This window comes from Cnephaeus nilssonii (genome assembly GCF_951640355.1).
Source record: "Cnephaeus nilssonii genome assembly, chromosome: 10".
NCBI lineage: Eukaryota > Metazoa > Chordata > Mammalia > Chiroptera > Vespertilionidae > Cnephaeus > Cnephaeus nilssonii.
Window position 1 is genome coordinate 13099662 of NC_137081.1, and position 117119 is coordinate 13216780.

Below are 117119 nucleotides of genomic sequence, written 5' to 3' on the forward strand. Positions count from 1 at the left end.
ACAGAACAGCAGGGGTTGTTTGTTGAGAAATGGTAGGAACTAAGGAAGTAGGGTAAGTCCCAATTAAGAGGACTTGGAAAGCCAAGCCAAAAAGTTCAAACAGATATAACAGCAATAAAGAACCATTATTTGTACTTAAGCAAAAAGGATCTTCTGCTATTTAATTATTCAAAAAGCATCCTCTCCTATTTAATTATTTCCCCCATTTTGTTGGACATGATCGATTATACCATCTGCTCTTCAAGGTAACTTGGCAGCTGTTAATTGACTAACATTGTTCCCTGAGTTTTGCTGTCGTTGTAGATGGTTCTAGAACATAAGAACAAAAGATGTGCAGGAATAGCTTTCATAGTACAAATTTCTTTCAATTATAGAGGTGTGGGGAGGGAGAATCAATATTGACCAACTGGGAAGAACTAAATAAGTATTTATATAGTTATCAATCATTTTTGTTTTCTCAGAGATTACTACAATGATGTTTTATATACTTAAATGTTTTAAATGTATAAAGCAAGAACAATTAAGTAATTTAATACCAACAGAATTTACACTTTAAATGGGGAAAGAATGGACCATCTCGGTTTGTGGTAAGCTACACAGATGCTTCCTGTTGCTCTGTCCAGAATGATGTTAACATTAACCTCAAAGGAGTCCGTTAGGCCAGCCTTGAGCTGGATGGCAAGTACTGTGTTTCTCTATGGTGGAAGGAGAGAAGAACTGTTACCCACATGTACGAGCAGCAAAGTCAGAGTATTTCATACAATAATCACTGATGATGTGATATATTATTATTCAATCCCTTCTCTGAAATGAAGCTAGGAAAAAAATTATAGTGAAAGAGACTTACGATACCACTAGAGGCCCGGTGCACGAATTCGTGCACGGGTGGGGTCACTTGAGGTGGCCTGCGGGGATCGGGCCCCAGCTCATGCCCCCAGGCTCGCAGTCCCAGCTCACACCCCAGCCTCACAGCCCCACAGTCCTCCCTGGCATCCTGCCATGGCCTGGTGCCACCCCCTCACCTGCTCCACCGTCCCGCTGCGGTCCCACTCTCATCGGGGCCCATCAGGGCCGTCAGCCCCTTTACTGCCGCCCGCTGCCAGCGCCGCGTTGTGGATGCCCACCGTGTTCCCCACCACCCCCTGGTGGTCAGCGCACATCATAGTGAGCGGTCGAACTCCTGGTCAAATGACCGCCCAAGGGACAATTTGCATATTAGGCTTTTATTATATAGGATTCTTAGCTCATGCAAATACAGGCAGGCCCTTTATCCTTTTTACCTATTGGAAGGGAGTTTGTCTTGTCTGAATCAATCTGTTCAAATAGTGTGTTACTGAGTTCATTTTTGCTTCTATCTTGATTTCAGTTCAGAAAACTTCTGAAATGTTTATTCTTTCAAGCTAAGCTGTTAAAAGATTTTGTATATTTATAGTTTCACATGCTAACTCCTTAATCCAATATAATAAAAGCCTAACATGTAAATTGTCCCCTCAACCAAGAGTTCAACCAGGAGTTCAATGAGGAGTTCAACCAGGGGACAGGCCTGCCAGCCAACCACCCGCAGCCCCTCCCCCCAGCTGGCCCGGCCTGATCGGCCCCTATTGGGGCAGGCTGGTGGGACCCAACCCGTGCAGGAATTCATGCACCGGGCCTCTAGTTTTAAATAAAAGTAAAAAGCAAACATCTGCACTGACTGGGTGGCTCAGTTGGTTGAAGCATCATCCTGTACACCAAAAAGTTTCAGGTTTTATTCCCAGTCAGGGCACATACCTGGGTTTCAGATTCCATCTGCGATCAGGGTGCATACCAGAGGCAAACAATCCATGTTTCTCTCTCACACTGATCTTCCTCTCTCCCTTCCCCTCTCTCTAAAAAAACAATAAAAACGCATCCTCAAATGAGGACTTCTTTAAAAATGCAAACATCAAAGCAACAACCACAAAAAGTCCCCACAATGTAGTAAATTGTCCAAATTTTCCTTTTTGGATTGCATCCATCAATAGTACTTATTTTCATTAATTTATACTATTGCATCAAAATGATTACAATTGTGAAGCAACCAAGTCTTCTAAAATACTCCATCTCTTCCAAAATTAAACTATCTTAAAGGAAAAGAAAATTGGAATTAAAAGACAAACAGTAAGCAGCGTAACTTACTATTTCAGCAAAGAATCTTAAAACACATTACATACTTTTTGTGTTACCTAACAATTGGAAAAACAAGTTCTAGCAAGTGAATTGCTCAAGACTACATTGACGAGCCCAATTTTAGAGAGAAGTAACTTGAGGTGTGTTTTGTTGTAATTTTTGTTCTTGTTAACTCCACTACAGACTCAGGTTTCTCCAGTTTACCACTAATGTCCTTTTCCTGCTCCAGGCACTGTCTTTCCTATCTTTATGACCTCCATCCCTTTGAAGAGTTCTGGTCAGTTATTTTATAGACCTTCTCTCAATTCAGGTTTGGCTGATGTTTTCTCATGATTAGATGAGGTACTCAGTTTTTGGCAAGGAAATTTCAGATGCTCCTTTTCAGAGCATCCTATCAGGGAGGACGTGATGTAGATGTGTTATGACGAGTTGAGTAGTTTTCTACTTCTGCCGTAACAAACCACTACAGACCCGGCACCATAAATACCCACTTACAGTTTCTGGAGGTGAGAAGTCCAGGCAAAGTGTGGCTGGGCTATCTGTTCAGGGTCTCACAAGGCCAAAATCAAGGTGTCAGCCAGGGTGCACCTTATCTGGTCCTCTCCCCAGCTCGTTCAGGTTGTTGGCAAAATGCAGTTTCTTGGTTACCAGACCAAACAGTTTTGCTGGCTGGCAGCTGGAGATCACTCTCAGTTCCTAGAGCCACTCTCCAGGTCTTGCCCTGTGGCCCCTTCATCTCCGAGGGCAAGAGGAGAATTGCCCTCCTGTATAATCCCTCTCACATTTTTAATCTCTGACTTCTAGACCCAGATTTTAAAAGGCTCGTACGATTAGGTCAGGCCCAAAGCAATTATCTTTCTCAAAGTCAGCTGGGTCACTAATGTACCTAATCACAGGCCTGAAATCTCTCATGCTCACTGGATGATTATGAAAGGCACATATAGCAAAGGTGGGGGGGAGGAAAGGGGGAGGGAGCAGTCGATATGGAGCTCTGCCTTCCACACGAGTGCCACTCACTTGATTATTTGGTTAAGCTGGTGTCTTCTGGGTTTACCCACAGTAAAGTTGTGGTTTTCCATTTATAATTTTAAAACATATTGGGGGACAGCCCTGGCTGATGTGTCTCGGTTGGTTGGAGCAACATCCTGTGCACCGAAAGGTGGCAGGTTCGATTCCCAGTCAGGGCACACACCCAGGTTTTGGGTTTGATACCTGGTTAGGGTCCGAGGCAACCAGGCAATGTTTCTCTCTCACATATTTCTCTCTCTCTCCTTCCCTCCCTCCCTCTTTCTTCCTCTCTCTAAAAAAACTATATAGATACAGATATAGATATATATAATTTGAACTATGCAAATGTTCTATTTCTCAAACTTTCCTATACTAATTTTAACTTTCATCAAAGGAACTGTGCATTCTCTACTTACTGTTTAATTCATTGCAGACTCATAGGTATATATCTTATTTGGGGAGTTATAATTCAATACTATCATTAGCTCTGGCCAGTGGGAGTTCTTTCAGGTTAGCTTCTGTGCCCTTTTGACATGCCCCAACTTTTTGAGCACTTCACTTTCTGACATCATAAGATGCTCTAGATTCATTTGTGTGTTGTTTGTCTGTTTTCGGAGATATGAGATTCATGCTTTCTGTTCCTTAGGTTAAATTGTACTTCTCCAGTTGAGCTCATGCTGCTTTTTACTTTGTGTGTTTACGTGATTTACAAACCCAGCCCTTCCATTTATTTCCCTTTTCCTATTCCTCAAATCTTTTCCTTCCCATTAGTTTCCATTATTGTTGTGGCACCTGAGCTCTCTTTCATCTGCCTCTAAGTGTAGCTCTTCCCAAGTATCCCTTTCCCCCTTTTTTGTTCTTGCATGCATTCTTTGACCATCTCAGCAGTTCCATCATGGTGAACCTCCCTCGCTCTTGTGCTCCAGGTGCCATCCTGATGCCCGCACATTAATGTCCTGTGAGTACACTACATGCCTTTTCTCAAACTGAACTGTTGTAGGTGGTGGGACAGCACTGAGTGTTAGAATTAGGACAAATGGTCTGGGTGGAAGGAAAAAGTTTTAGTTCTTAAAAATTCAAAGGATGGGAGAAAAATGAAACATTAGTTTGGAGGGTTGTAGCCAAATATTTAAGAAAAGTAGATAAACTCGGGATCCAGTTCAATTTATAGGTGAAAAATAAAACTTTGAAGCCAGTTAATTAGAGCCTAATAATCACAATAGTGTATTATAAAGTCTATTGAAACACAATTACCCCCCTAAAATCACCCTCAAGTTTTATTAAAGAGCCAAATTAAGGTCAATTTATTTGCTGTATTTAAGTCCAGTTTCAATTTGACCTGGTTATTTGCATCGCTCTAGATTCATTTGTATTTTTTCCTGACCCAAACCCAAACTAAATCACTTTTCCAAGGATAACTCCAGAGAACTAGAAGTAAATTTCAGTTTGTATTGGCTACAAATTCCTGTCTCTGTAGGTTAGGTACAGATTAATGAAGGTATTAATTTCTACTTGCTGTCCTAACAAAATACTACAAATTTAGTGGCCTAAAACACCAATTTATCTTATAGTTCTGCAGATAAGTCTGAAACGGGTTTTGCTGGGCTAAAATTAAGGTATCAGCAGATCTGCTCTCCTACTGGAGGCTCCAGGGCATAATCTGTTTCTAGTCTTTTCCAGCTTTTAGAAGTTACCTGCCTTTTTGACTCATGATCCCTTCCTACTCTCTTTAAAGCAAGCAGCTAATCTCCTCTGACTCTTGTCCTGACTTGGTCTTAATAGAATCTTTCTGATTACTACATTGTGCCACACAGATAATCCAGAATAATCTCTTTATCTCAAGATCATTAACTTAATTGTGTCTACAAAATCCTTTTGCCATGTGAAGTAACATTCACAGGTTCAACGGATTAGGACATGAACATGTTTGGGGGCCATTATTCTTAACTATCATGTGAATATATTTGGAAATATTCCTTTAATAATGGGTCTCTTTTTACTTTTTCTTATTAGCCCAGTCACTTTTTTAAAAATTGCAATCTATTTGCACATTTGTCTAAATCCTTCATAAAAGTAAATGTCAGTAATCATGCATTAGTAGTACATTGATTTTGATTGTCCTCCAGAAACAGTGAAGAACTTCTGTTGATCCATCTGTCTGTCCTCCTCCTTCATTTTGTTTGTCCCCAACAGCATATATTTTACAGGATCATGCCCAGTTGTAAAAGCAATGATTATAATTTCCCATGATGCATTACTTTGCTGTCCAAACAACTCAGTTTATATAACCTGTATTCATTTTGCTCGTTGGGAATTACATTGCCAGAGCCAATATATATAAAATGTTCTTTCTCTTGGCTATAATTGTACATGTACTTTTTATTCATTTATTTATTAAGCAAATGTTTATTGAATATCTGTGCAAGACACTGCAATAGGTAGTGGTGATGAGCAGTAAGATATATAATAAGTCATGATTCAAAATATGGGGATATTGCTTTTAGTAGCTTAACATCAGGGAGTAATTCAAGTACCTAATATTTAAATATTTATTTTCTGTCTGGGAGGTTGTTTCTAAGACCAAGGTCTCCCCATTCTTATTACTTTTAACTAAAAATAAAATTTTGATGTAAAGTATTAAAAGCTATTTAATGATTTCTATTCTAGTACTAACCTATAGATTGGTTGCATAGTAAATGGCTTCTAAGGATGTATTTTCACTCTTTCTTTTTGAGGGGTGAAATAACAACACATATTAAGCAGTTACTACATGCCCAGTGCTTTACACAAATTAAATTATTTACTCTACTAGGGGCCTAGTGCACAAATTCGTGCACCTTGAAAGGAACTGTGGGCCACGAGGCTGTGGTGGGCACAGGGGTGGGTCTCGGCCCATCCTCCGCGCCCCTGCCCAGCCCCTCCTACTGTGGCCCCCAATCCCCTCTCTGCTGGCAGCCTCGCTCCCGCTGCTGCAGCTCCTACGCTCTGACAGCGCTAGCCCCGCTCGCACCTGCTGATGGTGCCGAGCAATTGGGACCAGCACCGGGTGCCAGCAGTGGCTCCGGTGCTGGCTGTGGGTGCGAGCAGGGCCAGCGCTGGCAGTGGGTGCGAGCAGTGGCTCCGGTACTGGCAGCGGATGCGAGTGGGGCCAGTGCTGGCAGCAGGTGCGAGCACCAGATGAGACTGTGGCGCACGGGAGCAAAGAATTTTCAGTAACCACCAGAGGCTCGCCCCAATGACAGCGACTGGTGGCGGCCCACTCACCTGCTCCACCATCCCACCGCTCCTGATGCCCTCCATGTTCCACATACGCCCCCTGGTGGTCAGAGCACGTCATAACGACTGGTTGGTTGGGTTGTTCCGCTGTTTGGTCTATTTGCATATTAGCCTTTTATTATATAGGGCTAGAGGCCCGGTGCACAAAATTTGTGCATGAGGTGGATGTATCTCAGCCTGGCCTGCACCCTCTCCAATCCGGGACCCCTTGGGGAATGTCCGACTGCTGGTTTAGGCCTAATCCCACAGGTTCCTAACCACTCACCTGCTTGCCTGCCTAATGTCCCCAATTGCCAACCCCTGCCGACCTGGTTGCACCCAATGGCCCTCCCCTGCCGACCCGTTCACCCCCAACTGCCCTCCCCTGCTGGCCTGATCTCGTCCCTAACTGCCCTCCCCTGCTGGCCTGATCGCCCCTAACTCACTGTTGGCCTGATCTCGTCGTCCCTAACTGCTCTCCCATGCTGGCCTGATTGCCTCAACTGCCTCTGCCTCGACCCCACCACCATGGCTTTGTCCGGAAGGTGGACGTCCAGAAGATGGCTGGTTGACCTGGTCTAATTAGCATATTACCCTTTTATTAGTATAGATAGATTATATAGGATAGGATTGCTTAAATGGGGGGGAGAAGCTTTTTTCAGCAGGAGGAGATGCTCTTGGCAGACAAAAATACATAACCCCTATATCTGGACTGATAGCCAGCCATATGCACTATACTGCCAAACCGGTTAATAAAAATTGAACTGCTTTCTAACACCTTACACCAAACAGCTGTTGCCCTTAATACCCTTCCTTAGCCCCCACCTTAGGTTCTGCCTTCACAGTTCACCCAGATTAGGTTCTGAATGGTCGGTTTCTATGCCAGTGAGAGTCAAAAGCTCCGCCTCCTAGGCAGCCATTGGTTCCTCTGGGAAACCCAGAATGGCCCCGCCTTCACGTTGGCACCAGCCCTTCAGTCACGCCTGAGTCCGCTACCGGGTGTATCTCTGGCCACTCTGATAAGCAGCACCTCAGGTCTGTGCTGGTGGCAATTTTGAATTCTCATCCCTGACCTAACCTTCTTGCAGTGCGAGCTCCGTGAAGGCAAGCATTTGTCTTGTTCATTCTTAGTTCACTCACAGACTTTACCTGTGTCTATGCATCTATGCTAGAACTGCATGGTGACCAGTTGAACGGTTGTTTTGGTCATCACAGTCACTGACTTTTTATATATACAGACTAGAGGCCTGGTGCATGAAAATTCATCCACTCGAGGGGGGTCTCTCAGCTCGGCCTGCCGCCTCTCACAGTCCGGGAGCCCTCAGGGGCAGGAGGTGACCGGTGATCAGGGGAAGGCGACGCCTCATCACACCTCTGCGGCTGCCACTGCCGGCAGCACAAGCCTCGGCCGGCCCTGGTTACCTAAGCCGTGGGAGGCCCTGGGTGGCTGGGCAGCCGCCATCGGAGGCTTGCCTGCGTCTCAGGCTGGCCCTGGGCGGCTGGGGGGCTGAGAGGACTGGGGGACTCCGGAGGCAGGCATGTGCCTGCTGCCCCAGCAGGGCTGAGGGGACTGGGTGTCGCCATCTTTGAGGGTGTGGCATTCCAATTAGCATATTCCCTCCTTATTGGTTGTAGGCGCTGCCATCTTTGCAGTGGCATGCGGGTCACTTAGCATATTCCCTCTTTATTACATAGGATGAGGCAGGTGTTACTATCATCATCATCCCCATTTCAATAGATAACACTAATAGAGATGATATAGCTGGTAAGGGGTAGTCAGGTTAAGTCTGGAGAACTGATTCCAGAGCTTTCTCCCCTAACACACAAATCAGTGTGTACAATGTCACACAGTGTTGACACTCAGTAAATAGTTGGATATGATTTCCCCAAATCATAACTTGATCATTTTTCCCAACTTCGGAATATAGCTGAAAACTACAGTCTCAATGGATTGATACAGTGAACAGAACTTTTACAAACAGCCTAAATACTGCACAGATTAGTAAATAAACGTCCTTTTTTAAAAAAATTCTCACCCAAAGATACGTTTTTATTGATTTCCTTTTTTAGAGAGGGAGGGATAGTGAGAAACATTTATGTAGGAGAGAAACATCCATCGGTTGCCTTCCGTATGCACCTTAACTGGAGATCAAACCTGCAATCTATGTATGTGCCCTGACAGGGAATTTAAAAAATATATGAACCTGCAACCTATGGTGTACAGGACAACACTACAACCATCTGAGCCATCCAGCCAAAGTTCAAAAGTCCTTTTGATTGCACATACATTAACTAGAGCCCAAGACATTGCAGACTCAAGTTCACCATTGCCATTGGTGAAATCATCTCTTTAATTTTGATGGCACAACTTGGGGAATGTAGCTCTCAGCACAATTATTCAGAACAAGGTTGAACTATTTTACTAGCATCTGTTTTGCCATGGACAATTATTTTCCCATAATTGAGGACTGCTGTCAATTTAGATATTTGCTATGATTTGAAAGTTTGTGTCCTGTCAAAATTCATACATTGAAGTCCTAATGTCCAATGTGATTGTATTAGGAGGTGGGGTTTCTGGGAGGTGTTTGAGTCATGAGGGTGGAGCTGTCATGAATGGGATTAGTGTTTTTTTTGGTTGGTTTGTTTTTTTAATATATTTTATTGATTTTTCACAGAGAGGAAGGGAGAGGGATAGAGAGCTAGAAACATCGATGAGAGAGAGACATCAACCAGCTGCCTCCTGCACACCCCCCACCGGGGGATGTGCCCGCAACCAATGTACATGCCTTTGACCGGAATCGAACCTGGGACCTTCCAGTCTGCAGACCGACGCTCTATCCACTGAGCCAAACCGGTTTTGGCTGGGATTAGTGTTTTTTATGAAAGAGATCCTACAGAGATCCATGGTCCTTCCACCAGCTGAAGACACACAAAAGATGGCCATCTACAATCCAGAGGGCCTTCACTAGGACAGGAATATGCTGGCACCACCATCTTGAAACCCCATAACTGAAAAATAAATTTCTGCGGTTTATAAGCCACCTGGCATTTTGTTATAGCAGCCCAAACAGACTAAAATGGTATTATTTTTCCAGTTCTTAGAAAAATTCTGGAAGGAAACTCTTGGGTAAATAAATTTAGGCTGCCTAGTGACAAATTCTTGAAAATATATTTAGTCATAACTAATCACAAAAAAATGTTTTTTATGTTTGCTTTATTTGTACATTTGAGTGCTTACATGTTTCATTCATATAAATGAGTTAAGTTGCCAGGCTGGTGTTGCTCAGTGGTACCTATGAATCAGGAGGTCACGGTTTGATTCCCGGTCCAGGCACATGCTCGGATTGCAGGCTCGATCCACAGTAGGGGGCATGCAGGAGGCAGCCAATCGATGATTCTCTCTCATCTTTGAAGCTTCCATCTCTCCCTCTCCCTTCCTCTCTGAAATCAATAAAAAAAATATTTTAAAAAAAGGAAAAGTAACTTTTTCTATTCCAGGACATCCAAGTATAAGTTATTTTCATGTTGAAGTTTATAGATATTTCTCAACTCAGTTTAAAAAATATATGAATCTAGATAAGTTAGAAAGAGGAAAAATGAATTCAATTTATGTCCACATTTGTACAAGTCTGAAATATGGATACACTCAACAAGAAGGAACATTATTCAAGGTAATTGAAAGTTGGAGATAAAATAGAAATGTGACTTATATAGTCCAATAAAATACAAGTATATTCAAAATAAGTATATTATAATTTTAAAGTAAGTTTTGTAAGCACACATATGACTACATGTGACTGATTTCTACTGAATTGTTCATCACTTAGAAATGATTTTCATAAATAGGGCTGTTTATCAATAACTTTAAAGAAATAGGAGATAGTGTCCTGAATCACCAATAAATTATACAGGGTTTGGCAAAAGTAGGTATACAGTTATGAATATGGGAAAGTTAATAAAACTATTATAATAATCATAACCTGCATGACTTTTTCTAAATGAACAACTATAAACCTACTTTTGCCAACCCCCTATAGCCGTGGTTAGCAAACTGTGGCCCATTGAGTGTGACTCTTCCATAAAATACCATGGCCTGGGCGAGGCTATTTTGAAGAAGTGGCGTTAGAAGAAGTTTAAAAAATTTGGCTCTTAAAAGAAATTTCAATCGTTGTTCTGTTGATATTTGGCTCTGTTGACTAATGAGTTTGCTGACCACTGCCCTATAGCATTAGAAGAGGTTTTCTAGTCAATAAATAGTTTATTTTTCTACATTTCTGTATTTTCCAAATTTATAGGGAAGCAGTTATTCAACATTTGACAGACTAAATAACCTTAGATTCTTTGCTCTGGATGATTTGGTTATTAACTTGTCTGAGATCAAATTTTAAGACCTTTAAACTGTGGTATAAACATAGTTCTAAAGAAGATACAGTAATAAATATCCTCCTATATAATAAAAGGCTAATATGCAAATAGACCAAATGACAGAACTGGTTGCTATGATGTGCACTAACCACCAGGGGGCGTGTGCGGAACATGTCAGGCTTTGGCCGCAGGTGGGATGGTGGAGCAGGTGAGCAGGAGCGTCAGACCAAGGCAGGGTGCCGGTCGCTGTCATCCAGGTGAGCCTCTGGTGGTTACTGAAAATTCTTTGCTGTCACGCGCTGTGGTCCCGCCCGGCACTCACACCTGCTGCCAATGCCTGGCTGCCAGCCCCGATTGCCCCTGAGGGCTTCTCCACCTCTCTGTGCTCCTGAGGGGTGATCGAGGCAGCAGACGCCACTAGCACCCGCTGATAGTGCCGGTCCCGCTCACACCTGCTGCTGGCACTGGCCCCAATCGCTCCGCGCTGTCAGTGGGTAGGAGCGGCAGCAGTGGGAACAGGGCTGCTGGCAGGCAGGGGACTAGGGGCTGCAGTGGGAGGTGCCAGGCGGGTGCACAGAGGATGGGCCAAGACCCGCCCCTGTGCCCACCACAGCCTCGCAGCTCACAGTTCCGTTCAAGGTGCATGAATTCATGCACTAGGCCCCTCGTATAAATAATAAATACTTAGGGGCAAGACAAAATGCTAAAAATTATTTTCCTTTTTTCAGAGAGGACAATAGTCTTAGCTTTGTAAAATTAATGAGTGCCCTTGAAAACGTTGTTCATTAATTTATCCATAAAATATTTATTATAATGAGCCTACCTGCTGAAAGTGTACTAAGACTAGAGAGAGAGAGGGAGAGAAACATTGATGTGAGAAACATTGATTGGTTGCCTCCTGTACACACCCCAACTGGAAATCAAACCCACAACCTGGGCATGCACCCTGACCAATAATTGAACCTACAACTTTTCGGTGCATGAAGTAACACTCAACCAACTGAGCCACACCAGCCAGGGCCATATATGTATTCTTAATGAAATATATGAATAATGTATATACATTCATATTTGTGCCTATAAAGCCACTGGTGGTAAATAAAGTGGATAATATTTAATATCTGCACTTTGCAGATGAAAAAAAAAAAAGTCCCAATCATTTAAATCAACCACTGCACTATCATGACCCAGGTCCCTTTTGCTTCCAGTTTACCTGTCTACTCCTAATCAAATAACAGAAATGACATGAGGAAAGGGCACTTGGATAATTATTCACCTGGTAAAGGACTAAGATGGCTTTCTAGTAGTTTTGCTAGTAAAATTTTAAATATATCAAAAGGATAGTTTGTTCCTCTGATAAAGTGCTACCTCCTCAAAACAAATGATAAATTTGAAGAAACTTTTCTGTTCCAAGAAAAATGTGCTGCTCTCTGACTCTACAATGTCATTTCAAGGAATTTGCCCTTACAGATATACTTAGAAAAGTATGCAAATATTTATGTACAAGGATATTTATTATTGCATTATCTGTAAGAGTAAAAAAAAAAAAATCTAGAGAAAGCCCTAAATATCCCACCAATAGGGAAGCAGTATAGCACAGTGGTTAAGAATTGCCTGGATTAAAATTCCATCTCCACAGTTCGCTAGATTATGGACAAATTATCTCACTGTGCTTTTAGTTACCCATCTGTAAAGTGGAGCTAAAAACAGGGTCTACATCATTGGCTTGTGATCATATTTTACACAGTGCCTAATCTATTGTATATGCTCAATACACTTTGGTAATCATTATTTTTAAGGGGGATTAGGATATATTTTGGTAGAGGCACACAATAGAATACTAGGCAACTATTTTGAAAAGAGAGCTCTGTGTACTCTACTTAACCAGATGACACTTCATTCAGTTTGTCTCCCTCCAATGCCCAAGAAAAAAACTTAGCTAGAGAGGAGCTAAATTTAAATTTAAATACACACACCTTTTTTGAGCTCTGGAGCAACATGAACTGTGAGGAGAGAAAAGAGTCGCCAATACTTTTGATGTATGTTTGGTGGTGGGTTCAGGGGAGAAAAGGGACCAGGGAAAGAATTATGGGCCCGATAGGAAATTGAGGTTTGGCATCTTTTTGGTCACTAACTGCATAGATATGCCTTACAACACCAGAAACTCTAGCAGAGACAATAATTTCTCCACCGTTTATTGTGTGCAATCATGCTGAGTCAGAGGGTGAGTCAGCCCTGCTCTCTGGGAGGGAGGTGCTCACGCGGGAAAAGGAATGACCTCTTCCTGGGCAGTCAGGCCAATTTAGGAAAATTCCTTGCCCAGTGCCCTAATCAGTAGCTTGGTGCCTGAGAAAAATTAACTGTTATTCCCAGGGGTGAGCAGTTGGCTTGCTCTACTCAACCTTGAGAATCAGGCCTAATTCCAGTTAACATCAGAATGTTCAAATTTAATAGCACGTTGGGCACTGCCTGGAGAGAATAGAATAGGCACAGCCCTCACCTTGTAGCCTTAATTGTAAAGCATTAAGGAAAATAACAGGTCACTGTATTAGAAGCATGGAAGCTCCTAATAGTCTGTTTGGTGGCTCGCTTAGCACCAAGTTTTCTGCCCCCGTTTAGGGTGGTTTTTCATTTTCCTCCTGAAAATTGCTTTTCTTGCACAGGGACTTAATGAATTAAACCACAAAACATGAACAGAAGAAACAATTCCAACAAAAAAGATCACAGTGGAATAAGATATGGACTCTAAAGACTCAAATATATTATTAAAAATGATTAGGTATCTTTTCTGGCAATCAATAGATTTCTACAAGGTACCACACTTTCCTAAAATTACTCCCTTTCAAGTTATTTGTCCTAATATTCTAGATTTGGATGAAAATCACTCCAGTTTTATCAAAGGGCAATATATTTTATAAAGTAAGTCACAATGAAGGAAAGGTGCAGAATACATGAGATGACAATGACAAACTTGAACCTGTTGAAAATATACCTTATGTATACACTAGTGGCCTGGTGCACGAAATTTGTGCACATTAAAAGGGAATTAATTAGAGGAAATATTTTAATATTGCTATTTGCCTTTTCTCTATAATAGAAGTGTCAGAAATTAAAGAAAATTAGTAAAATGTATATGAAAATCTCCCTCCTGTCAAAGTCTGGTGCACGCCGCGGGACCCAGAGTCAAGTCCCCACCCACTGATGTACACCTTGAAATTGCACGAAACCCAGACCTGGCAGGCTCCACCCTCATCAAGTCCTGCATGGCGGGGGGTGCAGCCTCAGGTCCTCTGGAGCCGGGGCAGGGGGCGTGGCCTCAGGTCCCCAAGCCCTGGCGCAAGGACGTGATGACCATTTGCATATTAGCTCTTTATTATATAGGATGGGAATGATGTGAAAGGAAAATGACAGAACATTAGAGGCAAACCATAGAAATATAGAGCGAAAGGAGTAAGGAACACATCTCATCAAAAGGAACAAAAGGTTTGAAGACAGACACACAGGTGGCTAGTAAAGTGTAGGATAAACAAGGAAAGGTCATAGGTCAGAGTATGGGTACACAGAGGCGTTTTGCGAATATTCTAATTTCCCAAGGGAATGCTGTGGCCCAGGGATACACCTCCTCACTCTCTCCAGGTTTGCAAGTACAAAACAAGCCCCATCCCATGAAAGGGTGTGGCTGTCTGGTTCCTGCTACTAAGCAACAGTAAACATCCACTTCATGCTTTATGGGAATTGAAGTTTGGGTTTTGGGAACTATGGGGAAGCATATATTCTATTATTAACTTTATATCTGCAACGCTACACCTCAGATGAAAACCTGGTTGCACCCTAGCCAGTTTGGCTCAGTGGATAGAGTATGGGCCTGCAGACCAAAGGGTCCCGGGTTTGATTCCAGTCAAGGGCATGCCCCGGTTGTAGGCTCCTGGTCGGGGCACATGCAGGAGGCAACCAATCGATGTGTTTCTCTCACACTGATATTTCTGTCTGTCTTTCCCTCTCTCTTCCACTCTCTCTGAAAAATCAATGAAAAAATAGGCGAGGATTAAAAATAATAATAAAAATAAAAAAACCTGGTTGCTTTCAGTCTTAGAAGAAAAAAAAAAGGCAAAAAAATTTTGGCCTTTATTCTTCTTGGCAGGGGAAGTTGAGGTTAATGGAATTTAGTCATGCTTAACTGCTCCTTTTAGACTTCCAAAGTTATCCCAGGATTTCCCAGCAGCAAAGTAAATGCTTCTGTTCTAGAACAATATGTCAAGGTCACCTTACCCCTAGGAACATGAGGAAAATCCAAGAGTCTTGGAAGAATGTAAAGACCTCAATAGGTTCAGTTTCCTGTCCTACTTTGATCTTGTGACTTACCACATTCTTTTTTTAATTTAGAAAATAATTTATATTAATAATGTATAGTATACTATCCGGCAGGGAGGTTACTTGTCCTGCTGAAGAAGATGGTAAATCCTGTAAAGTGAAAGTGGAATAGAAGACATTGGGCTCCACTACTGTAATCAAATTGTGATACTAAATATGTTACATGAAGAAGACTACTTCATTTGGACCTAGTACTTACCCACCTATAGCAACCCAAGATGGATAATCTATAAGCAACCTAACAAAGACTAATTTAATTTCCTTCTATAAATAGCCTTAATCCCACGAAGAGCATTTCAGTTCCAATGTGCCAAGTTCTTGAGCTATATTTAGAAGCTTTAAGAATTTCAGACAAAGGGAAGGGCTTCAAAGTTTTTTGTTTGTTTGTTTTGTTTTTAGGAGAGAAACATCAATTTGTTGTTCCACTTATTTATGCATTCATTGGTTGATTTTTGTATTAGCCCTGACTGGGGATTGAATCCATAACCTTGGTGTATCAACGATGGTCTAACTGAGCTACCTAGCCAGGGCCTAGCTCTATCTATATATGATAGGGGAGTTACCAACTCTATATTGGATATAAAAGCAAGAGAGTTGGGTTATGTGATAAGTAATCAGAAAATAGTTATAGATTAACTATTAATTTCATTTTATAGTTATGGTCTATTTTATTTCCTCTGTATCTTCCTCTTCATTACTGCAGTACATATCACACAGGGCCTCTGGCAGGAAGTAATTGTCCCCCAATATCTACCCTTGTGAAGGTTTAATTCTTTGACCCTCCTCCCATCAAAAGGTGGGATGTGTGTCTCCTCCCCTTGAATATGGGTGGGCTCTGAGACTGGCTTGACCAATGAAGTACAGAGGAAGTGATGCTATTTATGTCACTTTGAGGTTCAGTCATACAAAGCCTTTAGCATCCTCCTAGGTCTCTAGGAATCTTTTCCTTTTTAATATATATTTTATTGATTTTTACAGAGAGGAAGGGAGAGGGAGAGTTAGAAACATCGATGAGAGAGAAACATCAATCAGCTGCCTCCTGCACACCCCTATTGGGGATGTGCCACAACCAAGGTACATGCCCTTGACCAGAACTGAATCTGAGACTCTTGAGTCTGCAGGCTGATGCTCTATCCACTGAGCCAAACTGGTCAGGGCTCTAGGAATCTCTTGTTCCTGAAGCCCTAAACCACCATGTCAATACAAGTGTCCTGAGACTGTTATACTGAATGCTCTGGAAGATAAACTCATCTGAACCTGTCTTCCCAACATTCCAGCTCAGGAGCCAAACATGTGAGTGAAGATGATATCTGGAGACTGAGACAGATCCTTATATTTTTTGTTCCAACAGATCCTTATATTTCCACCCATAGTTGCTCCAGTCCTCAGCTATTACTCATCCCCAAACATCTCTGCTTTCTGTATTTTGAACCCATGGAACCTCATGAATAAAACGGTTGTTTTATACCACTAAGTTTTGGGGTTGTTGGTTACACAACAAAAGATAACTAAAACACCTTCTTTCAGAATCTGTGTTTTAGGTAGATGGCTGACTAGTTAGAGGCTATATTTCCTAGCCTCCTCTCTTGCAGGGGAATGTGGTTATAAGTCTTGCCTGTGGGATGTGAGTGTAAATTATGCAATTTCCAAGTCAAGTCAATAAAACATTAAGTGGTACACTTCCTCTCCCTCTCCCACTTCTTTCGGCTGAGACAGTGACAACTGGAGCAGCTACCTAGGATCCAGACATTGCATTTGACTGTCACAGACTAGGTTCCCCAGGCAGCATACTCAGCAGAGTTTAGAGTTCAGAATATTTAAACAGAGTTTCCCAGGGATCAACACCTAAAGGGAGGGGAAGAAAGCAGGAGTGGCAAAGGGAAAAGCTGGCTTGCAATGCGGACCCAATGACAGCCTCAGCCAACCACACAGAGCGCTCAGGAGCTAAAACAGCCCTTCAGAAATGTTCCCCATTGGGTCCCAATGGCCTTTATACTCCCACATGTATCAGTCATTGGATATGGGTCATCCTGTCCTATGCTTTTGTTAAGTTATAATTACAACATATTAGTTGTCTATTAGTGAATAACCCAAAACTTAGTGGCTAAAACCAACATTTATCATCTTAGTTTCTGTGTGTAAAGGATTCAGAAATGTACAGGGTGGCAGGTAAGCTGTTGGCTGAAGCTTCAGTCATCTCAACTCACAGGATTCCGTTCACTCACTTGCTGACAGGGCTCTTCCTTACCACTGGGCTTCCTCCTTAGGCTGCCTACGTGTCCTCACAACATGGCAGTTGGTGATCTGAGAGGAGAGAATCAGAACGTCCAAGACAGAAGCCAGTCTTTTTAAAACCTAATCTCAGCAGGGACATCCCTAAATGAAATCAGTAAGACCAGCCCACACTCAAGAAGGGTTACATAAGGATGGAATCCCAGCCAGCAGGGACATGGGGGCAGGCTTAGAGGCTGCCTACCACGCATAGCATGCACACAATTTTGTATCCTGCCCTTTTCAGTTTTGTTTTGCTACATGTTCTTCATTTAAAAAATGTTTTTAAAAATTATGATAGCATTATTTTTTAATCCCCTCCCCAAGCCCTCACCCCCCTACTCTGTCCATGAGTTATGCTTATATGCATGCATACAAGTCCTTTGGTTGATCTCTCACCTCCCTTGAAAGCAATATTCTTATAAAAAATTTCAAATATGTAAATGATATGTGTAAAATTCTTTTTTTTATGCTTTCCTATTAGTTGAAGAACCCAGAGGTATATCCACAATTTTTATTAAACTGCTGAGATACTTCACATATACATAATAAACATACACACACATATACAGTACTATATATTTAATGTTCTTAATATATCTTGGAGCCTTTTTCATATCACCATGTAAAGATCTGGGTCATTCTCCTAAGCACTGGCATATTTTATTATTATACTAAAAATACGTTAAGCAGTATCCTATTGATAGACATTTAAATGTTTATTTATCTAACAAAAGATGCAAATGTACATTCTTATCCATGTGTCTTTGCAAACTCATGCTGGTGTAACTTTAGGATTAATTCCTGGGAAGTAGAAATCCTGGGTCTAAGAAATGCACATTTAAAATTTTGATGGATATTAGTGTATGACTGTGTCTCTCTAAATAATGGCTAACACTGAGTATCAGTAAATTTAAAATTTTTGTCAGATCCAGCCATGGCCAACACTGAGTTATGTACATACCTGTATTAGACTGTTATGACATTAGTGTAACTGATGTTTACATACCTTTTATTACACCGTTAGCTTCTTGAGGCACAAACTTAACTGCATTTCTTTTTGTAGTCCTAGTACTTAATATCATACTTGACACACAGTAGACACTCTGCAAATGTTTAATAAATGTCAGAGTTGAATTTAAGGCTTTGAGAAATCAGAGGAGCTGGTTCAAACCACAAAACCTGCCTCCAATTTGACCCTTATTCTCTCTGGCCTCCATTTCCTCAATTATAAAATACATGTGTAAGATTAGATTTTTTCTGCAGTCCTTTTCAGATCCAAAATTATATGCTTTTAAGAAGTAAATTAATGTTATCTTCTGATCTCTCCACATACCAATTTCAAATTAAACATTATAAACTAATCACTAATCCTAGACCATACATTTGCCATATTTTTCAATACCAAGGTATTACTTTTCAGTTTAAGTTATTTAAAAAATATTATGTCAAAATTTTTGAAAATCAGTCATAGGTAAGTATCTTTAATCTTCAAAATTTTTCAGTGGTATAAAAACCACAAGAAAACACATTAAGCAATGAGTATTTGGTTCTGAGATCCTTGTTTTCTTAAAATATGGACCCTAAGTCTAGTCAGTTTTCTCATTAACATTTTTATCTCTTGGGTTAAATTAAATAAGCAAACTAATTAGAGTACTATGCAATTGTTAAGATACTTTGAAATACTGGTTATTAAAAATTATTAGGGAATTATCAGCTATCTTCATATTTTTATAAAATGTCACTCTATATGTATATACACTATTTTTTGTTCCAACAGATCCTTATATTTTTTTCACATCTACTTGTTTCCAAAAGTTGAGTCAATCACAAACATAAAGTCTAGCCATGCTAAGAGAGGATCAGCCTTATAAAGTGTCCTAAAAAATAGTTTGTCATATTTATGTATAGCATTAATTTCCGCATGAATCGTAATTTTTAGCCACACCATTGGTAATGGGTCTGTAATGACTTTGCTAATGACATTTTAACAGTTGTCAAGAATGACAATGTTAACATTTAAATGTTAATTTTAGTTCCTCTCTCCTTGGGAGCTTGAATAGTGGTGGGGTAATTTGTTTGGGCAGAAGAAGGCTGACAGTTTATATTAGACAAAGCTTTATGTTGGCAAAAGAATCCACTCATCCTGCACATCAATAGCTCTAACTCTCCTTCACTACCTTTTCTATCATTAGCATATAGTTTTCCCTCTTTTGATAACACCATTTTATGTTTTGCTCTTTTAAGAGTTAGAATCCAACAAACAATAAATCTTACAATGACTGGTAAAAATTCCATCAGAATAAGCAGAATTCTGTATAATTAATTTTCACAACTCTGGTGAGATACTGTAGTAGCAGTATTTCATTGACTGGGTTGACCTTGAACAAGTTACTTAATTACTCTGAGCTTTAGTAAAGAAATGCTTTTCCTGAAAAAAGATACAACCTGGAGCTTACATTAGATATGACTTTCCCTTACAATCAATGGAATTGAGTTTATATCAGGAAAGCAGAAAGGAATAATGATTACAAAACAAAAGGATTCTGAACATGAATTTGGAAAAAATTTAATATAGCTTTAGATTACCTCCAAGATTAGCTGTAAAATTTTTACTTTTTGTTTTGACAATTAAAAATTATAAAAGCTATTAGTTTGTTTTCTATTATTGGAAGTTTGACTTAATACTATACATGGTGCTAATATAGTGAATATGAAACATCAATGAGGACACACATTATAGATCTCAAGACACCCCCCTCATTCCCAGTGGGTGTATGTACATGTAATCTATTATCCAAAGAAAAATGTCTCAAAAACAGGTTTAAGAGAATACAGAAAAATGTGTTACCCATTAAGCTCCTCAATACCAATTCTTAGAATATGCATCAATGGCAGGGAATTATGTGAAGCAGTTAAGAACAATACATTTTGGAGTCAGAGACTGAGTCTGACTTTTTTGCTGTGGCTTTGAGCAAGCTACCTAATATACCTAGGATTCAGTTTCTTCACCTGTAAAATGAGATAATACTACCTCATAGAGTCAGAGCAAGGACAAGATGATACATGTAAGCTTAGTGGTTACTTAGCACACAGAAAACGTTGAATAATCATTAGCTATCATTATTATAATTTTCCAGGATACATACAGTATATGATTATGTATTTTTTCTATGTACCCACCTTGACAGAATGCTTAAGTCTTTATATTAACAATAAAAAAAGGGTCCTGCCCTGACCAGTGTTGCTCAGTGGTTAGAGTGTCGGCCTACACACTGAAGGGTTACAGGTTTGATTCTCGGTCAAGGGCACAAACCTGGGTTGCAAGTCCGATTCTGGCCCCAGTTGGGGCTCGTGTAGAGGCAAACAATTGATGTGTCTCTCTTACATCAATATTTCTTCCTTCCTCCCTCCCTCGTTCTCTCTAAAAATAAATGGAAAAAATATCCTCAGGTGAGGATTAACAACAACAACAAAAAACACACAAAAAACAAAACAAATTTAAAAAGGGGTCTTAATGGAAGATTTGCTTCTTTTACCCATTTACAAACATAAATGACCTATAAAGATAAACAAAAATTCATATTTTAAGGATTTTCTTTGTATTCGTCACAAAGACTATCAATATCAATGCTTTTACATGAAAAAGAATCTGTGTACATGTTTATTAAACTATTTAATGTTTCCACACAATACATAAACATTCTTGGAAGCTCAAAGTTCTTTGATGATTGCAATATTTTTTTCAAATAAGCATGATAGAACCTTAAATATTACATTATTCAGATTATTTTTTAAAGAGATAAACCTCTAAGAGATCACTCCAACATAACTGTCCATTAAGTATCTGTAGCAAAACTGGTAGATGTTCAGCATATGGATGGTTCCTCTACTGCCTGGGCACCCTCTGTGACAGCTTTAACACATTTGGCCATTGTCTGTGAGGCTCTGCTAATTGAATCTGAAAGATATTAAGAGAAGTTGAATTTTGATAATACAACTTTAAGAAAGCACACAGTAAAACTCTGTTTCACATTTTCAGGAACAAAAAAAAAAAGGCTACATAAAGTTATGCAGCTATGTGTAAATTTTGTGAGATCAACTAACAAATTCAGAGGATAAGCCCTTATTAGCTAAATGTTTTTAATAAGTATTCCTAGGTATGATTAAATAATTTTATATAGCCAAACAATGTGCCAGTATGCAACCATTACACATGTTCTAGAAAAGCATTAAAGACTCTGGAAAAATATGTAAAGTAAATATATGCTGTAATTGAAAAAAAGGTCACACAACAACGTGTATTAAAATGTATTCAATTGTACACTTTATCGGTACATTTCGTGGCATATGAATTACATTTCAACAGCTATAAAAAGCAAACAAACAAAAAACCCATAGTAACTAAATAATCTGTTTTTGATAAAATAAATAATATATGTATATATCCCTGAGTGATTGGCCAAAATGTTAAAAAATATAGTTATTTCTGAGTAGTGGGGTCATAGTGAGTTTTTCTTGCTATTTTTAGCTTAGGCATATATTCTACAATGAGTACAACTTTTATAACATAACATCCTATTAAAAATAACGTTAGATATAAATTGTACCAAAAATATTAAAATATACTCCTACCTGCTTTTAGATATAAAAAAATGTTTAAATCATCTATGAAGTAACTCATAACCTAGATGTTATATCAAGTGTTGTAAGATGTGCAGTAAACAAGTTTCAATTATTCTACATTCCTTAAAAACATTCCTAACCCCTTCCATCAGAAGCACCATTTAACACATTTCACCACTGAAGTACTTTGCTTCTTCTACTGTAATTCTCAGGAAAACTTTCACAGAAAAATTCTCCCTAAATTGCTACACAGTGATTTTAAATACAACAGTAAAATTTTATATTTAAAATCTGTTAACTTTTCCTGCATTTTCAAACTCTCCTTACATTTCAGAAAAGGGAATTACAGTAAAATTAGAAAATATGAATTATACTAGTTCTGATATTTTAAAATCTTCAAAAATTAAAAATATTAAATACTAACAGGTTATAATCACAATGTTGAATTATTCCTTACCACCTTTCATACTTGCCAGTCATGTTGACAATTGCATACCTGTCATATAGAAGTCTTTTATTGTTAGCTGAGGTGGAACAAGAGGATCAGCAAGTAGTTGCTGGTTCACTAGCTGCAAAAGAGGAGTAAGAGATCAACAATAGTATTAAAAAATACTACTGTTAACTGAAGGGTACACTGTTATGAAAACTGCATACAGGTAAGTTTTTACCTTGGAGAGCTCACTTGCTTGCTGGAAATAATTAGCTCCTTCAACATCATCATATCGAACAAGATTAGGAGAGACTTCTTCCAATCTGTTCCTTACTTGATCCAGAGTATCATATGGAAGAGTTATGCCTGCAATCTATAATGTATCAGGACCCAAAATTTGACATAAAGCTTTAATACTTACAATTTTCAAATAATACATGGATGAGCAAAAGTAGGCTCACAATTGTTTATATGGACAATAACACAATAATCTATATTATAAAAGGCCAACGGCCGTTAACGCTGAAACGCCCAAATCACCAGTCACCAGGGGGTGCATAGAGCACCTCTTGGTCCCTCCCCCCAGCCTGCAAGCCGCTTGCAGCGGCGGAGCGGGACTTGCAGCTCTCGGCTCTCATGGCACGGAGGGGCTTGTGTGGCGAGGCGGGGCTTGCGGCGAGCTACTCATGCATGGCGGGTCTGGGGTCCCACCGGCGCGGCAGGTCTGGGTCTTGCGTGATTTTGGGCACTGGGCCTCTAGTGAATAAATAAATCTCTCTATATAAAAGGCTAATATGCAAAGTGTCCCCTTGGGAGTTCGAATGCTTACCATGATGTGACCACCAGGGGGCGGCATGGAATGAAGGAAGGCCATGGCCGGCCCTGATCGCCGGCCAGGTCTAGGGACCCTATCTGTGCATGAATTTTGTGCACCTGGCCTCTAGTATAAGAATAAACGCTGTGTTGCACATACTCACAACTGTAAACCTACTTTTGCTCATCCATGTATGTAATTGCGACTATGGTGAAATAATATAGTACTACTGAAAAATCTACTGGTGTCCATTAGTGTGTATATTAAGCAAGGGGGTAAGCGGGGGACACAATTGTAAAAAATTCTGGTAATTCATAAATAGCTGTCAGTACATTAGTAATTTGTCTTTAGAAAATAGACTGATTATGAAATAAATGATTAAAGAGATAATGCTATGCTAAATGTGACTGCTTCTGTTATTGATCATATATAGCTTATAAACAATTGTACAATATTTTAAATCTCATGATGATTCTTTTTAGAGTAAAAAGCTAAATTTAAGACAAGTCAAAAATTAAAATACCAATCTCAAATTTCCATTGTTTAAACACATTTTCCCTTTTGAGATAATTCAAATCATCTTTGCATTACAGACTTGTGGATTCCTTGACTTTGAAAACCATTCTGACAAGCTAACATGTCAAGCAACCCAGAATAAATACCTCCGAGAGTGCTCTTAAAATTTTCCAGTCTTCTCTCGCCAAGCCAGGAGGTGTCACTGCTACTTTAGTCTGCTGAGCTCGGCCCTCGGTATTGACATAAGTAGCAGACTTCTCTGTGTAAGCTGCGCCTGGGAGAATAACATCAGCTATAGGAGCTCCAACATCACCATGATGTCCTGTGAAAAGACAGAAAATGGCAAACAACATTTTAGTAAAAAACTTATTAGGTACTATTACGTGAACATAGTAAACATTTTAAAAATTATAAAATACTGAAATACTGGAATAAAGATTAAAACAACCTTGCCCACAATTCAACTCCCTTCCCAAAGAAAATTACTGTTATAAGTATTTGATATGTATCTTCCCAGATTGTTTGCAAATACACAAATATATACTTCATACACATATATAGTGGCAACTAGGTATATTATTTCTCTTGATGATTATAAAGTGAAAATGCCCTAGCCAGCTTGGCTGAGTGGATATAGAGTTGGCCTGCGAACTAAAGGGTCACAGGTTTGATTCTGGTCAAGGGCATATGCCTGGGTTGCAGGCTCGATCCCCACCCAGTAGGGGGCGTGCAGGAGGCAGCCAATCAATGATTCTCATCATTGATGTTTCTATCTCTCTCTCCCTCTCCCTTCCTCTCTGAAATCAATAAAAATACATTAAACACACACACACACACACACACACACAAAACAACACCCTTTAAAAAAAAAGAATAAGACAGTAATAATACTAAAAAGGGTATATACAGAAAATGATAGAAAATAGTATACTGAATCACTAATAGTTTAACAAAACTTTTTTTGGGGAAAAAGAAATTCAATGAAGAGTTATAGCACAACATATAAACGTTGATCTCATTTGTATACATTCTTGTATATGCCTAGGAAAATGTATGAAGCATGCATATCAAAACCATCATCACCCTAGTTGGGTAGCTCAGCTGGTTAGAGCGTCAATCCCTTATGCCAAGGTTGTGGGTTTCATCCTGAATGTATAAATAAGTAGAACAGCAAATCTCTTTCTCTCAAAATAATAAAAATTAAAAATAAATTACTTAATAAATAACAGCAAACCACCCTCAATAATTATCTCTGGATAGGACTAGAATTTGAGTTTATGCATTTTGGTTTAACTGTATCAAACTAAAAATACAAAACTTCCATAAAAAGCCTATTGTAAATTTATGATGTTTATGTGGAAAATGAAGTGGAAAATTATGTAATACCTTTCTCTGTAAAATATCCAGAAAACTCTAGACTTCCATTTATTCCAGGGAAACTTGATTTCATTTACAACGAGTGAGAGTTTAAGAAAATGAGATAAATATAAAAAGCCCAAGGAGCACTGTTAAATATGATGCATTAAATTCCTGTAACCTAAGACTCATGATTTTTAACTTTTTTACACTGCTTCTTTGAAAAGCTGATTTTTAATGTTATATAGTATCTCACTGTACAAATAAACCATAATTTAATCATTCCTGTTACTAGGAGCATTTAGGTTTAATTCTATTATTAAATCAAATAAAGTAATAATTCTTAATAGCAATATCAACTATATAACAAATAAAACCTATAACTTGGCTTTAAAAATATTGGGAGGGTGTATGTGGGCAAATCCTGAATGGAAAATATTCAATCCACTGACTATATTGCCATACAGTTTCTAATATACACAGTGTACTATTCTCTTTTGTTTCTGGTGTCACAGATGCTACTTACCTTGATAAATAATGAAACAATCCTTTGGCAAATCCTGTCGAGTGATACAACCTCCATCTGCTCCCAGGAGAAATAACACTTTGGGAGGGTTCTTTCGAATTGCTTCCACCCCAGGTTTATAGCCAAGGTCTAAAGCAGCTACTTGGCTTGCAATCCTGTAGAATTAGGGATTTTTAGCATAAGTACCATGTTTCACTATAAAAAACTAAATAACCACTGGCCGGTGTGGCTGTTGGTAGGAGCATCGTTCCATAGACCAAAAGGTCAAAGGTCAAGGGTTCCATTCCTAGGTTGCCCTTTCTATCCTTAGCTGGTCAGGGCATTAACGGAAGGCAACTGATCGAGATTTCTTTCTCACACTAATGCTTTGCACTCTCTCTCCCCCTGCCTCTCTCTCTGAAAATCAATGAAAATGTCCTCAGGATTAAAAAAAATTTTTTTAATGTGATACCTAATCTATTTTCTATTCATGCTGTCAAAAACCATCCCTCATCTTTTTTATCCCTTTAAAACAGATGTCAAAAGCAGAAATAATAGTCTTTTACTTTTAAGAATGGCAAAAAACAACAAACAAACAAACAAGATGTCTAGGGACACTGTGTTTCTTCATTAGCTAATATTTAATGAAATAATTTTGGAAGCTTTCTGCCAGTTGCAATTATTTTAAGTTGATTCTTATTCCATACAGTTAAGTCATAAAACACATGATAAGCCAAACACAGTAAATTAAAGAAAAATCGGTGATTTTGAAAGCCAAAAGGGATAAATTTAAACACACTCATAAAACTGTAATTCAGAGAAAACTATAATGAACACAATGGTGTATTTCTTTATGGAATTTTTTTCTGTGAACATATATTACTCTTACTAGAAAATAATCTTTTAAAGAAAATAGATGTTTCTGTCTCACACTGATGTTTCTCTTTCTCCCTCTCCATTCTTCTCTCTCTCCAATCTATGGAAACACATCACTGGTGAAGATTAAAAAAAAAAAAAATTCATAGTTGAATCCTTTGCAGAAACTGACCAGCTGATCCTAAAATTCGTATGGAATGCAAAAGACCCAGAACAGCCAAACCTATCTTAAAAATGAAAGTGGTGCCCAGCCGGCATGGCTCAGTGGTTGAATGTTGACTTATGAACCAGGATGGGTTTAATTCCTGATCAGGACACATGCCCAGGTGTGGGCTCAAACCCCAGGGTGGAATGTGCAGGAGGCAGCCAATCAATGATTCTCTCTTATCATTGATGTTTCTATCTCTCTCTCCCTCTCTGAAATCAATAAAGAGATATATACATATATTTAAAAATTATTTTTAATACCAGGAAGAAATTTTTATTTGGTAATAAAAATCGATCAAAATCAGGACACAAAATTGTATGCACAGTATGATTTCAACTATACTATTTTACATGGGAAATAAACGACCAGACAAGAGTACACCAAAATAGCAATAGTAATTATCTACAGATAATGGAATAAAGATAATTTTTATTTCATACACTTTCTTCTCTTTCAAACTTTCTTAAACTTGCATTATTAATATAGTCACCAAAAAACTTCATATAGCCCTGACTGGTTTGGTTCAGTGGATAGAGCATCGGCCTGTGGACAGAAGGGTCCCAGGTTTGATTCTGGTCAAGGGCATGTACCTTGGTTGCAGGCACATCCCCAGTAGGGGGTGTGCAAGAGGCAGCTGATCAATGCTTCTCACTCTCCATGTTTCTAACTCTCTCCCTCTCCTTTCCTCTCTATAAAAAAATCAATAAAATATATATATTTAAAAAAACCAGATATATTCTCGTTAGCTTACATTTTCATCATTTAATCAAAGACGTTGCAATTTTTGAAACAAGTTATACTGATTCAGATTTTCAAGATTTTCTCAGCATTTACTGCAATTTTGGATATTTTAAAATATTTTTTATTATCTTGGGTTTTTCTCACAAATAAAGGTTTCTATTTCATACCAGCTGAGATAATGTTGTTAAATATTAATTTGTTTGTAAATCTAAATGTGACAATGTAATATACTTAAACACAAAATTACTTGAATTTTATATTGTGTAAAACAATACTCAACATACCTATGAAGGATATTCATAACTTTCCAATCACCAGCAACACCACTGCTCATCCGAATCTTTTGAGCAATGCTGGAAACAGCTGCAAGAATGGCTGCCCCATCATTTCTTTGGAGCGCAGAACTACCTAAAACCACCATAGGTTTTTTAGCTTCCTTTAGGACCTATTAAAAAAATTTTTTTTAACTTTTATTAAAAACACATGAAAACTAAACTTAACCAAATTTGAACCTACAATATGTTGTCCCCAAGTTTAGGTAGTCAATATATAGACATATATACAGCCATAATTAATCAAATTACCAATGCTATGTGAAATGATTAAACAAGTACCACGAGATAAAACAGATTTTCTAAAAGCAAGCACTGGGAATCAAAATCCAAGCCAAACCATTTTTGGTCAGGAAGACTGAGTCAGAAAAACTGGGGAATGTTCTCTATTGAGATTCAGATGGTACTGTGTAACAGGAGAAATCATGCTAAGGTACCATGTCTACTGTCTTCTATCTACTCACTAGGTCCCAGACAGGGAGGAGGCGGTAGGGAAAGCAATGATCGCTAGATCCCAATGCAGTTTGCTTTCAAACATAGGAATTTCCTGATTGCCAAAGACTAAGGGGGCAGTGCATCCCAAGAGGAAAGGAAACTACAGATTTGGTAGAAGATGAAAAAATTAGAAGTAAAGCTGTAGACTACATAGCTCACTCTCCTGCCCATCCTCTGTATCATTCTTCAACAGACAGCTAGCCCTAATCAAAGAATCAGGATGAGAATTATGCCTAGGTACTACAAAGAGAAGGATATTCGTTGCAAGAGGATTTTCCCAAAGAAATGTGAAGAGTTCAGATAAAGTTTCAATAGCCTCAAACAAAACGAAAAACACACTTTTATCGCACTTAAAAAAAAAAAAAAGATTTCAGTGTGGCTCAGCGGTTGAGCATTGATCGACCCATGCACCAAGAGGTCACTGGTTCCATTCTCAGCCAGGGTACATGCCCTGGTTTTTGTAGCAATTCTCAGCAGAGAGCATGCAGAAAGCAGCCAATCAATGTTGATGTTTCTCTCTCGTCTATATTTCTGTCTTTTCCTCCCCCCTGTCTCCCCCTTCCCCAAAAAATCAGTAAAGACATTAAAAACAAACAAAAAAAGAGTTCAAATAAGTGACATAATAGAGGTTATAATACAATAAGAGATTTTCATATCAGAACTACGGACAGAACTGGAAATTAGATATGGACACCATTCCAGAAACAATAGAGAACAAAATAAAACATGACTGTAAATACAGGAACAAGAAAAGCTATAAAAATTATATAAAACAAACTGAAAAAGAACAAAGAAAAAAATGGCAGAAAAGATAGAAAAAAAGATCCAATATCTGCATGGTTAAGAGTTCTTGATGAAGAAAATAGAATTGCCCAGCCGGTGTGGCAGGCTCGATCTCCAGTAAGGGGCATGCAGAGGCAACTCATCAATGATTCTTTCATCATTGATGTTTCTTAAGAAAAAAAAAAATTATATATATGTATATATATGTGTATATATATGTATTTTACATTATTTTAAAGAGGAAGAGAGAGGGAGAAAGAGATAGAAACATCAATGACAAGAGAGAATCATTGATTGGCTGCCTCCTGCACAACCCCTACTGGGGATCGAGCCCACAACCCCGGTATGTGCCCTTGACCGGAATAAAACCCGAGATCCTCCAGTTTGCAGGCCAGTGCCCTAACCACTGAGCCAAATCAGCTAGGGCTCATCATTGGTGTTCCTAGCTCGCTCTTTCCCTTCCTCTCTGAAATCAATAAAAAAAATATATTTTTAAAAGGCACATGTTAAAAAAAAAAAAGAGAGAATAGAACTAATTATATAATAAAAAACATACAATTAAATCTATTATAGAAGCAAATTTTCCTGAAGAACACTGAGTCATCTTCTGGGGCATGAGGATGAGAACTAGTATTTTGATCATTGTAATCATGGTAATGCTTTTACTCTTTAAACAAGGAGGGCTTGGCTGCTTGTCCCTTTGCACCTGACTTTCTTCTTATCTACATCTGAGGCTATAAATGAAGCAATCATCTTGGAACCATGAGGAGAGGCTCACACAAACACATGAGAGCAAATGCAGCGAGGATAGCAGAGCAAGGAGGCAGGCCCCTTCCTTAATGATATCCTGGGAAACCTGCATCATCTGTCAAACTACCTATCTCCAGAAACAAAACTCCATTATGAGAAACAAAAACCCCTTCCATTTTAAAAATAATCACACACACACACACACAAATTCTAAAATAAAGAGAACCTTGAATCTTCAGACTGAAAGACACACCATCTCCGATAAAAAGTGATAGAGAACCTCCACCATTAAGACACTTTCTGGTGAAGTTATTAACTTTCAAGGATAAAAAATCAAGTATAAAGTATCAAGAAAAGAAGTATCTAGACAGGAAAAAAATAGGACAGGGTTGGGAGAATACAGCTGATGTCAGACTTCTCCACAGTAACAGGAGTTTTTATGAAGTTTAGATAAAAAAAAAGTGTGACCCTAGAACTTTATAACTGCTAAGGCTCTCATCAGGAATACTAGACATTCTCGAGCAAGCAAGAACTCAAGGAATAGTGCACCTATGAGCCCCTCTTTTAAAAAAAGAAATAAACAACTATAATCTACAGATAGCAATAAAATGAATATTTATAAAGAATCCAGTAATTAAAAAGGTCATGTAAAAGAACTAGTCAACTTCCTTTTAGGCATAATAACTTGCAATAAAGAAAGACTTCATTGCCCTAGCCCAGTGGTCGGCAAACTCATTAGTCAACAGAGCCAAATATCAACAGTACAACGGTTGAAATTTCTTTTGAGAGCCAAATTTTTTAAACTTAAACTTCTTCTAACGCCACTTCTTCAAAATAGACTTGCCCAGGCCATGGTATTTTATGGAAGAGCCACACTCAAGGGGCCAAAGAGCCGCATGTGGCTCACGAGCTGCAGTTTGCCGACCACGGCCCCGGCCCCAGCCGATTTGCTCGGTAGTTAGAGCATCAGCCTGCGGACCATGGGTTTGATTCCCAGTCAAGGGCACATACCTCCAGTCAGGGAGCATGTGTGAGGCAACCAGTCAATGTACCTGTCTTACATGGATGTTTCTCTCTCTCCCCTCCCCTCTTTCCCTTCCATTTTCTCTCTCTAAATATCAATGGAAAGAGATCTTCGGGTAAAAATTAAAACAAAGAAAGAATAAGAAAGACTTCATTGAAGGTTAAGGTTTAATCCTTTCAGTTTCACTTCAATGTATTTTCTGATAATTTCAAATAAAATTAAACTCTGGTAAATAAAAACAGCACATATGGTATCACTTCATTTTTGTCTGCCTGTTATTCATCTATCTTGCTCTATATATGAACAGAGAGATGATTATAATGTATTATCAATACTTGTTTGGGACGGTAGGATTTTGAATGTTTTACTTCCATGATCTTGTCCATACTGCTGTAATTTTTAACAGTAATCACATAATATTACAAAAGCAAGAAATTTTAACAATACTTAAAAATCAGTAAGTGTAAATACATATAACTTGAGAGTACCTGGCTGAATGGATGGGTACCCGAAGCAATGTCTTGAAGAATTTTGGGAGAATCTCCCAGGTGGTCATATCTGTAAGTGAGATCCACTTGGCTGCCTATAAGGGCCACTTTTAAGTCATTATGAAGCCAGCTGAAATAAAAACAGCAAACTTTTTAGAGCTAAATTACTGAGCTATTGGTCTCATTAATGCTAGTGTTACATGTTATTTATATTACAAAATGTTAAAAGCACAAAAACATTAGAACATTTATTTAACAGATATAATTTACTGTGTACCTTTCAAAATAAAGTGTTGCAAAAATAAACACAAAGGTATTCAATTAATTAATTTTCTGTATAAGAATGCTAACTGTATAAACAAGCTATAAATAAAGACTAATTTTAGAATAAATGATCCGTATATTTGCCATATTTACACAACAGAATTATCTCCTAATTATTCACTAAAGCCATTTAAATATAGTTCATCAAAGCCCTGCTGGGTGGCATCATCTGGTACACCTAAAAGGTTGCATGCTCAATTCCCGGTCAGGGACTATACCTAGGTTGCAGGTTTGATCCCACTGGGACATATATGGGAGGCAACCAATCAATGTTTCTCTCTCACATCACTATTTCTCTCTCTCTCTCTCTCCCCCTTTCTCTAAAAATCAATAAACACATTCTCGAGTGAAGAATATATACATTATATATATATTTCATGAAAACAAACTACCTCATTCATATTACTCTCTCTGACATGAAAGTATGGATCCAGTTCCTCCAAAATAGTTATAAATGCGGTGAGCACATATTTTGATTTGTCTGAGACAGTGCTGGCTGTTAACTGTTATCCTGGAGTAATTAACACCTCCCTATTTCACTCTCAACAGTGTCCCGGTTTAGACAATATGATTGACCTATCCATAGGTCTCTAAGATACAAAAAGATGGAGAGGCATTCTACAAAACAACTGCCCTGTGTTCTTAAAAAAAAAAAAAAAGCCCCAAAAAAGAGACTGAGGAGTCATAACACTAATTACAACGTGTGACTCCAGACTAGATTCTGGCAGGAAAAAAATTAAAACAATTATGGGAAAATTGGTAAAATCTAGACATAAACTGTGGAATAAATAATACTGCATCAATACTAAATACTTGATTATTTAAGAGAATGTCCCTTGTTCTTAGGAAACCCACATAGACGTATTTCGGAGTAAAAGGGCATCATGTTTAAAATTTACTTTCAAACAATTCAGAAAATTACATTCACACATATCTACATGGAATAAGAATAATAAAACAAATATGACAAAATGTTAACATTGGTTAATCGGGGTGAACAGTATTACAAAATAGAGTGTGTACAAAGATCATTTTAAGCATCTTGAATTATCCTATATAATAAAGAGGTAATATGCAAATTAACCCTCACACCCTCACAAGATGGCTGCCTATGATCAGGCCTGCAGGGGGGGTTAGTGAGGGACGACCAAATGACTGAACAAGCAGGATGCGTGGGGCGACCAGGCCGGCAGGGGGGTGGGGGGGGGGGGCGCGGTAGTTGGTGGCAACCAGGCCAACAGGGGGCGGTTAGGGGCGACCAAGCAGGCAGGCAGGTGAGCAATTAGGAGCCAGTGGTCCAGGATTTTGAGAGGGATGTCCGATTGCTGGTTTAGGCCCGATCCCCGGGATCGGGCCTAAACGGGCAGTCAGACATCCCCCGAGGGGTCCTGGATTGGAGAGGGTGCAGGTTGGGCTGAGGGACACCCCCCCCATGCACAAATTTCATGCACCGGGCCTCTAGTTTAAAAATAAAATAAAAGATCATTAGGAGGAAAGGGGGATAGACCTGTTAGAAACTGTCCTCCAATAGTATTTTGAAGTTTCACTCTTACTAACACTTAGAAATCAGCTACAATACTAATTTTTCATGTATAAAACAAATTATCACATAAATATATTTAAAACCTGAATACTATTACTAACCTCTTTCGAATTCTAGCATTAAATAGTGGTGCCTCAAAACGTGGATTTGTACCAACCAGAAGGACAACATCTGCCTCTTCCACACCAGCAATTGTAGTATTAAGAAGATAATTGGAACGCAAATCTGTGCTAGAAATACAAAATTAAAAATACAAGTTTACTTTAAAACTAATATACACTGACAATCCACAAATATTCTCATGTCAACAAACCTATGGCAATCCCAGACAAAACATTTATATGAAGTATTCCCAAATTACATCAAAGTTTCAGAAACTTATTTATAATTGGATTCTGCAATAGCTCCTGATTTAATGCTGATCTAAATGTGAAAATCAATTGGTGGGCATGTTAGAGAACCCAAGTTGTCACATTTCAGTCATAGATACCAGTACTATAGATGTGTTGGGTGGGGAGAGGCAGGAAGGAAGGAAACCTAAATCCTAGCTTCATAATTCTCACCCAGCTCCTGCAGTGGGGAAGACCTCTTCAGTGCACAGGATGTCAGAGTCCACTCTATTAAGCAAATCTTTGAGAGCTACTAGGGCTTCAGCATCCACCAAGCCACCTGCAATTGCTGCTACATCTTTGCCTTGAAAAGTCTGCAACTGGAAATTAATGCAAAAGATATCACTAAGAAGTTTTCATTCAGCAAAGACCACAGTGAACAGTTCAGAAAACAAAATAATCATTTTTAATTGTAACTGAAAAATAAAATTTAAAAAATAATCATTTTCAAGTAGGAAAAAAAGCAATAAACTTCTAATAAAATTTCACACCAATGATTAATTAATCTAACAGTGAGATGCAGAGGTACATGTGGGACCAACCCTAATAACACCAACTTGGAAGGAAGCTGTTTGTTTTAAATTAGGAACAAAAGGGCCTTAAATGAGGTCTAGAAGATGAAGACTAGGAGTTATGGTTAAATATAACTTTTTCTCAAGTATCTGTCATTCCCTCAAGCCCTTCATGTTGAAAGGCATCCCCTTTACTTTTGCTCTGGCAAACTAGTATTCATTATTCTTAAATTCTGCCTAAGGAGTCACCTTATCCAGGAAGGCATCCTTCATATGCTAGCCCTGGTTAAGCACCACTCATATATCATTTATATGTCATATGTCATTTCCTGCACAACTACCCATAGCAGCATATGATAATTGCCTAATTAGGTATCTTTCCCTACAAGACTGTGGGAGCTGTGTTAGTGATTTCTATATCCCTGCATCTAGCATTACATCTGGCATACAGTTCTCAATAAATGTTTGGTAAAGATAATCTTCGTAAAGGGAAAGAAGTGAAGAAATATATATCCCTTCTTCTCTTCAAAGATGTCAATGAAAAAGTCACAAATACTATTTATTCTATATTTCAATGTTTTACCATTCCAGCTACACGAGAGAGTGCATCCTCCCAGGAGGTATAGGTTAAAAGCCCTTTTTCATTTCTGACCATCGGCTCGGTAAGTCTTTGACGTTTTAGCCCATCATAGGCAAATCTAGATAACAGAAATTACACCATTTGTGGAATCTTGATAAAGAGGCAACTATAATTTCCAAGTTTAAAATCTAAAAAAAATGTTACTTAAATTCAGTATCAAGTAAGTTAATAAACACCTGACAAGTAATTGTTCTAGGTTTTTTTAGATGTAAACTAATAAATATTTTATGAACATCAGATAAAAACTAAAACACCATCTATAAAGCTTGAATTCTTATAACTTATTTTTAGCTACCTGAATAATCTTAAAATTACACAAACAATATAACTGAAAAAGCTAAATCATTTTTATTTATAAAACTTGAGTGCCTCTAAATATTTCATCAAAAAACTGTTGCATAAACTAACTTATATTTTGCTTATTTTCTCCAATGAACAAACTGACATATCTACTTCAATTTCTCCATTTAGAAAGAAAAAAGATATATCTCAAAGTTAATATGAAAACCAGTGACATATCTAAAACTATTGTTAGTTTTGTACAATTCTCTATATTAATAGTACAGAATTCAATAGTCTATAGTCATTAATTAATTTGCAACTATATGAAAGATAGTTCTTTTAAAAAAGGAGAGCAGTGTAGCATATACCTGGTTTTATCAGAGATCCACTCTTCATTAATGTCCTCATGCATTCTTGGCAAAATTCTCATCACCTCTCCAGTTCTTGTGCTTACCACAATATTACTTCCAACTGCATCCATTACATCAATGGATTCTGTCTTTCTGAGAAAATAAATACATATATTTGCTATGTTGATTTTATGAATAAGAATAAAGTTTCTGCTATCTGGTTTACCCCAAACAAAAAACTGTGTAATTCCTTTATGAATTTCTAAAAATAATGTAACTCAGAGGAAATGCTTTTAAAAAATTAATAAAAAACCCTCATATTTGAACACATCACATAAATTCCTAATGCAAAATTGAAGCCTTTAAAATTATTATCTGATATAGAAGCCAACTGGAAGGGCTCTAAATGGGCAAATCTGAAACAATCTGAGTATCAAAATAAACAAGAAGGGAGATTTCTGGCTTGGTTAGTTAAGGAGCTTGACAATTCCTTCCCCCCCAAAAAACAAAAATAAAACTGAACAAAATTAACAAAAACAACCAATTCAACACTCTGGAAACCTACCAAAGGGAAACTCATGAGAAACTCTTATGCCTGGAAAAACTGCTTAGCTTTGAATACGACAGTGGCAATCAGTGGTATTCTGGCTTAGGCAGTTCTGAGCCCTTCTCCCACCACTGTGAACTGGAAGTCTTGCCAGGAGAAGACAGGCTGTGAAGATGGGAGCTTCTTTCCTGCAGATAACAATCACTCCATTTGGAGCAATGAGCAAAGTTGCCTGGGGAAGTGATATCATGGAGATCCTTGAGCTGAGGAGAGTCAAAGGTACTAGAGGCTGTAGTCACAGTTGGGGCAAGCACTCCTAGCAAAGGCTGTGCATATATGTGCAGCTGAGACCAGAGAGGGCCCCAAGCTATTCACATTCCTAGACAACACTGAGATTCAAAGTATCCAGTGGAAAACACAGTTGGGCCAACTTGAAAACAGCCTAAACTTTGAATGTGCTCCTTTATCCACACACAGATCTACTGGCAGATTATGGAAGCCTTATTGGCTGAGGAGAAGGGAACAAACTCTCTAACTAAACATCTGTTTTGTACTGTTCTCCACCCCCCAATCTTTTGCATACTTAAATACAATGTTTGACACCTGGAATTTTAAGAAACTCCATAAATTCTGGTGGAAGTTTAAAATTGGAGGGGAATTTGATTATATGTTTCTAAAATCTTAAAAATATTCAAATTTGTTGCACTCTACTCCATTTCTTGGTTTAATCAGAAGAATCAGAGATATACAAGAAAATTTATGAATGTTTATCGTAGATTTATAATTATAAAAATATAAACAAAATGTCTAATCATAGGAATTGGTTAAAGTACAATATATTCATATAGTTAAGAACTTAATATACCATAAAAACAGACCATAAATTTTAAATTTGCAGTTTCATTCTATCCTCCAATCTATAACTATTTATTTTCCAGCAAAAGGATTTTATCTGCCCAGCTGGCATGGCTCAGTGGTTGAACGTCAACCTATGAACGAGGAGGTTATGGTTCGATTCCCAGTCAGGGCATATGCCTGGGTTGCGGGCTTGATCCCCAATGTGGGGTGTGCTGGAGGCAATCAATCAATGATTCTCTCTCATCACTGATATTTATATCTCCCTCTCCCGTCCTCTCTGAAATCAATAAATATATATACTAGGATTTTACTTAATGCAAACAAATAATAACTTAGCAGACCAAAGCACTTAGGACTCAGAAAGAAAATTCTTAAAAAAATTTTTAATAGTAGCAAAGGGCAAAAATTATCCCAAAAATACAATGATAAGTACCTTGTTTCCCAAGGCCGGGCAGTGAAGGCATAGGGCTTCGATGTCAGGGCACCGACAGGGCAGATATCGATGATATTCCCAGACAGTTCAGACATAAACATCTTTTCAATGTAGGTGCCAACTTGCATATCATTTCCTCTGCCTGTTGTTCCCAAATCATCTACTCCTGCAATCTCACTTGCAAACCTGCAAGATAAAAATATACCATAAAATGGTCAAATCCAGCAAAATTAACCTCCTTTCCTACAATGATTTTCAAGCACTAAAAAAAGATGTGAGTATATTTTCAAAGGTGAGCATACTCCATAGATAAAAAATAATTCAATAGCCCCGCTGATGTGGCTCAATGGTAGACTGTCACCCTGTAAACCAGGAGGTCACAGTTCGATTCCTGGTCAGGGCACATGCTTGGGTTGCAAGCTTGATCCCCAGTTGGGGGTCATGCAGAAGGCAATTGATCAATGATTCTCTCATCATTGAGGTTTCTTTCTATCTCTGACCTCTCCCTTCCTCTCAGAAATGAATAAAAAAATATATATTTTAAAAAATAAAAATTCAATGTTTGCATTTGAGGCATAACACACATACATGAAATTGCACAAATTACATGTATATAGCTCAGCAAATTATCACAGTTAATGCTTATAGATTTTGATTTTTTAATCCAACTGACATTGATATTAACCAAAAGTGATCAACTTATCCATTTTATTGGCTGATGCAAAAAAAATATTAAAAACATTCCTCTTCTCCCACCAAATGAAAGTGGTGTTATTTCACCAAATTTTATGAATATTAAATAAGTATACAAATGATATTCCAGAAAGGGGGGTGGGGTGGGGAATTACCTAATGCAGCGAGTACACTGTATACATCTAGTCATAATGGTCTTTACCAACGGCCCAATATTCTTGTCCTCCACAGCACGTTTCCCCTCTAAAAACCGGCTCCTATCACTTCCAAACATCATGGACTGGTCCTTAAATAGATTACAAGAGAGTTAATCTAATGCTGGTAATAAAATTAAAACTTGAGACAACCAAAAAGATTTATAAGATTAGCCTACATACCTGCAAATCACATTCGCCTCCCTGATCACAAATAGGGCAGTCCAATGGGTGATTTGCTAATAAGAACTCCATCACACCTTCCCTGTATGAAAAGTTGTTAATATATAAAATGGTTTTCATATGCTATTTAAATAACCTTCACAGATGTATGCTATCATATAGTATTAATTTTAGTTATTATCAGAAATGTCAATGTAACCATTATCCAAGTAGTATTAAACACAACCTAAAAAATGCTTACAGAAGCCTAGAATAAAGTATCATTAGAGAATCTAAAAAATTATGACTTATAACAACACAAAATAACTGAAAGTTGCTGAATGGTCCTCAAAAAATATTCATATTAATTGAAACAAAAACACTCACACAAATGCAAAGCAAATCAGGACCAGTACAGTAATATATCACTGCAATAATCTCAGTTCAATCATTTTCTGCTCTAAGAAAAGTTACTAAGCCAAGCAACAGTAAGTACCTGGCTTTCTTAGATTTCTCTGAGTTTGTCAAGATATTCCAACCTTTCATTACTGGCATGGCACAAGCAGCTACAACCTGAAATTTCAATAGAAACATCTGTAAGCATTTGTGTTTATTTGTAATTGTAAGTAACCCAACATATAAAAATATTAAATTATACTTTTGAAAACAAGCAAAAAAGAGAGTATTTTTGAAGACTGAATTTTTTAACTTTCATATTCAGAATATGATAATCTGACTTTATATTTCTTTTAGAAACAAATAAGACATTCTACATCTTAATTTTATTCTACCAATGCAATTTTTTATAAGAGGGTCTGAAACACATCATCAAAAAACTGCTTTTTTATTAGCAGGCATTACTGAATTAACACTGCATAAGCCAAAATGAAATTAAACTCAAAGTGAACCTCTTCACTGTTACCCTTTTCTCTACTGAAAACGACAAAACATAAGCATTTCTGATGTACTGCTTAGCAACTCCACATCCTAGTTTCCTAGTTGTGTGTCATATAGCCATTTGGAAATATTGACAGCTGTAGAAAGTCACCTTTAATTTCTAAATTTGTTAGAATTTTATAGCCCTTGTGTTTACAAAGCACTTTCATCAATGTGTTTCCACTTTTGAAGAGAATTAAATACACAAAAAATAAATTTACAGATAGAAGTAAACAGGGCTAGATTCTCCACTACAATAACAGTGATTCTAAATACAGTTTGCTGTAAGATTTAAAGTTTTCTACCTTCTACAGCATGGAGTGGAATTTTAGGTATCAAGTACCTTAGGAGCTTTCTCGATTTCAACAAGGCACATCCTGCAGTTTCCAGCAATTGACAGCCTTTCATGATAACAGAATCGAGGGATCTGCATGCCAACCTTCTCACAAGCCTAGAAGACAAGTAAAAAAGTTTTGCATTAGAATAACCTGACCTCATTCTAGTTGTGCCTAAAACACAGGAGGGCGGGCGGGGGGGGGTGTGTGTGTGTGTGTGTGTGAGGCCATCCTCCTACCTATCTTATTAGTCCTATTTATAAGTATCTATATTTTCATTCATTCTTACTTCATCCCTAAAGAGAGTTCCTTCCTTTGCTCTTTGATTCCAACCCGTCTGCTCTGAAGCTGCCTCTTTAAGGATCCACTTTACGTGGAAGAAACTAGATGAAGCATCCTCAGACTGAAGGCCTGATTCCCCATTTCCACTCTGAACCACTGTTCACCACTCCCGTTCAAACTCTATCCCAGTGGTTTCATATGCGGACATCTTCTTTGCCTCCTCCTTTAGATTAGAGACTCCGTTTCACACAGTCTCGCTGGCTATGATCTGGTTCTAGCTTTGGCTCCAAATAGCCAACCCAGGGCTCACACCCCCACTGTGACTGAAGCTCTTCCCAGTTCCTGTTTGCCTAGTAAGGGGGATTAGTTCTATCTATCAATTAGCACTCCTCCTTCTCTGAGCCTACAATAAGCATATTCAAATTTCCTCTAAAGTTAGTTCTTCCACCTTAAGCCCTCACTCTAAAGCAATCTCGTCAATGTCCAATGTTTTAACTAGTCAGCAAAAATGCAGTCTTCCTACTTGCTTGATGCAGTAAATGAGATATTATTGCAGCCTTTGTACTATCTCACATTCTATATGATAACATCTATAGTTCATCTGCAGCCCAGAGTTCTCTCTTCTCCAAGCTTTAGACTTAAACAGGCATTTATGCAAGTGTATGCTGCAAAGAATTAAAATTCAACCTATTTCTGTCCCCTACTAATTCACCCCAAATTAAGCCAACAAATAGTCCACAAAAATTCCTCTGCTCTTCATCATCCCTAAAGGCCTATCTTACCTCACTCTCCTTTAACATCTTGTTTTCATTCCCATTGCTACCATCTATTTTAGGCCTTTTCATTTCCTGTTCCACTAACGCAAGATACTCTTCCTTATCTCTCAGTCCAGTCTTGTTTTTCTCCCAAGCCATCATCCTACTGTCACTGACATATTGCTCAATAGCCACAAAAACTCTTGATGGGTGAAACTACAAGCTCTTTAACATGGCTTATATCTTCTTTCATGACTGGACCTTCCCTACAGAATAACTTGATTTCCTGTTATCTCATCTTCTACATATACCTTATGTTCCATCAATACCAAACTATGCGAATCTTCCTTGTCTATATCCTTTCAAATCTCCTCAGGAATCACCTGAGATGCTCCTAATATCTCTTTCTACCACCTCCTATTCCTGCCAAAATACTCTGCATTGTACCTTGAACATATATATTTTTAAAATATATTCCATTGACCTTCCGCAGAGAGGAAGGGAGAGGGACAGAGAGCCAGAAACATCGATGAGAGAAACATCGATCAGCTGACTCCTGCACACTCCCCACTGGGTATGTGCCCGCAACCAAGGTACATGCCCTTGACCGGAACAGAACCCGGGACTCCCGAGTCCGCAGGCCGACACTCCATCCACTGAGTCAAACCGGCCAGGGCGCTTGAATATATTTTTTGTTATATATTTATTGTTTACATGTCTGTACCTGGCAGATAGTCCAGAAATGGTGGCTAAAATGAATACACAGCATTTGGCTCTCTGATAACTTGCAGATACAACAATGCATCACTTCTGCATGAACAATTTTCTTAGTTCTGGATAAATTTGGAGAAACTAAATATTCAAGAATGTACTGGCCTTCACTTACCTGTTTTGTAGGTTATACTCCTAGAAATATACTGAAAATAGAAAGGTTACATGAAAGTCAAAACATCAAGCAGGCTCACAACAAACAAAGGTTACTTTCCCCCCAAACTTACCTATATTAACTAATAATTTTAAGTAACTTCAAATTTTTTAATGAGCATTTATTTAGAAGGCAGAAGTGAAACAAAAGAATTGCCATTGTTCACCAAGAAAGTGAGAAACAGCCCTGGCTGGGAAGCTCAGTTAATTAGGGTCAATCTGATATGCCAAGGTTTCAGGTTCGATCCCCAGTCAGGGCACATACAAGAGACAACCAATGAACGCATAAATAAGTGGAACAACCAATCTATGTTTATCTCTTTAATCAATAAAATAAATTTTAAATAAAAGAAAGTCAGAAACATAAATGACAGCTCACTTTGGAAGATTTCAAATCAAAGTTATTTTCATGTACCTATAGTTCTTTTATGAGTATTTATCAAGGAATCTTGAAAATTTTAGAGATAAACAGTATAAAGAAATAAATTGGTATTTTTCTAAAAAGCAGAACATACACAAAAGTAGAGAATTAGAACATATGCCTACTTGGAGGACAGTAGTTCCTGGTTCCACCATGACAGATTGGCCGTCAACAAATACTTCAATTAAGTTGCTTGCTGCTGTGGCAGTTGTTCGAACTGACCATCAAAAATATTGAAGTGAAAAATAGATTAATACAGTGAATTCATTATAGCAGAGGATAATGGATTAATTAACTCTAAAGCCTAAAATTTCTCTAGATTCAAACTTTTAAAATACTGAATTACAAAAAAGCTTTTTAATCTTGAATACCAAACAGAATATAGTTGTCTACTTTTAATAGCAATGTAAGTTAAAACTTTTAATACCACTAAAAATATGTTCTTGGGAAGACCACTTTTCAAAATCAGAATGTTTCTTTTCATTTGCGGCACTGATGGGCAGTTTCAGTTACTTTCTATTCCATGATGATTTCTATAAACTGTTTAAGGTAAAGTTATAATTCCCAAATTATCCTACTTGAGTTGGGTCATTTGTTTCTATTTTTATTTCAAACAAATTAAGAGGTTAGGGTCTTTCAACAAACATTCCATAGACCTATGAATTTATAAAAATAGAAAGTCGAGTACAAACAAATGCAAATTAAAAAAAAATACTCACCATATCCTTTAGGAGACTTAGAAAGGCCTACTAAGGCCCTTCTCACAGGTATCCTTAACATATTGCTAAGAATGAAACAAAGAAGAGTTATATTATTGTAGGAAGAACCCTAATTACAAACTTTCTGGTAATATTTTATGGATTTAAAACATTCCACATACATTATTTCACTGAACATTGACAAATCTTGATATTTTCCCTCAAATTCTATAGATGAGAATATTCAGTCTCAAAGAGATTACTGACTTATACCATGTCAAGGAGCTAAGCAGCAGCAGCTGGTATATAAATTTGGGCCTTCTAATTCTATGTAAAGGGCAGTTTTGTTGTTTTTAACTATTAACAAATTATCACACTTAAAATACTATTATACAATAAAATAAACTTCAAGAATAACAGTGAGCTTATCATTAATATCTATGTAAAGTAAAGCCTACCTTTCTACCTTCATTTCCTAACAATATGCCTTCTAATATTCTTAGCAATTATATTCTAAATGCTCCTGAGATATTCTGAGCTAGATCACAAGCCCAACCCTTTGAAGTGTCTGGAGTGCCATTTTCTGTGCTGTGTAGTACATTTAACTTACAGATTTGCAATAAATCTGTTCTCCACCTACTATATTATGAACTTATCTTCAATGCCTAGCCCCAAGGCTGACACAGTAAGGTCTAAAACACTGGTTCTCCACCAGGAAGAATTCTGCTTCCCAGAGAACATTTGGCAATGTCTGGACACACTGTTGTCACAACTGGGGAAAAGCTACAGGCATCTAGGGGCAAGGCCAGGGTACTCTAAACATCCTACAATGCACAACACAAGACGGTCCCACTAAAAGTTATCCCAAGTGTCTACAGTGCTGGACGGTGAAAAACCCTGCTCTAAAACTAAAAGGTTTGCTGAATTACTGAAATACATAGAAGCGGGTTACCTAAACAACAATTAAAGACATATATGAGCAAACAGAAAAGTCAGCTGAACTTTTAGAGGTTTTTGTCCATTCACTTGATCAGATGGGCTAAGCATCCAAACTGTAGTTTTTCACTTGGAAGTTTTAAAAATGCAAATTATGTCATCAGAATATATCAACATAAAGAATTTCCAAGGTAAAGAGCGTGGAAAATAACATACAGAGTGTCCCAAAAAAAATGTATACACACTTTGAATATAATTTTAAAGGCAGCTTATTAAGATACATTTCATTTTCATTTAACAGCTATTTGCTATTAAAGTGTGCATACATTTTTTTGGGACACCCTGTATATATACCTACGTCTTAAGCATCAAGTTTCACATACCTGTTATAGATGATATACAATAGGGAATTTCATTAAATCAGATTTCAATAATTCATAAAACTCATTAACTCTGAATCTGTGATACTGAATTTGCAGACATCCATCAGGTCTGTCACCTACTAGTGAATGGTTTTTGGTGAATGAGTTTCTGCTGATCTAAAGAGCAAGAAAACCATACTTCCTAGGCTGTGCTGTTAGTTGGAGCCGAATAAATGTCCGTTCAAGCTGAAGTGAGTTCAGGCAGCATTAGCCCCTCAAGGCCGGTTTTCAAGTGCTCTTTCCTGCCCCTTCTCACTCTCAGCATACACACTTGTATATCCGTCTTTATTTCCCCTAGCAAACTGCAGGGTAGTAACCAACTCCAGTACCCGCTAATCTGTAAGCTCCTGGACAAGAAATGATGCCCTTTGGTCACTTCCTTCTTCTGAAGACTTAATACCAGGTCCCTGGGGATAAATGACCATCCAATAGGCTCATCACCAACTTCCAGGATGAGTCGCCTCTGTCCTATGAAAACCTCAATTTGCTGAATTCGAGTAATGACAGATTCAAAAACCACAAATCAACGATGCACAGACAATTTGGTGGTGGGGGTGGGGGGGAAGAACATTAAACAAAAAACAAACAAAACTCTTGATGTTTAGTCATCAGAAACAGTTCCCGTTACACTGAGCCTCAGCTGGTTTGGGGGCAGAGCCGTGTCTGACCCCCCACCTTGCAGAGCAGGCACCAGAGCCCAGGAACTTCCTAACAGGGCGGCTTTGCTACGCGCGGCGCGACCTTGGGCTAACTTTTCGTGTCTTCTCCTGCGGTTTCCCCACCCGTGAAAGGACTGAAAAGTGCGACCCAACGCAAACAATGCACAACACCAAAAACAAAGGAACAATCAGAGGCGTGGACGGTTGCCACGGCAATCGTGTACGCACGGTACCAGCTAGGTACCGATTTGGGAGAAAAGGCCCCGTCTTGAGGCTTAAGGCACTTGACACAGGGAACAAACACGTCCTCCTCTCCAGAAAGGGGCATGTCCTGCATCTCCCCTGCAGAGGCAAGGTCACCCTAAGCCTGCGTTCGGGCCCGTGCTCCCCAGGGCCTCCTCCTTTCTTGCTCCAGCAGACCTCACCTGCCGGCCCTCGGGGATCCCGGGGAGGCGGGGTGGGACGCAGCGCCCAGTCAAGGACAAGGGGAAAGGCAGTCTCCTGGGCCAAAGGAAAGTTTTGTCAAGAAATAAACTCCTGAGGCCACGGCACCTCCACCTTCTCACCCAAACACGACCTCACCTTCTCTCCGGAGCCGCCGAGGGCACTCGGCAGAACTGTCTGCACCACACCGACCCCCTTAGACGCCCGCTTGCTTATTCAATATGGCGGCCTCGGCTAGCTCCGACAGCCGGGCCCGGAGGACGGGAAGCCAGGAGGGACGAGAAACCTCAGACTCGCCGGTTCCCCCCCCCCCCCCCCCCGCTCAGGGTCAGTTCGGCAATTTCCGTCAGTTTGACAGACAGCCGGGCGAAGGGCGTAGCCTGCCAGGAGGAGGCGGGGATTGGAGGCCTGGATCCGCAGTTCCGCCGGAAGTGCCCGGGCGGCTGAGGCCGACCCTCTTCGGTCATCTTCGGTGCTCCGAGGGGCGGTTCCTGAGATCTTCAGGAACCGGGCGGCGGGGGGGCGCCGAGGTACTCATTTAAGAAATGCCCTTTTTGTTAATTTATATCCCAACACAAAGAAAGACACCCCCCCCCCCGGAAAATTTGTGGGCCGTTTAACCCAGAGCCCCGGTTCTTACGTTGAGGAATGAGAAGGTTAACGTACTTTGACCTTTAACCCTGGCGGCGGAGGGAAACGCCTCCGTCTCTATATAAGGAGTTTTCCGGCTTTTGGCGGCCCTTTTTCCCCTCTTAGCGCTCGCTAGCGATAGCCCGCGTGCCGCTCTCCTCTGCTGCCGCCCCGCTGCCGGGCCAGCCAGCGCCATGGGCTTTGGAGACCTCAGAAGCCCGTCCGGCCTCCAGGTGCTCAACAACTACCTGGCGGACAGGAGCTACATCGAGGGGTGAGCCAGGGGCTGGGCGGCCGGGTGCGCCCGGGACCACGTGGCGCGGCCTCGCAGCCGCCGGGGAAAGGCCGCCGGGCCCCGGCCCTCATCGGGGAGGGGCTCCGAGGGGAGGAGGGTCCCAAAGCTGCTGCTTTCAAGCCCTTAACTGGCTGTCGACCAGCTTTTTCCGCGTCTTGGCTCAGTCACTGTGAGCCTGTAGGTCTACGTTCAAGACTGCAACCTCTGCGGTCTAACAAGTGTCAGGCACTCACTCCTCAGGCTCGAGCAGGACAGGTGGTTCCTTACCTTAAAGAAAGAGCTCATTTGCCTAAAAACCCGAAGCCGCTTAGGTGGCCCGGCGACCCAGGGGCGAGATCCCGCTCGTGAACTTGACAGGCCTGGCGTCTGCCATCTGCGTGGCTCGTCTTGGGGAGTCGTGTGTTGTTACTTCTGTGCCCTCGGCAGGTACGTGCCGTCCCAAGCAGACGTGGCCGTGTTCGAAGCAGTCTCGGGCCCCCCGCCTGCCGACCTGTGCCATGCCCTTCGTTGGTACAATCACATCAAGTCCTACGAGAAGGAGAAAGCCAGGTACACCCGCCTTTGTGTGCAGCCGAAGCCTAGCGTGTTCTCCAAGCTTTGCACTTGCCAGGCGCCTTTCGTTGTGCTAACTTTGTGACTTTATTATTATTATTATTATTATTATTTTGTATTTTATTGATTTTTTTTACAGAGAAGAAGGGAGAGAGATAAAGAGTTAAAAACATCGATCTCCACTGGGGATGTGCCCGCAACCAAGGCACATGCCCCTGACCGGAACCGAACCTGGGACCCCCTCTCCCCCCAGTCCACAGGCTGATGCTCTATCCACTGAGCCAAACCGGTTAGGGCTAACTTTGTGGCTTTAGAAAGAGACTGAAGCCCCCCGTTTTTCCGCAGCCCAGGTAGCCCATGGACAACCGCAGTTCAGCTTTCCCCCACGCTGCCCTGCCCTGCGGGCCCGCCTCTGGGGTGAGAGGGTGGCTCCCTTGGTGGGTCCTGGGCCATTCTTCTGAAACTGCCAACAAGGGTGGAAGTTTGGGGAAGTGGACTCCAGTTCACTCAGAATGGAATTGAGCATACTTAATGAAATCTCAAAACAGAAATACTCATTGTGGCCCTGACCGGTTTGGCTCAGTGGACGGAGCGTCGGCCTGGGGACTGAAGGGTCCCAGGTTGGATTCTGATCAAGGGCATGTACCTTGGTTGCGGGCACATATACCCAGTAGGGGGTGTGCAGGAGGCAGCTGATTGATGTTTCTCTCTCATCGATGTTTCTAACTCTCTCCCTCTCCCTTCTCTGTAAAAAATCAATAAAACGTATTTTAAAAAAATACTCATTGTGAAAGAGTAAACCCTAGTGAGTATTGGATGTACTAGCTCACATGCTACCCATGTTTGTTGGGTGAGGAGTTAAAACGTAGGAAAGCACTTAGCTGCGAGTATTCAGTGGGTTCTGGTAAATAATGATGAAAACAAGTCCTGGTGTGTTTTCCGAGTAAAGAAGTTGTATCCGCCTGATAGTTACGTTTAATTATTATTTTTGTAAAGCCTGCCCGGAGTGAAGAAAGCTTTGGGCAAGTATGGCCCTGCCAATGTGGAAGACACCACGGGAAGCGGAGCTGCCGGCAGTAAAGACGACGATGACGACATTGACCTCTTCGGGTCTGACGATGAGGAGGTATGGCAGCAATTGGTGTAAGGGCATCCTTGTGCTTAAGCACAGCCTCTGTAGCCTGATGGCCTGGATGTCATTCCTGGCTTTTAAAAAATTCTCACTGGTTACATGATGAATAAAATCAAATCACCATCTTTCGGCTGAACTTGAGCTCATGATGGATTTGCTTTTTTCTGAGAAAGCTGGTATTGTGATGACCTCACTGTCGCTAACCTGAGGAACAACCAGCTTTGTGAAATATATTAAATTTTTTCTTTACAGGAAAGCGAAGAAGCAAAGAGGCTAAGAGAAGAACGCCTTGCACAGTATGAATCAAAGAAAGCCAAAAGTAGGTCATTTTATGATTGTTTGTCTTCATTTCATAATAGTGTGAATAACCTTTTTCGAAGATTAATCCCCAGAGTAATTTCCTCATTTACTGAGTAGGTGAGTATCTCAGAACTTCCTGTAGAACTTCCACAGCTACTGGTCTGCAGCTGTGCTCATGGTGGCAGTTGTGGCATTCCTCTGTGGGAAAGAAATTGTTACATGATCAAACACCTCTTTCTTAGCAAAACAGAAAGTGGGCATGTGTGTGACAAACATGAGATGTATTCCATAGTTTTGTGTGGCTAAGGAGATGGTTTTGAAAATCAAGATGTATTGTGGTCCAGCCGGCGTGGCTCCGTGGTTGAGCATTGACCTATGAACCAGGAGGTCATGGTTTGATTCCCAGTTAGGGCATATGCCCGGGTTCCAGGCTCGATCCCCAGTATGGGACGTGCAGGAGGCAGCCAGTCAATGATTCTCTCTCATCATTGATGTTTCTACCTCTCTCTCCCTCTCCCTTCCTCTCTGAAATCAATAAAAATATATTTAAAAAAGAGATTTGTGTCTGGACTAAGGTAAAAAAGACATAACTACTTAAATAATGCTGTTTCTTATTTTTTTAGAACCTGCACTTGTTGCCAAGTCTTCCATCTTATTAGATGTGAAACCTTGGGATGATGAGACAGATATGGCAAAATTAGAGGAATGTGTCAGGAGCATTCAAGCGGATGGCTTGGTCTGGGGCTCTTGTGAGTTTAACCTTTCTTAATTGAAATTGGTATCAGAAATTTACATAATTTCAACCTTTGCCTATGAACAGAACTTCTCTAAGATTTTTCTTATTGTTCTTTTCAGCTAAACTGGTTCCAGTGGGGTATGGAATTAAAAAGCTTCAAATACAGTGTGTAGTGGAAGACGATAAAGTTGGAACAGACATGCTGGAGGAGCAGATCACTGCTTTTGAGGACTATGTGCAGTCCATGGACGTGGCTGCTTTCAACAAGATCTAAAATCCATCCCGAATCCATGCCCTTAAATAAAAGCTTGAAAGATAACCCTTGGCTCTTGACTCTTATAGGAGGGTGTACGGTTGTCCCTTAAGAGGCTGGTGTGCTGAGCCCCATGCAGCCGGAAGTTTGTGTTTAACTGTTCTTTTTTATTTGTGTGTGTGTGTGTGTGTATTATATATATATGTGTATGTGTGTATGTTTTTGTTGGTTTTAGAGAAACATCAACATGAAAGAGACATGGATCAGCTGCCGCCGCACTCTGATAAGATGGATCCCGCGACCTAGGTATGTGCCCAGACCTGGAATCGAACCAGCAATCGACATCGGACAGTGAACTCGCTGAGCCACACCTGCCAGGACTAACGTTGTTCTTAATACTTAAGTTCCTGGGTATCCCTAGGGGATTGGTTCCAGGGCTCCCTTACAAAATGGTGTAAGACAAGGCCTGCTTCTGGCCTCCTGCATCCACAAATGCAAAACCCACATGTGCAGAAGACCTTTTTAGATTCTGCACATAAGTGGACCCACACAGTTCAAGTTCATGTTTAAGGGTCACTATACTCATTCCATTTTGAGAAATTCAGTGACTATGTAATTCATAATATAAATTTGGGTCAGCATTCTTAGTCCAAAAAAAGGAGAAACTACCTATTTTACATACACTATATAGGTAAGGTGTTGAGTAGATTTTTATAAATGTATTTAAATGGACTTAATCTCAGTATAATTTCTGTACTCATTAGTGATGGCTTAAGTTTTCATATTTATTTTTAAAAGAAATTGGGAGCTAAAAATTTCAGTTGTGGAAATTTTGGGTTAAAAAATTAGCCCCAACCTGGTTGGTGTTGCTCAGTGGTTCAGCTATGACATGAACCAGGAGGTCCTGGTTTCATTATGGTCCGGGCACATGCCCAGGTTGCAGGCTCATTCCCCAGATGGGCATGCAGGAGGCAGCCAGTGAATGATTTTCTCTCATCATTGATCTCTCCTCTCTAAATTCAATTAAATATTTTTTTTAAAAAGAAATTAGCCCTAACGGGTTTGGCTCAGTGGATAGAGCGTCAGCCTGGGGACTCAAGGGTCCCAGGTCAAAGGCATGTACCTTGCTTGAGGGCACATCCCCAGTAGGGGGTGTGCAGGAGGCAGCTGATCGATGTTTCTCTCTCATTGATGTTTCTAACTATTCCTCTCCCTCTCTGTAAAAAATCAATAATATATCAACCAAAGGACTTGTGTGCAAGCATATGAGCCTAACCAGTGGTTAAGGACAACAGGGGGGTGGGGGCATGTGTGGGGAGGGGTGTGGGATGGGAATGGGGGGATGAGGACAAATATGTGATACCTTAATCAATAAAGAAATTAAAAAAAAAAATTAGCCCCAGCCCTATCCAATTTGGTTCAGTGGTGAGAGCATCGTCCCTGGACCAGAGTTTGATTCTCCTCAAGGGCACAAACCTTGATTGTAGGCTAGATCCCCTTATCCCAGTCCCTTCCTGCCCCTCCAGGGTGAGTTCTCGGAATTGATGTTTCTCTTGGTCCCTCCCCAGGCTATGGTTTGTTCAAAAATTGGCTTGGGGGTTGCGGTGGGCAGTGACTTAAGTACAATTTTTTGGAAATCTGATTGAACCTTTTGGGCTAGGACTTCATACTGAGGTTTGTGCTGCAGGTAATGTACTGAGATGAAGGCATTATGTTAGGTGATTGTCCAATTCTGGTAACAGTTCCATCTTTGTTAATTTGGGGTGATTGTAACATTTTATTTTATTATTTTATTTTACAGTTTTTATAAAAAGTAGAGCTTGGAAATTGCTGACCTCCAAAGGTCCCTGTAGACCAAAGAGATTAAATGATTTGAGGTCAAAAGTTTCTTAGCAGAGGCCCTAACCCAGGCGTCCTCAAACTACGGCCCGCGGGCCACATGCGGGTGTTTTTGCCATTTTGTGTTTTTACTTCAAAATAAGATATGTGCAGTGTGCATAGGAATTAGTTCATAGTTTTTTTAAACTATAGTCCGGCCCTCCAACGGTCTGAGGGACAGTGAACTGGCCCCCTGTTTAAAAAATTTGAGGACCCCTGCCCTAACCGGTTTGGCTCAGTGGATAGAGCATTGGTCTGCAGACTCAAGGGTCCCAGGTTCAATTCCGGTCAAGGGCATATACCTTGGTTGCTGGCACATCCCCAGTAGGGAGTGTGCAAGAGGCAATTGATTGAAGTTTCTCTCTCATTGATGTTTCTGACTCTATCCCTCTCCCTTCCTCTCTGTAAAAAAATCAATAAAATATATTTTAAAAATAAAGTTTCCTAGCAGAACCAGACAATGCTGTTATTTCCCCCTCCCCCTCTCAATCTGATTTTATGTGTGACTAACTTAACTGGAAAATTGTTTAAATTCTAGAGAAAAATTATTTAATTGGGCATGTACATACTGATGATTAAAATCATCTTCACTGAGCAAGTCCAACAGACCCAGTCTGAAATCACGGGACAGGCAAGGGAACAGGAGGAGATTAACCAAAGAACCCATGGACACGGTGAAGGCTTGGGGGTGGAGGGGGCTAATGGACGGGGAAGGGGGACATCAGTAATGCTTTAAACAATAAAGATAAAAGAAGCGGAATCCTAGATTGTATTTTCTTCACCCTTCCATTTTTTCTGCCCCAGTCCTTTTCCCTGCCCACCTCCAGTGCTCAAGAGTGAACTGCTTCAGAGAATCTAGTCATCTTAATAAAACAAGGGGCCATATGGGTTGGTTATGACATCAAAATTTTACCCATGTGAAGTGGTGTTTTTTTAAAGCTTACGCACCTTTTGTTCAACTCCTTTTGTCATCTCACTCAATATCTTAAAAACAAAAACTCTAGCTCATTCTAGCCTTACTTATTTAACAATATACAGGGCCATGTTGAAGTTTCAGGATTGCTGCTTTAAGGATTACTGTGCTGTTAAACTTAAATTTTATTCAATTTATGGAAAGACTAGAGTTTTCTTAGCATCATATCCATGTTTGTTGCACCTAAGTGGAACTTCTGAGTTTTGTACTGCTTCAGATTTTCATAAATAAAGTTTTTTCTCTAAAAAAAAAAAAAAAAGGTGAACTGCTTGTACCATTATCTGGGGAATCTGATTATACCTGAGACGTTGGTATTTGGGCTGGAGAATGGCACTGGGGTTTAGTTTAGTTTCATCTTGTGCTCTATTCTGCAGGTGTGGTGGGAGGTGCCTTTAATGCAGTGATACGCCATCTTCAAGGAGGTGGTGTGTGTGGAAAATTCCCAAAGCTACAATTGCTCAGAGCCCCAGGCTCCTGGGATACCCATGGAGGAAACTGTTGGAGCTAGACAGAACTGATGGAGAAGTGGGAGGGGAAAAAAAAAAAGATCAAGTTAGACATCTATAAAAAACGAATCAGCCAGAATTAAAAAAAAAAAAAAGTGGGAGGATCAGTTGGGGTCTATTTTGCACCATTGGTGAGGGATTAGGAATTGATTTGGTGTAAGAAACTTCCTTGCCCATCTCCCTTCATCTTAGTTGGCAAAACCACACCCTGGTTAAATCCACTTTTCTCCCTCCTGCATACGTGCACTTGTGCAGCTGAATTTGGGGAAGCACAGCCACGTGTGCCACTGGAATCAATTCATCAAATTCCAAGTGGGCCTCAATACTGGCCGGGATCAAATCACCTCACATTCCCTGAGGCTTTGTCTTCAAACCTCCCCCACATGCACTCTGAGTTTCCCCACAAACCAGCCCTTGCCTAGTCAATAGTCACACTCCTTTACCCAAGACAACCACTGGGTGAAGACAGACACATATTTCTTGATCTGGAGTGGAATCAACCAGCATCCACTGGAGTTGGCTTCTTTTGTTCAACATAATGAACCTAATTCATAGTCCTGTATGTATGTGTTAATAGTTTATTATTTTTTTATTTCTGAGTAGTAGTTCCTGTGTGACCATGTCACATGTATGTAACTTGCTTGTTAATGGGCATTCAGATTATTTCCAATTGGGGGGTTATGTTTGTATAGATTTAAACATAATAAAATCACTTGAGACATTTTCAGGTTGTCATTATCATGAGAGCCAGCAGAGGGCAGTCTTTCCTTTTCTGGAGACACATCCTATGGATCCTGGAAATGCTGCTATGGAGAGATGTAACTAGTGAATAGCAGCCAAAAAATAATTTAGTCATTGACATATTCAAGGGATTGGTACTCAATAGCTTGACCAAAACATTAAGTTTTAACAAATATTAATGATAAACTAATGATTGAAAATTTGGTTAAAAGTAAAAGGAGTTTAAAAATGTAGAATGGTGAGTTGACAGCCACAGCTGTCTTGTAAATCTTAAAAAGATAACGGGTGAAATGTGACCAAAATCTGACTCCACAGCCTTGAATAAGAAATATATTTAATAGTATCTTTTAATTTCATATTTAAAAAATAGATAATACATTAACATAGTTCAAAATTCAAGAGGTTATATATGAAATCTCCCATCTTCTAGGCCTCCCGTTCACTTCCATAAAAGCAACCATCATCACCAGGTTCTTGGGTCTTTCCAGAGCTAGTCTAAGCAAACTCATTTCAACTACCTGCAGCATACAACCCAAACCATTGTGTACTTTGCATTTTGTCCATAGAAATAGGTATTTTGGAGCTCATCTGTGTCTTGGATATTCATGTTGGAGCTCATCTGTATCTTGGATATTCATGTTGGAGCTCATCTGTATCTTGGATATTCATGTCAGTACATAAAAATCATCTCCATTTTTCAGTTACATAACCTATTGTTTCATACCTTATGTAACCAGGCTATTTATTGGATTTTTAAATTGCTTTCAATTTTTTTGATATTTATGAGCAATGCTCACATTTGCATGTGAGCCAGGATACTGAATGAACTGTTTTTGAACCCATTATTTCAGATGGCCTAGGTGTAGGTAGACAAAGAGATTTTTTTCCCCTGTTTGTCTTTGGAGTGGAAGACAGGGAAAATGAGAGGTCACCTCTTTTTGCATGCCCCATAGGTGATGACAATAACAAATCATGTTATTGTGATCAGCATCCCCAGCGCAGGGCTGGGTACAGTGTGGGAGGGAATTAAACATGATTCACTCAGCATCACTGTTAGCTGCTATAAAAATACAAAGAATTGAAGAAAATTACTACGGGGAGGTGGTTCAAACACATAACAATTTTAAAAAGTATAAAAGTCACTTTGTGAATAAGCAAGTAATCCAAAAGTTCAGAAAGTCAGGGAAGGCTAGAATTAAGAAAGCATTTTTAGAGAAATTGGGGCTTAAACTGGAGAGACTTTGATCAGTTTGTTAAAAAAGAGAAAGAATGTTCCAGAGAGAGAGAGAATGTTCCAGCAGGGTGTGAAAGGCAGAATGATAGACAGACATCTGGGAGGCAATTCAACCAGTTTGTCTGCGTTTTGCAGTGTGTGGAATGATATAGGGTGGGGCCGGGTTGTAGAGGCACTTGTATTAGACGCTGGCTCATTCATGGGGAGCCAGAGAATGACAAAGTAAAGGCAGAGCTCTGATCTGGACACGGTGCGGAAGGAAGCAGGTACATAAAAGGACTGTTATAATCCTAACATAAATGGAAATGACTGCATGTGGCATATATACTCAGTGAAATATTCTATAAGCTTAATAGAATTACTTTTACAAATAATGGATGCTATAGCAACATGGAAAATGCTGGATTTTTCATGGACTATTTTTACCAAAAGATAAGCTTATAGACAAAGACCCAAATGCAAAAAGAGTTGCATTTGTGTTTTGAGACATATGTATAATCTCCCCCCCCCCCAAAAAAAAAGACAAATAAAATTTGGCAATGGCAATTATTGTCCTTAGGATAAAAAGGTAAAAAATAATAAATAAAACATATATGCCTCATATACATTGTGTAATTTGAACTTCATAATAAGCCTAGGAGATAAACGAGGCAGACACTGTTATCACCATTTACAGATTAGACTGAGTTCTGAAAGACGACTTGCCTGATTACTCATCTAGTGAGAGGTCTTCAGAGTCCACTAATGTGTTGGTAATAAAATGGGAAAAGTTCTTCATCCCTGCTTTTTTACAATTTAATCCCATTTCATCAGTGTAACCCTTGCTTCATACCCTCAGGGAGAGTGAGAAGATATCACTTAAGGGTAAACTCAAATTGGAAATGGAGACGGGTAAACAGACATTCTCTCATTGCATGCCCTGTGTGATAATAGTTGCATTCAGGAAATATCCCAAATGAGCCTATCGTTCGGAATTTTATTGGCCTGAATAGTTTTCAGGAAAGTAAAAATCAAAGGAAGTGTCCATGGACTTATAAATATTCATTGCCCATATGTAAGCATAGTGAAGAACTATGGATTCCTCTTCACGCCTGACATCAATTCCGAATCTCCTATCTTCACTTTGTCCCTATAAAATGGGACTATTGTCTTTTCTGAACACAGCCCGTGTTTTCCAATCTCTGCACATTTGCTCTTGCTGTGCCATCCATCTAAAATAGCCTCTTTCCTCGCCGCACTTTGTCAAATGGTAGTCATTTTTCAAAATGCACTTCAACTACCTCTTGCAAGAAGTCTTTTTTTTAAAAAAAAAAAATTCTGTTCCTTCCTGCCCCTTGCAGCCTCCCAGCACATTATTCTTTTGCAGTACTTATACACTGTCTTGTTTTAAAGTTGTCTGTATAGTTACCTGATTCTTCCTATGAAATTCTGATGTTCATTCAAGAGGAGAGGAGGAAGGGATCTAACGTTTCCTAAGCAGTTACAATGTCAGAACATGCCAGGAATCTCACTGAGTAAGTATAATACCAGCTAATTTTTTATCAGGAACTTATAGGGCTCAGTGCCACTTTAAGTGCTTTTAGGTGAAGCCCTGTAGATACCTGCATCAACTCATTTAATTTTCCCAGTAGCCTTATGTGGCAGATACTATTGTCATCTCCATTTCACAGATAGGGAAAACCGAGGTCTAGAAATATGAATTACTTTAGCCAAGCCCCCAGTGCTAGGATGTGTTGGAGCCAGAATCCAAATCTAGTTATTCAGCCTCCGGAGGCCTTGGGACTTGCCCTCTATTCCTAAGAGCTTCCTACCACTGAGAAGGAGGCAGGTCTGTCTCAATGAGTCTGTGCTCAAGGGATTCTTTACCCTCCTGCCAACTAGGCACTCAGCTCCCTCGCTTCCTCCCCAGGTTGCTGCAGTGCCTGTCCAGCCTCCCGCTTCTGTCTTTTTAGTCATTCATCCTACTCTTGGTCATTAGACCCCTGGAGAGTCTCACTGACCAGATTCCAACCGCCGGGGAGGAGGCTTGGAGTCCCCAGTCCTCGGTCTAAGTGTGGGTCCTTCTATCTTCCTCCTTGGATTTCTCCTCAAACTGAGAATAAAAAATTATTCTGCTGGAAAGTACCTGTACTGGTTGTTGCATTCTCCTAGCGAGTCTCCATCAACATCCCCACTGGCAGCTATTTTAAAAGCTACTAAACCGGAATTCTTAGCCTGGGGTCTAAGGCCTCCTTGATATTTTATTTAAAAGCATTTTTCTGTAGAAAGAACCCATAATTTTCGTTAGATTCTTAAGTGAATTTCTCTAAGACCTTTGTAAACCTTCCTTAAAGCATTTTTCTTGTTGGAAGCTCCACTCCTCACATCAAACATTGAAACATATTGAAATCCACGTTAAATATATTTTTAGATAATTATTAAATACTTCCTTTGACCAAGTGACATGAAGGTATATTTTGTAGACATGTGATTAAGTATTCGTTTTTCCTTTTTCAGTTTTCTTTTTTGTATTCTAGATCCAATAATGTTTTTTAAGATCTCAAATATTGCCGAAACCGGTTTGGCTCAGTGGATAGAGCGTCGGCCTGCGGACTGAAGGGTCCTGGGTTCGATTCCGGCCAAGGGCATGTACCTTGGTTGCAGGCACATCCCCGGAGGGGGGAGTGCAGGAGGCAGCTGGTCGATGTTTCTAGCTCTCTATCCCTCTCCCTTTCTCTCTGTAAAAAAATCAATAAAATATATTTTTAAAAAAAGATCTCAAATACGTCATAGGTCCTTGCAAAGTTCACAGGCCTGCGATGCTGTGCCCATTGAACCAAATTCGATAAATGGCTCTGCGTGGGTTGCTAACTCACTAAGGTTAGAAAGCACCGCCTTGAAATGTAACGTCCAGAATACCACCTGCTCCAGTGATTTCCTTCTGCCCTTGGCTGCTTCATCCCGTTCCTGCTCCTCAACCTTTCTTTCTCCCGTATCCTTGAGTCTCCATTTGCTCAAAAAAGGATGAGACCAGGAAAAATTTTTTTTTCTTGGATCCTCCAGCTTTCCCCCTGATCCTGAGAACCCAGGACCTGTCCCTCAGGGTCAAGGGGAACCCAAAGTGGAAAATCTCAAACCCTGATGGTGGAGGGGTCAAGGGTAAAGGCTGCACAAAGAGCCTTTCTCTCCCGGCCTTTCCTTAACCTTCACGGGATAGGGCAGAAACCATGAGGTTTGGGAATGATCAAAGTTTAGGACAGGCTGAGCTATGCCATGCATTTTGGGGGGATAATTTCCAAAGCCAGATCTAATTGTTCCATGGGCCTAACAATAAAGAACACAGGCAATAAATGGTCCGATATTAGCATTTCCAAAACTAAGAGATGAAATAAAAAAGGATGTTAAATCAAGAAATAACATAGCTCCCCTAATAACTTTCAAAATAAAATGGAGAGATTATATATAATTAAGTATATTTTTTAAACTGCAGTGAGTAGCAGAATTTATATTCATAAAAGACGAGGATGTCAGCAGGGAAAAAAGATAGGAGCAGAATCTTTGGGGAACCTCCAAGGCAAGGACATAGAATCCCAATGTTTCTTTACCTAGATGCCATTTCCTTTCCTGGCTGTCTTATGGCCCTTATTGCTATCTGCCTGGTTCTGTGACTGTTTTTATGCAACTTTAGTCTCACTTTCTAAACGGTAGGTACCTTATGATTCTTGGCATTCTCACAATGTCTATACGCCATGGTTCTGCGTAGCTCTTCGATCCCCACCTATTTGCTAAAGGAATAAATGAATATAGGTCAAAATATTATTACAGTCTATAAGGCAACAGATTTTCATCTGACCTAAAGGTGGCTTTATTGGTGTCTATGTAAAGATCATTATATAAATAAAGGGCTATGTCTGCTTTGACCAATAGAATACAAGGGAAGTGATACTGTGTTTGTGCAGGGCACAGCTTTTAGGAAGACTGGCAATGTCCACCTTGGTCTCTCGGAGCTCTAAATTGCCATTGAAGAAGTCTGGCTACCCTGAGGTGCCATGCGGGAGAGGGAGAAAAGAGAGGAGGAGAGTGGGGGGTAGGAGGGGAGAGAGGTTGAAGGGAGGGCAGGGATGGGGCGAGAAGAGGGAAGGGAAGAGAGCTGCTCAGCCAGCCCCCAGCTGTTGGAAACCTCAGCCATTTGGGTATTCCCAGTCCAGCTGAGGCTCCAGACACCGTGAAGCACGGAGAGGACCCTCTCTTCTGTGCTTTGTTTGAATTCCCGACTCTGAATGGTGAGATGTAATACTACTGAATTGTTGTTTTAAGCAACTAGATTTGGGGGCAGTTTACGAAGCATTCATAACCAACTGGCTGGGTGGGGAGGGGACATCGGTAATACTTTCAACAATAAAGATAATTTTTAAAAATAAGAACCAACTGGAAGAATGTTTTAAACTATTATAACCAACTATTAGTTTAATTCATAAATGTATATACAAAGATTGCATGAAATAAAGAAGTCCACGCTGCATTTGAAGAATCTGTCTAAGAGGTTAAAGTGAACTTAAGCAAACTTAATTTTCCATTTTTCAAACGAGGTGATCACATATTTAATATTAAGATTTAGGACTTAGAGAAAGTTATTAAGATTTTTAAAATAATAACTGATCTCGCCTCCACAGCGGTGATTAATCCACTATGGTATAATTAGCAAGAATGACACATAATATAAGTTGCAGGTGAAAAAAATTGAGATCTTTCCTACGTTTTATATCCACACAAAAATGTGATAAACTGACCCAAAACAACAAAAAGCTATGGTCAGCTCTGTATCTTGGAACCAAATAACCTGAAAGCATCTGTCAGGGGACCCACACGAAAGCCTTACACTGATTTGTGGGAGAGAAGGATTTCACTGAGCTGTTGTTTCCTGGAGACCCGAGTTCTTGGTTTCAGAGCCCCTAAGCTGCTCGCCCACCGTGCCAGAGCAGCTGACTTCCCACAGCGTGTACTTCAGTATCTCAGCAACCGAGGCTCGAAAGCGCGCTTGGAACTTCTTACTAATTAGAACATAAAGGATGGGATTCAAGCAGCTATTGAGGAATGCCAAAGCGGTGGAGAGGGGGAGGCCAGCCCGCAGCACCTGGTGGAAATAGCTCCCGTGGTGAATCATGAGCTCCCAAATGCTAAATATGTGGTAAGGAGTCCAGCAAATCAAAAAGGCCAGGACCAAAGCTAGGATGGTCAAGGAATACCTATTAGAGACCAGGATGCTTTGCTTCTTCACCTTTAAGAGGAGACACAAATAGCAAACGCTCATTGTAAGTAAAGGGGTAAGGTACCCGTTCACAAACTTCACCCAGGTCAGCACATGGTGCCTCATCAAAGCGAGGTCATAATCATGCTCGTGGAAGTTGTGATAGCACAAAGTGTGGTTATTCACCTCCACCGTCTCCCGGAAGTATAGGGAAGGACCACCGATTAGAGAAGCCAAAAGCCAAATGAACACAGTAACAATCTGGGAGTTCTTCAGCGTTCGGTGCCGATGAGCTACGACAGGATGGACCAGCTGGATGTAGCGGTCTAGGCTGATCACCATCAGGAAGAAAACACTAGCAAACATGTTCAACTGGGCGATGAAGGAATTGGCCTTGCACAACCAGAGGCCAAAGGGCCAGTGGAAGTTCATGGCCACGTAGGAGATATAGAGGGGCAGGAAGAGAAGAAAAATGAAATCCGCAACAGCCAGATTGAGGAACCAGAAAGTGGTGACGGTCTTCTTCCACTTGAAACCCGTGAACCAAATGACAGTGGCATTTCCCGGGATGCCCAGAACAAATGCGAAACAGTACAACACCAGGGAGACCCAGTGAACAACTTCCAGGGGGGCCTTCTCTTCCAGAGGAGACGCTGGGGAGGAGTAGTCCCAGGAATAGGAGTAGTTCTCAAATTCTTCAAACAATGTTTCCTCTAGGTCTTCCATGACCTCGAGAAGGGGAGAATGAGGAAATCAAGAGCAGCAAATTAAAAAAACAAAACAATTTTTAAAAGAACAAGACATGTTCAGTGAATAGGAACATCAGGACAAATATATTGCATCTTATGAACTGGAGAGAGTGTATTTCTTAGCAGTTATTGGTGATTATACTCTAGCTGTCCAAGTGTTGGTGGGCCTCAGCTTCACTCTGATTGTTCTCAAAGCTGTGAGAGTTCGTTTTTTATGAAGTATTCAGTAAGGGCTAAATTCAAATGATTGACTCTACAGGTGCAAATCCTCGGTTCATAATGCTTGTGGGGCTGACATTCAAGACATTTATTAGGTTATTCCTAGGCATTATTTATGGAAGATGCAAAAAAAAAAAAAATCCCCACAAAAAACTAGGTTAATACTTATGTGGTGATGACTTCAAAAATCCCTATTTGTAACATGATTTCTTAAGTTCTAGACAGAGTTTCAACTGATTCCTCAACCCATCCATCCGGATGTCATAAACAAGCACTGGAGATTTTTAACCACTATATTGCACCCATGGATGGTTTTATCTTACATTTGTGAATGCAAACATGTTTGTCAGTATCATATCAATATGGAAAGCTTTTCAACCAAAAGGAGTCTTTTGGAGTAAACTTGTCTCTGGACATTTAATTTCTCCATTAATTGCCTATAGAGCACAATTAAGCTTTATTAAATTTTTATTTTACTAAAATTCCTTTGTTGTGAGTGAATTTCAATTAATTCCTTTCTATATTTACAACAAAGATTTGATTTATTAATTGGCTTTATTTTGTTTATTTTTGTCCATACCAAATTTTATCTATTGTAATTTTGCCCAAAGTAAAGGTGTTGTGTTTTTTTTTCCTTGCAAGGCCCGTTTTCCTGAGTTGAGACTTAAATGTCAATATTTCAATCAAAATAAAGTTTCTTGGGTACAATTTTAGTGTTATCCATTTTGTTTTGTGTTATTTCTATTAATATTCAAAATCAAGTAGAAAAATAATTAATAGTTGTATTCATTTCATGGAGCTACAATCATTAATGAGGCAAATATGTAAGATTAGAACAGGGTTAGAAATGAAGAGTGAAAACATCTTGTGTTGCTTGCTCACCGGCATCTCACTCTCAATTGACTAACTCTGAATTCATCATCCTACCTAAAATCATTCGAGGAACTTAGCAGGGCATAATTAAAAAACAAATGCAATTCATTAATGTCTTCCCAAACCAAGACTCAGCCAACTTCTCTTTATTTTTCAATATTCAGCTCAAATGCCACCTTTTTTTGTAAACATTTCTGATATTAGCTCCCCCCCGATAATTATAATAACTTTTATTACAAATAATAGTCAATGTTATTGTGAATTTACTAACTACCAGGCAAAAAAATTTGATTATCAAAAGACTCTTATACAGTAGGTAAGTACTATTATTATTTGCGTTTATAAGAAAGGATACTGAAACTTGGAGAAGCATGGTGACTTGCCCAGGATCATGCAACCTATAATTAGAGAATCAGCATCTAAACTCAGATCTGTTGAACCCAGAGCTCTTAACCACTACGACATTCCCTTCCCTGTCATGCTATTCTTAACATATTTGACACACTATTATCATTTATTTAACTTTAATTTTGCCCTCCCAAACTGTGAACCCCTTTGAAACAATGTCATCTCTATACCCCACAGTGCCTAGTAAAAGTCTTCACATATCACAGGTACTTAACATGTGCTTAATACATAATTAGCTCTCTATAAATCCTGTTCGGAACCAATGGAATTTTAAGGACTCAGGTTAGAGTTTGTGAGTTCACCTCTAAGTCAATGTTGCTGCCAGAATCTCTCTGTCCATGACCCACAGCTCTTTCCCCAGGATCTCGGCTTGTTCCTTAACATCAAGTTCTTTCCTTCACGTGTCCTGCTTACTCCAGTGAGCAAGAATTGGCTTCTTTCTTGCTGCCCTATTCTTTCAGGCCTGAGGTCTTACTGCACTCTCCCTGCTCCTTCTGATGGCTGGCCCTCCCCAGTGTCGAATCCTTTCTAGCCTAGTCTCCTACTACCTGTCCTGCTTTTCTGCCTGTATATTAGGACACCCTTACCTTCCTGGTGCTTAGGACCTGTATTTAGGCTATTAGCAATTCTACACCAAATGGCCCAGGTGGTGGCCTAAATCACCTTACCAAAACCCAAGCATTAAGTAGAAGAAAGCTCATTCCCTAAGCATGGAAAAGCTCATGGAAGATCCCTAATTGCACACAACCACTATTCTCACCAAAAGCCACGAGCCTCCCACTTCCAATGTCATTACTGACCCTGCTGAGCCCAAATGATCACAGGGCCTGATGAAGGACACCACCCCCCCTCTTCACAATTCTCTTGGGGTGAGGCAGTACCTTGAGGATGAGTGATTGATCTGAACAGAAGCTCTTCAAATAGAAAACTCTACCAGAGAGGTTCCTAATCTTCTGGAAGGCAGATAAGCTGACTAGGTACCAAGACCAGTTTAGGCTTGGAGAAAGCTCTTCAAGAGGAGCTGAACGCTGCCCAGCTGAATTGTTCATGGGAAATACAGGCTCGGAGTTCCTCCCACGACTTAGAGCAGATGTTTTTGTGTGGAGGTGATGGTAAAGGTAGGGGTGAGATGGAGAAAAGTGCAAAGTAAGGCAGAATTGAACACCTGTCCTACCCAGCTGAGGGAGCTAGTCATGTGGATATTTTCAGGCAAGTTTTCAAGGCAGAGGAAACAGCCAGTGTGCTTAAGGAACTCTCTTTTTAACCATGGAGACTGAATACAGGAGTTTTTGCAATTGACTGTGGTTGGCTGCTATGTCGCCTGCATTATAAGAAAAGGAGGGGCAGATCTTGAGTTGTGATGCTACTGGACCTATACTGTGTTGGCAGAGTTAACGTCCTCCGCCCTTTATTTCATCATCTAAATGTCCCAGGAGCAGGTGGTGGCTGTAATGGGCGCAGTAGTCCAGATCCGGAGATAATGGGATTTGGGTGAACCGAAGAGCAGTGGACTTGCTTTCAGTGAACAGCAGCTACTCAGTTCTAGCCAACTGTTTCCATGTGGAAAATGAGCACTTAGTGTTGCCAGAGTTTTTGAAGACTAGCTGAATATTTATGTTTTTAATGTGAAAAGTTTCCAAATTCTAAATTACTGTTTTAAACAAAATAGCTATGGGCCACATTCAGTCCAGCTGCAAGTTTGTGACCCTGGAGGCAGGCAAATTTGTAAAAGTTTTGAGCTTTGTAAAGAGGAAATCTATACATTAAAACAGAAGTAGCCCCACCAAGTAGCTCAGTTGGTTAGAGTGTCATCCTGATACACCAAGGTTATAGTTTGATGCCCGGTCAGGGCACATACAAGAATCAACCAATGAATGCATAAATAAATGTGACAACAAATCACTGTTTCTCTCTCTCTCTCTCTGTCTCTCTGTCTCTCTCTCTCTTTCTCTTAAATAAAAATATCCTCTGGTGAGGATAAAAAAAAAAACAACTGAACACATATGAAAATGCAAATGAAGTGTGTGAAAATGCAACCTCAAAATAATATCTGCAACTTCACAGTAAAAATATGATCTACAAAAAAACTTACTACCTTGTGCATTTCTGCCAATTTAAACTTAAGGCCTAAACTTAAAAGAGATGCGTTTTCAAACCTTTAAAAATTGGTATTTTGCTGTATCATCAATCATGTCATGTTACACTTACCTGTTCATTCTTGGTGAGATAAGAAAGGGCAAAAAGAGGTACGGAAAGGAAATATAGGGGAAATCATCCTCAGTTGTGGCACATGCATGTGTGCTTTGGAGAAGTGATGGGGGGATGTGAGTGCAGACGCAGGTGACACTGGGGGCATTTCTGGGCAATGGAAAGGAGCCTTGCTGGGTAGTAACTGGAAGGAGGATGGATAGCAGCCAAAGTAGGTCTTTAAATGCAGATTTGAAGGAAATATTGTCATTTATTTATTTATTTAAAATATGTTTGTTTTTTTATTGATTTTAGAAAGAGAGGGAGAGGGATAGACAGATCAATCAGCTGCCTCCTGCATGCCCGCTTCGGGGACTGAGCCTGCAACCGGGGCATAGGTCCTAATCGGGAATCGAACCTGCAAACTCTTGGTTCATGGGTTGACATTCAACCACTGACCCACACCAGCTAGGTACCTTGTCATTTATTAAACAGTCAAACCGTGTTGGCTGGCAGTGACTTTCCATTGAGATGTTGTATGGTTTTATCAATTTGGAAGCACTTGGAGGAACACAGTAACAATGCCAGGATGCCGTTTTTAGACTTGACTGAAAAGAGGAAATAGCTACTGTATTTGTCTTAAACCATATGTGCTGCTGAAAGGCAAATAAATAATTCTGACTGAAATAAAGACTAATAAAGGTCTACATGGTCATAAAATATTTTGCGTGGCTACTTCAGTAAGTGGCAGGCTGCACTGTGGACATGAATATATGCAGATCCACCCAAGATTGTTAGGAATGTGCAAGACATGTTTGGTGTGGAGCAAAGTTCAGGGAAGCATCCCTGAAATCTGTGGTTTTGGCTTCCAAAGAATGTGAAGAGGCATATTTACTGCAGGGATTCGGCTGCAGTGAGGACCCAAGTTTTCACTTTCTTGGACATTTACCCAGATGCTCAAGTGGCAAATGTCTAATTCTGGAGCACAGACCTGCTTATTGAATTAAACAAGTTGGTTTCGGATCCATTCCGATTTACTAGATGGTAATGCTGAAACTCTTTTCTGAGTAAATAGATTTCAGTGCAAGAGTTCTGGCAGAAAGTGTAGTGATAAATAGTCTAAGAAATCCAGATGACTTGGGGAAAGGACATCTGGTAGAAATGTGTATCATTAAACTTTTCAATGTGGTTTTAAACGAGGCTTGGCTTTAGAGGGAAGCATTTTGTTTATCTACCTTGACGAACACAAAGATGCCTTCTGGCAGAACATTTGGTGAGTGCAGAGAGGTTTAATTTAGTTCCATAATGTTGAGTCAGATAGGTTTCCAGGGACCATTGCTAAAATGTATACCTAACAGAATCTTAAGAAAATTTTGGCTTTAATCTACTTTGAACAGAGAAGGATTCAATGTGGTTGACCTTTGGGTATGTGGATTGACTGGGTAGGGTTCCCCCCAGACACCCTGGTTAAAAAAAAAAAAAAAAGAACGCCAGAGCTGAATATGTTTCCTGTGAAAACCATAAGGGTCCTTGAGGGAACATGTATTTTGCTTCTGATTGATGACAGGAATGAGTTGAATGAATCAGTGGACATGAGAGAGGAACTCTCTGGTGAAAACCACAGATCCATGACCCAGAAAACATATGTGGTAAGCAAACTTAATTTCTCAAGGGCTGTCTTCTTAGGGAAGAGACATTTTTTGAAAAGCACATGCATATATATATATATATATATATATATATATATATATATATATATGTATATGTATATGGGAGAGGGGGATAAGGGCTATTTTTGAGGCATTGTTCAGTGTTTTCCACTAGCTATCAAATATAAACTGTATACCACACTCCAGATTGCACTCAGTATGTTTGGCACCAGTAGACTGTTTGGCGGTCCTTTGGGTGAACAATCTCAGCTTGGAAGGTGTTGAGGCATAGCAGTGTTTTATAAAGATGCCAAGGGAAGCCAAGGAGGTTTAAATGGAAACTGAAGGCTGGGTGTGATACTGACAGCTATTGCTGGTTAGTCAGAGGTACAGAACAGTGATTACAGATTGTACCCTCTAACCCCAACCCAAGGCATAGTCCATACTTCAATAGAGAAGTATGTTGCCTATCTGTAGCGCCCATGTCCTTTATTGCTTAATGCCAGACATTAAAACAAATGACAAGATTCCTTGGCATATTAGGAAGAATGGAAATTTTTTGGTTTGGCTGGAAAAGAGACAACAAGAAAGGGGAGTGTTCTGGTAATGAATCCTTTGAATAGCATGCTTAAGCATTTGGATTTTACTCCATTGCCAGTTGGGAGCAAATAAAAAGGTTTGTAGGAGGGAGTGACATCATCAAATCTTTGTTTTTGTAAATATCATCTGGTAGCAGTTTGGGAGGATGTTGTCACAACTGAAGTCAAAAATGGAAGGGCCTTAGGCCGTAAGAGTGAGAATGGAAATGAGGGATATTTGAGAGACATTCACTTAGGAAATTAGCAGAAGTTTTCAGGAAGCTTAGCTAGACGAAGTATATCCTTCACAATAACTCCTTTATTGGGTTGGCATTGAAAATCAACCTCAAATAGAAAAGCTAATTAATTTTAGACATACAATTGTTTTATTCACTTTTAAAGGCAGCGAGGTTGGGAGAGTTTTTTCCTTTATGAATAGAAAGTTAGAACAACTGAATCCATTGGAAATGAAATGATACCTATTTTCACTCTACTGGGATCAAGGTCTTTTCATAAAAGGCACTTGGAGGCTGACCTGCATGTCTAACCCCCATGCTTCACTTGGACAGTTTAAGAACACACAACACATATTTGAAGAGTCAACGCCTAGTTAAGTTCCAGCTGTTCTAATGCTCCACCCAGAAGTTAGTGTCCCCACTTGAACAATTGGGATGACTCTGTTGATTCCTGGGAGAAAACAGAGTGAATGACTAACCTTGGACCAGGGAGAAACTTTTAGGCTTTATTCCTTTTCAAGACTATAAGATAATAAACACAGATATAATATAAATATCAGGCAATAAAGTGGTTTATGGACTCTGGAATCAGAATGCTTGCCTTCAAATCCCAGTCTTCTGCTCTTCTTGGCTGTGGAATCTTAGACAAACCACTTACTACCTCGAAATCTCCGTTTCCTGAGAATAGTAATAGTACTATAACTACTGTAATATGGGAATAGTAATAGTACTATTACTACTGTAATATGGGAATAGTAATAGTACTATAACTACTGTAATATGGGAATAGTAATAGTACTATTACTACTGTAATATGGAAATAGTAATAGTACTAAGTCGTAGAGTTACTGTGATGATCACATAAGGAAATCCTCAAAGAGTGGTGGTCAGCTCAGTATCAGGTAAATAAATTATGCTCAATAATTACAGCTATTGTCCTGGTTGGTGGGGCTCAGTTGGTTAAGCATCATCCCAGGCTCTGAGAGGTCACGGGTTTGCTTCCCAGTCAGGGAACTGGAGGAGTTGTGGGTTCGATCCCCAGGGGCGGGGGAGGTGCAGGAGGCAGCCAATTGATGTTTCTCTCAGATTGATGTTTCTTTCCCTTTCTCTAAAATCAATTTAAAAAACACACATATGCCTGCCTTCTGAAGGTGTTTGAGTTGGGGGACCCCTGTGCCTAGCCCCCAAATGCCATTATTATTCCCATATCTGGCCAAGACTGGTGAGAAAATAGAATACTGCATTGTATTTCTCTTATTTCTCTCTTTTATTTAATTCCTCCCCCCCCCCTCCAGAAATCTACAGCATCTTCCTATTTAAAATATATATATATATTTTTTATTGATTTCAGAGAGGAAGGGAGAGACATCAATGATGAGAGAGAATCATTGATTGGCTGCCTCCTGCATGCCCTCCACTGGGGATCAAGCCCATAACCCGGCATGTGCCCTTAGACTGGAATTGAACCCGAGACCCTTCAGTCCTCAGGCTGACACTCTATCCACTGAGCCAAACTGGCTAGGGCTACTTCTCTCTTTTAAAAGGGCTATTTACTCACCTTTGATTAAAGGATATAGTTTAGTCCTGTCTAGGTAGTTCAGTTCGTTGGAGCGTCGTCCCAATACTGTACACCAAAGTTTCGGGTTCAGTCCTAGGTCAGGGCACATACAAGAATCAACCAATGAATGCATAAATAAATGAAACAACAAATTGATCTCTTTCTCTCTCAAATCAATAAATAAAAAGGTAATTTCATCTTTAAAAAAATAAATAAAGGATATAGTCTAGGTCATTATCTCACTCCTCTCCAAATGTTATCTAGAGTCTGGGGAAGAATCACCATCATTGAAGATATGTTTCAAAGCCTTGCTTATCGCAATAAGAAACCCCAAAATCAGTATTTCCTTGAAAAAGGATTTCTATGTGATGGGTAATTTTTTAGCAGGAAGAATGTGGGCACTGAATGTGAAAACCTTGATGGCACAGGACTTCTGGAACTTTGTTTTTGTGGGGCATGACTTGATAGCTACTAGAGATCTCTATATTTCTGATCTTTTCATTCAAACAATCAAAATTAAAGCGTTAATCCTTTTCAATGGCCTCTGGGCAGTGTTATGACTCCTGAAGAACTGGTTTTGGAAGCAGCAGTCACAACAGGGTCCCTAACAGTTCACAAAACATCTCATAGATAGATACCACCATGGCTTAAACATTTTTTTAAAGGTTGACCATGACTATGTTTGTGTCAGTCTAGAATCCTTACCATGACCTGAAATCTCTGCAGTCAGAGATATGCTTCAGAAAAGTCAGGGGCACACAGTGGAAGTTTGTGCCTCTATCACAATATACCTTTGTTTTCTATTTCATCATTACTTGGCACTAAAGATGTTTTGGTTCTCAATCACACATTGTCAGTGACATTTACAGAAGTCTCAGGGCAAGGTATTTCTTTTCTTAAAGAAAGAGAAGGCTCTTGTTCTGAAGGAAAAGGAACAATAGTCAAGAAACTTACAGAACATATTGAAGTTGTAGCCACTTCACAAAACAATTCTGTTCATCATTCAAAGAAGTAGTAAGTGAACTTGGTGAGGGGGCGGATGGGAAACTTGTTTTGATAGCAACAGTAATGTTTATTCAACAGGGCAGCAAAAAAAAAAAAAAAGTGGAGGGAGGAGGGAACAGCAACATTTCTAGAACTTCCTTCCATTCATACAAGATTGTGCCTGAAAATATCGTTGCCTTTTTCTCCCCTAGGAGGAGATAGAAGGGAGTACAGGATGAACTGTAGAAGTGGAAAATAAAAGTTAAACCAAGTTGAAAGATACTAATCAAACAATTGGGCCCAAGAATTATCACTGTGATCGTTTAGAAGACAGTCCTCATGGACACTTTCAGTTATTTTATGGTAATGAAAACCAAGCGAGCAACCTCAGCCCTCCACTTGGTCGTGGTCAGTCTATATTTGGACTAGCTTGTTGAGGTCTGCAAAACTGATTTTGAGAAGACCACTGGAAAACTAAAGCAGTGAAAAAGACAGGAGTAAAGAGTCTGCAGGAACTTGAGATGATGGCTTTGTTGGAATGGTTGAAGGAATCAGTGAAAAAGGAAGACTTAAGGAGTCTGAAAGCCATTTTCAGACACTTGAAGATAAGGAAAAAGTAAGGTGTTTTTTCTGTGTGTTTTCAACGTTGGAGCTAGGGCCAAAAATGTTGGCCTAATAGCCAGGATAATTTTGGCTTATTAGAAGCAAGAACTGTTCCAATTAGAGAACGTTGAAAATCGACAGCACAACAAACCAAACAGACAGATTGCATTGCGTGGGCTCTATGGGGGTTCAGGCACAGCCTGAATGGTTGCTGAATGGGGATACTACAGAAGGCATCGATGCATGTGTGAACGGGACCTTTAACGTAATCCTTTAAGGACAAGAATCTATGACAACAGATATTATTTTTGAATCCATTCTCTACTGATTAGAAAACTGAAGGTGAGGAAAATTAAAGAACTTGCAAAAGCCACTTAGTTGGCAAGTTGGCATGGTTAGAATTCTTATCCAAATTTCTAAATGCTCAGGTTCTTACCTGTTTTAAGCACCCAAAGCACAGAAATCCTCTCTGATACTGATTTAGAGCATATTTCTGCTGTGTTTTTTTCCCCCTAGAGCTGTCCCTGTGGCTTAATGAAGAAAAACCTGAAACAAAAAAACTAACCACTCTTTCCTGCAAATGAGGATGATTAGATAGGAGAAAGCTGAGAATCATCTAAGAAAGAGAAAGCTACTTGGTTCTTTCTTCAACTCTTCCTCACCACTCCTTACCTCCAGGCCTAGTGGAGCCGGCGCTTGAGAACAGTTTTGGACATTGTGCCCCTGTCACACCTGTGTCAGAGGCCCACACTCACCCCGAATCTCTGCTATCCCTGGGGCTGGTTCCGACTCTCCTACTAAAGCCACCGCAAAATGTGGGAAAGTGAAGAACCAAATTGCCAGACCAGGAACCTAAACCAACTTCCATCTTGCCCACAGCAGCTGGATGCTGGAGATGTTCAGGCACATGCATATTCTTGACTGCTCCGTCGCAGGTTAAAATCCAAGTCTCCTTTTGGTTTCTCGTGATGAACTCTACTGAATATGAACCTACAGGCCTGCATTTGCCCAAGCACCTCTCCTTTCCTCCCAGAACCCACTGTGACTTCTTCTGGGCCTTCGAAGGGCAAGGGTACTTTCAAATAGTGTATATCCAGGTCCTGGCTTAACACTTCAGGCACAGGGCATAGATGAGAGTGAAGAAAATAAAAAAAGTGGAAAAAAAACCAACCTTATAACTCAGTTTCTAGTTTGGGTCAAAGCCCTCCAATCAAACCCCACTGTGAGGCCCTCAGGACTCTGGGTTCATTATGGGAAAAGTGTCCTTTACTGGTTGGCATGACCCACTGTCACATCTTGATATTTCCCCCATGCTCTTCAGTCTCAGTTTCTTTCTTTTTTAAAAAAATATATTTTATTGATTTTTTACAGAGAGGAAGGGAGAGAGATAGAGTTAGAAACATCGATGAGAGAGAAACATCGATCAGTTGCCTCCTTCCTGCACACCCCCTATTGGGGATGTGCCCGCAACCAAGGTACATGCCCCTGACCGGAATCAAACCTGGGACCCTTCAGTCCGCAGGCCGACGCTCTATCCACTGAGCCAAACCGGTTTCGGCAAGTCTCAGTTTTTTATTAAAATAAAATAAATGAGCCCTGGCCAGGTTAGAACATCGTCCCAATGCGCCAAGGTTGTGGGTTCAATCCCAGGTCAGGGCACATACAGTAGGCATCAATAAATGCATAAATGGGTGGAACAACAAATCGATGCTTCTCTCTCTCTCAAATCAATAAATAAAAATTTAAGAACAAAACAAAATGAGCTATTTTATCTCAGAATACTACTGTGGGTAGTTTGTGGTCCATCTCTGAAAATCTGAACACCTCACTCTATACATTTAGGAATTCCTTTACAATTTTCCCAGCCGTGGGAATATTTTCTTGTTAGTTTTCCCCTTGGCCACCCAAAAGTTCAGATTGCATGACATAGGACCAAGATTAGGGTGAGGCAAGTGAGGTTGGGTCATGCAAATAGTCTGATCCTGACTTCATTGAAGATTTTGATCTATTGTTCAGCATGGACTTCTTTTGGATTAAGTGTGATTACTAAGCGTTAGGGCACCTGTGAAAATTTTGCCTTGATCGCTTCACCCTAGTTCTCGACCTGCCATGACACTTGACCCATTTATGTCCATGGGTACTAGGTAGCCTGGTATGTGGAAAGGACATTGGAACTCAAGAGAGATGGTTCTAAGTTTTAGCTCTGAGTGTCACTAGCTGCATGACTTTGGATGAGTCACCTTCCCACGTGGGACCCCAGGTGCCTCATCTGGAAAAGACAGGTTGACGTGCAGTTTTAAGCATTTATGAGAAACTCAAGGGTGAAAGGTCAATGTATTCTAGCTCTTTTACTACTCTCCGTGCCTCCAAGTAGCACTAAATCCAGTACTTTGCCCAGAGTGGGCATTCAAAGAATGTCTTCTATTATTATTATTATTATTATTATTATTATTATTTGCACATTGAATCCAAAATATGGACCAAGGTCCAAAACAAAAGGCCTACACAGATTAAAAACATTCTGCAAATGAAAACAAAACTTCCCCAAACAAGAATATTGTCCCTCCCTCATTCCTCTCAGAGAAAGGAATGAATTTTAGGTCATTGCTCTATCTAATTCATTTAAGTATGGCTGCCTTTTTTCCCCTCCAGAATATATTCTCTTCAAATACTTCAGGTTATGAGCGAACCGGACTTGTGTAATCACTCAGTCCTCTGGGATTTCTTTTCATTTAAAGATACCAGTACCACCCTAATGAGTCACATTTCATAAAATGTAACATCTGTGAGAAAAGGTTATAAACATGCAGCAGTGCCCAAAAAACAGCTGTAGAACTGCAGAAGCAACAGAATCCCCACTTCTTAACTAGTTCTTCTTACTGAAGTCTGCATAACTACAAAGTAGGGGGAGTGAACATTTGTGCATATAGCTCAAACCCCTTTTATTTTCTCCTTTTCCTTTCTTGACTATCAAAGAAAGGGAGGGATGGAGTAAGAGAGTAAAAGGAGGGAAGGAAGGAGGGAGAAAGGAAGGGAAGAAGGAAGGGAGGGAGCAAGAGATACTGGTTCCATAGTGAAACATATGACCATATTTTAAGAGCTCTTTCCTTTATCCTGAGCTCATTTTACTTTGCCATCTTTCCCATTTACTCACTCTCTGACCAGAGGTAGAAATTCAAGGGAAGAACCACTTCCGAGACCCCTTCACTATATTATTTTGCAAATTGGTTCTGGACACAGTATATTTGCAGTAAATAATGTTAATTTATTTAATATCTCTGTTCCCTATTTGATATCACACAACCATGTCTCAGAAATAGAGGTCTGGTACTTGAGGAAAAGAAAAGTGACTTCTAAAGGTCACTAAAGTACGGTGGTTTATAAGACAGAATGGACGTAGGCATGTGTCTGTACTGTCCCGATGGTCTCAGTATTTTGAATAAGTCAAAGCCAAGGGTTTCTCCAGGTATTCAAGTCCAAGAAAGTAATCAGAAAATACCTTGGCGCCTGCACAAGTAATATAATATTCCTTCACTGAAGCACAGTTGCAAGCAGTTTCATTCCTGATAGGACACTTGGAAGGAACTCAGTTACAATCCACTTGATACAATACAATCTCTTTTTAAAAATTCTACTTTTCAAGTTCCTATAGCTTTTCACAGATTTTTCTCTAACAAGGCCAAGTCAGACAAACCATTTCAACCTAAAGTCTGATTCCCCAAAACGGTGTTCAAGAACTTGTCTGACTAGTTATTAAAAAGCAAAAAAGCTTGGCAAATCTAAGCGCATCTTTAAAACCACCTAAGAAGAGTCAGATTAATAAACACAGACATCTTGAATTGAAGACACTTTAGTTTAGCCTGCTTTCAAGATAATGTTTTGAAGGTTCTGAAAAGAGAAATTCACAATGGCCAGTCTAAGACTTCTAAAAAAAAAATCCAATTCTCCCGTACCGACCTGGAGAATGGGACGGGAAGGCAATGCCCAGAGTGTTCTTTAGAAACCACCTGTCTTCGGCCACTTCAAAAGTCACTTGTTAAGCAACACTTCTACTGAACTTTACGCCGGTTACAGTACTAAGCAAATCATCTTCTCCGACAGGTTTTCCTAGCTGATGATATGCTTGAGCAACAGTTACAGGCCCTGAATTATTTTGCTAAAATGGATTTGGTAAACCTATATTAAAGAGATCAGTAATAAGGACTAATGGCTTATTCAGTGCCTTTTAAACATCCACGCATGAGAAGGAAGTCAATGTGATTTGCCCAGGAAGCCTGCCAATCAACCGCCTTCACTTGCATTTCCATGGGATGTACACTACTACTCGTGGAAGGCAAAGATTAGTGTCTTTGGTGACCTGTTCTGCCATAAGACATGCTAAATTTCTGCCCAAATATAAGCTTTCTCCTTGACCATGAATGAGTTCAATGTGAATTAAGAAAGAGATGTGACAGCTTATAATAATCAATCATAATCATAATAAAAAGTAAATTTAGCCCTAGCTGGTTTTTCTCGACCCGTGGATCAAAGGATGGAGGGTTTGATTACTGGTTAAGGGCAGATACCCTGGGTGCAGGTTCATTCCCCTATTCAGTCAGAGCGCATGTGGGAGGCAACCAATCAATTGATGTGCTTCTCGCTTCCATGCTTCTCTCTCTTCCCCCTCCTCCCTCCCTTCCACTCTCTCTAAAAATCAATGGAAAAAAATATCCTCGGGTGAGGATTTAAAGAAAAAAGTAAATTTCCCTTGAGCTTTTTAATAGAATCGGGGGAGTATTTCTCCAACTCTACTGGAACTGGTAAGACTACACCTGGGGGTATTGTATTCTTTTCTGGGGATTATACGTTGAGAGGAACAATGATAAACTGGAGCATGTCCAGAAGAGAGGGAACATGATGGAGAGAAAGCTTTAAACTACATCATGTGGGGAGCGTTGAATGAGCTGGTGGAAGCTACTTATCCTGGAAAAGAAAGGGCAGGGTAACTTTTTCAAATGTCTCAAGGGCTAGCATAGAGAAGATGGTTTTATCTGCCAGAGAGTAAAACTAAAGAAGCCTTTAGCTCAATGTAAGGCAAAACTTTCTAAAGATTATAGTTGTTTGAAATGGGCATTTATTCGTTTAATAAATATTTACTGAGCATCTATGTATTCTAGGCCCTAGAGATATAGTAGTGAATAGCAGTGAAAAGAACCCATAGAGTTTTCATTCTCAGACAAAACTGTGTCAGCTAATGGCACATTTCTCATAACTGGAGATGTTTAAAGAGGCCACTATAAATTGAGGATTTTGTAACAGGAAATGAGGAATAAAACACGACTGGACTTGATGATGTCTAACGTTCTGCCAACCCTGAAACTCTATGTTGTGGTTACTCTAATGTTATAGTGATAAAATTTGATGGCTCTCCTGGCTATTGGTCAGGATGTACAGTTCTGTTATGTGGCTTAGCCAGTCTTCTATCAATCAACGCATATACACAGTGATGCCTCTGCTAAGTTTCTTAGAGAGATTGGGTGGCATGGAGGGTAAAGGGAGAGACACTATAAAATGTCTTCCCTATGTAATGAACAGAGAAGGAAAACAATTTTCCTCATGTCCAATATTTATCCCCAAAGAGCTGGTTGCCATTTCTGTTACTGTTATTCTTTTTCTTTATTTTTTCTTTTCACTGTAATTCTTTTTAAAAAATTTTATTTACTGATTGCTAGAAAGACAGAGGAAGAGAGAGAGAAACATCAATTTGTTGTTCCATCAATTTATACACTCATTGGTTACTTCTTGCATGTGCCCTGACTGGAGGTCGACTTTTCAACCTTGGTACATTGGGGTGACACTCCAACCAATTGAACCACCTGGCCAGGGCTGCTTTCATTCTTTTCCAAATTACCATTATTCGTCGGGGAATGTGAGTTCTCCCTTTACAAGTCAATTTCCATTCTGTAATCTCTTTGAAAGAGGATGGACTCAGCATAGCTAAAGATCATAGATTGATAGTCTGTTATACTGGATGAGATGTTAGAGATACATGGGAAAACAGAAAGTCAGCAGAACACTGTAAAAGACCTGAATACTAAAGACAGAAGCACTAATAACTACTGGAATTTTAGGCAGAATATCTACTTTGGAACAGCAAACTTTTATACAGAATGAAGTAGAAATTATACAGTTAATACTGAAATTTAATTTAATGGATGAACAAAATAGTAGCTTAGACCCAGATAAAGGAAGAATGTAAACTGTAAGATTTATCTGAAGAAGTTACCCAAAGTGTAACATGTAGAGACAATGATATAGAAAATATGAAAGAAAAAAAAAAAGCTAAAAATTGAGGAGTAGAAAATAAGAAAGTCTAACATATCAAATCAAAGCTTCAAAAGGGGATAAAGCCTTGGTTAACCAGGTGGTTAGAATGAGTCCACAATCAGAAGCTGCTGGAGGCTAATTCCAGAAGGTCATAAATGCAAGAAGTTCATCAAAAGGTTGATGAACCTTAAGGCTTCAGCAGGGCTGAATCATATGACCTGCTGCTGGAATAGCTGAAAGCATTTCCCCAAACCTGAAAATCTACATATATTATTGCTGGCTGCCAGACAGCTGAGGGCAGTTCCCCCAACCTGATAACCAAACCTTACCTTTGATATGAATATCTGCTTTGCTATAGGGCAAAATGTGGAAATAAAAAGCCTTGGGCCCAGAGACTCAGAGAGCTTAGCTACTGAAGCTAAGCCTTCCCTGGCTCCCCTGAAAAATGCCTTCCAAATTTATATTTCAGGTCTAGTCTCTTTATTAACTTATGTCACAGCCCCTTCTCGAGATTCCTGAACCCTAGTAGATGCAGGATAACACCCCGGCAAGAAATTTATATTTGGGTATTCTGATCATCTAATAATAGAGAATTATAAAATAATGCCCATAATATTCTTGATCAAGACAGAGAATGACTGATTTGGGTTTCTTCAATCTGGTAATTCTAAGAGGTGTCAAAATGTCCTCTGGAGTGCAGAAGGGCACAATGTCTCAATAGCATCAAGAGGCTGGTCACATCTTTGGTTTGGGAAGAACAGTCATCTTGAAAACAGGGTCCCTCTGGTCTTCATCTAAATATGGAGCAACTAACACCATAAGAGAATACAATTGGAAGACGGAACTCATCTTAGAATGAAATCATGACCATAATTATGAGACCATGTGCAGAATTATGAAATGCTTGTAAATATATCTCATATCAATCATGTTTCTAGTATTGACTCTTCCCTAGTGATTTATAGTAAAGGCCTTAAGCTAAAAATAAATATTTGTGGAGCGAAGAATATGGAAGTTGGGCCCTAGCCAGTTTGGCTAAGTGGCTAGAGCATCAACCTGCGGACTGAAGGGTCCTGGGTTCGATGCTGGTCAAGGGCATGTACCTCAGTTGCAGGCTCCCAGCCCTGGTCATGGCTGTGCAGCAGGCAACCAATTGATGTGTCTCTCTCACATCCGGTGTTTCTCTCTGTCTCTCCCTCTCCTTCCACTCTCTCTAAAAATCAATGGAAAAAATATCCTTGGGTAAGGATCAAAAAACAAAAAAAAGAATATGGAAGTCGGAGAGATTTGTGACCAGAGAAGTGGGTAGGAGAGTCAGCTTCTGAGGGAGAGGGAAGTGTCTTGAGTTCCTGGGTCCCCTCCAGGATAAGAAGACAGTGGAAGCTGGTTGAAGCCTGCTCTGAGGCTGAATAGAAACAGACAAGTGGGATTCCCCAACTATACAGTCACTGCAGTCTGCACAACTCCGCTCCTTACTATACTCAGGCATCAAATGAGAGTACAGGTAGATCCTTCCTAAAGACTAAGATAGGAAAGGAATAGCTCAAAAGCTGGGTGGAGTTACATTTCTTACAATATGGTTATCTAGATATTCTTTAAAAACTCCACCAGCAGTGGAAAAGAGGTAAAAATCATCTTTTTCAATGGACCTGGTATACCTGACCTAGCAAGAAAGGAAGTAAAATCCTTAGTGGCCTGAACTGAAGTGGGAGCAAGAATCCAGGGAGATATCAAAGCCATTGGCTGTCCTATGGCCCATGTGGCCTTTCCTTGGTTGTCACCACCATGCAAAGTGCAGAAGGTAAAATGTTGCACCTGGAAATTTCCTGAAATGCTTAGAACCAATAACTCTCCAAGCGTTTGGTGAAGGGCTCATGTGCATGTTAGGGTCCCAATTTCAACTCGGCCTTAGCCATCACTTTCTACTTGCACAGAGTCATAAGTTATCCAGAGATGAGAGGTTAGGGCCTTTTCCGGTCTTAGCAATGCACAGAGTCCTGGACATGAGCACAACCCTGTACACATGAATGAGGCCTTCTTGATTCCAGAGCTTTTCAAAGCCCCTCTGTATGTCTCATCCTCCAATTTTTCTTTTAAAGCTTTTGGTTAGTTTAATGCCTTGCCCCAACTGGTATCTGTCACCTCAGGCAGCTGCAAAGTTAAGTAATTGCCTGTAATTATTTTTGACAAATGCTTATGGCTAAAAAGCTTTTCACACTGGTTAAGCTCTGAGTTAGGTCAAATATAGACAGCTTGCAAGTGAGGTTTTTCAGAGAGCCACCAGACAGGTCATCTAATAATTCTCCGGAAATGAAGCTTTGATGGAGCTCTAGCTCCTTTCTGTTGTTTTCCGTGGCTGCCAGGCTGCTGGTCGTCACCTAGAATGCAGGCTGTTAGTTTTAAAGAATATCCCAAAGCAGCCCAGCCAGCATGGCTCAGTGGTTGATTGTTAACCTATGAACCAGGAGATCACAGTTCGATTCCTGGTCAGGGCACATGCCTGGGTTGCAGGCTCGAACCCCATTGTGGGGCATGCAGGAGGCAGCTGATCAGTGATTCTCTCTCATCATTGATGTTTCTCTCTCCCTTTTCTCTCTGAAATATATATATATTTATTTCCTTCCTCCCTCCCTCCCTCCCTCCCTCCCTCCCTCCCTCCCTCCCTCCCTCCCTTCCTTCCTTCCTTCCTTCCTTCCTTCCTTCCTTCCTTTTTTCCTTCCTTCCCTCACTTTTTAAATAAACACTCCTCGATTGTTGTTAGCCTGTGGGTAATTTCCAGAGTTCTGAAAAAGCTGATTCTGATTGTTTTGCCAGTTTCTTGTTGCTTTTGTGGCGGAAAGAATTTTTTGAGGTCCTTACTTTGCTATTTTCACTAATGTCACCTCGATAGGGAGTTTGAATAGGCATACTTTGTGCATCTGGAAACCACTCGGCCCAAGTATCATGGTGTTCTTTAACCTTTTGCACTCGGATGTCGAGTGTGACGGTTATTGAATGTATCAATAATTTGAAATATAAAAAAATCCAAATAAATAAGTTTGTATGAAAAGAAACTCTAGTTTTTTATTCTACTGCCACGCTTTGTAAAATCTGGGGTTTTTAAAAAATTAAATCCCAAGTAGAATAAAGGAATCGAGAAAAAAGCAAGCGAGTGCAAAGGGTTAAAAAAATTAGGTTTATGAAATTTAAGAAGAGGAATAGAGCCCAGCTAATAGTTAAACTCCTGTGGAAAATGTACATTGTTCTACCACTTCCTTCTCCTTCCAAAACTTGCTTTAACTTTAGAGACTATAAAAATGAATGAATGAATGAATGAATGAATGAATTCATGGGCCAATAAATCAACTGCATTTGTGGCTCATTAAAACGTCCAGTACAGGGATTTACAGAGAAAGGGCTCTCAAGGAATGGTGCTGAATCAAAATAGATTGGCTCAAAATAGGCAAAATTTTCTCTTCTCTATTATATCTTATCCTGCTCATAACATTAAATCTCCAGTTTTCTATTTATCCCATATAAAATTGTATAACCTTTTATCATGAATACTTCCCACTTAATTTTTAGGGGGTATATCTTAGTTTGGGTAGAAAATGAGTCCTGTAATATAGTTTTAACAGTAAATTTTTTCCACACAAGAAGGAAAAAGGAACCAGGAGGGACAGAAGAAAGGAGGAAGGAAAGAAGATATTCTTTCCAGTTGTCAAGGTGGTGGTCACTGACAAATTGCAAAAGTATTTTGACTAATATGCAGCAGAGATATAATTATTTTCCATCAGAAAACTCTTAACTAGCTCAATTGAAGGACAGTAAAGAAGCCTATTTGGAAATGATCCAAAAAGATTGTTGTGTCTTTCTTAATTTGTTATAATGAATGAGTCACAATATTTTAAGAGGATTAAAGCTGCTTGTAATGAGAGTGCTACATTTAAAGGACTAAGGAAGCTTTAGGAACAATATAATATGATTGTAATACAATATAATATGATGGGATAAGATAGCGTGATTCTTTCATTTCTTGTTCTTACAAGCAAATTACAAAACAAAATACTAAGTGGCTTTTAATTTTGTTTCATTCTTTGTCAGAAGATGTGAAGATGAAATAGAACCTGGTTACACACACATACACGCGCACACACACACACACACACACACACACACACACTGAGTTAACTCAATTTTATGCATTAAATTGCTCTAATAAATAATTTTATATCCTTACTTCTCTAATGATTCTATTTAATTAATAATGAATACAAAAGCAGGACTTCAATTAGTACTCTAGCAAACATAGCCTACATCTTTTAAAATTGGTTTATCTTCATTAAGTACTTAGCATCATCTAAGAAAAGGCAAATGGTATTTTTCTCAGTACTTATGACATCATTGTATAACTTTCCAATTTGGGAAAAAAACTCTGAAAAGTAGGACATAAGGCCTGGTCTCTTTAGAAAATCTTTGTCACAGAAAAACAAATAGAGGGGTTATTCCAGATTAAAAGAGAAAAGATACAAAAACTGAATATAATATGTAACCACTAATTAGACACTAATTTTTAAAAGCTATGAAAGATATTTTGAAAATAATTGTGGAAATTTGATATGAGTTGGATATTGTTAAGAACATAATTTTCAGCCCTGGCCAGGTGGCTCTGTTGGTTGGAGTGTCATCCCCTACACTAAAACGTTGCAGGTTCGATCCCTGTCAGGGAGCATACAGGAGACAACAGACAACTGATCGATGTTTCTCTCTCTCTAAGAAAAAAAATGTATTTTTCAGCTCTGGGTGGGTAGCTCAGTTAAGAGTCTGATCTCTGGTTGCACATACAAGAATCAATAAACAAAAATTTTTAAGTATTTTCTTAGGTGTGTTAATGATATTGTTTTGTAGAACATTCTTTTTTGGGAAGTGTATGCTGAAGTTTTTAGGGCTGAGTCTACAACTTGCTTTCAAAAGATTCAGAAAAAATATACATATCATAGTTGCCAAGCTGGGAATGTATAACCTGATTTTTATCATGAAATGTAGTGAATAGAAATATATTTCCTCCTTCAAGGAAAAACTTATTGCCCTAAGTCCTGGGAGAACACTCAAGAAATAGCCTCCAGCTAGCAGCTCTCATGGGACAGCTGCTATTACATATAGTGACCCCACCCTTGTCCAAGGTCATGCCCTTCAATGATTATTGAAATCGAAGTACAAAGGCCTCGCCATTTTGGCCCAATGGGAGACAATTCTGATGGGTCAATTTTAGCTTTAGAATTGGCTATGGCTGTCAGTCCTACCTTGCAGCTCAATTTCTCCCCCTGCCCAGTTGCCCCCCCACCCACCCACCTTCCTTTCACACATAGGTATGGATCCTAAGGGCACAATCTAATAAATATTTGATCATTAAACTCTGTCCCAGAGTCTTCTAGGATAACTCAACCTGTAACACGGATGGACATCAAATAACCTTCAAATGAGAAATTTGTTTTTTAAAGTTTTGTTTCCCTAAAAAACGCCAATGTCACAAAGAAAGGCTGGGGAAATGTTCTAGATTAAACTAAAGAGACATGACAACTAAATGCAACATATGATGCTGGACTGCATCCTGTACTGAAGACAAATTAAATGCCCAAAGAGCATTATTGGATCAGTTGACAAATTGGAATATGGATTGTAGTTTAGATAAAAAAATATTGAATCAGTTTTAAATTTCCTGTAATTGGTAAGTGTACAGTGGTTATGTAAAAGAATGTCCTTGTTTTAACAAATAGACCCTGAAATATATAGGGGAAAGGGGCATGATATTTTCAACTTCCTCTGAAATGGTTCTGAAAAACTTCATACAGAGAGAATATAAAAAAGCAAATGGGGCAAAATTTTAACAATTGGAGAGTCTAAGTAGAGGGGATATGAGACAATTCTTTGTATTTTACTTGTAACTTTTCTGTCATCTTGAAATTATTTTCAAGTAAGAAATATATATTTATATGTTACATATAAAGAATTATATATCAACCATATATAGCAAAATGTTAACAACTGATCTAGATGATAGGGACATGGTTGTTCTCTGCACTATTCTTTCGATGTCTATGAATGTTTGAATTTGTTCATAAGAAAAGTTGGTGGGTGGGGAATAGGGGCCAGGATGTTTGTTATGCAAGACTATACCCTCTGGAGCACTATGTCTTTATTTCAAGTTGCTGTCCCATGTTTAAAGGTTACTCTGTCTGTGATTAACTGAGAGAACATAGATTAGCATATCAATTAGACTCTTAAAGTTTCCCCCTCTATAAAGTAGCCCGCTTTAAATCATTAATTATTTACTTCCTCATTATAAGAAACCCAATTAGATGTACAGTGTAAACTCTTAGTGCCAAAACTTTCTTTTTATTTTTCTGCTGTATCCTTAGTTGCTAGAACAATTCCTAGAACATGGAATGTGCTCAGTAAACATCTATTAAAACAACAAGTGAGGAAATGAAATAAAGAACACGTGAGAAAGAGCTGAAATAAATATGATTTGGGTATAAGTTAATAATTTTTTACCTACTAAACCTCAACTCCTACCATTAATGACCAAAATTAAATTTGACTTTTTGCTTGCTTTCTCTTTCTGACTGCAAGCTGGGAGAATATGAATTCTAGAATTATCTTAGCCGTCAAGTTGTTCACTTGGATGGACCTGAGCCAGGAAGTGGTTGTAGAATGCACTGCTGGGCTCCAGGAGGGAGCGGCAGAGAGCTTTTTGAATGCAAGCCCTTCAGGGCACTTAGGTATAGAGTGACCTTGAGGAACGAGGAGCAGCTGCAGCTGAGGGGCTGGGAGGGGAGGTCTCACCACACACAGGACCAAGCTAACTTGAAACCAGGAGAACCCGGGCTCTACCACACTTGGAGAAAAGAGACCATAAGGCTATAGGAAGCCATGAGCCAGAAAGCGTCGCCTATTTATTAGCCAAGTGGCCGTACTCACGCAAGGAGCCTGGAAATGAGTCCAGCTGCAGGAGACGATGAGGCAGGAGTCAGGATGCAGAAATCAGAACTGGAGCAAGAACCGGGAGGAACCTACATAGATGTGGAAATACGCTGCATTAGTGTTGACCTAATGGGTGTGTGTGTTAACCACCAAACAGCAGCCTTCCCGGGATCACGACCTCCTGGCAAACACTGGGGGCTTGCCGATGGTGCGGGTGGCTGGTAAGTCTCAGTCCTAATGGCGGGTGTCATCCTAAGACACACTGCTGTCACTTCAGGCCATCCTTTACATTCTACCTTTTCACACTCATTACTTCCACTTCCAGCTCAGAATCAGAGAAAGCTGAACAAAGCATAACCAAGAGGCCTTCATTTTTTTTTTTTTAGAATATATTTTTATTGATTTCAGAGAGGAAGGAAGAGGGAGAGAGATAGAAACATCAATGATGAGAGAGCTGGCTCCTGCACGCCCTCTTCCTCACCGCCCCAGTGGGACCGAGCCTGCAATCTGAGCATGTGCCCTAGACGGGCATCAAACCTGGGACCCTTCAGGCCGATGCTCTATCCACTGAGCAAAACCGGCCAGGGCCTGAGGCCTTCAATTTTTCATGTTTATCCTCTTTGTCTGGCCTTCGCCTCATTTTCTTTCTTTAAAATACATTTTTATTGATTTCATACAGGGAGGGAAAGAGAGATAGAAACACCAATGATGAGAGAGAATCATTGATCAGCTGCCTCCTGCACGCCCCACACTGGGGATTGAGCCCGCAACCCGGACATGTGCCCTTGACCGGAATCGAACCCGGGACCCTTCAGTCTGCCAGCTGAAGCTCTACCCACTGAGCCAAACCGGCTAGGGCTCGCCTCATTTTCAAATCTAGAGAGCTGCTTGCTCCCTAGGCAACTTTGATTTAAAATAATTTGTTTAGATTTATAATTGGTTATTTTGCATGGAAGAATAAAAAATTATATTTTTAACTAACACACCCAGCAAACATCTGAAGTGTTTTCAAGATGGCATCTTAAACGCTTAAAAAGGACCTCATTGCCCAACCTCTTGACACACTGTAGTGAAACATTAGAACTAAAATCAGTACCGTGGTCTTCCACTGTAAGACATGATTTATGATATGCAGGTGCTCTGAGAAATATGATTAATGGTTGGGTTTTATTTCAGATATTTTCCCCATTTATAGTGAGAGTACTATATAATGCTTCTCCATTTTCTTCTTAGAATTATTTCATTAATACTCAGCTGTTGGCCTGTACTAAGGGTTGGCCTATAAGAGAACTTTACTGCAGATGTCACCAGTGTGGCCAATAGCTAAGCTGACGGGTGGGGAGTAGTGTTATTCCAAAAGCAGACTAAGGTAGCACAGGAAAGCAGAAGCCATTAAACATGAACTTCCATGGATTCATCTAAAAATGTGCAGTAAGCAATTCTGGAAAGAAGCTATTTTTACTTTCATTATGAAATTTGTGAGTTTCGGTTTAGTATTTTTTTTATACTGAATCACATATGCAGAAAGATAACTATTTTCCCAGTACTTTTTAGGGTCTGTCAGTAAACGCCGGAAAGGACTTCACGACGTGCAAAAAGACCCCTGGGTGCCCCAGCTGGTGTGTCTTTGCAGGCGCTCTCTGCCGGTCATTGTCTCTGAGGTATTTTACAGTTGTCTACGTTGTAGACAACTTATATTTCTGCAAATGATCTTTGTCCGCAGAAATACAAATGAATTGTATCTAGTAGAACACAATTCATTATTGCCCTGTGAGTATCGGCCAGTTTTGCAACTGTTAATAAATTCACTTCAGCATTCCTGATGGCCTACATACCTGTGAGACTTTGAATTCTCCTTTTAATCCGTGTAATATTTTTTTACTGCTTCTCTCATTTACGAATGAGTTCATTAAAACCTTTGGAACATATTAATTTCATATTTGTATGAGTCGTGATTTACCTGTTTAAAATTATCTTTTGTCAATAGGGAAAAAACTAAGGACCAATAAGCAAGATTAATGCAGTTGTTTTGCATAGTTACAATATTTAACACAGTACTCAAATATATTCAGCTTTCCTTCTCTCTCTCTCTCTCTCTCTCTCTCTCTCTCTGCAGTTAGACTGAGGCCACTTTAATCCCTGCTGCAGCTTCTCAAACAGAGGAAGGGAGCTAAACCAATGTTCTAGCCAGCCCCAAACAACAAAATAATTGGTTAGATGTGGTGCTTTGCCTGAGTGCAATTTGAGAACACAGAATGCCTTCCTTGGCCTGAGGATGCTATCTGCCTCAGCACCGTGGGATAAAGAGAATTCACAGCAGCCCCAAAGAAGTTGCAGTTCTATCTAATCTGTGACCGTCCTTGCCTCATCTCTCCCTTGGGATATCTAAATATTTCCAGGGTGTTTATGAAGACTGGAGGCTTACTTCGACATAGCCATATGCAGTCCGTCTTCTTTCTCTTCTGCCGCCTGGTCTCTGCAGTTGTTCGACCTCCCTCTTTCCCACCAGTCCCTTCTCGCCAAAGTGTTTGGATGTGAACGATCACAAGCATTTCCGGGCAGTATTTTATAGCAGTTAAGACCTAGAGCCCTGGAGTCAGACAGACCTTGCTTTCTAATTGCAGTGCCACTTTTTTCACCTGTGTGGCCTCGGGAACTGAGTTAAAAGCTCCAAGCGTCAATTTCTCCATCTGTAAAATAGGGATAATACTCTCTACTTTATTGGGCAGCTGTGACGATGAAACGAGGCAATTAAGTGAAGCTCCAGGCTTGATGCAGTCATCTGTTACCACGGCAATTTCCATCTCTGTCTCCTATTTCCTGTTTTATTTCCATTTGTAGTGTTCTTCTATTTCCCATTTTCTTACTTGTAGGTTCACAGCTTTCCCCTCCATCCAACAGAGATACTACCAGGTTTCAGGTGCCCAAAATAAGGCACCTTTGGCCTGTTAAGGACTTGACGCAGAAGGAATCTGAGAAACAGTGGGTCTAGAGAGGAAATCTTTTGGATTTCCCAGAAGCAGGTCATAAAACCCGCATCTGAGAGGTGCCTCTCCCATAGCCAGAGGAAAGGAGTGTCCTCATCTCAGAAGCCGAGGGACCAGGAATCTGAAAAAACAGGCCTTGCTGCATTTCCCCCGCATGCTACCCTCAGCTCAGAACCCTTCTGTCCCACCACATTTTCCCATGACTCTCCACTTTCCAACAAACACTCATGCAAACACTCACCTTTAACTGTTTCTTCAGGTCTTCATTCTAAAGCCCTCTTTTGGAAGGCGCCCACGTCATTTGCCACTAATATTAATTGTGTGTGCTTTTCTGCCTTTTAAATAAAAATTAATATAAACTTTATACATAATTATATTTGTATTATGTAACTTACATGTATTTCATTGCTTGTAGTTAATATAAATAAATAAAAATTAAATCTGTTAATCTGCCTTTTGCTACAGGAGCTCCAGCAGAGAATTTAGAAGGAGAGGAGATTTTCAATAAATCAAAGGCAGTAGTCACAGGTATTACATCATTTTTTAAAAATTATTATTATAATCGATTTAGTTTTTTCATCTAGGATCTGGGGAGAAAACCCATCAGCAAACCATTGACAGTGCCTGGCTCAGACGAAGGCCTGAAGAAGGGTGAGATGCTGTTGTATCACTTTATCAGTCTTTTTGTTAGGATGGATTACGAAATAATTCACATAACTAACATACGACTGTTGAAAGGTAGCAAATTCTTGGGTTTCTAGCTAATTTAATGACCAATGGCTCTAGGCAGAGAGCTCGTTGGATGATATTATTTGTGATTACTTCAGACAGTATTTTGGATTTATGTTTCATCCTAAGAGAAAACATTGGCTGAAAAGACACCACAGTGAGCAGCAAACTAGTGGTTTCCTGCGGTTACGGTAAAGCTGCACTGCGCTCATTGCTTCCTATCCAAACGTAGGACATTCTGATCCTGTGATAATGTTCTACTAAAGGAGTTTATTTGTTTTTGTATCAAATGATTTGTGTCAATGAGTTCATTTCTTGTGAGGAAGATCAGTACAACGTGCCTGGGCTCCTTGCTGTACTCTCCCTGTCAGCTAACCAGCTAGCCAGAGAACACATCAATTGTTTGCCTTAGCAAGAAAAAAACCAGCTCTTCCAAAAAAAATTTTTCTGTTGGGGCATTCTCTTAAATTTGATAAATAAATTATTTACCGATGGCTTGAGAAAAACATAAAAAGGGGGAAATGGTCATTTTTTAAAGAAATCACTGAATGGCAGCCAGAGCTTTCAAGCAGGTTCCATTTGCCATGGCTAGAAAAGAGAGCTGATTTGTTTTAAACCAAGCTTCTGTTTATTTAAGGTTGAAACAAATGACTAATGTTTCTGTAAATATTCCAATGTAAAATTAAAATGGAGAAATACTGTCTACAATCGTTTCCCCCCCTCTCTGTATTCTGGGAGATGTAATCCATTTCTGAGAAAATTGGAAAATACCACTTTCATAGAGTGGTGCATTATAACCTCTCTACCAGACAAGCAATTTCATGTGTGTGCTGACATTCCCCTTCCCCATGCAGTCTCTCACAACAAAAGGCAAACAATAGAGAAATGCCATATTTATACGTGAAATATTGTTCCAGAGCTAGGCATCCCTCCCTGACAAGGAAAGGAAGAGCTTAGCCATTTTACTACATTTCCCCCATCTTCTTGGTCAGAGCATGCAAAGAACGGTAATTAAGTATATGTTTTGTGTGTTGATTATGTAAAATCATTCCAGAGGCGACTGGTTTTATTTTGAATAGAGTTAATGAAATGAAAGCTTGTAGGAGGGAGAATGACAATCAAGCAGAAGAGTCTTGTTTAATATTATATTTGCACCTGGCCAACATAATGCATAATTTATATCAACTTAGTACTTTTCATAAGGTAACCAAACAACTGATTTGACTAAGCTTTAATTTTCTGAATTTGTTAGTGGTTTTGGAATTAAGGAGAAAATCACCAACCATTTTAAAGGGTAAGCTGTGTTTTCACATGTTACTTTCCTAACCTCCTCAAGCCTATCCCACATTTTAAATCTGGATCCCTACTCTTCACTCTTCACTTACAATTTTTAGTTATATACTTAAATGCTTATTAGATGAATGTCTCTCTCCCACTGATCCCAGTGTAATAAGCTCGTCTATACTAACTAGAAATTCGTGCATGGGTCCCGAGGCCTGGCCGGCAATCAGGGCTGATGGGGCCTTCCAGTTGCTGGCCGGGGCCTCCCTTCCCTGGCTGCCAGCTGCCGGCCAGGGCCTTCCTTCATTCCACACTGCCCCCTGGTAGTCAACGCACATTATAGCAAGTGATTGAACTCCGTCTCCCGGTCGAACTCCTGAGGGGATAATTTGCATATTAGGCTTTTATAGATAGATAGATAGATAGATAGATAGATAGATAGATAGATAATAGCCTAGGTGGCTTCAGGCCCTCACATCGTCACAAGATGGCAGTCACAAGATGACCGTCACAAGATGGTTGTGTGCACAGCAGAGGTGGGGCCCAGCAGCTGCTCTGCACGGTGAGGCCTGGGGGTCCCACAGCTCTGCATGGTGCAGAGGAGGCGGGTCCCGGTGGAGGTGGTGGGTCTCGGCGGAGGAGGTGGGTCACTGCAGGGGAGGGCAGTTGTGGGCGATCAGGCCGGCATGGGAGGGCAGTTGGGGGCCATCAGGCTGGCAGGGGAGCAGTTAGGGGGCAATCAGGCTGGCAGGCAGAAGCGATTAGGGGCAATCAGGCAGGAAGGCAGGTGAGCGGTTAGGAGCCAGTGGTCCCGGACTGTGAGAAGGATGTCTGACTGCTGGTTTAGGCCCAATCCCTGTGGGCCTAAACCGGCAGTCGGACATCCCTTGAGGGGTCCCAGATTGGAGAGGGTGCAGGCCGGGCTGAGGGACAACCCCCCCCACACACCCCCCGCTGCACAAATTTTGTGCACCGGGCCTCTGGTTATTAATAAAAGGAAAGGAGCAACAGGAAGGCCAGACATGATAGGCATGTCATTTGGGCAGCTCCACCAGGGGATACTGGCCCATTTTCAGCAAATCATGGGAGGATGGGGGAGAAGGGGTCCAATAAAGGGAAGATAGACACGTGCCCAGTAAAGTTGGGGTGACATAGGAAAGGCATTGCTTGCAAATCACACCTGGGGTTAGGAATGGTTGGCCAGAATGGGTGTAGCCACTGCAAGTGCTCAAACATTTGGGAATACATAATCCCCTAAACAAAGAAGTTGGGCTCTTGTCGCTCTTGTTGCATTTTACTCTTGGCTTGTGGGGCCCTTTTGCTCCTGCTTCTTTGCATTCACCCCTATGGCCCATGGCCACGTGGACCCCACATGTCATGGACTAATGGACTACAGATGGGAAACACAAGCTAAGCTAGCCTGGTGCTGGACTGGACCCGGCTTCAACATGGAAAGGAGACTCTGGATACTAGCTCTGATATTAGCTCTCCTGAGGCCCCAGCTACACTTCTTCTATGACTGGATTAAGGGAAATGGGACTTGGAAACCAAGGGGCATAATTCCACGAAATAAAGCTTTCTACCATATCTCATCCTCCTCTAGGGGCCTCCAGAAATGCTTATCCAGCGGTACCCCAATAACCCCACTTCCACAGGCAACCAGGGAAGATCAGCCCCTCTAATATCCTGTAACACCACCAAGCTGCAGTTTAGCTTACTTCTGTACTCCAGAGCCTACCACAGTTTCTGGCAAAGAGCAGACCTCAATAATATCCACTGACTGGTGGAAAGACAGTTCAGTGGGTTTTGATAAAAGACATTCATGCTGATGGCATCTCAACAATAACCAGTATTTCATTTTGTCTGAGAAGGCAAAGGTGAGTTTGAGAAGTTCTTAATTATCATCAACTCCATTCATTCCTGTGTTCAGAACCTCTTTTTATGAAAGGTGTTAAAAGAATGCTGATTACCTAGGAAAGCTAGTCTCACTCCTGAGAGGTGTTAAATTTGTTCAGCCACTTCATTAGACCAGGATTTTTGATTGACAGGGAAGATGATGGAGAATTTTCTTCAAATTGTTATTAAGGGCAAGCTAGTTTCCTGTGAACCATATGGTTGTCTAATCATGTATTGCTTATAATTAAAACCAGTTCACCTATCTACGTTAAAAAGGAAGCAAATACCAAGCACACCTAATTACATAATATCATTTAACACATTATGGTAACACCTAACATTTCCTGAGGACTTGTTAAGTGCCTAAGCAACTTTACATGCATTTTTCACAGCTAATTCTCAAAACAATCCTGTGAGGTACTATTATTTACTCTTCTATTTCTATGAGGGTAAGAGCGGTTGGGCAATTAGTAAAAGTGGTAAAGTCCAGACATGGCTTCTGGGCCTGTCTGACTTCAGACACTTCTTTCTTAACCTTTGTTCACAACCTCTCTGTTAATGTGTTTATCTCCCTCGCTAAACTGTGAGAGCCTCAAAGGCAGGGACTGTTTTACTCACCCTCATATCTCAACTCCTGAGCAGAGTACAGGAAATGCAATAGATGCTCAATGAAATTGTAGTGCATGAAGGAGGAAGTGCTTTCTCCATATCAAAACTATATGCTTACTATAGTTTAATGGTAAATAGAGTTAACTATACCATGTGTACAAACAAAATACACACATCAAACAAATATTTATGTAATAAAACAATTATGTGTGAACATATCTCACTACTTTTATTAAATTGGTAATCTATGTTTTATGTTAAAGCATAAGAAATCACCATTCTATCAGGTCAAAAATGGTGCAGGTCAAATAACATTCATTTTATATGGTACAAGCTAGTGAAAAAAATTTTATGTCAACTCTTAGTGGTATAATTAGTCAGGATGTTCCACTACCAGGTTTTTCCTACTCAAGTAGAGGTATGTCATTATAAACCACCAAAGAAAACTTTCTTGTGAGAATTAAAGACGTCCTATCTATAAGAACTTTCTTCTAGGGCCAATGGCCTGGCTTTATATACAAATTATTCTTCATGTATTTATCACAGTGAGGATAATTTGGTCCTGTGACAATTCAGCCCCACACATATTTATTAGCCTGGGCTTGGATTCTCTTTTTCAGGCTGCCAAGTTGCATACACCTCCTTTCAAAGTCCTTCTCTATGAAGCCCTCCCTTCCCCCGAACCCCCCATATTAAAAAAAAAAAATGTTCAGTAAAAAGTATTTCTGGAGCCTCCAGAAGGTGAATTATACGTTTGCTCCTCTTGGGCACCAAGACCATACGGCAGGGGTCCTCAAACTTTTTCAACAGGGGGCCAGTTCACTGTCCCTCAGACCGTTGGAGGGCCGGACTATAGTTTAAAAAACAACAACTATGAACAAATTCCTATGCACACTGCACATATCTTATTTTGAAGTAAAAAAACAAAATGGCAAAAACACCCGCATGTGGCCCGCAGGCCGCAGTTTGAGGACACCTGCCATATGGTGTATGCCAGAGCACTGGCTACTTGCCTTGACGGTGGGCAGAACTTTGGGATGAAGTGAGGATAGTGGGCTGGAGAATTCTCTTGTTATGATTTTCTTTGTTATGGGAGACCCCAAATACAGGGCTGTTTGTGCCCCGATGTTTCAGTGGAAGCAATGCTTTACATTTGCACTTGCATGCTGTCCTTACACCCCCTCTCCTATCAGAGGTCAAAGGCTGTTCTGGGCTCCTCAGGCCAAGAAGGACTTCTCCTGGGTACACCCTATCCGTTGCTCAGTCAAGTCCAGATCTTTTCACCTCACTGGACTTATGATGGGACACCAACGCCCACCTCTCTCACTGTCTCAACTCCTCCAGGAACTGTTAACTTGCGCACTTCTGTCCTCCCTTTTCTGAACTCCATATTCTGTAGGAACTGCACGTTTTTAAATCTTTTTAGTGTAATAGCTTAAGTATGTCCTCCACACAGCACAACTCTAAGCTCACTTAGGACAAGAATCTCCCGTTAAAACCCTCACGTCTCCTCCCACCACACTGGCTGAGGGTTCAGTCAATATTTGCTTGACTGAATGTGACACATGAAGATGGCTTCTCTTAGTTAATGAGAAACAACCTCTCTTCCCTCCAAAAACGGAAAAGAACAGACTTCCAAACAAGGAACCACATAGCCCAACGGCCCTCTTCCTTTGCTTAAACGTGGAGGTGAACACTGAGATTTGTAAAACAGAACAAAGTGGAATGTCAACCATACAGAAGCTCTAAGATGCCTTATTTATCTGATTTCAGGAATCCCTGTTTCACAAACCAGGTCTTTAGGTGCATTCGTCCTGCAGAAAACGGCTGGACCAATGCAGGGTTTCACACATGCAGCTTTACATGGGCCAGTTGATTGTGTTTGCTGAACAAGGGGCCACTGTGACCAAGGCTGGATGTTGGCTCCCCCCTGGGTCAGTTTGCTTCACACAACAAGAAACCCACAGGCAAAGCCAGGCCTCCTTTAACCCCTGCCCTTCCACCCTCAAATCAATCATTGACCAATAATATTCTCTTGCCTGAAAGGAAGACTGCATAACTTCCAGTAAAATGTGGTGCCCGAATCATGTGCAGTTTGTTCCTACTGACACCATTTTCTTTAACAATGAAGAGATTCCCACCCCCCCCCCCATCTTATTTGAGTAGCAGTGGCATAAGCAGAGCATACTATGATAATTGAATATAAAAAAATAAAGTCTGAATAAAAGTGTGTCTCACTAAACATTTATTAGGTACCCACTATATTTGCTAAGTACCCATTACACATTTCACATTGAGCATTGACTTAATAAGCAGTGATTAAAAAGATGGTAGGGGGAATGAAAAGCTGGAAGAAATCCAACCTATCGGGTTTCTTTTAGAGGAAAGGAAACTGAGGTCCCGAGAATTTGTTCCTTTTTAAGGCATGAAACAAGTTCGAGGCAGAGTTGAATCAGAGCTCTGGAGACAGATAAAATCAAAACAGCAACTCTAAAATATTGTGCAACCATAGATTTGAGACATAGTTGGCAACTGTCCAATATCAAAGAATGTTATGTTAGTAATCTTCATTTAACTAGTCTTTTATTTTTAACCTTTAAATTTTTTGTACTATCAGCTTTTATTGTTGTCTTGGCTTTTATTAATTTCATTAAAAGTTTTATTTGAGGTGTAAACCTTTACTAAAGTTAACATCACCAAAGAAACCAGGTGAATTAGAAATGGAGTCCAGACCAGATTGAAAGATTTAACTTTATATGGTATATATGAAAATTGAGACCTGAAGAAAAATAATAGATAGAAATTTTTAATATTATAAAGTTTCTAATTTATAAAAGTAATGGACTATTAGAGAAAGTTTGGGGGGAAAAGAAAGGATATATCACCTGAAGGGGTCCAGCATATACCACTGTGGCATAAAAATTATTTTGAGCAGAAAGCATTTGAGGTCCCAGAGGAACTCAACTGTCATAAATCTCTTCCCCGGGAGTAACTAGGGAAGACTGGCTCTGATCATCAGAGATAAGACATACCTCACCTAAACAGACATGTCACAAAACTTGCCCACCTATTCTAAGGATTCATTTAACTTTTATTAAAAAGTCAGAGCTCTGGAGTTTTGTTTCCCCATAAATACTCTTTCTCCCATCCCCTTTTCTTTTTAAGAAATCACTTGTATTCCTGTAAGTGCCTTTCCCCCCTTTCTTTTCTGCTATTAAGATGGTTTATAAGCCCCGAATTCTAACCCTTCCTTTAGTCACATTTTTCTGTGAACTCATCTATGTACATTAATAAAACTATGCACCTCTATGTTCATAGCAGCACGAATTACCATAGCTAAGATTTGGAAACAGCCTAAGTGCCCATCAGCAGATGAGTGGATTAGAAAACTTTGGTACATCTACACAATGGAATACTATGCTGCTATAAAAAAAGAAAGAACTTTTACCATTTGCAACAGCATGGATGGAACTGGAGAGCATTATGCTAAGCGAAATAAGCCAGTCGGAGAAAGATAAATATCACATGATCTCACTCGTATGTGGAATATAATGATCAACATAATTTGATGAACAAGAATAGATCCAGAGACAAATGGCAATGGGGCGGGGGGGCGGGGGGAGGCGCGGTTAGAGAGCAACCAAATGACTTGTAAGCATGTATATTAGCACAACCAATGGACACAAACACTGGGGCTGTGGGGGCTTGCCTGGGGTGGGAATGGCTGGGTGTGTGTGTGTGTGGGGGGGGTCAATTGGGGAAAATGTAAACTTATGTAAAACTTTAGACAATAAAAAATAAAATAAATACAATAAATAAAACTATGTGATTGAATTTGTGATTTCTCTTATAAATCTATCTTTTGTCAGTTTAATTCACAGGACCTCAGGAACTGCACCTAAGAGGACAGAGGAAAAGTTTTCCTTCCTGACACAACATCAGTTCAACACAACTATTTTCAATTGTGCCTATTTCCTACAATTGTTTCAACTGTGTTTACTTTTTACATCATTACAATCATCATTAACATCTATCTATCTATATATCTATATCTATCTATCTATATATCTATATATCTATATCTATCTATATATATATGTAATATGCAAATTATCCAGGACACTGTAACAGGCTCAGGAGGAAGCTGCACGTGCAGATGGACAGGAGGGGACTGTGTGCTGCCCCCAGCCCCAGCGGCCACGGCGCAGCTGGGGCTGGGGGTGGGCCCAGAGCAGAGACACAACACACAGGGGGGCCTGCCCCTGCTGGGAGACAGTGCGCCAGCAGTCCCACCTCTGCGCGTGAACTGCAAAAGAAACACCTTTTCTGACCGCTCATTGGCTAAGCTCCCGGTACGCCACTCGCAGTGTTCTTGGTAACTTGGGTAAGAAGAATCCAAGAAGGTTACCTAGGGTTTTTCCACCTCACTCCTGGAGGAAAAAACAAAGGTCCGCTGCTGGAGGGGCTAAGAAATGTCATATCCTGCCCTAGCTGGTTTGGCTCAGTGGATAGAGCCTCGGCCTGCTGACCGCAGGGTTTGGGTTCGATTCTGATCAAGGGCATGTACCTAGGTTGCAGGCTTCTCCCTGGCCAGGGCCCAGGTCAGGGCTCATGCAGGAGGCAACCAATAGAAGTGTCCCTCTTTCTGATGTTTCTCTCTGTCTTTCCCTCTCTCTTCCATGCTCTCTAAAAATCAATGGAAAAATATCCTCAGGTGAGGATTAAATAAAAAAAAAAAAGAAAGAAAGAAATGTCATAGCCTATGAAAGAGACATCTTGAAAATGCCTAAAGAAAGTTGTCATTTTTTCGTGGTGAAGGGACTGGAGCCCGTGTTGATGAAAACACCTTGGTGGCTGCGGCGGCCAGCAGTGGCAGCAGCAGTAGGGTGATGGAGGAGGCGCCTTCGCCTGATCAGCCAGTTGCCTCCCGCAGAGGGAGGCCAGACTGCGGCTAAGCGAGCCTAAGCCATCAGTAGGACATCCCCTGAGGGTTCCCAGACTATGAGAGGGGGCAGGCTGGGCTGAGGGGAGCCCCCTCTGCACGAATTTTGTGCACTGGGCCTCTAGTTATAAGCACCCACCCACAATGCCACTTAACCCTTCAAATTATGATTTCCTAATGATTGCAACATACTTCATTGAGATTATACATAAAAAGTTCCTTAACTAGCCTTCTACTGTTGGATATTTAGGTTGCTTCTAATTATTTAAAGTTATAAACAACTTGGGAAAAAAATCTTTGAACATAAAGCTTTCCTCCTTTTAACATTATTCTGTAAGTTAGCTCCCAGTGCTGTGGCCTTTGAAAAGGGAATGTTGGGTTAAGTATCTATCTCAGGAAGATGGCAATTAGCGGTAAAGTAACAAAGGAAATGTAGGACCTTCTTTTATAAACTAAATACATCTCAGGTAAAATCATAAAGAAAGGCCACGAAAAAAACAAAAACCATTTTGTGTCTGGAAGATGTGCAAACATGATGAGGTAATTTGAAACCCAGAGAAAGGTCCCTTGGCCTTTTTCCCCACAAAACAAATAAAAAATAATAATAGTGGATTAATTTAGCAACAAGTTTGTGGAATATTGGGTGAATGGGTTTGCTTTAAGTGAAAAGGGCCAATTTAAGAGTTATTGCTGATGAAAGTTCCATTATCAACCCTTCATTTGGTTTTCATTAGCTTTCATTTGAAGAAAATGATAAACCATTAGACAGAAAGCAATTGCTGCTCGCAGTTATCTGACCACCATAGGAACAATCGAGTTAGCCGAACCTTTCCCCCCAGCTACTTCTCTGCATTTAGCCATTAGTCCTCCATTAAGAGGGCCCAGGTACCAGCCATTCGAACAGGCAATCGATTAGGAGATTTCAAGTAGCAACAACAAAGGAAAGTTTGTTGTGAAGAACCACAAGCTTATTCATCTTTGAAAAGAGAGGGGGAAACACACACACACACACAGCCAAACTACATTACAACTCAATTTAGAACTTTTTCTTACCTTGTGATCTAAGGAGGGAAAATCAATTTTCATCTCAGAGCACCATTTTCTCCTATTAGATTTCTCTACAGTGGGCTTTCCAGAAATGATGCTTGATTATTTCTGAGTCACAACTACTTAAAATCCACATTTATGAACCATTTCCTAGGTAAAAGCTGAGGAAATTACAGCAAGTTCTTTGTGCCCTTATGTTCTCTCTCTTTTAGGAGTTTAGATCTAATCAGCAGCTGTAGCAAAGCCTGTTATGATCTTCCCTCAACACTTTTATCAGGACCAAGAATCTGAACCCTCACCTAAAGTGTTTCATAAACTATCAGGAGTCCCTTTGTCTTTACTTTTTTTCTTTTCTTTTCTCTCCTTCTTTCTTTTTTTATTGCCAGCTGGTAGTTAATCCAAATACTGTTTTAGACATAAATTGTCTGCAGGAATCCTCATCTGGCCAGCTGCAAATGCATCCCTTGAAAAACAAACAAGAAGCACTTACCAGTTAATTTTCTGAAAGCAGAGGAGCTATTGTGATGCCTGGGTGTGACCTCCCTGCTGCAGACTGAAACGCAGGGTGGTTTTCAGAACTGCTACGTTGTGTACTCTTTCCCTGCTTCCTCATTTGGCTTTTATCTGGCTTTTTGGAATGACACTGTAGAGGAGAATGATGCTGGGTTTCCTCTGAATGTGGTTCTTCCCTTCCTCCTCCACCCTCCATAAAAATTCACCCTGCTTTCCTGGAGGAAAGTGGGCAATGAGCATACTGCCCCAATTAATTCTTTTGCTCAGCCTGTGTGTGTGTGTGTGTGTGTGTGTGTGTGTGTGTGTGTGTGTGTGTGTAACTGAGATTTGTTTTTTTGAATGGAATCATCGCTATTGGCTGCAGTGCCGCAGGCTGAGGAACGAGGGGTGGGGGAGGCACCCCTGCCTCCTTTGTTTGGGTGGGCTTGAGCCTAGGAAAAGTCAAATTAAATCTCATTTCAACAATGGAATGAAAAGAACCTTAGAAATGTCAAAGGAGAGCTCTTCAAATGCCCTGGGTTTCAGTGTGTTTCTGAGAGGGAAGAGAATTGGAATCACATTGTCAGTTAGGCGAGCATTTTAGTTGTGTGTGTGTGTGAATTTTTTTTTTTTTTTTTTACTGAGGCAGGTTGAGAGACAGCTTGCCAGGCTCTGAGGAAATTAAAGGTTGGATTTTTTATCTCTCATCTCCCTCGTGGGCCTGGCAGATATGGGCTCGTCTGTGTATCTGAAACAGGACTCATAATTCAGAAATTCGCAGGGCGAGCTTTGGGGGGTGGGAGGGTGGCGGGGGGTGAAGGTGAGCAGGGCTTGATGTGGTTAGCTTCCCTCTGCAAGGCTAACGTGATTATTTGGGGAAGGTCTAACATCAGCTTGACCATGTGATATTGGAAATCGAATGTTATTAGGTCCTGAAACATGGGTGGGCCACCTAATTGAACATGGTTTGAGGAGCACACGGCTTTGTGTCTGACTGCTGTGCAAGACTGCTGGGAGCGCCGGGTGCCACCCCAAGTATTGCCTCTTTGGCATAAGGATTATTTTGAGCTGATTATTTTTGAAGAAACTGCAGACCCGGAAGAAGCTCTGAAAACAGGCAGTAGTTACCCTTTTGTGAGGGGGAAATCTACATTTATAAGAGACATTTACATCAGAAAGGGGGCCTGTATCAGGAAGAGAGCTACTACTGGAGATCATTTTTTCATCCGAGAGGCTTATCTGCCTGTCAGGGCAACCTTTGTCTCCCAAACATTTCCTCTTCTCACCTTCCTGTGAATTACCTTCCCCTCCTTTAAATCCCAGACCCCTATCCCTTTCCTTAGCTCAGGATCCTATATAATCCTCAATCTTCTGGCCACCATTTGAGGCTGGTATCTTTGTGGGTCTCCTGAATGCACGTAATTAAAGTTGTTTTGTGTTTTTTCCCCCCATCCTGTTCATGTCTTTTTACACGGGGTCTTAGCCAAGAACAATGAAAGGTAGAGGGAAAAAGCTCTTTCCTCCCCTCCAAGACCAAGTCTAGAAAATTTAAAGCAGTATTCTCTGTGTAGTGGGTAAGGGTGGAGTGGGAGCAAATTGGAATAACCCTGGGGGATGCTTTTTCAAACTACAAATTTCCCCCTGCCTATAAGGATGTACCCCCCCACACATTTTCCCTTGATTCACAACCCCTTGATTCCACAGAAGTAACCACTGTTAATAATCCTGGCATATCTCTTTTCAGTATGACCCCAGCATAGGTGTGCTGGTTGAAGGAGGTAGCAAATAGTAGAGTACTCTGTTGGAAACTCCTACCTAGTCACCAGCTCCTACCGCTTTGCATCAGCAATGTTAGTATTTACTACTCATTAGTTATACGCTACCTTCTGTAAAAGCACAATTTCACCCACGAAAGACATTTTTGAGAAGAATTTTAAGTTTTGGTTACTTTACATGGCTTCAAATTTATTTTTTGGCGGTAGAGCGGCAAGCATTGAGGAGCAAAGGATAGAGAAAGATGAGAAACGACATGTGGCAAACAGTTACTAGGTGCCAAGCATCGTTTAAGCACAGTACACACCGAAACTCAAGGAAGTGTACACATTTTTATGTTTTCGCTACCACCTAAAACAATAGAGTTGAAACATGATTACTTACCTTTGAAATTGGTCCGAAAAACTCAGGAACAGTAAATAAAATGTCTCAGCTGTACATTTGAGGAGCTCCCCTAAGATGTGTGCATATATATATGTGTATATATATATATATATATATATATATATATATATACACACACACATATATATATGCCTTACAGTTGGTCCATTATGCAAAAGTAGTTGAAGCTGAAGTGCCACCCTTCGTGCAGTGAGTGCAGTGGGCATCAGCCAGGCTGTTGGGTGGTGCATTGGTTACGCTGGCGAGTCAGTTCACTGGAGATCTAGTAAGATGGCCTCTACTGTACGTTGCAGAGTTGGAGTTCAGTCCCAGGCACTGACTCTACACACCACATTTATAGCACATAGAGATGCTATTCAGGGAACGAGATAACAAAGAGGGGTTCTGTGTGATCTTGTGCTCTGTGCAGTGGGTGTGCCCTGAGGGGTCCAGTAAAGGAGATGACGCTGACATTTCAAATGTGATCTTATCTTGGATACAAAAAAGGCAATAGACAGGCTCCCTTAAGGTAGAGATTGACCTTTGTAAGGTCTGGGATGAGACTTGACTATCACCATAACTCACTTTTAGTTAAAAATTATGTTCAGCTTGGCTGGTGTGGTTCAGTGGTTGAGCATCGACCCATGAACCAGGTAGTTATGGTTTGATCCCTGATCAGGGGTTGTGGGGTCGACGATACCCAGTAGGGGGCATGCAGGAGGCAGACAACCAATGATTCTTTCTTATCATTGATGTTTCTATCTCTCCCTCTCCCTTCCTCTCTGAAATCAATAAAAAATATTTTTAAAAAAGATACAGTATCTGTATTAAAATAATAATGATAACACTATGTAATAAGTAGGTGATATGCAAATTGACCATCACGCCCTCACAAGATGCTGCCTATGACCAGGCCGACAGGGAGGTTAGTGAGGGATGACCAAATGACTGAACAAGCAGGCAGGGAGGGGGCAGTTAGGGGCGACCAGGCAGGCGGGCATGCAGGTGAGCAATTAGGAGCCAGCGGTCCAGGATTGTGAGAGGGATGTTGGGGATCAGGCCTAAACCAGCAGTCAGACATTCCCCCAGGGGTCCTGAATTGGGGAGGGTGCAGGCTGGGCTGAGGGGACGCCCCCTCCCCCCCCCCCCCGCCATGCACGAATTTCATGCACCAGGCCTCTAGTAATAATAATAATCCTGTGTGGTTGGTTACTTTCGGTCTCTGCGTTTGTGTGGCCCACCATGCTGGCTTCCCCTGAACTTGTCAGATTTAATATGTGGCCCCTTTTCATCCCCACTGTCCCCTTTTGGTCATAAATCAATCCAAAGGATGCATTAACATCCGACACTCTTGATTGGATAATGTGGTCACACAGTACTAAAGAAGGCTTATTCTTAGGAAGTTTCTCTCCCCCCACCCCTTCATTAGTTTGTTCTTTCCGTTGTTTCACCATTTCCCCAACCAGGCCCCAAATTTTAATAAAAATGATCCTACCCATCTCCCTTCCTGTCCACCTCATCCCTCCCACCCCCAAATAATACACCCGTAATAGCCCAAAACTACACACTTGCTATGTTGCAAAAATGCAATTAACTATTGGGAAGAAGGAGATGCTCTCTGAAGATCTACAGCAAGCACGGCAAACCTGCGGCCCATGGTATGTAAGAAATTTAATAAAAATTTCGTAACTTAATTTTTACAATATTCTGGTATACATAATTATTAATAATGAACTACAATGTTCGCTAATGACTGATTACTATAATCCTATTGCATTCATTTCCCTTATATGCTTTATGTACAGGCGCGCCATTTCTCTCCACTAATACTAGCAGCGAATATTTTAGCAGCCAATTGCCACATCATTAGTCTTGGACTGACTTGTTTGGTGTGTGCCACAGAAAATATTTCGCTTTCAGAGAACAAGAAAAATAGGTTTATTTGCATTACGCTTATTAATTTGTGCCGTTGTTCAGTGTCTGATAAGTTAATGTTCAAGAAAAAATATCAATATTTATTAAAATGTTCTATTATCTTATGCTAACGATTACTCATTTATTTCAGCCCTTTGTAGTTAGCATGTGTCTATCGAAATAAACCTACGTTTCTATGAAAATTGAAGCTTTTGATTTTTTGCGGCCCACATAAACTTAAACCTTCTTTATTTGGCCCGTGTTAGCCTTTGAGTTTGACATGCTTGATCAACAGTGTCTTCTTGCTCTCCCACACATCTATTCTGCAAGTTGTGTCCCTCATAGAAGGCCCTTTGCTTTTCTCAGTAAAGTTCAGAATGGTTTGCCTTGGAACATACATCCTCCTCCCCCTCCCCTGGGATGGGTGTGCAAACTGTACAGCATGGAAAGGCTTTAAAGCACCGGGCCTGCTGTGGGGCACAGGAACTATACTGGCTCTTTAAAGGACATCTTCTCAAGCCACCTCTATGAGTCTAGAAGAACTCCCTTCTCCTCCCCACTTGAAACCCACAGTCAGGTGTGACAGGGGCAGATACTCAGGAGAATTAATTCTTGTCACATCCTCTGAGGGGTAGGAATGCCACGTCAACCTTGCCTCGTAGAAGGATATAACAGCCTAGGGGCACCTGACATGGGCTTCCTTTGCAGGGCCTAGGTCAGCCTCCTTAGAGTTTTCCCATTTCATCAGGAACATGAGTTCTCCAATGGAGCCTGTCTCTCCAATAATCCGCTCCACTCCAAGCGCCGGGGAAAGCCTCCTGGCTTTAATGACACTTCTTTCTCCTACTTTGATTTGCTCTCCTCTCCCTTAGCTTCAGAATCAGAATCAGGGGTGTGTGTGTGTGTGTGTGTGTGTGTGTGTGTGTGTATGTGCGTGCTTCTGATTTATCTGTCTCATGTATGGTTTTCTGTGACCGTAGAAACCCAGCAATAAGGTCAGGGAATTCAGGTTGCATTCCTAGAAGTCTTAGTGTCATCATCTGTCTTGCTGAAATGGTGGACCGCTGGGATGGGGTAAGATCATAACCTTAGAGGGAAAAGTCAAACCTGTCTGTTGTCTTTTTGCATCTAAGATAACAGACCTTTGAAATGTCAGAGTAATCTCATTTTCCAGAATGTTCAGGGCACACCCACTGCACCAGAGCCTGAGATCACACAGAACCCCTCATTGTTATCTTGTTCCCCGAATACCACCTCTCTGTGCTGTCAATTATTAACTGTTCTATACCACCAATGTGAAATAAGTACGTGTCTCTTTGTTTTACGTTGCGTCCAGTCCTAGAGATCCTACCCTTTGCTTTCTCCTGCCCCCTTAATCTACTGAGGAGAAGACAGAAGGAAACTAGGTAGACAGGGACGGGCAATGGGGGAGAGGAAATAGAACCAAGGAACCGACTGGGGAGAGTTACTAAGGCAACCCAGCTGGTCAGGGAAAGAAGGGCACACAGGAGACATCAACTTTAAAATGTATGTATGTTGCTAAGACAAGCAGCTTACAGAGATAACTAATCACAAGGCAGTGAGGCGTATTCCAAGAATGTTACTAAGGCAAGATTCTTTGAAAGAACCAATCAGGAGCTAGCAAGGCATGTGTCTGCAGACCCCTGGACAAAAAAAGTGTGCACGCGCGCTCTCTCTCTCCCCTCCACCCCCCCCCCCCCCCCCCCCCCCGCCGCCTCCAATCCAGGCTGCAACAGAGAATGGAAGCTCTGGACACTGGGCTGCTTTTGGAACCCCAGCTGCACCTTTCCCAGGACTGGCTTCTCTCAATAAACTTTGCTGCTGCTAACTGTTTTTGTCTACAAATTCATTCATCGATTTTGCGAGGCAAAGAACTCAGACCTGAACCCCACATTTTGCTTTCACTACCACCAATGGGTTTCATGTAACCCTCCTTAGGTCTTCTCTTTTTATTCTAATGTATAAAATAAGCTGCAAAACTGACATTCTTTGGTGCATTTTCTCAATCCACTGAGAATTTGCCTCTGAGGTTTGCATGTATCTTGCGTCAACATATTTACTTCTGTTAATGGTCATTTCTAATCTTTTTGTTGTTGCTGTTTGCACAAAAAAAAAGAAAAGAAAAAATCACCCCAGAACATAACCACTGGAATAGAGACAGTATACAAGTGGACAGTTTTTGAAGAAAAGAGACCGATCTGTGAAAAGTGGAAAGACCTCCCTGCTTTCCATTTGCTTCCTCTCGTCATGCAAGGAGGTGCCTGTCCCCTTGTGTACGTGCCTTTCTCGGGCCTGTTTCTTCAGGGTAAGCAGGGATGGAGATTAGACTCTGGGGCCTTGATTGGGTTGAACAGTGAGGCTGGACTCAAGCAAAGCTTTTCCTAGGCACTGAAACTGGACGCCCAAGCGGAGACTCAGTGGCCCTGGGAGGTCACATGGAGGAGCCATGCCAACCTGGCCATAAAGGGCAGCATTCATGCCTTTTAAACCAGAGGCTTCTTAAAGGCCACTGAGGACAAAGCCCTTTCCACATTCTTGCTTTTAATTCTGTATGGCCCCTGCAGGAACTGAGCCTTGAGGATGCTGAGTAAATATGCTAGAGGATTTAGCTCTACATCTTTTTAATTAAGATACACAAAGCTCTAATTACCTGCAGAAATGTCGGGAACAGCTTCCATTGTTATCTCTAATTTGAATAAACCTTCCCTTTTAATATGCCAAATGCCAAATCAAATGAGGTCCAAATAGGAGGATTTAGCCTGGTTTTCTTAACTAAATCTCAGATGCTCAGGGCCCGGAAGCTTTTGGAAAGGCAAAGAAAACACTCACCTCTGGAAAGGTGCCTGTGGCGGCAGCCGCCGGGAGGGACGTGGGCAGAAGCCTCGAGCTCTGTTCTCTGAATCTTTGTGGCTAATAACGTCTCTGGGAGAACTGGTTGCAGCTACCCCGAGTCTTGGGAAAATTATTTCCTCTTTTTTTTGTAACCAATGGAGGCCAATGATTCTCTTAATTTACTGCTCTAGAAAAAGAAATGCCGTTTGCCAGTGGTTAAATAAATCTGGTGTGTATCACTTAGTCGACAGGCATCTGGGTGACACCACCCTTGGCCTTGACTCAAGAGAAAGGATTGCTCTGGGAGTTCAGGCCGCTCCCAACTATTTACTCTAATTATGCTACTTTTCTTGTTAAACTGCACATTATGGTTATGATGTAAGTGTATCTGGATCTTCCTAAAATGTCACATTTTGGGATAGGAAAAGGTTTGGAGAAGAAAGCGCGTTTGCTTGACTTCTTTAACTGGTTCAAGCACTGCTTGCATTTTTCATTAGGAAAGTGGTAGCCTGGGGCATCCTGCAGCTGCTGATGTGTCCTGTTTGTGCTGTGCAGTGTTTTTTAGTGTTTGAATTAATTTCCATCATTTACAAATCAGGAGATCCAGATTATCGGCTCCTGAAACACACACACACACACACACACACACACACACACACACACACAGCCAGATCTGGTAACCACAGGCCTGTGTCCCACAAGGAGGCTGAGTACTGGCGGCTCCCAGTGCTGCCTGACCACCTCTGGCAGGTGTTACCTCCAGTTCCTCACCTTTCTCCCCTGCCCCCTGTCACTCACCCACAACACCCATCTGGACCCTCCGGGATTCTGCACCTTCAACCCTTGTGTCCCTTTTTAATTATTTTCCTGTTGAGTTTTTTTCAATTTAGGAAAATTGAGCACACAGAAAGCTAAGTCATCAAGCACTCATTTTTAATGCATAAGGAATTTTATGTTTGCTCATTTAAAAAATATGAATCCCCTAGTAAAATCTGAATGCATTATACAATATGAGGAAATTGACAAAACCGACTTAACCAGCTTAACTGTGGAACAGCAGTGTGCCAATGCAGGTGCAATGGGTAGGGGTCTGCCCACTGCCGGCAATAAAGGAGTGCACTGTCTGTAGGGAATTTAAAAGCAATAATAAAAAGCAGGGCCCTCCTGCTTTTATGTCTCAGCGATTCTAAACAAGGTCAGTGATGAAATACTCCTCCCCTCGAAAAGCCTTCTGTTGGCCAGGTGGTTCAGTTGATTAGAGCATTGTCCTCATACACCAAGGTTGTGGGTTTGATCCATAGTCAAGGCACATACAGTAATCAACCAATGAATGCATAAATAAGTGGAACAACAGGTGGATGTTTCTCTCTCTAAAAAATATATATATACATACATTTTGTAGGCTTAAATTCTAAAAATATTGCTGTGCCCGGCCGGTGTCACTCAGTGGTTGAGTGTCCAACTACCCACCAGGAGGTCAAGATTTGATTCCCAGTCAGGGCATATGCTCTGTTTGTGGGCTTGATCCCCAGTGTGGGGCATGTAAGAGGCAACCGCGGATTGATGATTCTCTCTCATCATTGATGTTTATGTCTCTCTCTTTCCCTCTCCCTGCCTCTCTGAAATCAATAAAAATATATTTTAAAAAATAATAAGATAAAAATATTGCCATGATAACGATGCATTTTAATCACATATATACTTATATATGTAAATTTTATTTTTAATAGACAATGTGGATTACATAAGAGTTCATTCCTTATTCTTATTTTAATCTTTGTTACTTATTTTTTAATAAACAATGTGTTTTACAGGGAAGGTCACTGAAAAAAATACCATTTATAGAGTCACCCCCATGCCACACATGGACTAAGTTTATCTTTCGAGATTAAGTTGGTAATAGTTCCAAGTTATTGGTGCAGTTTGTGTTGCCCTACACTTAAATGATAGATTTGAAATACAGAGTGATAGCACCATCATGGTAGGGATGAAGAAACAGAACTTGCCCTAGCCAGTTTTGCTCAATGGTTAGAGTAGCACCCTATGGACTGAAGGGTTGAGGGTTCGATTCCAGTCAAGAGCATGTACTTTGGTTGCAGGCTCAATCCCTGGCCTGTGCGGGAGGCAACCAGTCGATATTTTTCTCTCTCTGTCTCTCTGTCTCCCTTCCATTCTCTCTCTAAAAAAAAAAAAAATATATATATATATCAATGGAAAAAAATATCCTCGGGCCCTAGCCGGTTTGGCTCAGTGGATAGAGCTTTGGCCTGTGGACCAAAGGATCCTGGGTTCGATTCCGGCCAAGGGCACCTACCTTGGTTGCAGGCTCCTCCCCGGCTTGAGCCCTGGTTGGAGCTCCTGCAGGAGGCGACCAATCGATGTGTTTCTCTCACATCGATGTTTCTCTTCCACAGTTTCTAAAAAAAAAAAATCAATGGAAAAATAAGTAAGTAAATAAAAATAAAGTAAATTTCTCAGGTGAGGATTAACAAAACACACTCCCCCACACAAAACAAACAAAAGAAACAGAACCTAAGGTCTTTCAGCCTCTTTATACTCAAAATGTAAAATGGTGAGACCAAGGGGGAGCTGCAAGGTAGTGTACTGTCTTTGGTTTGGCAAATGCACATTTATCCACAACCTTCTAAAAACTGAATTTGGATAATGTTTTTAAAAATGAAACTTCATGTAAAAATTGTTTTACAATGAAAGACTAATTCAAGAAGTAAAAGCATTGTAGCAAAGATGTGTTTTTTAAAAATATATATATTTTATTGATTTTTACAGAGAGGAAGGGAGAGGGATAGAGAGCCAGAAACATCAATGAGAGAGAAACATCTATCAGCTGCCTCCTGCACACGCCCCACTGGGGATGTGCCCGCAACCAAGGTACATGCCCTTGACCGGAATGGAACCTGGGACCCTTCAGTCCGCAGGCTGATGCTCTATCCACTGAGCCAAACTGGTTAGGGCAGCAACGATGTGTTTTAATAGTTGCCTAAATTGTATATTCTGCAGACATATCAGTTTTATGAAGATCCAGTTATTGATTGCTGATGTAGAAGGGGAAAAGGATCTTTTCCCCCTGTCCATCTAAGCGGGGGGGGGGGGGGGGGGGGGGGGGCGTAACAAAAATGCAGATTAACAAGAGAGTAGCATACAAATTTATTCAATGTACATTTTACCTGGCACAGGAGCCTTCCTAAGGAAATGAAGACCCGAGGAAACAGTTAAACCTGAGTGTCGCTATGCTAGGTTTGATGGTGCGTGGCAAGTCATGAAAAACTGTGATCGGACAAAAAAGGGATTGAGCTCAGGATAGCAAGTTGGGGGAAACAGGAAGGCCTGTTCATTCAAATTCCTCTTGGTATCTTGGAGATAAAGACAGCCCTTTCCTCGGCACAGGTAGGGCGCCTCTCACATGACAGTAAGGCATCTGCTTCGGGAGAAGGGCAGCAGGTTCCGCCTGCACCTGCTGCTTCTCAGATTCCTTCGGCTTAAAATACTCAGTATGGCCCTGGCCGGCTTGGCTCAGTGGATAGAGCGTCGGCCTGCGGACTGAAGGGTCTCAGGTTCGATTCCGGCCAAGGGCACATGCCCAGGTTGTGGGCTCGATCCCCAGTGTGGGGCATGCGGGAGGCAGCCGATCAATGATTGTCTATCATCATTGATGTTTCTATCTCTCTCTCCTTCTCCCTTCCTCTCTGAAATCAATAAAGAAATATATTTAAAAATAAAATAAAATAAAATACTCAGTATGCCCAGGTGCCATATTTTGGGGTAGTGTGTCTTGAGCCCTGTCACTGGACAATTATATTTGCATAAAGTACTGCATCAGACTGCAAACAAGGGATCTACAGTCAAATTGTTTGATATAAAAAATTGTTGAAAAAATATTTGTTTATATTCCTCTTTCTGTGCTACATTATTTAGTTATTTTTTCATTTTGTTTCCTGGTATAATTATATAGACAAAGGCTCAGTCAATTAAAAAAATCTCACCAACTGCATTTTTAAAAATATATATTTTATTGATTTTTTACAGAGAGGAATAGAGAGGGATAGAGAGTTAGAAACATCAATGAGAGAGAAACATAGGTCAGCTACCTCCTGCACACCTCCTACTGGGGATGTGCCCGCAACCAAGGTACATGCCCTTGACCGGAATCGAACCTGGGACCTTTCAGTCCGCAGGCCGACGCTCTTTCCACTGAGCCAAACCAGTTAGGGCTGCATTTCTTTTTGTTTCATTTCATGATAGTACTGAAAATAATTGGATCACATTGAGGAGGGGAGATACTAAAAGTTGATCTGTTCCAGATGTCAATATACAGGTGTGCCAACTGCCAGGGCACTCAGGGACCGTCTAGGTAATGTAGGAGAGGAAAAACTTTTCCGCTACCTTCTTAGATTCTGTAGCTGGGGCCTGTGAATTCAACTGGAAGAAGGTAAACAGGAGAAAAGGTTTATTTCTCATGTACGCAGGAATTTCACACACAAAAAAGAAGTTAAAATCCAAAGAAGCAGTTAGGTCTGGGAGCTTACAAACAACGTTGACGAAGGACAATAAATTGTGGAGAAGTGACTAGATGAAAGAAAGCGGTGGTTGTACTTCTAGGGATGATATATTGTGGGAAGCTAACAACCAGGAAATGCATGGCACATGCAAGTTTTTAGTAGGTGCTATGGTTGCAAGAGAAATCAGTGGGTCCCCTCTCCCCGACATTAGTGGGGATGGCGTGGCTCTTGTGATAGCTTGAGAAAATGAAGTTCCTAAGACTCGCTTGGGAGAGTGAATGGTCTCTATTGGCGTGGGATTACATTTCTTGGGTTGTAACGTCCCATGCCTCTTAACCCAGTCCTGCAAAAGGTGTAGCTGGGGCTCCAGTGGAGCTAAGAGGAGGGCCAGGGTCCTGCGTGCTGATGCCATGGTGGAACTGAATCCACTACAGCATTAGCTAACCACAGTCCATTAGTCCCCTGTGTAGCGTCCACATGGCCATGAGCCACATGAGCTCAGGGGAGTGTGCCCCCTACAACGGGAATCAGGTAGGAGCAGCAAGAAAGAGAGAGGCTCCTTTGTTCAGGAGTTAAGTATCTTAGATTTTGCACCTATTCTGGCCACTGACTCGCTCCCAGCTGTGACCGACAAGCAAGCACCTTCCCACATCACGCAGACCGTACTGGACATGCGTCTATTGTCCAGTCCCATCTCACAGCGATTTGTGGGGAACAGACTTGGAGAATGTCAACTGCAGCTTTCTGGCAAAGCTGTATAAATGGCATGCCTATATTATTTGGTCTTCCCTTTATTTCTTTCCTGTTATACCTGGTTGTTACAACGGTACCACTGTGGTCTGAATGTGTGTGTTCCTTCCTAATTCCCATGTTAAATCCTAACCCCCAAAAAAGGAGGGCAGAGAGTTCCTCCTCTGTCTGCCTTTTCTTAGATTACCTTCAGCTCAAAATAATCCTTATGCCAAATATGCATCTTTTTGGGGGTGGCATATTCTGATTCCCTTGAGGAGCCTCCTGAACTCAGCAAGCTATGTTTATGTCCACTGGGTTTATTCTGCTGGGTTGGAGCCCTCTGTACTGAATGCTTAAATTTTTTTTCTTTCTTTTTTCTTTTAAAATTGTGGTAAACAACAACAACAACCACATGTAAAATTTACCATCCTCACCATTTTTAAGTATATACTTCAGTCGTTCAATATTTACATTGTCACAAAATAGATTTCCCGAACTTTTTTTAATCTTCTAAATGTGCAGTTAGTTCCATACCCATGAAACAAGAACTCCCGCTCTTGTACGGAATTTTTGAAAGGAATGTCAACTGGCAGGTTCGTCGAGGAAGGACCCCAAGCTAAGTATCCAGCATGAGGAAGGGCAGCGTGAGGAGTAAGGGGACCAGCTACACGGTGGGTAGAAAGGACAGTACCAGCTGGGCCTGACAGGGACAGCCCGGTTTGCCAGGATGGCACCAGTCAGAGGCTAGAGAGGGGCCCAGGCCACTATTTTTACCAGCCCTTCAAGATGCTTGGCATCCTGGCCCTGCAACTCTCCGTGGAATGGGGCGTCAGCTGTTTGTTTAGGCTTTGTTGCTCCCAAGTCAATGTCATGCCATCGTGTCTTCCACCCACACATTCAAAGTAACTTCAAAAATAACTTTTTTTTTCCCTTCGATTAAAAATATGATGTTGATCCTAGAATATTCAGAAAATACCAGGGCGCATAAAATGAGAATTAAAATCGCCCTGAGCGCGGCCATTTTGAGCAACCAAATCCTTGGGCATTTTGGCATAGTTCTATATTTTAAGAATATTTGTCTGAGTTTCGGTTGTGGCTGCGATTTCATAACTTGCCCGTTTTGCTTAAACCATGAGCAATTTTCCGTGTCATTATATATTATTCAAAAACATGTTTTTCATGACTGCATAATATCGCAGTCGACAGCTGTTCTCTGAGGCATTTTAAGAAGCAGTAACCTTATTGCTACTCTAGAACACAAAAGTGCAGGGCGGTCACACCTGTTTTCAAAAACAATTCCTGGAACATCTTCTACAGAAATAAAGCGTTATCATCCTGGATCCCAGAGATAAGCACATTTTTAAGAAATGTTAAAGTGAACTATGAAACGCTGGCGCAGGCTGCCATTTAGGCAAATAGAACCAGAACGTGGCATTATCTGTCAACAAACAACTTAGAAAGCTTTTCCATAAAATTAAGTAATGATATGATGTGTTATCCACTACATTTGTAGCTGCATAATTACAATAATGAGACATATTTAAAATAATGAGACTCTGTATTTTAAAAATGTCAAGTCATGCCAAGCATGCTGTTTGGTGTTGCTCAGCTATTAAGCCATTTTATATTTTCCATTTCCATTTTATGAGGCCCAGGAAGCAAAGGGAGGAGAAATGTTTGTTGCATGATAAACATATTGAAATGGAAAAATGAAAGCTCCCCTTGCATCCTCCTGATCAGTTAGCAACAGAGTTGCGAGTTTATAGCTTCAGTTATAGTCCACCAGCTCTCTCCAAGGGACACAAATTTATGGCATTTTAAGGCATAATAAAAAGAGCATACTTAATATTTTATTTTCTTTCCTGTAATTTCAGCTATCAAAACATTGTAATAAATGTCACACTTGGAAAATTACCTGAAACACACACACACACACACACACACACACACACACACACACACAACACCCAAGTCATTATGGTACCAATGCACATAAGGATGATAAATGCAAACAACAGAAAATGGAAATGGCGCTGAAGAAATTACTCATTGGGAGAAAAAGCAGGGTCAGATTGACTAGCATCACACTTGCACATGCGGCAGAGGGCCCCGGCCTGAGAAAGGCTCTGACCACGCATCTTTCCAGGAGAGGTCTTTCCTCTCTGGAGCAGAGACCCTCCGTGTTGTGACTAGTCAGTTGTTTCAGAGGGGAAATCACACATACGGACTGCGAAGTCTTGGCTTTAGGAGAACCGGGATTCTAATTCCAGCTGCTCCCCCACAGATTTTCTGGACGACTTTGAATAAATGTCTGAAATGCTCCAAGGCCAGGTTTTCTTATCTGGAGAATGGGGATAATAATTTTACCTACAGCATAGTGTTGTTGTGAGGTATCAGTAAGACAGCATAAAAAGAAAAAAAAGACATGCCCTAACCGGTTTGGCTCAGTGGATTAGAGCGTCGGCCTGTGGACTCAAGGGTCCCAGGTTCGATTCCAGTCAAGGGCATGTACCTTGGTTGTGGGCACATACCCAGTAGGGGGTGTGCAGGAGGCAGCTGATTGATGTTTCTAACTCTCTATCCCTCTCCCTTCCTCTCTGTAAAAAATCAATAAAATATATATTTTTTAAAAAAAGACAGTATATGTAAAGCACATAAAGAGTAAGGTCTCAATAAATAATTATGATTCCTTGCCATGTTCACCCAATGTGCTTTCCAGTTGTACTATCTATTAACGAAGAACTCGTCTTGCTATTGTCATAATTAGCTAGTTAATATTAATAAAGAAAAGAGAACAAAGAGAACTCAGACGTTGTTAGCACGGTCACCTGGGAAGCCTCGCCAGGAAGCTACAGCCTCACACAGTATTGCTTCTCCAGGGGGATTAGCACCCTCCCTTCCCCCACCCGGTGCTGGATTGTTGGGGGAGAAGAGGGAGATTGGCACATGCACAGTGGAAGTCAGGGTGGTGCCGGGAGGTGCGTGCCTGTCAGACTGGCCTGGGGAACAATGGATTCGCTAGCCGGTGGACCCCGTCAGAAATCTGGGGAGGCTAATTGGTCAGTTTGAAGAAGCGCCTGGTTAAAATCCCCAGACAGCCGAAACCGGTTTGGCTCAGTGGATAGAGCGTCGGCCTGCGGACTCAAGGGTCCCAGGTTCGATTCCGGTCAAGGGCATGTACCTTGGTTGCGGGCACATCCCCGGTAGGGAGTGTGCAAGAGGCAGCTGATCGATGTTTCTAACTCTCTATCCCTCTCTCTTCCTCTCTGCAAAAAATCAATAAAATATATTTGAAAAAATAAAATAAAATAAAATAAAATCCCCAGACAAAGAGATCCCCCGCTTACTCTCTTTTGCTCTGTGGCCCGCTCTCGCCCCTGTTTGCGCGTCCACATGGCCTTAGCAGCCACATGTCTCACGGCCATGTAGGCTCCACCTGCACGATACTGGGCTGGGCTGGGCTGGGCTTTAACATGGAGCAGCAACTATGGGCCGTGGCCTTTGCTCCGGCCCTGCTGAGGACAAGATCGGACTTTTCCATGGTGAGCCGTGCAGGGATGGGACACTGGAAAGCCAGGGCTTTATTATCTCCACACTAGTCAACATTCCTCATCTTACCACGTGAGTCTCAGCAGATTCCTTTCCTCACGGCATTGCAAGAGCTTCACTTCCACCCACCCCAGCATCACCTATTCACTTTGTGGCAGGGACAACAACTGTCTACTCAGAATCTATTCCGTCCTTCTTTCACATCAGCAGAACCACACTTCAAGGAAAGCTGGCGATGCCTTGGTGGTATGTCTTGGGAGGTTGACAAGGCAACAGAAATTTCAGCAGCTCTTTTGGAACTACACGGAGAAGTTACAAAACAGAATCCTCGTGACCTCAGCCTTGAAATTCTTAAGTCACTGAAGTAATGTCAACAACCTTCTACCTCTAACTTACTGTTTCTTTTCTTTTCTTTTTTAATCCTCGCCCGAGGATATGTTGTTATTGATTTGAAAGAGAGAGGAGGGAAAGCGAAACATTGATCGGTTGCCTCCCATATGTGCCCCTACCAGGTATGGAACCTACGACCTAGGTATGTGCCCTGATGGGGAATTGAACCTGTAACCTTTTGGTGCATAGGACAATGCTCTAACCAACTGAGCAACCCAGCCAGGGCCCTCTAACTCACTGTTTCTTGAGAGAGATAGGCCTTTCTGTGTTTAGATGGCTATTACTTTGAGTCTGTTGTTATCGTGCATTGCCAAACCAAATTATAGCTCACATATACCACACCATATTAAAATCCTTGAAAAATAATGACAACTTCATTATTCAAGGTATCTTTATAATAGTGTCTCATTATGTGTGGCAACCTGGGTAAGTTTATTTTGAAACAAACAATAAAACTGACTGAGAATCTACCTCACAGTGTTGCTATGAGGATGGAATGAAAAGAAAGAAAGCACATATCCAACTTGCCTAATACAGCCCCCAGCATGTAATGATTTTTTGCTTTACAGTGGCTAACATTATGAGACTATCACAAAGAGAAGCAAGCTGGAGAAAACCTTGTCTTGTCCTTGGAGTAGAAACCAGGGACAATCACTTTTATAGCTTACCATTGACATTCTGTATTATTATTATTTTCCTAAACTCACTGATGAATGCATTACTCGGGAGGATTTCAGCTCAAAAGTGCTTGAGAAGGCAAGGCATAAAGGAAAGTCAATAAACCTCACGAAACTGGAAGCACAAAAGGAGTGGCCTTCAACTCAAAGAGAGAATGCCAGGCAACAATTTGCAATCTCCCGATGTTGTGTTTCTGGGATCTGAGAGAACTCTAAGTTCCAAGTTCAATGTGCAGGTGAGATGTACACTCAGAAAAATGCAGCTGGACCTAGCTGGTTTGGCTCAGTGGATAGAGCATGTGCCTGCGGACTAAAGGGTCCCAGGTTCCATTCCGGTCAAGGGTACATGCCCGGGTTGTGGGCTCGATCCCCAGTGGGGGGCGTGCGGGAGACAGCCGACCAATGATTCTCTCTCATCATTGATGTTTCTATCTCTTTCTCCCTCTCCCTTCCTCTCTGAAATCAATAAAATATATTAAAACAAAAAAGAAGAAGAAAAAAAATGCAGCTGTTCCTAGTCCTGAGAGCTCAACTCATCATTTCCTGACTCTCTGATCTTATTTGCAGGTGATAAACCAATATACCACAACCCGGAATAGGAATGAGCTCAGTGGCTCTATGTGATGTTTTTAAGGGATGGAAACATCCACAAGGAACTTCATCCCAACCTGTGGTGGTCCATGTGACAAATGGGTGGCTCTGAAACTGTCACATGGACAGTCATTGTCAAATGTCCCGAGTGAAGTCACAATTCACATGCTGAGGAGAATTTTTTTTATTGGCTTAGTCTGTTTTAGCATCGCACTGTTTTTAATTAAGCTGTAAAAGAGCAATAAAATGTCAGGGACAGCTCTCAGGCAACGTATGTTTATCTCATCTTAAACTTATTCTCATTGGATTTAGGAGAGAGGCTAATCTCAAAATTGTTGGCAGAATCCTGCGACATCTTATTGTACAGCTACAGTGTCCAAAATGATGTGCAAAACACATAAAAGATAAGATGACTGCTTTCCCAGCATTCCTCCCTGCTTATCCAAACTATGACCTAATTTAAATGGAAGAAAACATTTTTCTATGGCAGCCATTTATAAATGCCATACATATATAGTATAGAATTGGTAACTGCATTCTAAAATTATAAATCATTTTATGACATGAAAAAAATAAGCTAACTAAATTTTATGATATATATGAGAGACACACCTAAATCAAACAAATTATGGTACCTCCATATAATGGAGTCTTCTGCAGATGAAAAAGGAATGAAGATTATATCTATATACTGGTGTGGAGTGTTCAACAAGATATATTTTAGTAAAAAAAAAATATGAGTCCAGCACCCTAGCTGGTTTGGCTCAGTGGATAGAGCATTGGTCCATGGACTGAGGGGCCCCAGGTTCAATTCTGATCAAAGGCATGTACTTCGGTTGCAAGCTTATCCGTGGCCCAGTTGGGGTGTGTGTGGGAGGCAGCCAATCAATGTCTCTCTACATTGATGTTTCTCTCTCTGTGTGCCCCCCCCCCCCGCTTCCATTCTCTCTAAAAATCAATGGAAAAATATCCACGGGCGAAGATTAACAAAATATGTATATATGGGTCCAGCTGTGTTATAGTATACTACCTTTTGAGGGTATGTGTGTATGTATGTTTGTATATGTGTTTATGTTGACAAAGATTCTTTGCTTGACCAAACTTTGCTCATGCTTCCCTGAACCCTCTCCTCAACAAGGATGTTTCCTTGTAGAATCTAGTTTTAGCAAGAATCCTGCTGAGTCATTTAGAAGAATTCCCCATAGTGATAACTAGCTGATAAATTTGCTAAAGCAGCAATCTCTTCCCCAACCACTCAAGAAATCCAAGCAGTTTCCTTGGGACTATGCCTGTAGGTCCCATTTCAAGGCCTTAGACCCCTCGTGGGTTTATGTACCCTCCCTTGAGGGAGAGAACTTCTTTGGGATAACACCTCAGGAAATCATAAGAGAACTGCATGGTCCAATAACAGCTTCAGACTCAGGAAGAGTTGGATTTGGGGGGAAAAAGCTGGAAGTTTAATCAACTTAGATGGACTTTGGAAACACCAGGATTGCTGCTTGGTGGCTCCTAAGTCTGTCTCTCCAGTCATTGTGTATGGTTTACACAGCATGACTCCCCAGGGAGAGGATGAATTGAGGAAAATATTAGACACATGGAGGTTTGGACCCTTCGCATGGAGGATAGGGGACTCGAGCTAAACTGACTTAACAGGGTTTTTGCTAATACCAGAGTTTTGTGGATGTACATAGATGGGCCTAGATCAGGTTCAGAAGCCTGACTAAAGTGGTCAAAGACTCTTTGTCAGTAACCATTTTATTTTATTTTTATAAATGTTATGTATATGGTTGCATTGCTTTTTGTTTTTTTATATATTTTTATTTATTTTTTAAATGTTAAATATATTTTTATTGATTTCAGAGAGGAAGGGAGAGGGAGAGAAAGATAGAAACATCAATGATGGGAGAGAATCATTGGTTGGCTGCCTCCTGCACGCCCCCTACTGGGGATGGAGCCTGCAACCCACGCATGTGCCCTTGGCCAGAATGGATCCTGGGATCCTTCAGTCCCTCAGGCCTATTCTCTATCCACTGAACCAAACCAGCTAGGGCAACCATATATGTTTTAAATATTTAAAATAACACAGTATAATAGAGTGAAGAGAAAATAAGGGGAAGATAAATTCTCCTCTACTCTCTTTGGGTCCCCAGCTGGGCCTAACATGTAAACGGATGTAATCGTGACAGATTAATATGAGAAGAGCATAAAATTTTATTAAACGTTTACATGTTCATGGGAGCCTTCCCAAGAGAATGAAGATTCAAAGAAGTGACCAGAGCAGGACGCTATTGTACCCTTAGACAAAGTAACAGGAAGTTTGTGAAAAATTGGCAAAGCAGAGGAGTTTGGACTCCGAGTAGTAATGATGAAGTAACTAGGGAGATAAGGGTTAGTTTAACAAGGTTTGTTTGGACCGATTTCGAGGCTCCAAATTTCTTGTCTCTGGTGATAAGAACGTCTTGCCTCCTCCCGCCATGGGGAGGGCACTTTGCACATGGGAGATTTATCTTTTGCTTTTAGGACAAAGGAGGGTCAGAGTGTCCTTCTTGTCCCAGCTGTTTCTTACATGCCTTTAATTCTAAGTAATCAACATGTCAAAGTGGCATATTTTGGGGTGGCACACTCTGGTTTCCTCCAAGAACAATCCTTAAGAATTGAAAACAAACTGAAGCTAAAGAACCTAACTACATATCAAGTTGGTAGCATATCCATACAAGGAAAAAAAAGTACTTCAAACGACTTTAAAATACAATATTTTGCCTGCACATCCCCGTGGGATGTAATTTAAGGAAAAAGAACTGCAAAGAAGTTTTAAATTGCAGTTGATAGTTACTGTTAGTAGAGATACCGGTACAGCCTCACATAAGAAATATTCTTTCTTAAAA

At 40.6% G+C, this 117119-nt stretch overlaps 3 protein-coding genes across 7 annotated transcripts; 1 reads left to right on the plus strand and 2 right to left on the minus strand.

Moving 5' to 3' along the window:
- Positions 1-9050: 9050 nt before the first annotated feature.
- On the minus strand, positions 9051-45395 carry NDUFS1 (NADH:ubiquinone oxidoreductase core subunit S1). Its single transcript, XM_079781996.1, has 19 exons — positions 45240-45395; positions 42662-42726; positions 42068-42159; positions 39569-39676; positions 38786-38862; positions 38311-38392; positions 38089-38219; positions 37241-37426; positions 35421-35555; positions 34714-34828; positions 33793-33938; positions 33331-33459; positions 31363-31492; positions 27775-27935; positions 25687-25841; positions 23951-24126; positions 22713-22847; positions 22541-22613; positions 9051-21379 (listed from the first exon to the last, which is right to left on the minus strand). Exons 2-19 carry the CDS (start codon positions 42720-42722, stop codon positions 21288-21290), a joined length of 2184 nt encoding a protein of 727 aa, XP_079638122.1. The 5' UTR covers positions 42723-42726; positions 45240-45395; the 3' UTR covers positions 9051-21287.
- Positions 45396-45819: 424 nt separating this feature from the next.
- Positions 45820-49065, plus strand: EEF1B2 (eukaryotic translation elongation factor 1 beta 2). The gene is made up of 6 exons (XM_079783066.1): positions 45820-46005; positions 46453-46575; positions 47575-47704; positions 47963-48029; positions 48634-48759; positions 48866-49065. The coding sequence occupies exons 1-6, from the start codon at positions 45926-45928 to the stop codon at positions 49018-49020; spliced, it is 681 nt and encodes a 226-aa protein (XP_079639192.1). The 5' UTR covers positions 45820-45925; the 3' UTR covers positions 49021-49065.
- A 4354-nt stretch (positions 49066-53419) lies between these two features.
- On the minus strand, positions 53420-104034 carry CMKLR2 (chemerin chemokine-like receptor 2). Of its 5 annotated transcripts, none has more exons than XM_079782242.1 (4): positions 103776-104034; positions 82869-82960; positions 68016-68108; positions 53420-60287 (listed from the first exon to the last, which is right to left on the minus strand). In XM_079782242.1, exon 4 carries the CDS (start codon positions 60282-60284, stop codon positions 59214-59216), a length of 1071 nt encoding a protein of 356 aa, XP_079638368.1. In that variant the 5' UTR covers positions 60285-60287; positions 68016-68108; positions 82869-82960; positions 103776-104034; the 3' UTR covers positions 53420-59213. The 5 variants fall into 5 exon arrangements, with proteins under 5 accessions (XP_079638368.1, XP_079638369.1, XP_079638370.1 ...); XM_079782243.1 differs by lacking the exon at positions 103776-104034 and adding an exon at positions 96853-97044; XM_079782244.1 differs by lacking the exon at positions 103776-104034 and adding an exon at positions 96369-96824.
- Between the last annotated feature and the right edge of the window lie 13085 nt (positions 104035-117119).

Bases quoted from the DNA above. Each gene is read 5' to 3' on its own strand.
- NDUFS1 (XM_079781996.1), bottom strand. From the start codon at position 42,722: ATGTTAAGGATACCTGTGAGAAGGGCCTTAGTAGGCCTTTCTAAGTCT. The intron at 38,863-39,568 runs GTACTTGATACC...TTGAAATTTCAG, and splicing joins AAATCGAGAAAGCTCCTAAG to GTTGTAGCTGCTTGTGCCAT. The intron at 38,220-38,310 runs GTATGTAGGCTA...AATCTATTTAAG, and splicing joins GAGGCGAATGTGATTTGCAG to GACCAGTCCATGATGTTTGG.
- EEF1B2 (XM_079783066.1), top strand. From the start codon at position 45,926: ATGGGCTTTGGAGACCTCAGAAGCCCGTCCGGCCTCCAGGTGCTCAAC. The intron at 46,576-47,574 runs GTACACCCGCCT...ATTTTTGTAAAG, and splicing joins TACGAGAAGGAGAAAGCCAG to CCTGCCCGGAGTGAAGAAAG. The intron at 48,030-48,633 runs GTAGGTCATTTT...TTATTTTTTTAG, and splicing joins TGAATCAAAGAAAGCCAAAA to AACCTGCACTTGTTGCCAAG.
- CMKLR2 (XM_079782245.1), bottom strand. From the start codon at position 60,284: ATGGAAGACCTAGAGGAAACATTGTTTGAAGAATTTGAGAACTACTCC.